Genomic DNA, 144,179 nt, shown 5'->3' with positions numbered 1-144,179 from the left:
CAATGAGCTGTCTTGTCCCTCAACTTCAACTACAAAAAAAAACTTGATTTGTGTCCTCCAAAAAAGGAGATGGGAAAACTGGTGATGCTGATGGATCACAGGAATGTCAGAAATGCTTATGAGTTTTCCTGTGACAGAAGCATTTGATTTCTGCACTAACAAGGCAATTGGTGAATCTTCTTGGTACTGCTGGTATGTGAGAGACATGGCATCAAGATACACATCAGAGCAGAATCAACTTCAGCTTTGGAAAACAGAAATAGGGCCACTGCCATGCAAAGTTTTTTTGTTTGGTTTTTTTTTTTAAATAAAGGTTTAATTACTAGGCTTAGAGATGTCATACTTTCAATTGCAGTACAGGGACTGGAAAGTAACACAAAATTAATATGCATTTAGAAAGAAATCAAGACATTAAGCATTTATGCTAGATTAGCTGTTTACTTGTTAATATTGTGTATCTTTTTGCTATAGGATATCATTAACCTTGCTAAACAAAAAAAAACCTCATTGTATGAAGATCCAATATAAGCTGGAGGTCTTTGTATGAACTGTTGTCACCAAGTGAATCTTCTGCTATCCTTAAGGATCTTTTAACCTTTCACAGGTATTTTTTTCTGATTCATTTGATTTAAAAACAAAGCATCTTTACTGAGGGAAATTCCGTCCCTCATATTACAGATACCTTGAATCAAGATCAGTCCAACATCCTCAGTCTTGTGTAAAATATAAAAAGCCCCAATACAATATTAAAAATATGCCAGTGCATTATTAACATTGGGCATTTTATAAATGTGGAGAATGAAAAAGATCTTGAAACATAAAATGAGACTCTTTGTATTCAGATGGTATAATAGATATCTTTGATTACTAGATACTTGCATTGACCTGATTTGTATTTTAAATGAAATATAATGAACTGTACAGGATATGTAGAGCATAAAGTCACACACTTGTAAAAAGCCTGTTGCATTTCCCGACTTAAAAAGCCCCCAACATTTGAAAACTTGATTACTTCATAAAAGCTGCAATATGATACAATAATAATAACTCAATGTTATGTAAAGCTCAAATCTGCTGCCAAACCCTGAAGGTTGCCAAGTTAACATTGACTTGCAGATAACCATTATCACGATGGAGAGCTTTTCTTGAATAAGAATGTATTCACCGAAAATGCAGTTTTCTCAAATCAAAGCAGCCCTTAACTCATGTAAAATCTGGCAAACACATCTGAACATTTTTTTTTTTTCAGTTATGAAAATCCTTTGGCTTTATTAATCAAGTAGATGAAGAGCATTCAAGAGCATGACCCCACAGGGCAAAGGTTAAATCATAAGTTGGGATATCTATTTTGCAGTTTCTGTTCCAAATTCTCTTAAGAGGAGTTTTTGTCTTTTAGTTCTCCCTCACTGGGCTGCTAGTAAAAGCAGGGAAAAGGAAGAATGATGAAAATTACCATCTTCTCCTATTTATCCAGATATATCAGTGTCTTTTTACTTTATGAAAAGTACTAGAAATATTTTGCCAAAGACAGTTTGTTAATGTGCCATTATTAAAATGCTTGATTCTACCTGAACCAATATGCAAAAACTTATCTTGTCTGCCATAACCAAAACACCCTTTATTCACCTGTTTTTTTTGATCAGTACCTTTAGAAATGTATTTTCCAGAACTCTCTTCCTTTAGAAAAACCTGTGTTGCAGAACCCTGCTACATCCAGAAAAATAGAAAGGCATTAAATACAGCAGGATGTAAAAATCTCACTGCTGTGCAGGGACAGGAAGAAAAAACTATATTAATGATCAATAACTAAGAGAAATATCACAGAGCCTGTCTTTTACCAAAAAGAACAGGCTGAAGACGCTGAAGCCAACATATTCATTGTATAGAAATGCAGATTTTTATCCCTTAGAAGCTTCACTTCCATGTGTAATACCAAAAAACCACAGTCAGCATCTGAACCGCCTGGACCAGGCGCTCGAATGGACCTTGACCAGCCACTTTTGCTACAACCAGCATCCCTCAGTGCTCCTTCCTCAACTGCATTTAGCATTAATCCTGCCTGATCCAGATTAGAGGGAGCTGAAACCCAGATTGGATACTACTCCCACTTAAAATACAAACCAAAGCAAATGATATTGATATATTTCAGAGGCTTATAGAACACTCCAAGTTAATTTAACTAAATGTTCATTGAGAAATCACAGCAAGTAACAAAGAAGAGACCTAGATGGAAACCTGTTTTTCCAGAGTTATAGATACCTTATTCATTTCACTACTTCCTTTTCTTTCACGAGTTTCTTGTTTCAGACCTCTTAAGAAAAAGCTGTATTTAAGATGTCAAACAAACTTCTTAAGAACCAGCAATACTCTCTCTAGGGGTTGTTTTAGGCAATTATAGTTTTACAGCTTCCTCTTCACATTGGATAAGGATCTTGGATAGTGTCAGATATTTGGTATGTGGACATGATCTTGGCCCCCGGATATGTTGTCATAGCTACTCTGGATGGTTTCTAAACATGACCAAATGCTCCACAGGATCCTTCCCAAGTTTCATGGTCTGCAAAGAGCTTCCCTTTAAAAAAGCAACAGTTTGCAACAGTGTGTGTACTACAGTTTTTCAGGTAGAGTTTGGGATTGTCTTTTGAAAATAAACATTTTTTAAAATTATAAAATAGGGAAAGGGTGGAAAAGAGAAACTATAGACCAACTAAGAGAAAGCTCATCATCTAAGATCACAGGAAGAAGATCCAATTCTTTTATGCTAAGTATACAATAAATTCTGGTTTAGTCACAGCAGTGTAGAACTGGAATAAATTCATCAACACTGGAGAAGCTGAGCTTGAATTATACCAGAACACCTGGAGAGTAAAGCCAGGCCTTTAGGTTTCGTATTTTGTTCAGTTCTCCTATAATTTAAGAAGAATCATAAATCAGCAGCTCATCATCTCTGGAAATATATAGAAAACAAATCAATTTTCTTTTGGGCCTAAAAACATAAGAATGGTTTAATTATATTCAAGGCAATAATCTTGAAGTATGGTCATACTTCAGAATATGGTTTTATAATCTTTTTAACATGGGACAAGGAACATTTTCCAAACTGCATTTCACCCTAGATACTCAGATTAGTCTCTGTTCTTTTCCAATGCAAGAGGCAAGAGCAGAATAAGACATGAACAGGGATTGTTGATTCCAAAGTTACAGGGTATGTTCATAGCAAAGACAAAAAAGGAAATTTAGTAAATGGAAAGTGGTTTAGAACATGCTCTTCAGCAAGAACTACTGCCACAAAATACCACCACTGAAGTTATTACCAAAAAAAAAAAAAAAAAAAAAAAAAAAAAAAAAAAAAAAGGGGAAGGAAGAAAGAAAGAAAACCAACTCATCTTAATAGGTTAGGTCTGCTTTGAGTAGGAGGTTGGACCAGATGACCTCCAAAGTCCCTTGCAATCTAAATCATTGCATGATTCTAAACAAACTGGACTTCTCTTGTAAACATATTTGTTCAAGAGACTAAAAGAGATTTAAAAATCAAGATTGATTGGATAGGTACTTATTATTACAGCAAAAATTACAAACAGTCACTTACAAGTAGCAAAAATATTACTTCCTCAGAAATACAAAAAATTATGATCTTATCATTTGAGCATTCAAGTAAAGTCTGGTCAGAAAAAAATATAATGTATAACACTTTTGTCATTTTCCCTAAGCTTTCCCACTGATGGAACACAACCTTTTGGTTATGTATATCACTACTTCTCTCTCAACCACAGCCCTCTTGTTGGATTCTGAAAGACGAAGGAAATTATGTTGTTGAATACAAAATTTTATGAATGTCCTAATGGAAAATGTTTCGCTGTATAACTGCTAGGAAATTTAGCCTTACTATGGGATCACTTATAAACTGGGCACTTAATTTTTATTGCCTTGTTGATTAAGTTAATTACATTATGACTGCTAGCAATTTTTCATCAAAACAAGAGGCTGTTTTACCATTTCTTTTACGTTTTGCTTCTCTAGAGTGCACTGGAAAGTATCACAAATGTAGACAGAGGACCATTGTTAAGTGGTGGCATTTCTGCTTGTAAGTTTAATCCAAAATAAATTTGCCATAAACCAACAATAAAATGGAATATAAGACTGACATTAAATAAGTGGATTTTGCCACAGTGAACTAGTGAAAAGAGGAATCTTAGAGGTATATTGGGTGAAAAACAGGTAATATGTAAGGTTTATTTTACTGAGTCTCCTATTGCACATGTGTCACTATACGGCGCTTTGTTTGTTCCTGCAAACACAAACATGGTCAGATGGGCAACTAAACAAAAGTAACAATGAAATAGGCACAGAGACTCTGCTGATGCCAGTGTGTGTGTACAGACCCTGCTTCCCTACCCAAAAATCCCACTGAGGTCTCTACTTTGATCATACTCACTCTAACCACAGAGAGAATTCCTTGTTATTTCAAGGATGATATTAGAGTCAAAATGGGCCATAATGCACTAATTTGAAGAATAACTACAATAATTCTTCCTAGTGCAGTTAGAATATGCCCAGTGAGCTCTGCTGGTTTATGTGTCGGCACTTTCATGCTTGCATTTCTGTGCAGAGCTGTAAACCTGGGAGGTATTCTGGTATTCACCATAACCATCTCTGTGTTTTTCCAGTGTTTTGATGTGAAGCTGTTTTTAGATCTGCTTGCAAGTCTCTGAATCAGCAGCACAAGAGAATGAACTGCTTTCAGTGATTAAAGGCAAATATCACTAAACACTTTCAGGACATAATTACAGAGCATTTTCACTCCTCTGCTGCTATTGGCTTAAAGGAGTTTGAGTTTCTGCTGGTAGTTATCCTCTAACAGCTGGGGCCACTTTTGACCCAAACACATGGATCTGATCTATCTGGTACCACTATGGTCCTCAGAGATATTTGGTTAAGATGTTCTTCAAGATCAGGCCCAAAACATGAAGGAAAGGTAACTCAACTGTTAGGAAATGTACAAGTACCATTGTAGAACTATTTTCTGTTTTTCCTACTTTTATCATTACTTTGTTGGTAGTATTTATATTTTTTCCCCCTCTGAAAAGACCACAGTTTAAAGCTCTCCCTCAAAGATATATTTTCTTCCAATGGGTTTATAGCTTGACATTTTTGCCTTTTATTCCTCTTGCAGTACACCTTTAAACATTAAAATATTTTTATGCCATGTGCATCTTACCAAGGAGCCACAGGTATTTCCTGAGACAAGGAAAGTGCAGAGACAACAAAAGTCTCCCTTCTCACCACAGTGTATATGCACCCTCACCCTTCTTTCTTTTTTTTTTCTCTCTTTGTTAATCATCATCTACTTCAAAACATAGGTTTAAAAGATCAGTCTGTCTTTCTTCAGATGAGGGCATCTTATCACTCAGTAATTGTAAGCCTGGGCCACTACACAAGATGCTATACAGGCATCAGCTATAAAGACAGTTCTTCCCTCAAAAAGCTTACTATAAGACATCACAGTTGGACACAACACACCCAGAAAAGAAAGAAAACTGAGACTTGCAGTGGTGTTTGGCAGAAAATCAGGTAAATTTTCACTTGGACAATATTCCCCTGTTAGGAGATCAGTGGTAAGGTGTGTATGACTACATGAATGCTGCTCAGTTGTACTTACCAAGCCAAGCTAATGCTGATGGAAAACAAACAACTAACCCATGGAAGTTGTATTCCTGAATGAGAAGATGTGGTGCTGGGCAGGATATCACAGCAGCTCGGGATTCAGATTTGAACCCTGGAGCCCCTGTAGATCCGGAGAAGGCAGCCTCTCTGACCTTCCAAAAGTGTAGTATTTTGAGGGCTTTTTCTGCAACTGTTCTCTCACTTAATCCTTTTTAAAGCCACTGCCAAGGAGGGAAGAAGTTCAAAAGATGAGAACTTAACAGTCCTCCAAGTTCCCACAGGTGTGGACGTGGCACATTTGGAGAAGAAGACTGTTTCCTCTTTCTGTGTCCCTCTTCTCTCCTCCTACCCCTGCCTTGCCACATAGTCCCTCCATACTTATGGAAGAATTAGATTTGAGCTTAGATGTAATCAAACCCTACACTCCAGTAAGGCTCAGCTAAGAGACCTGATGAGGAAATGCTGCTGCTGAGAAACATCTGGGCTTTGTTTTATGCACCCAAAGAGTTAAAATTATTGTCAGAAATACCATAATGTATAAAAGCTGCAAACACCCAACTGTAGCATCAGACTGCCAAATCATACAAATGTATTTGTCTCTCTTATTTGTAAACGTTATTTGAACAGAAATGGCACATTGTAACAACCTAACAAGAAGCAGGCTTTCTGATGACGTTTGAGACTTCTTTACTCCACTGTATGGAAATATTTAAGACTTAAAAGATTTATATTACAAAAATAGCAATTTAAATGGCTCAGTCCTTTTCCCAGTAAAGTCAAAGAGGGGGTTACTGTCAGCTTCAATGAAAGTGGCATAAGGGCCAAGATGAATTTAACATGATTTTTTTCTGTTTTGTTCCAAGAGTCAAGAAGTCTCTCCAAGAAGTCTACTTCTTAAAAAAAAAAGAAGGAAAAAAAAATCAAGCAAGTTATCAAGCATCCATCACTGCCATGGCCAGACATGAACATCCATCAAGACCTCTGAATGTCAGAGTTCCACCACACAGAGTATGTCGGGCACAGAGAAACACCATGTATTTCCAAGGTTAAGATTGGAAGGCATCTGTTGCCTTGTAAAATATTTTCTCACAATATCCAACATGTCGTCCCATTTGCTCTGAGACAAAGATTCTCATCTTATGCAGACACTTCAAAGATAAAAATCAACACTAAAAAGTAAGTAATACAGTCTGATCCTTTAAAGGGATTAGAGTTTGAGTGAAGACAGCAACCTTTGATTCATTTTCTTTTTTTATGATTGATAGATGCTAAATTAAATCAGATAAATGAACAAACAGGCCCATACATTTTTATATCCATATTTCAATTTAAATAGTACGAGGACATTTATCTTCAACTGAGTTTTCCTATCAGCCTCCAGAATGAAAATGTCTTTCTTTGATGGTTTTTATGTTTTATGCTCAGATTTTTAAAATAATTATTTGGATAATGCATTTTGCATTTCTGTTGATCCTCAGATGCGAATAGCAAAATCATATCTAGCTTCTTGATAAAAGTTTACAGGAAATGTGGAAATTACATATCCTAATATTTAGATTATTCTTTCTTCTTTTCTTTCTTATTATCTCTCTTCATTTTTAGTAATTTATTTAGAATTATAAGCTCTGTTGGAGACCTTATACTGTGCATATGTGGGCTGGGACACTCTTCACTAGGTGAAGGTTGCTCTAAGTCCTGTCCCACCTGACTTTGAACACTTCCAGGGATGGGGCAACCACAACTTCTCTGGGCAACCTGTGCCAGGGCCTCACCACCCTGTTTCCCCTTTGGTGTTCTGCTTGAAGAGCCCTAAGTGACCCTTTGAGCTTAAACATAGCCAGACAAGTTTCATCCCAGAAGTTTATGAGGCATAACACGGTATTGTCATGCAAACATGATCCAGTGACTTAATTAGGATCAAGTTAGCAGAGACAGAATGAAACTGCACATGTCCTGAGAATCCCGGGTGACTGCTGCAGTAGGGTGAAGGCCTGGAAGAGCTGGGAAAGGGTACTACAAGGACGGGGAAAAAAACCTTACAAACCCAAACCAGAACAAACCAACACGTATTTTATAGAGAAGGAAAAAAAAGAAAAAAAAAAAGTTGGAATCCAGCTGTATATTTTAAAAGGGAAAGGTTAGAAAAACATTCAGGGAGAGCGCCCAAAAAGTTAATTTCCAGCAGCACTTGAGGCAGCAAAGCCTGGGAAGGCTCCTGGCGCCCTCTGGTGCGAGGCGGCAGCAGGAGTGGAAATTTCCTCTGGAAAACACCTTTGTCCTGAAGTTCAGGCAGATAAAATGACACTTAAGCGTCCCGATGGGAAGAGGGGTAATTTGATCCCACAAGCGAAGCGGGACCTGGGGTGCAGCTTAGTTTTGGGGTGACGGGGAGGAAAGGAGGGAGATTGCTTTCTATTTTTATTCTTATTATTTTAACTTGGTTTTCATTTTTACTCCGGTGTCTCAAGTTGGGCCGGCTGCAATATGAAGAAAGGAGCCCTGAAAGCTGGTGAATGAAAACCTCGCAGGATCCTCGGGATAATGGTTGCAGCATGACAAACATTTTTAAAAAACAGCAAAACCTCCCTAATCATGCGTGCCTGTTTCCCTCCCGTCTGGAGTTTCCGAGGGAGGGACAGCCTAAACGAGCACGGAGGACAAATGTGTTCTTCAACACGACTTAAATACTAAAAGGGAAGAGACTCTGGGAAAAAAAAGAAAAAAAAAAAAAAAAAAAAAAAAAAGGCAAAGAAACAACAAAACATAAAAGGTTTTTTTGACTTCACTCCCTTAAAACTGAAGGACGCTCCCTCACCCAAATCGACACCCTTCATTTACTGCCAGGAGAGTGAGAAGCACTCTCTGCTAGCAGGCTATGAATTCACATTTTTTAACATCTTTTTTTACCTTTTTACAATCATTAACAGCAATAATAGCTTCTTGTGAGAAACAAATGCACAAAAGCCCACTTCTAAATGCAAAGGGATCGACAAAGCAAACCGGTAAACATCAGGGTTCTTCCTTTAGGCATCTGCTGTGGAAATATACTCTAGTTTTAACCCCTAAAATTAAAAGGGGGGTGGGGCGCGGTGTTTATGCTGATTGGAGACAAATACACAGAGCTTTCCAGCTCATCTTTACCAGCTGTTTTTCCTTCATTCCTAGTATCTTCCAGCAAATGTATCCTCCAACCCCTCCCAGGAGACGAGATTTTTGGCAGGAAGCGCTTTTTGATGGGGGTGGTCCCGCAGTCCGGCCGCGGTGGGGGGCCTCGGCTGCAGGTCCGCCCCCGCGGGGTGTCCAGGTGGGAGATGGTCCCCGCCGCGGGGATGGTGACGGGGGTTTCAGCTGGCCTTGCACTGCAGCTCTTCCTCTCGGCACCCTTTCCATGCGGGCAGGAGGCGCTGGGCTTCTCCCTCAGCTAAAGACAAATTTACCTTAAAAACAAAACATAGGTTTGTTTTATTACTTTTTTTTTCTTAATTACTTTTTAAAAATATTTTTGTTTTATTTTGTGTGTTTATTTGGTGGGGTTTTCTTCTCTTTTAAAAAGGAAGCTTTCTGTGCGAATGCTTTCACTGCTGATCTGACAACGCTTGACAAAGTTTGGGGATATTAGCGGCAAATCCCGGACTGCCGCTCTGCTTTTTTGCATACCAACCAAAACATACTTCCTTGGGATAAAAAATGCTAAACTAAACACAATTTATTTAGTAAAAGCCAGCAGATTTCTGTCAAGATGCAGGTAAGGCTCCGCACATATCTTGGTTTGTAGGTATACAACTCGAGGTGCTCTTCCACTCCAAGCTCCCCATCGAAGTGCTATGAAAAAGAAAAGATACTTGTACTTTTTTAAATTTTTTTTTTTTTAATTAAAGGACCCATTTTACAGGCAGCGATAAGTCAAAGCAAACTGCAGCCGAATTCTTGTAGGAAGGGTCATGCGCGGGAGGATTTGTCCTATTAATAGGACACAGGAAGAGCCGGGAGAGCAAACGCCTGCCCTGAACACAGCGTGGGATATTATTTGAAGTAATAGATTGAGAGCAGACACGAAATCAGTACTTTGTGGACGTTCAAACGCGTCGTTATTTCGCGTTAAATAACATTTTAGAAGACACTCCCCTGTTTTTTCTGCTGGAAGGATGCAGGATTATTTGGAAGCATTTAAAATGGAGAGGAAAAAAAACCTGTATCCAGACGTCAGTTCCCCGTGGGAAGAGAATCAACGTTATAGATACCAAGCGTTCTGCTATTAAGGACCACTTTGCTGCAATTGGTTTTAAACAATAAATATATAAATACAGAAAATAATTCTGAGACCGGAGTTTACGTGGAAACTCGGAGTTTATATCGGAGTTTACGTAGAAATGACGGGAAAGTAACAGAGTATTCCCGATACTGTCAATACCCTTCAGGGAAGCTTGTTGATGCTAAATGACTGATAGTGAGCAGAAAAAATACCAAAAAAAAAAACCCAGAAACAAACAAACAAAACTACACACAAAAACAAACAAACAAAACCCAGGACACCCCCCGAGCCCCAGTGTCGCCGGGCTTAGGAGGAAACATACAATACGTTTCTACAAATCCCGCTCCCTTAATTGTTACTATTGTAGTTAAAACATTGACTGACACCGCATTAAAGATCTCAGTAAATTACAGACGTACGGAACATTTAAAACATGACCCTGCCAGTTAAAGAACTAAGCATTTAAGGTAAAAAAAATACTCTGATAGCTATTCACTTTCCCTAATGAAGAATTAATGGGTTTTTTAAAGAATTCTTTTCACAACAGAGACTTCACAAAACAAGATTTCAGTATTTTTGCTTGTTTTGACCTTCCTTTTCACCAGCAGTAAAAAATGTAGAGTTCAGGAGGTGCTGGATTTTTGGCTGGTTGTATTTTTTTTTCATGTTGAGCTTTTAATTGTTGTTTGTGTGTTTGTCTGTTTTTCAGTGTCCACCTTGTATCCATGTTTATTACATTAGTCCATTACTAAAGATTTCCAGAAGAAAAAAACAAAAACAAAAACAAACCCAAAACTATGAAGGCGACGAGTAGGGTCTTTAATTAACGGAAAGACAAAATTTCTATTGACTTAGGGTGGAAGAGAACGAGGCCCTATGAGAATCACTACAGGAGCCAGGTGTATTTTCCTTCCTTTCCTCAGCCTTGAGAGACGAGGGGGACAATGCCGCACAGCCGCCCCCGGCGGCTGCACCATCCCGGGCAGGGCTGCTCCGGCCCAAGCGGCACGGAGGCGCTCCCAAAACTCTTCGGGATCTCTCCCCACCGTGCAGGATCCCTTCCTTTGCAGAGGGAGGGCACACGAGTGGCAGGCGGCAGCTGCCCTGCTCGAGCGGCACCGAAGGATCGTCGCGGCAGCGGGAGCCAGAACCAAGCCAAGGGCTTTGCAAATATTCCCTTCCAAAGCGCAGTGAAAAGGGATTACACTGAATTATCAAGTACCCCGCAAAATTCTGCTTCCATTCACGCTTCAAAAAAATTACTTTTCTAATAATCCATTAACTGCTTTAATGACCAGTGTTACTTATTCACCACTCCTCCGTGAAAGTTATTATTTATTTGAAAATTCTTTGCGATTTCCAGTTGCTCTCCACATAACATGCACTACTCGAAGAAAGCAAGAGGGCTCTCAAACAGGAAAATGCAGCATTAGTCCCTCATTTTGCAAGACGGAGATGCCACTGGGACTCCTAGTTTCATTTTTAATACAAAGAAAATTACTTTCCTCCTTGCTAAGCACTTACTATTCCCGTGGATCTCCCTGGCAGGTGCTGGGTGCTGAAGCCTTAGGAGAAAACGGGCCACCTTTTGACAAAGGCCTAACTATGGACTTAAACAGTCTCACTTGAAGCGCCCACATTAACAAGCAATAAACCCTGCGATGTCGTTTCAATCCCAAATTCACTGTACCAAGCTCAAAGGATGACGTAAACAATGTGAGCACTACAGAAACATTGTGCGAAACGGGAATTAAAAAAAAAAAAAAAAAAAAAAAAACAAACAAAGAAATTAAAAAGGGCTCTCATAACCGAAAAATACTTTTAGGATATGTGACAGCCGCACTCTGGAGCAGGACCTGCAGACTCGTCCGCTCCCTGAGGAAGCAGAGACAGCGCGCTCCGACCGCCGTCCCACGGACACCGCAGCGTTACACGGGCAGCAAATGCCGCTGCCCCGGCATCCACCCGCGGGGGATGCTCAGCACAAGGACCGCCGGCTGAGAGCCAAAACCACCGCGGGGGAGAGCCGAGGGTGCCCCGACTCCCACCAGTTATTTTTATCCGCGTCCGGCCTTTCCAACCCATCAGATACTCGCTGAGAAGCGGTGTGATGGAAAAACACCCTTAGAATTCAGCCAGGCTCGCAGGGACACACAGAGCCATCCACCGGGAGCGAGGAGCCCGCGGCACCGACATGGACCCGGGCAGGGCTGTGACATCGGGCCGCACGCTGCCTTTCCTGACCAGAAAGAGTTAACTACCTAAACCCAAAATATTGCAGAGATCTCAGTAAAGCCAAGAAAGAAAAATTAAAAGTATCAAAAACACACCCCCAAATACCAGCTTAGGACAGGCAGGCAGCAGCACAGCACTGCTGGCTCCCGGAGACTGAGCTGCTGCTCGGATTACCCTCCGCGACGCTCCAACCACGGAGGGAGCGTCTTTTTTTTTTTTTTTTTTGTTGTTGGTTTGGTTCTTTTTTGTTGTTGGTTTGGTTTCTTAGTTTGTTTTTTTGTTTATTTGTTTTCACCCTTTCAATGTCTATTTTCTGTACGAAGCAGCAACCCCGTCCCTGTGCACTAGGCCTTGCAGAATCTCCCAAAACAGTTTAATAAACGGTAAACCCGGGATTGAGATGTTCTGATTGGCATTTAGTTTTTATACATATAAAATATATAAAGTACATATTATGTATTTATGTGTACATATAAAAACTATATATCTAAGCTCCCCCTGGCCTTTTTCAATATATCGGGAAAAACTCAGACTCGAGGTAATGCAAAGTCAGTAAACATGAGCAGCTTTTCTCCCGCTCTGTCTGACAGGCTTTGTCTCTATGTCTGTGTCAGACAGCGCTCCGTCTAAACCAACCGGATTAATCAGGACGATCCCCGGGTGATCCTGAGCAGCGTGACAAACCGCAGTGCTAAAATACCCCCGTGCCACTCTCTGCAGACACCTCGGGATTGTTTTACAGTGGTACAGCCCCGGTTACGCCTCTGCTCGTGACTGCCGGCCGCGGCGCTGGCTGCGGGAATTAAAATCCACCATCGCACCCGGGGAAAGTTTTAAATCCCAGGATTCACTGTCCTCTTCACGAACAGTAAAAAAAAAAAAAAAAAAAAAAAAAAAAAAAAAAAAAAAAAAAATCAGGTGTAGTGATACACTCTCATGTTAAAATCGTGACACGGGGGCAACACTTTTTAAAAAAAAGTTATGTTTAAATAATGGTATTTTTAAATTAAAAAGCGTAGTCTTCAGGAATAGAATAGCGATAAACTCATGTATAATCATGACACGGATGCAATTCAAGTATTTACTTAAACAATCGGTATGGGTTTCTTTAAAGGGTTAGTATGATTTCAGCAACCTTGTCTTTAGAATACGCTTCGGAGGCCTGGAATGTTACGTGCTCAGTTACTCGGGAGGGAAAGGACAGACCGGGACGCTGTGGATGTTAGCAATTTGGAGAATTTTTGTTAGAGCCGAGAACAGGAGCCCCGGCGGGGGGAGCAGGCGGTCCCTGCACACAGCACCACGCAGACAGTCTCGCCATTTTACACAGCCACCGCTCCTGCGCATTGAACGGGACAGCGGAGGACGGGCTGGGATCACATCCAGGAGCGGCACAAGCGTTAATCCGGGGACGCGGAGGAGCCGGGAAACCTCCAGAGGGGCATGCGAGCAGATGCAGCCCTACGCCCACCGCGCCCCTTCAGCGCTGCTTCCAGAGGGCCCAAGATTTAAAAAAAAAAAAAAAAAAAAAAAATCGTGATAACAGGGGAGGAGAGCCGCGAACTCTCCCAGGTTGTGTTTCCACGCACGGCCCTCCAAGCGAACACGCCTGTGTCGCCGGCGAAGGGGCGACCGAAATGAAGATGTCTGAGGGCCGCCGGGTCCTGCCCCTCACGGCAGAGAGGGCTCTGCGCTTCGTCCGCTGTTCGGCACCCATCCCACGCCTTCCGAGCCGTGCCAGCCCGCTCGGCCCGCAGGGAAGGGCGGGCTGAGGGCGGCGGCTGAGGACGGCTGCCTGCGGGGGGAGCCCGGAGAAAATGGAGGCAGGCGGGATCGCAGCGCTGAGTGGTTGCATGGCGGCAGCGAGAGGCGGTCCGAGCTTCGTGCTGAGGCGGGAGCGAGTGAGCTTCCCCCCCGCCCGTCTGGGCTTAACCGGGACACGGCAGCGACACACCGCCCGATCCTCCCCGGGCTCCGGACACGGCGTGCCCGCTCACGGCTCGGCCCCTCACGGCGCAGCCCCTCAAGGCGGCCCTGGGGCCGTTCCAGAACGTTCCCCGCGCCCGGGCTCTGCCAGCCCAGCATGGCGGGCCGAGGCCGCCCCCTGCTGCCCTCAAGCAGCGGTCACGGCCCTCAGGGGCGCCGGGACACTGTAACACGTGAAAAATAGTAATTCTGTGGGGAAAACGTCATCTTTTAACGCTGCCTTAGCACCCTGCAGCATATAAGCCTCCCCTCGCCTCCTCCACCCCCCCTGCCCACCTGCTGAGTGTGTAATTTGTGTCAGGATTTTGTCAATTTTTTAATTTAGCAGTGTAAATTGAAAGTGCAGAGTTGCCAAGTAAAATGAATGTTGAGTTAAACTCAGCTGACCAGTGCAATGCAGTTTCTTTTCCCATTTTTTTTTCCCCCTTTAGAAATACGTGCCCATTTTATCAGCCCTTTATGGTGATTTATGGTTCCTTTAAATGGCCCTGAATATCAGATCGCAAATACTGAAAATGTAAACCTGGTTTGTCTAATCTGGAGTTTAAAATATTCTTGTGATGTCAGAAAGTGATGGCTTATAAAATATTTTCATTTAATTAGGAAGTGCTAAGAGGATTTCTGCAAGGAAAAAAAATAAAGGCAAGGAAGCTCAGTTTGAATTATGTATGTGCTATGAATTATCATGATTGCTGCTGCAGCTTTTCAAGTACAAAAATGCAGGATTTGCTCGCTTTTCATTTTTAGAACCTAATTCTTTAATTATTCAGGCATGCAAATTACTGTGAACAGGGATTAATTATGCAGGTAATCAAGGTTTTATTCTACATTTACTTTTAAATAAAAGTAGATTGGCTGATACTATGTACTCTGTTGCTGACAGTGGGCTTGTGCAGTGAAATACTCCTGTAAGGTATGATAGAAGTTTGGGATTTCCTGGAAGTAAAGGGGGTAGGGATGAATTTGTGCCTTGCATAAGCTAAGGAACACGATGCTTGCCATACATCTTGCTATCCTGCGAGAGAGAATGATCTCCTTCCTCACGACCAAGTGTTCATCATCCCCTTTCTTCTCACAGAATATTCCAAGTTGAAAGGAATATTCCAAAAGGATCATGGAGTCCAATCCCTGGCCCTGCCCAGGACACCCCAACAATCCCACCCTGTGCTTTGAGAGCATTGTCCAAACGCTCCTGGAGCTCTGGCAGCCTTGGGGCTGTGACCATTCCCTGGGGAGCCTGGGCAGTGCCCGACACCTTCTGGGGGAAGAGCCTTTCCCTGATACCCAGTCTGCCCCTCCCCTGACCCAGCTCCAGCCGTTCCCTCGGGTCCTGTCCCTGGTCACGGAGAGCAGAGATCGGAGCCGTTCCTCTATTGCCCCTTGGGAGGAAGCTGCAGACCGCGGTGAGGTCTGGCCTCAGTCTCCTCCAGCTACAGAACAAGAGCTCTTCCCCCCAGTAGTGTGTACAAAAAGACATTCTGCAGTGTGCCATTAAGTGGGGAAGTCAGATGATGTTTCAGATTGGAAAGAAGTGTAAGTAAGAGGAAAAGGGAAGACCATTAATTCCACCATTTTGTCAAGCTGACTGGCCTCTGTCAGTCGTGGGATTTGGTGCCCTCAGGGGTCTGTCTCCTCCAAGAAGGCGCTGCATCACAGCATCATGGCAGTTTAGTTCATCTGTGCTCAGACTCTATCTTGGCATTGGCTATCGTGGTTTGGCTGCCAAAGCACAGAAATCTAACAGTGGCAAACCATAAAATGGAGAAGCTCAACTTCTGTGCATAAACACTACTCTGCATCATTTAATAAATGATGCTGTCAAAAGTACCATAGAAGTGCACCATCAGTGAGGACTGGTTACATTTAGAAATGTTTTTGCAGCTGTAATCACACTTAGATGCTTCAATTAACAATCCCTTATTTAAAGCTGCTGGGTATACTCATATACTTTCCAGATATACAAGTGGCATTGTATCTTCAGTATGACTGATTTCAGCGGGATTGTAATTTGTTATGAAAGACCTTCTCCCAGCCCTTCAGACTCATATATTCCATTGTGAAGCTGAACATAAGTCCCTGAAGATAGTGAGGCTTAGGGCACGGAGTGGTGGGAGGGGGCTGGTACCAGTTTCAAGGGTCTCTTAAAAACTGTTATTTACTTCAGTACTGGCTTTAAGGCATGTCAAGTTAGAAAGCCAAGATTTGTGGATTGGCCTGCTTTGGATGCTGCTTAGTTACACGTCACTTTTAATCAGTTATGGAAATATAGCCATACCCTACACAAGGCTTTTTTGGTGTTGGAGAAAGGGGGATGTTGTATACCTCTGTCAAAACAGCTGGATCCATAGAAATAAGGAGTAACGTTATCTTATTCATTTTCCAAGGAGAAGAAAATTAGAGTGTTTTTTATATGTCAGAGGAATATTTTAAAATGTTAGGACAAGAGTTAAAGGTCTGTGGAATGGGGCAGCATGAATCTTTTGGGGGCTTCATGACTCATTTCATCTTCCTCCCTCCCCAGAACTCCCATTCCATTGCAATTGTTTGAGGCACTTTCTGGGCAGCAGGAAGGACTCCACACCATTAAAAAGGCAATTTTATTTCAGACTGACAAAAATGCACTACAGTGTCCACCTCATGCACACACAGCAACTAGCAAAACCTTTTAGTTTCTCCCTGCCAAAGTAGTTTCCTCAAGCATCTTTCAATAGCCACTCCTTAAAGCAGGAGGAAAAAAAGCCTCAAACACTAATCCCCACCAACTACACTGCAGGCAGTCAAAAGGAGAAATGGACCTCTTACTTTTTTTGAAGTTTTGAGAGAGGTTAGCTACCACTGATAAGAGTGATAGTTAAGCATCAGCAGTGTAGTGGCTGTGATGATGTCAGAAGGAAAAGATGGGGTGGGGGATGCTGATACAGCAGGGGAAAAGTCTGCATGCTCGATAACCAGTTACATTCAGTTAGATGGTTATCACAATGCAATTGATTACATGGAAAATGCTACAGAAGATATTTATGGCAAATATAAATTTACTCCTTACAAATATAAACAACCTTCTCAAAGAATGGAAATAGTAGTGCTCATACTAATCAGTATTGGCATTAGCATTGGGATAGTGGGGTTTAGCCAGCTTGAAGGAAGACACCCTGTTATGAACAAAACACACAAGTTCAAGCTCCTTCTTTGTTCTGAAGATAAGTTCTGCAATGTAAGAAAAAAATATGCTGAGAAAAGGAACATGAAGAAAAGTCATGACTATAGAATGTGCAAACTTGCCTGTTCTGGTGACATGTACTTAAGGAAGAAAAAGGTGGGCAGAGAGAAAGAGATAAATTAAACTCACCAAAAAAAAAATCTGATTAACCCCCTTATTTTGTCCCATGATGAAATGTGAACATGGAGAAAAAGCCCATGCACACAAAGGACACAAGCATCAGCACTTAATAATGGGATTATGACGCTCGATTTACTTCCCTGTAACAGTAAGGTATCATACAATGTCCAGCTTTCAGGGCAGTTTACAGGTGGTTTACAGAGCGCTCACCCTCAGGACATGCCAGCCATGGGGTTGGATACCGTAGTGTTGATGGGACTGCTGCAGAAACTTCCTGCCTAGGGACAGGAGTGGGTAGGGGGGATCAGACATCTCGTCATTGCCCTTAGTTCAGTTTCTCAAAGCACTGTTTGACACTTCCAGCTTTGGGTGGATGGAAGAAGAAAGGGCAAGGAGCTGATCCTCAATTGTATAGAGTGAACAGCAACAGATGGAAAAGAAGGAGGCAAATTAATTTTCCCTTCCCTTTCTGGATATCTGTCTGTATTTAATTATCCTGGGATTTTATAGCTGTCAACTGATGGATGCGCAGCCTACCAGTGCCTGCTGGCTAATCCACTTTAGGGCTATATTAGATTGGTTGAAAATGACTGGATTAGAATAATATTCTTCTGTAACATTAGACAATAATGGGATAATGAGGAAGTTTACGGAAAAAGTATTATTGGTGTCAATAGAAGAAACTGAGTGTCAATTTCTAAGAGGCACATCTGAGTTTCAGTAACATTAGTGCAGCTTGTTCATATGAGACTGAGAATTACATAAAAGAAAAAAAAAGACAGATGAGAAAATAAATAGGATGTATGGTCTGGTGGTTTGGTAGGAAACCAAAGACAGGATATTAAATTATGTGTGGTCAGTAGCATCTTGTAGACCCAGATGCGGGACATAAGGAGTGGTAAAACAATAAGAATTGGAAGAAGAGAAATAGAAAGTCATAGACCTGTCAAAAGAAATACAGGGGAGCTCCTTTAAATGAGTCCTTGAGGTTTGCATAGGTGAAGATGTGTCTTAAGCCATGAGAATTCTTACTGTGTGTGAAGTTGTTATTTAATCATTCATGCTCAAACAACCCATCACCAAAACCCAGAATGGTCCATAAACCTGAGTGTGTTTTGACACTCTGTGTCCACTTCCTTGCTCTTACTTGTGAATAAAGGTTTGCTCTTAAGGTACTGATTTGGAATTGAGTAAAATGAGAGATTCTCTGTATATGTTAAGGTCTAAGGAAGCTTGTTTTTATATATATGATTTTTTACTTTTTTGTGCTTAGTGCAACAAACACACAGTGGGTCTTTTGGCAGAAGTGTGAAAACTGTTTCTGCACCAATGCTATGCTTTTATCGTCCTGAATTCTTTTCTTCGATATATGCCTACATGCCAGTATCACCATTACCTTGTTTGAATTGAGTATGATGCATTTTCTCTAAGTAATTGCGAAAAAAAAAGTATTTTTTTCATCCAAACTGTTTGCAAACTGAGAAATAGAATAGAATAGAATAGAATAGAATAGAATAGAATAGAATAGAATAGAATAGAATAGAATATTTGCAATTGGAAAGGGGACACAACAATCATCTGGTCTAACTACCTGACCACTTCAGGGCTGGCCAGAAGTTTAAACATGTTATTATTGTCCAAATGTCTTAAGGTCTGGCTTTGATCATTGATCATCTCTCTAGGAAGGGTTTTTCAGTGTCTTTGGAAACTTCAATGCTTTTCGGAATGATAGGTAAATAATTTTTTAGCATCTCAAGGGAGTAGAAGTAGCCACGGAAATCAGAGTCCTTGTACTTCCAAAAAGCTCCCTGAACAAACCAAGAGTGATTCAGGGAGTATCAGGAGATCTCATAAAATACATCTCACAAAATCTCATCTCATAAAATGTGATATCTTCAATAAGGTAGGCCTGATCTCCTGACTGGTTTCTCCCTGTGGGAGGAAGTGGTAATTTTCCTTTGTTTCATCCATATTAGTAATTAAACAGATAATTTATGGAAGACCTCTTAGGTGAGAATATTGACAGCTTAATTGCCTGTAATGAGCAACAACTGATGCAGTCACTGGCATTCACAGATGCTTTCTGTAGAAGTGCCTTTATTACAAATTGTGCTAAAGTGACCTATACCCTGCCCTTTATGTAGAAAAGTGTTAACAATTTTCTCAGTAATAACATCAAAACATTGATGTTGCTTTTTGCAAGCCATGAATGCAAAGGCCTAGGTCACCGGTTTGGCGTTTGGCAAAACTAGCTCACACATCCAAAGACTGTGGAATATTTATATCCTTTGGCTTTATTATCACTTCTTTCATATCAGCCAAAACTACTGCCACCTGTTTAGCTTTCCCCCACTGTTGATATCTCTACTGTCTTTTCTAGCTTTGGTTCTGTGTAGATAGTAAAGCCTGTACAGAGGGAACTGGCAGGAAAGTCCCCATCTCCTTGCTGAGGCAGGAGGCGCCGTGGTGGAAGTGACTCGCAGTCATTTAGTAAGGCAGTGATTCAGTGCAGACTAGCATCCTCAGGCTTCCTGAAGTCATGACAAACCACAGGAACAATGATGAGCTGAAGTAATCTGTGACAAAAGGCAGAAGGCACCCACTTGCCTGTTGTTTGATCCATGGTTGTATTATTTTACTGCATTATCAGCAGTATGACTTGACAGACTAACATGGTAATGCACTTAAGATGGCTGAACTGAACCTGAAATGCACTGGTCTGTCAGCATCTAAAAGGAAGACTAGAAAAGCCAGTTGAAGGAAAGGTAGCATTCTAATTTCTAAAAGGGTGCTCTAGCCATGGAAATTGTAAAAGAAACAGCATCTTGTAGGTTCTAGAAATACTACATTTTCTGTCAGATTGCACCCTTGAACCCAGATTTCATTTTTATTTTCAAAATACAGTTGTTGATTTATAAAAAATTCTTAGAAATACCAAAGAAATGCTGTATTTCCTGTATATTTTTAACAAAATTATTCATTTTATCAAAGTGCTTGATTTTTTTGGTTCCAGAATCTTTCTTTCCTTTACTCCTATTTCAGTTAACTCCTATTTCCTTCAATCCTCTTTCCTCTATTTGCTGATTCTCTTCTGCACACCATTTTTCTCTTATATCACTGTTCTTCAATGCTACCTTCCATTTTCTGTTCTCTTGCAGACTCTGTTTTTTGGTCAATATGTAAGCAGAAATAATAGCCACCCTTAAAACCTTCTAAATATTTATTGTCCTAAATCAGATTCTTCCAAAATATAGAAAATAGATTGCTTTGTGTTATGACAGGAAGAAAAGTAAGATTTTTTTAACAGGGCAAGCTTTGCAAGACCTGACATAGTGCAGTTCTAAAAAAGACAAGTTTTGATTTTCACATTACAAAGGAAAAGTACCCATACAGCAATATGGTAATCAGAAGGAAACTTCTAGGAAATTGCTTTTCTTTCTTCTTAATTGCCAACAGTAAGGGGACGCCTACAGCTGTCAGCCAAAAGAGGGGTTTTTCTCCCTGCGTTTATGCATCATGATTGTGGAAGATGCTGTCCATGGGCCATTGCCTTTAGAATCAATCCAAGTTAACACTTTTTAAAAGAAGAAGAAATGTACGATAAAAAGACAGTTAGCCAAGAGATTCTATTTAATCAAGGCAATAAATACTCACTTCATGGCTCATGGAGGCTCAGTAGACAGTTCATAACAATCAACTGGAGTTTGAAAGGTCCCAAATAGCAAAGGGCAAAAGACTGTATTAGCTGTGGCATGCACACGAACAAGTCCAGACTGATTCCATGAATAAAGCTTTGGTCACTTTAGAGGGAATAATTAACTCAGTATAAAATAATTTATTCAGCATAAAATTCCCCTGCATCCAGAGATCCCACAGACAATGTGAAGTAGTGAGGAAAATTCCCAAGAGTGATACTGGGTTGGAGCTATGCTCTGGATTTGGAAGGATGTTGGGGATTAATCATTTACATTCAGTAATCAGAAATTCTGTGTTCAGTTATGTGAAGGTCACAAAGCTAGGCTCCAATTTGCTAACCCTCATACAAACTTGTAGCAAAAAGTCATTGTCTGCACCCAAAGAATGAAAGAATTTAATTAATACCCTGAGGAAAAACATGTTCATCCTACAGGAACTGTTTGTACTTCCTCAAAGATTCTTCAATTCTTCCCTTTTCTGAAAGCACAGGTAATGGTGTACAGGTACAAGCACAGTGATACCTATTCTCAGTTCCCCCCTTCTTTTAAAAAAGCAGAAAGATAAATTGATTCTAGAAACCACAGAGAACTGAAGACTTGCTGTGGCAAGGCCATGGCTGAAGACACTAAATAACTGGTCTCGGCTCTTGCTTGACTTGTTTTTCTCTCAGGAATGGTGGGTATGGCAGGAGGCAGCACTGGGCACTGCCAGCCCAGTGTCTTACAGGATTGGTTTGGGGTGCTTCCTTAGGTGACTGTCCACATCCTGGCAGCTTTCAGGGAAATACTCAGTGAGGGGAGAGGCAGGCACGATGCCGGCGATGCGGTGGCCATGCGACAATTTCAGATAAACATAGAATCGTAGAATAGTTTGGATTAGAGGGACCTTTAAAGGTAGCCTAGCCCAAGCCCAGAGCAAGAGTGCAGTTTTCATGCCAGAAGGGCTTAATGGGGAATCTCCTACTCTTTTGGGCCCTCGCTCAGGGAGCCTGTGTGTGGAATCCCACCTGTGCTTGGTTTGGAAAGAATTTTTTAATGATTTTTATAATGCATGTGAGGCAGGTTAGGACTGCATCCAAACAATCTGCAGAGAACCTTCAGCTCCAAAGGAGGTGATGAAAGAGTAGAGGCTGTCAACACCATGTGAGATTTAATCCCTGGTCTCTACAGATATCTTGTACTGAGTTTAAGGAGACACTGGAGTCAAGCAAAGAGTTAAATCAGTAAAGTGAAGTATGCACTTTTAAACATTTCATAAATTGCTTGTGACTGCACAAAATACCGCAGGGTGCATGTGAGCACCCCTACATGGAGCCGAATTACAGCCAGATAAAATATCCTGCAGCTTTTGCTGATAATCCTGATGAAAGACAGGCTTATTGTAATAGAAAGAAAATGTAGGAAAGATTTGTAGATAAGTGACCATTCTAAGTCAGTGACCTAGGGGGAGGACATGATGCAAACAACATTATTTGATGAGTCATTGAAAGCTGTAAAGGGAAGAGTGGAAAACCATTTTAGATAATTTCCAAAGTCTGGCCATTACATATATATATATATATATATATGTATGTATATATGTATAAAGTTAATATATTCCATTCTGCTTTGTCATAGAACTGCAGGAGGACAACACAGCTAGGTGAGCCAAACCCTGATACACAGAGGTAATGATTAAAATATCCATGTAAAAGAGACAAATGTTCTGGAAAACAGATGAAGGATGAAGAGTAAACTTCGTTGGGCACATCCTGATAAAACTACTCATTAGAGGTCATCTTCATCTAAAAACCTCTTTAATGGGACATTTATTTTTGATTTAAGACACTAGAAATATTTCTAACTCCTAAGAAGTAGCCTATGAATGGACATTTATTTCCATTGACTTTACCTTAGCTGTAAATAAATTGCAGACTCTATTTGGTAAGAGCAGTAGATGTTTTTAAATAATGGCTGGTGGAAAAGACAGCAAGCTAAACAAACCAGTGTTCTCATGTTTAGGTTGGCAGCATTAATATCATCAATCCTGTGCTTTCAAAAATAATGTCTGGACTCTCCCTCCCCCCACTTCCATTATTAGATTTACTTTAAAAATCAGGATAATTTTAAATATTGCAATTCTAAATATGCTTGTTTTTCTTAGAAGGCCATAGTTTCTGTGAGCAGGGGAAAAAAAATCACATTTAGGAGTTTTTCTTGGCCTCTCACATGTATGGATTAAAATAATACAGAGGTTTTCATTTGTCATTTTAAAACATCAACCATTGGAAGGCATGTGATTAGCTTTTGAAATCTAGAAATAATGTACTGTCAAATGTATATAAATACAGATCATCAGGGTAATTTTTAAAAACAACCATGCACAAAATTGAGAGATGATATTTTTATTCCAAACAGGAGGGTTCATATTCACACAGATTTATCTCAAAATAGTAAGCAGTATACAATAAAACAAATTAATAATTTCAATATGAATAAAGCCTGTAAAGTCCTGTATTTTTATGAAGAGATGGTTATCAACTCTGTTAATGAGTTATTCTTAGAAGAAAAATGAATGTTTAAAGGCTCAATTACAAGATAACGAATATGACCTAAACATAGGTCTGCAATTACAGAGTTTCTTACTGGTTGCTGAAATAAATTGCATATTTTCTTGATATGAGAGGGAAAAAAATATTCTTACATCTGCACTATTTGCCTTTCAGGATGTTTCCCTGACAGGAGACTGCACCAGGTAGCAAGACACAAATAGGCACTTTGACTCTAGACCTGATATTTCTGGGAAGTGTAGTTTAGAAATCAGAAAGGAAAAAAAAAACCCAAACCAAGGTTTTTTTCTCTTTTATAGATGATTATTTGCAATTACTGAAATGACAAGGGTTTTGGTTTTACAATTAGTGAAGCTACAATATTTTGTATCTGCAGTTAATGAAAATGCAAGATTTTTGTGTGGTTAGATGCAGTGGTGCTGTTCTGGTCTGGAGGCAGTCACATTTCTTCTGATGACAGAAATGCATTTAAGCATTTATCTGAGGGATTATAAACAATACCTTTGAAAGCAGTAAGATGAATTGCTAAAGGAAATTCACATGACTAAGCTGTATCACCAGTGATGTATTGACAAATGAAAAAAAAGGTAAGCTCATCCATGTTGTAGTCAAGCTAGTGGGAAGTGAGTAATTTCCACACTGCTCAAATTAGAAACAAGTACATTTTCTCTCAGTGTGTGGCAATGAAGCCAGAACATGGATGGATGGAGATGAGGCAGGGTAAGTGGAAACCTCATGATACCCTAGAGCTCCAAATATTGATGTCTGGCTCAATTGGAAGAGAGAACCATTGTCACATTTTGTCAATTAATGCTTTTCCCCCTTATATTTCTCTTGCTTACTAAGGCACCCTGTCTTCTTACAATGAAAAGTACATCTCTGGAGGGTTACCTGAGGAAGGACTTCAAAGGACCCTGCAGCTCTAGATTCACAATCTCTCTACATACAATAGGGATAAAACCAATATCGGGTAAGGGGACAGCTGCAGTGGTGAAAAACCTACAGCAGGACCTGGTAGACTTTTCTTTTTGGCAATTAAAGGGTAGGAAGGTTTCTGTCATAATTCTGCTAAGAAGCAATCTTGCCTTGATAGAAGCACAGATAGAAGAGTGCCACACTCCCTGTCTGCAAGATCATCTCCGAATTTGGCACTGTGGCCACTTTGGCCTTACATTGGGATGCTGCCCTGGTGACAAACTGTCGTTCTCACTGTGTCTGAACCAAGGAATATGTTACTTGTCTCAATGAGATTTTAAGGATTCTCCCTGTGATGCAAACTGTAATTCTTAGTTGTGTTTGAAATCTACATGGATGCAATTTCACTGGGACAGAACATCAGGCCAAACACACAGAAGAGGTGGAGCTTTAGTCTTCTCAGGCTGAGTATGAATGCTTATTGGTTTGCATCTCAGAAGCTAAAAGGCATTTTGCACTAGATGGAGAAGGTTACAATAGAGAAGATCAGTTAGGAAGAAAAAACTGCTTAACAATGTGCAGCTTCCCTTGTAATATTTACAAAAATTGCAGCACTCAATAGGCAGGCAAAACAAAATTAGTATATCACGTAAAACTATTCAGTCCCTTAGCTTTTGAAAGATGATTTTAAAGGTTATGTGTAATCTAACCCCACCATGTTATCTTTTGTAGTCATCTTACAAAACCATAGATAACTAAAAATGTGTTTGCCCATCTAGACATATTTGAGAATATAATAAGAAAATAGGAATGAGCATGTAAATCACAGCAAAAATCACTTCTGAGTCCTGATTTTTCCTTTTGTTGCATCATATGTAGTTGTAGGGCTTATAGACTTGCTGATTATAGATTAAATTACTAGTCTAAAATTATTTTATCTTGATTCCAGTAGAAATCTTGCTAAACTCAGTATGTAGTTTGCATTCATTTGGTATAAGGCTTCTTTAGTAGGGCTACCTTAAGCAAGTCATGGACTTGGGTTCAAAGATGATGTCTCACTGTATTATCTGAAGCATGGAATAAAAGTTGTTCACAGAACTTCAGAATCTACAGTCTCAAATCTTAAGTCTCTGAATTGCTGCACTGATTAGAAATGTGCAAAGGCTTCTTTCATTAGACATTTGCTTCAGGAGGACTGGGGAGAACATTTGTTTCTGCAAGATAGGATGAAAGGGCTTGCTTCATTAAATACAGCCTAGAGATAACTGCTCTTGGTGTTCCTCTAAATTCCTGGATGCAAACTCCATCTCCTCTGGGCAAGCTAGATGCTTTCTGAAACACTTTCAGAAGTCAGGAAGCATCTCACCATGCTTTATGAAGGTGAAAGGAATTTTGATAGCACAGTGATTGAAAGCAGAGTCACAGAATCATAGGCCTCATGTCTAAAAGGATCCTGCATGTTTGTAGCCTGTGGTAGGATCCTGTACTACTAAATTTCTGTAGATGATTATTTAACTTGATCTTAAATCTTGGCAATATTTGCCATTAAACGAATTTTGTCTAAATGCTGCCCAAGTCCATTTATCGCAAGTAGGACAATTCCTTACCTTGCTGTCTTTGCAATGTGTTCTTGCACATTTGAAGACTATTACACTCTCCTTGCTCAGTTTGTGTTTCTGTGAAATAAAGCAACACAACCTTTCCTCGTGGATCATGTATTTCATTGTTGTAGTGGGTCATCTTCCTTTTGTTCACCTCTGGGTCACCTCTAGCTGGTCTATGTACTCACTGAAGTTCACTGCCCAGAAGATAATTTCATACATGAGTCTGGACTTCCTACTGCTGCAGAGTAACAGAACATGTTATGTTCATTCCCATACAACATACCTGTTTATTCACAGTATTTCTCTTTCTTTGCAACCATATGTTATTGCTGACATTCCTTTTTAACTGTCCAACCTTCTTCTGCAGGGAATTTTTCAAAGTAATACAGTCAACAAAGTAAGAAATCAGTTCATGAAGAACAGAAGAAAGAATCTAAAATTATATTAAGTCCAGTGCAACAAAGCTAGTAAAGCTTCAGTTATCAAGGGAGGAGTTTGTGAGAAAGTCTGTAAATTCCATTTCATGCTGCTATAAAGATGTGTACTGTGCCTCTGCTTGAACACTGACTCTCAGCTTGGATGAGACAAGTAAACAGAAATTTTCAAACCAGCATTTACCTGTAAATATGAAACACCTGAAACAACTGAGCACAGACAACTGTGTTACTTATTAATTGAATTAGCTGTCTGCTAAACTGGTGGAGGCTTAACAGGCTTCGGAATTACAGGAAGACTGATAACTTGAGAAAGTGGAACATATTCCAGGTAATGAGATATAAAAGAGAGGAAAGAAAAAGAGGGAGAGAAACAGGGAAGGAACTGAGATGAAAGTCATTGGTAATCAAAGATGTGACCAGATGCTGTTTTGCATAATACCAAGTGAGAGAAGAACTAAGAGAGCAGTGGACAGGTCAGTTACTATGTAAGACCAGATTCAAACCTTGACTATGGTGTAGGTTTTATTGCCATTAAGTTGTTGCCATGACAGATGCACATGCCAAAAGCTTATGCTCTTACCACAGATGCAAGATACCTATTTTGTGTGCTTCTTTTTTTTTTTTTTTTCCATTTTTCTTCTTTTAGTTCTTTTCCTCTCTTTCTTTTTTAGCCCCATATGCTCTGGGTGTTTCCCCTAAGGAATGTTTTTGTGCAATTGTTTTGTTAGTGATAGATGAAGCCTTCATCTACAACTGCGTGGAGCAACAGTGCCAGAGAGTGGCTGGCTGGGATAAATGCAGCTGGATTTGCCTTGTAGTTAAGCCTTCGGGACTTAAAACAAGCACACACAGAATCAAAGAATATGCTGAGCTGGAAGGGAACCACAAGGATCATCAAAGTCCAGCTCTTGGTCTAGTTGTTGATCTGAGCAGTACAGAAAGAAGAGAAAGGCATGTAAAGTGGCCTGTCACAGAGTAATTATCTCTGTTGTCTGCATTCCCTAGAAATTTCATGTGATTTACTCTGATTTTGAACTATTTTGAACTGTTCTTGGAAAAATGCTAGGGAAGGTGATGTGAGCTCTGACCAACAGTTCCTTTCCCCTTTGGTCCTGCTTGCTCATACTTCCATTTACAAGCTGTAAGGCTGTAAGCTGTTCCCATACTGTGGAGATTGCTCCTCCTGCTTGGGCAGAGTTCCCTATTCATGAAACCCTATACGCCCCAGGTCAGACAAACAGCACTGTGTCCCTTGTGGCACATCCTGGAATAAGTGGGACCCATGCCTGGGCCAGTGACTCTGATTCCCATCATCTTAATTTTTTAAAGAGATGCACACCGAAGTTGCCCTTGAGTACCTGCACCTGATAGTTAGCTCCTGTTGACTAAGATTTCACAGCCTGACAGGTGACTTCTGAAGTTCACTTGGATTCTCCAGCCTAGGTGAAGGAAAAGGCTCTCCAGTTGGAGTGGGGGTAAGTGCATTTGTGATGGATTGGGAAAGCTGAAGCTCAGTAGGGCTTTGAAATATTTTACCACAGGAACCACTTTATCAAAAGGCTGTGGGGAGGTGTGGGAGAGGTGTAGGGACCAGCAGCAGTGTGTGTAGGTGACCTTTCCTTTGGCAGGTTTTGGAGGTGTGAATGTTGAGCTTTGTCAGCCGAAAGTCAGTGTTGGAGAAACTGAATTACTGAATTTTAATTGACTATATCCCCTGCTATGCCAATAGTTTTGGATGAGTAATAAATAAGAATTGTGTACTAGAAGACCATTCAGCAAATGATTTCAACCCACATCTACCAATTCTTTTCTATTTAGGAATATTACCTTGTGTCCAGAAAGTATTTTAGCATTATTAAGGTGGTATTTGTTTAAAGTAATTCAACGGGCTTTATATATTTTGCACATAAAGTAATCAGGTGGATTTCTGAATACTAATCTGAGAATTAAGCATTTTAATATTCTACTGAGTTTTTATCTTAGATCACAAAATTATTAAACTTCATTAAGTCTTCCTATCCTCAGCCTAAGTTTTCAGGAATAGTCAAACTGATATTTGAAGGTAAGAAAATATATCATTTTCTGCTGCCAGTCTAGGATCTTCAAATCAATTAGCTGAAAATAACAGCAGAGTAAGGGTCAAAAATACAGAAAATTTTGCCGTCTAAACCTAGTCTAGTTTCTGTTGTTGAAACTTCTTGGGTTTGCATGAATACTCACTAGTTCGCAGAAACAAGTGGTATGTGCTAGCCTGACAGTCACTGAGGAGACGGAGACAATGTGAGTTGTATTCCCATATCCATGGGATTTGTGACAAAACAGGCACGAGGGGTCTGTAGAGGAGACGTGGGACAGCAAATAGTTGTGATGCGGAGCCCGTCGCTCCTCCTAATCTCCCTGGCCATTGAATGCCGAGTTCCTGCTCCTGGCCTCACACGCGGGGGAGGCGGCCCGCCCCTCCACGCCGGTTCCGCACCCACGCCCGGGTTTGTGCTCGGGCGCAGGGGCAAAGGGAAGTAGCGCACGGGCAGCTCCCAGGTGCGGCGCTCCTACAGCCAGCGGCCGCGGGGGCGCCGGTCTGTACGTCCCGGCAGCGCCGGAGCTCCTGAGCGCTTCCCAGCCCGGCGGGACGGGGCCGCCCCGCACCTTCCGCTCTCCGAGCCCCGCAGCACCCCGGCCCCGCCACACCGCCGCAGGGTGGCGCTGTGACCCCGCGGGACCGGCGGGGCCGCCCGGTGCCGGGGCCGCGCCGCCTCCGCAGGGCTGGGGCAGCGCTCCGGACAGCTCTCCGGGGCACATCCCCGGGGCAGCGCTCCGGACAGCTCTCCGGGGCACATCCCCGGGGCAGCGCTCCGGACAGCTCTCCGGGGCACATCCCCGGGGCAGCGCTCCGGACAGCTCTCCGGGGCACGTCCCCGGGGCAGCGCTCCGGACAGCTCTCCGGGGCACGTCCCCGGGGCAGCGCTCCGGACAGCTCTCCGGGGCACGTCCCCGGGGCAGCGCTCCGGACAGCTCTCCGGGGCACGTCCCCGGGGCAGCGCTCCGGACAGCTCTCCGGGGCACATCCCCGGGGCAGCGCTCCGGACAGCTCTCCGGGGCACGTCCCCAGGGCGCATCCCCGCGGCACCCGCCCGCTGCCGCCGTTAGGGTCCGCCGCCGCCCTCGGCATCGCCCTCGGCTTCGTCCCGCCCCGCAGGGAAGATCTTTGTGTATCCCGCTCCTCCCGCCACCACATCCCCGCGACTCTCGTGAGGGACACAGGACACTTCGTTTCCAAAAAGTTTCAAAAACCGGAAAAAAGATTCACAGGTGGCGGGTGGTGGTGGGGCTGTATCGTGAATGACGTTTTGGTGTTGGTCGAAGACTTTGGGAGGCAGCTGTGAGTAAAGTTAGGAGGCTGTTGGAGACATGATTCTGCAAAAGCGAAACGTAAAATCAAAGTGTCATGGAATATTCTGAGTTGGAAGGGCCCCACAAGGATCTCCAAAGTCCATCCCACGGACCTGCACAGGACAGCCCCAGGAATCGCATCATGTGCCTGGGATTCCTGTGATTCTGAGAAATATGGCCTCATCTTACAAAAAATTGCTTAAAAAGTAATGTGGATGAAGAACAAAATAATCCTTATGTTGGGTCAGGGAAAAAAAAAAAAAGAATAAATGACATCTAAATACAAGGAAATGAGTGTGAAGGGAAGACTCGGCATTTTTTAACGACAAATTGTCTGTAGTTGAGTATTGATGACAGTGTAACCGAGTGGACTGGAGGAGAGCTGGCTGCCTCCGAGAGCCGGAGTGCTGATTATTAAAGAATGAAACTGAGGAATGCGGGGGAAAAGAGCCAAACCGATCCGCAGCAGAGGAATCGGAGCTGCCGGTGGAGTGGGAAGTCTCGGCCGCCTTCGTCGCTACTGGGGGATTTGCTCTGAGCCCCCCTTCCCCAGCACGGCCCTTCTCTGTCTCGCTAAGCTTCCCTTCCCCTCACAGGGACTGGCCTGGGGTCTCTGCATGATGCCTGGAGAGGACCCTGTTCTTGTGGGCTGAGTGGGTGATGACAAGGTGCGGGCAGCCTTTACTGTGGGAGTCTGAACATGACCTGCGATTTCACACTGCACCTCTTCAACCACGGCAGCCTGGCTGGCCTTTAAAAAATCCTTTGTTTTCTCCGTCAGGATAGATACTTTACGATGAAGTTCTATGTTCAGCCTCTTTTGCTTGCTTGTCACTGCCTGCTTTCCTTTCAGGCTTTCCTGGTGTGTGTTTAGCCGATTCTCTTTGAGAGATGCCTAGAGCCATCTGTGCTGACTGTTGCTACACGTATATGAATGTGTGTAGGGGAGGGCAGAGGTGCACGAGTTTTTCCATATCTGTGTAACTCCCTGCAGCCCACAGACTTGTATCGGAGTGCTATTTAAGCGTGCATATGCATGCAGATCTGTGCCTCCGGACAGGCACACATTGTGTAGTAGACTGGAACAGATAATTCCACAGAATGCAGGAATAAACGGAGCAGCTCAGAAATCAGTGAGGAAGAAAAATAAAAAACAGACAGAAAGAAATGAAAAAAAAAATCCCCCCAAAAAAAGAAAGAAAAGGAAGCCTTGCTTCATTGTTAGTATCTGAACACAAAGTGAGGTTGTGTCCTGCCGATTAATCTCTCTAGAAGCAGCAAACTGACTGTCCTAAGCTAGTGTTACAAGCTAAGTGTATCTGTTTCTCAAAGGAGAAAGCATATTCTCTTACTGTGGAAAATGATATCAAATTTGGTGGCAGGGTCCAGCAGGGTTAAACGGCCGAAAAAGTAGTCTGGACACATGTTGCTTTTTAGGATACAGCTGCCAGCAAGTGGGGATTAACGCCTGCCACTGTTTGTTTAGAAAGAAAAAAAAAAATAGGAAAGCTTAACAGTTTCTTTTGTAAAGTCCGTGCATTGCAAATCCAGCCGCGTTACCATACTAAAGGAAATGAAAAAATGCTTCGGTTTGAGAGGACGAGTCCTTTATTTCCCTTATTGGATACGTTTCATGTGTTTTCCCCAACACTTCGGCTTAAGGACATGCCTTTTGAAACACAAACACACGCACAGCTCGCACACGCACGCACAGATAAGATATGTATTAGATCCTGACACATGCGGGGTGGAGGGAAGAGCGGGAGAGAGAGAGAGAGAGAGAGGGAGAGAGAGAGAGAGAGAGAGAAAGAGAAAGAGAGATCCTCCTACCTGGAGCCATAGATTGCAAGATACGTAGTGTTACCTGAGGAAGTCAGAACAAGTAAAAACAGATTGAACTTCAGGGCTCTATGAGGCAGTTGATCAAGATCAGTGCTTGCTCATTCTCTCCCTCAGACTGTCTGTCTTGGGGTTTTGTTTTACTGTTTTGAGCAGCCCTTTCCGTTTTTTCTTCCTCTTTAGCTTTAATATCGAAGCCGGTTTCGGTCACCATGGCTCTGGGAAGAGCTGCCTATCTGCGCGGAGTTGACTTTTTACAGCTCGGCCGGCTTTGCTCCTGGGTAGCTTCAGCAATGCTCTTGACTGGGATTTAATCGACAAGATCAGTTCGGCTTTTTGTGCAATTTTTATGGCTCAGTCCATTTTCTAGATCATGCACAGAAACTTTCGGAAGTGGATTTTCTACGTGTTTCTATGCTTTGGAGTCATCTATGTCAAATTAGGGTAAGTCCTTTTGCACGACAAATCTCCTTGGCTTTTGGGTCACGTTAGTGCGGAGTTGGGAGCAAAATACTGCAGAGGAGGGGGAAAAAAAGGAAAAGAAAATATATGATTATTTCTCTCTCCGCCTCCGGGTGTCCAAGCGCCGGCAGCCCCCCGAAGCACGGCCGTCTCCCCCGATCCCGGGCCATGCCCGGCGGCGGGGCGCTCCGCCCGCCCCGAGCCTGCAGGGAGCCGGTCGCGGGTGATGACGGATCCTTTTATTTTGTACTGCTTAAGCGAACTTAAATATTATCTCTGGCTTACAGTACCCTCAGAGGAAAAAAAAAAAAAAAAAAAGGAAAAAGAAAAAGCAGTCTGACAGAGTTAACTCAGGCGCTGCTGCTGGGACAATAGAACAGAGCTGAGGTATTAGGCGAAAGGGGCGGGAGGAGGGGAATCCCTGCTCTGAACCTGCGCTCAGGGATTTGGTTTATGCAGGCCTAGACACAATTTGCGTTTCTATCCATCACACAGACGTGTTGAAATTAACTTGACAACTGGTCCGGCTACCTCTGCTCTGGTGCTCCCGGGAAGCCAAGCGGGCTCAGGCGAAGGGACCGGCCCGGGGCCCTGGAGGGTGCGGCAGGGGCTCCCGGGGAGCCCGCTGTTTGCTCCTCGGTGTTTGATCACCGCAATCGAGTGCATGCGGTTATTTTGGTTGCCAAGTTTCGCCCTCTTTCCCTCTGTCTCTCCCCCCAGTGCCTGTATGCCCTTATTAATATTGCTCGTCGCAGTAGGCTGACTTGAGTTGAATTTCCACATTCCTGAGCCCCAGCCGAGTCCTTACCTGTCGAACTACAAACTCTTTAAAGATCCTGTCTTTGCGGGATTTTTAATATTGCTTTTTGGTTGTTGGTTTTTTTTTTTTTTTTAATGATCAAGAATACATAAGGTGAGTTGCAATCCAAAACCGCTCACTTCCCACCTTGAAATCAATACGTGGAAGAGGACGGGGAAGCCAAAGGGCAGCTCCCAAAGGCAGGAGAACGGGCAAGTTCCCCAGAGCGACGGGCAGGCTGGAGCCCGGCCGGGGCAGCAGAGCGGGAGGGCGACGGGGAGCGAGGAGCGGCCCGGCCCTGCCCGCCGGGACCCGCCGCCGCGGGCGCTGCTCCGCGCACGGTGCGCGGCGGGAACAGCCACGTCCCCGCTGTCAGCAGCCCAGGCAGCGGTGGGAGGAGGGGGCGAGGAGAGGGAGGGAATCTGCAAGAGGGAGCGCGCCAGAGCCGAGGATTAAGGTTAAACAGCGGGGGGGGAAGGAATTAAACTGGGCTTCTCGACGATGAGAAAGGGAGCGGCAGGCTCTGTATAGCCCACCAGGAGCTCCCGCAGCTGCAGGCAGCAAGGGCAGAGCTGTCCCATTTTCAGGGTGCCGGCGGGACCTGCAGGCTGCTTCCCGGAGGGTTCTAAGCGGGTTGTTCGGCGGGCACCAGCCGGATCGCATCCCTTTGTGTTTGCTTATTTAGGTATTTTTGGCACGGCTCTCGGCCCGCCCCTGCGGCCGCAGGTGCCGCCGCGGTGGCCGGCGGAGCAGGGCGCTGCCCCGCAGGCGACCCGCGGAGGATGCGCGGATGCGGAAGGGGCACGGCCTACGCGCTGCCCCCTGCCGTGTGCCGGTGGGGAGCCCTCGTCCGCCCCTGCCCCGGCTGAGCCACATGCCCGGGGATAGCTCCAAATCCTGCCTGCTGGAGACAGGTCCCTTCAGTGCTCTAACCTTTGCGGGGCCGAGAACCTGCGCCGCCCTTTGTCGTAGCCGGGGTCGGCAGCGATGGGCTCTGTCCCCTTCTAGGCTCGTATTGCCGGGAGTTTAGATGTGTAGCGAATTTGCTGAGGCTGTGTATCCGTAAATGAAGCGATGACAGGGTACCCAATCTACTTCAATAGTGTGAGGACTTTGTACAGCACACCCGTCACAGAGAGGAAGGCGAGCTCAAGGACAACGCTTTGGAAAATGAGGGCAATGGTACAGCTATTGCTTTCGCTGCGACCGAAGGGAACAGAGGGTTGGGCACATGTTGCAGTCTGGAAGGCAGATCTGTCTTCGAAAATTATTTTGGCTGTTTTAGAAGGGGATTCAGAGCAAAAATCACAAGAATGCTGTCGGACTGAGCCTGGAAGTGAAACTGAGCGGACATCAGGAACAGTAAAAGCCTTTGCAGAAACCCTATCAGATCCATCACCATGCCTGTAAGGCGATGAGGATACTTCACTTTCTCTGAACAATAGGAGAGAAATTTGCTCTGAGATCCAGGGCTACTTCTAGGCTAGGCATGTGGGATGCAATTATTTCCTCTTTCATCAGCCACTGGAACTACCATTTTGTTGAAACCATATCCTTTGGGTGTAATGATGCCTTTTCTGGAGATCTTTGCTTTGAAAAGGGGGAGGTGAAGGTGGATAAAATGTCTTCCAGGGCATTCGGTTGATTTTAGTGGGAAGGAGAGAGCCGTCGTGACAACCACGGCAAGGAGGGGAGTCTTGGCAGGTGGTTTTTTGTGGGCTTTTTTTTTTTTTTTTTTTTTTTTTTTTTTTTTTTTTTTTTTTTCTGCTGAGCATGTCTTCGTATCTTGATAAAACGTGCTAAAAGCTCCACTTTTGGTGGCAAACATGACGCCGAGGGGAGAGAAAGTAACGCGATACATAAGCTGTTGGACGGGCCGGGGTGTTGCATGGGGTGACATGGCAGGATCCCATAAAGAAGTCACTATCTCCTCCAGCTAGGAGAAGAAAGCAGGTCCCACTCAAGTAGTCCTTCCTCTAGGGGATCTTCTGTCGTTCCTATTTCCGGTCCTCCAGATTGCTGGAGAAACAGGGGTGAGGTGAAGCATCCCTTAATATTTCTGTCGATGAAGTTTCCAGGCACCGAAGCATTGAATATCTGCAGCCTTGCTGACTTCATGTAACCCCCCGCGGTAACAGGTCACATCAAATATTGACCTAGGCAGGATTGAAACAGAAATATTTCCTGCCAAGATCACAGAGCATTCGGATACCGTTTAATTCGGATACCGTTTTAATTATTAAATACGTCAGAAATTTAAAATTACAGCAGTACTACGGATGCAAATGACAGGGGAAGCTCTGGGTATGAATGATGTGTCTTTTGGAAAGATGAAGTCGTGGACAATACCCAGATCATAGATCTGGGGGCAAACCCCACCCTTTTCCTCTTTATTCTGGAGGAGAAGAAAGGTAACAGCCGGGCAGCTCCAAAGGGAGCGGGAAGACCCCCCCTTTTCCTGCGGAGAGAGGGTCACTGTGACGTTAGAGGGATGCGGGCGGCGGGAGCTGGCGCTGCCCAAAGGAGCAACGAAAGGTGTCGGCACCCCTTTGAGGGAAGCAGGGAAGCTCGTGTCCATCCGAGCTGAGGGTGCATAGGGCTGCGGACGTCGGGGACCCCGGCCCGTTCTGGGAAGGCCGGAGCACTCCGCTTCCCGGGACTCCCAGGGATGCTGCGGCGGGGAACGTGAGAGCCGGTCCCGCTCGCCTCCCCTACGGCGAAGTTCGCCTTGGCTTTGCGACGTTTGCGGTAAAGGCCAACGAAATCCTGCTGCCCTCGCCATCCCCGGGGCTGTTCGGCCGCGGGGAGCCCGCCCGGGTCGGCTCTGTCTCCCCAGCCCTCGGCAGGCAGCGGCCGGAGCTCAGCCTCGACGGCGGGCAGCACGTGGAGCGCCGGGAGCCGCGGCGAGGCCCCGAGAGGAGACCCGCGCGATTTCCGCCCGGAGCGCCGGGCGGTGCGGCCGCGGCGCGGGACTGCCTGGCGCCGTCCCACCGGCGGGACCATGCCCTCCCCGGCCCCTCCACGGGCACCTGTCGTTGTGCTGCCGCCACCCCCCTTCCCTGCTCTCCCATCGGCCAGACACCTCTCATTCTGAGACTCATTGCCTTCTTCTCCCCGGCACTGGACTTGCAGCTCGATGAGATACAACAAACACACGGTTCCGCCCAGAAAGGACCCGGTGTGTTGCCCACCTGGCGCATCTTCCCGGCTTCCGACGTGCCCTTCTGCCGGATTCTTCCCAGGCTTATGGTAAAAAAGGAACCGCGGCTGGGAATAGATAGATAATACGGAAGATAAAAAAAAAAAAAAAAAAAAAAGCAAATAGTTTATTAGTGCCTGCCCGACTGTAGTGTCGGCAACTATTTCAGTGTAATTCTGCCCCATTTTGTCCAAAACACAGCTGTTTGTGGGAAAAGGAGCGACAGATGCTGAAGTGCCCATATAAGACATTACCGACAATACCTCTTTTCCAGTGTGACATTTTATTGAAGGGAATGTTTCCGTCTTCAATCAACAAAATGAGTGTGGTTCTCTCTGCCCCGGCTGACATATGTACAGAAACCATTTGGATGGAATTTGCAAGGTTATTCTCATCATCATCGTCATAATCTTGATCCTCCTCCTCCTCCTCATCATTCATCATCAATAATTTTTCGCCATAATAACCGGTCCGTGGTTTTAGAATAAAAATTAACTCCCCGAAAAGAAACTGCACGGTTTGGTTTCTTTGTACGACTTTTCTTCCCCTACACAACACATCTGTGGATAAAGTCAGTTTCGACCTGAAAATTATGAAAATTGGTAAACCGTCTTCGTTTCAGGTGGAGTGGGTCAAATTTTGCCAGCACAAGTCCGAAGTTTTCCAGTGCCGACTTTTATTTGTATTTTTACAGTTCGCTGTCCCCCTCCTTCCCCCCTACCCCAGGTACATCTCTAAAACCAGACGCACATTTAAAATACCTATCCGAAGCGGAACAAATGCTAGAAATAAAACATTAAAGGGGCTACTCGTTCTCCTGCTTTCACGTTCAGCAGAGTTGCCCCAGCCACATGTCTAGCAGGGAAAAGGGCACTGAGGAGTGCCCATCTCTAACTCTTTCGCTATATATAGACTTGCATGCACACTTACAGAAGTATAAATACGTGTATTCTAGAATTTGAAATAATTATAAATAAGACGGTTCTGGGATGTAAGTAGTCGTTGAAAGACTTAAGCTTCCGTCTCTTGTTAACCGAGATCAACGTTTCTCGAAAGGACATTGACTGCCCCAACGTCTGTGCTGAACTTGCAGATGAAAGTGGTTAAAGCAACCAAACCCGAGAAGATTTTTATCGCATATTGAGCGGCATACAACGTTTTTGTACCAGTTCTGCAATTCCCAGTCCATCTGAGGGCATATTTCGTTGTGTCGCTGACAGCTGCACCCATGTTCTGGGGCTAGTTAACTGGAGAAGGTGTTACCAGGGCGTTCGGTAGAGCTCTTAGCCAAGACACCTTCAGTCAACAGGCAATTAACCTGAGACGAACATTTACAGACCGAGGACACTTCGGAGCCTGGTTCTTGTTCGTTTCAGCTGCATTTCAGTCTAAGTGTCTTCGGTGGCCGTTTATTTTTCGGGGTTCGTTTTCAAACCCCAGCGCCGGTATCCGCAGCGCACGTATTTCACCATCGCTCTCAGCACTTCCGAAATAAAGGACGGACGCCCAACAATGCAGAGGAAGAGCGACTGTCTCCTGCACGCCTGGGGCTGCTCAGGGCTCAGGGCTCAGGCCCGCCGGAGCGGGAAGGGTCGAGCATCTCTTTATCGCAGGGCGCGGCGGTGCCAAGGGGCAGGAGTCGCTCGGCTCAGGGGGAAGGTGGGGGAGAGGCAGCAAACCTGCCGGGAAACGCCTCTTCGGACTTGCATCTTCTCGGAAACGAGAGATGCAAAGGGAAGAGCGGAGACGAAAGCTCTTCCTGCGAGAGTGGCGAGAGGTGTGGGGAGCCGGGAGCCGCTGGCAGCCGCTCCCCGCTCGCTCCCTACAGCGGCTCTTCCACACTAGTCTTTTCCCTTCGCTGCTCTCCCGCGAAACCAAATCTCGCCAGGAAGCTACGAGTGTGCATGTCTTTATTTCTCACTCAGTAAGGATATGACTACATATATTTTCCTTTTTTTCTTGACGTTGCTCCTGAAATCGAAGCCTAATTTTTAACATCGGGGGAACAACAACAGCCAAACCCCCGCTGAGGCTGGAGGGAAGGCGGAACCCTTCGATGGAACCGGGACAGCCGGCCACAATAAAGCAATTAGCCCGGAGTGGAGTTGGAAGCTGCCAGCTCGTTCAGCCTCTCGCAGGGCGAGCTAAGAGTGCCATGGCAGAAGCAGGGAACTCTCAGCCCACGGAGCGCTGATGGGGGGCGGGGGGGGGAGTTAAAAATGCCCCACGGAGCGCGAAATGAGCTCTTGACGGGCGAGGTGTACGGAGAGGGCTCAGCCAGGGAGCACGGATTCATTGCAGCCCGGGCTAGATCAGTGTCTTTCCATTGTCATCCTCCCCCTAAAAAAAAAAAAAAAAAAAAAAAAAAAAAAAAAAAGGGAGAGGGAGAGAAAAAAGTAGGCGGATTGCAGTGACTGACTGCCCAATGGCAGCCCCGGGCCTCAGGAGAGTTACAGAGAGAGAGGGAGAGAGAGAGAGAGAGAGAGAGGCACTTTCTGCCATCCAAATCCCTTAAACCATCCTCATTCCGACACGAGAACCCACTGTAACAACTTCCAACCACTGAGACATGACAGGCAGGAGCCCAGAGGCAGCAGCAGCAGCAAGAGCAGCAACAGCAGCAGCACACACTCTGCACAGGGAGCAGCATTAGCACCAGGGGAATACTACACACAACAATACAAACAAACAAACAAACAGACAGACAAAGCCCCCCCAAGCCCAAGGGACTGGATTCCAACTCAGATTCAAGCCACAGCTGACACCAAAAAGGGTGGGGAATTACGACCAGGGGGGGCCAGAAAGGAATAACCAAGGAAGCGAACTCAAGAGTGTAAACGGGATTCAGCCATGATCCTTTTTTCATCTCGCAGTGTGTTACTCTCAGTGTATTACCCTCAGATTTTCCTCATCCTTACCAGTGGGAGTTACCTGTAAGTGATCCAGATTTTTTTTTTTTTTTTTCCAAATACTGTTTGCAATGCCCCCGCTAGCAGCTACCTAGGGGCAATGCGCAGAGCGAGCAGAGGGAGCCGGGAGAAGCCAGCACGGGCGGCAGCTCCGTGCGGTGCGTGGTGGTGAGGATGGTGGTGGTGGTGGCGGCGGAGGAGGAGGAGATGCTGTGCTGGTGGCGGTGCTGGCGCTGCTGGTCGGACCCCGCCGGGGGAAGGGACGCACCGCCAGGTAACTCCCGGGGCTGCCCCGCCGGCGAGGCCGGGGCCCGGCGTGCCCGCAGCGGGGGCGGCGCACCTGGGAGGGCGGCGGGGCAACGGGACGCGGAGCGGCCGGCGTCTCCCCTGGGGACTCCGACCCCGACTCCTCCTCCTGCCAAACCGGAGATGGGCATCGCTTCGCGCCCGTCGGGGGAAGGCTGTTTGCGTGCGGAGGTCCCGGGGAGCGCGGGGCTGCCGCAGCCGGCGGCGAGCGCCCAGCCCGGGCCGCCCGCGGAGAGTCCCCGCCGCCGAGGCGCTCGCCGGCCGGCTGCTTTCGCTCCGGAGGGATCTCCAGCCCCGCAGTTAGAGCTGGCTCCAGGACTTTTTCCTTGTGAGGAAGGGGGTGGAGGTAGGGGTGGGGGAAATGAGAGTCGGTGGGTGGGACTGCGAGGAATTTCGGTCTCTTTTTTTAATATCTATATCTGTATCTGTCGTTGCGGTGGATAAGAAGTGGCTGGGCTAGTCCGTGTGGGCTGCGGAGAGAGTGTCCGCCGTCGTTCTCCTGCAGGTCCCCCGGCAGGTCTCTGTGCCCGTCGGCCGTCGCCTTAGGGTGGCAGGGGTGGTGGGCCGGGGTCCCCGCGCCGGCCGTGGGGGAGCCGGGCCCGTCCGGGACTGCAGCCGGAGTCCAGAGGGGCTGCCGGGGACCTGTCAAGGGCTTCTGCTCTCCTGCACTCCGGAGGACCTTTCCGCGCCGCGGGGCAGCCGTGCGGAGAGGAGGGCGCTGCGGCGGCAGGTACCCGGCGGAGGGAGCCGCTTTAAAATCGGGGAGCCTTCTCCCTCCCTTGAGCATCCCCCCAGCCCCGGGGCAAGAGTCTCCTTGCCGGAACGCGGGGGTCGGGCCCGGGGGAGCTCTGGGGCTGTTTGGAGCCTGCCCAGGCTGCGGGGGCTGCGGCAGAGGGGTTCACCCCTGTCGGTGATGGGGAACCCCATCTCGGCATCCCCGGCCCCACATTTGTCCCGGCTGCCGGGGTCGGACGGATTTCCCTACTCTCCTACCCCCAAGCCGACCTCAGTTTTTTTGTGCCCCGACGGATGCGAATTTGAGGTCCTATCCCTGAACTGTACGTGGATTTATATATATTTGGGTTTTTTTTTCTCTGTGTGCGCGCACAGGAGCACATGCACATAAACAAGCACGTGCGCGTCTGTTCGTCCATGTGTGTGTGTCCGTCTGTTTTCTGTGGGCTATGGAAAAAACATATCCTACTGCTATGGGAGAAAAGTAGGAATAAACACGCATATAAAAAGAAAGAAAAAGCCTATTTCTACATTCTTAATTCTTAATGAAATGCACATGTCTTTGCCACCGATTTTTAAAAGCGCTTAGATTTATGGAAGCACTTTAGATTAATTCAACCAGGGCTGCCTGTTTCTGTTCACAGGAGGGATATGTCTGCTGCGTAGGTGACCGATAGCTTGTAAAAAAGCTTGCCGTGCTATCTTTGGTTGGTTGGGTTTTTTTTTGTGGTTATTATTTTTTTTTTATACAGGAGGAAGGAGTCGTAATAAATAAATAAATACACCCTTTTAATATAAGCGTAGCCATATTTTTCTCAAAACCGTAGGAAATTACTATCCTACAAAGTTTTCCTTCTATAAATAGTTCAAATCTTAAAACAAAAGTTTGCAACCGCACACCAGATGCTGGGATGCTGGCGGTTTCCCTTGCTGTGTGACATAATTATAAGGTCCGAAAGCAAAAGCTATAGAAGTATAATAATAATACTAAGGCGACTGCTGAGGGGAAATACAAGGGAAGCAATGCCTGCTTTATTTAAAGCCAACAGCTTGTGGATCTTTTGAGCACTGCCCCGCGACAATGAGGAGTTGTGGTGGATAAATAATGCTCTCTCGCCTTTCCCTGGGCCGTCCCCAGTTCATCCCCTCCGCGGCGGGTCACTCGGAGCTGGACCCGTGGAGCTGGAGCCGAGGTGGCTATTGCAGCCCAGCAGAGCAGAAGGGAAAGGGATCAGGAGGTGAAACCCAACAAAGCGGAGCCCCAAAGCGACGCCCACCTCCCTCCATCCATCACTCCGGAGGCACGGAGCCGGCTGCTTTCCCGGGGAGAAAGCAGCGCGCACGGGGCCGCTGGGGACAGGGTCCCCGGGACCCGACCCCCCCCGCTTCTCCTCCGTGCCACCCCCAGCACCAGCCCCCGGCTACACTTGCTCCTTTTCCACTGTGTCCCCCCCATCCCTCCCAGAGAGCAGGGGCAGCGGCGGGAGAGCCGGGCGGGCTGCGGTGCTTCGCCTCTCTCTCCGTAGGAAGTGAAAAGAAAGAGGAGTTATTTCAGTGCTTAATGGAGAGTAGCCTACTGAACTTGTGGTGTTTGTCTGGTGGGTAAATATACTTCTTTGGCTTACTAATGCTAGCTTTGGAAGATTAAAGCATAGTAGAGTCTGTTGGAGCATTATCTGCTGGTGTCTGTTTCTGCTACCCTCGCCCTCCGGAGGGGAGGATGCTTCCCAAGCTGCTATTTAGTGAGCTCTCAGGGACTGTCAATGGTTATGTTAATTTTCCCCGAGATCTCTATCATCTTTCGGCTATGGGAACGACTCCTTGGCTTCTGCATTGCTGCTCCTTCAGGGACAGAGGGGGTGAGTTTCAGCGGGCAAGCAAGTAGAGTGCGGGGTGTCCGTGCTCAGTCTTTCTTGGTGCAGGGAATGCAGGCCGGGGGAGATGGGATGCTGCCCTATTATTCTGTGAGAAAACCTGTCAAGCAAAAATCCCATCAGATTTTTCTGAATGGAAAAGGCAATGGTGAAATGAAATGAAATGGGCACCACACCTCAGTGTTTTTTGTGCAATAGCTGGGAAGAAAGTTACACTATGGTCAATTGTATCCAAAATTAATTTAAAACCCGACTCCTTTATAAAATTGATTTCTATATTGTAAGTGTGCTATCTGATAAAGTCATCTTCTTCAGTGTGCTTGCCTGGTATCCTTTGGCCTTCTGAGGCACTGTGAACACTTTTACAACCAGAAGAAATTAGTGTCTGCCTCTCTGAAAAAAAAATGACTGTGGCTCCAATAGCTGATGCATTTTAATGCTGGGCATATTTTGGTAATCCAATTAAATATTTAAAATATAAAGCTGCCATTAAATAATATCAGTGTAATTAGCATAAATGTCTAAATGCCAGGATTATGCAGAACACTGGCACTGTATCTTGCAGTGCATGTGAGAGTGTGCATGTGTCTGTACACACACACACATATTCAGCTGCTTCTAAAGAAGATGGTGCTCATCGGTTTTCCATTGGTTCACCTCTTTTACTGCTCATCTTATTTAGTGCAGGATCCATTCACCAGCAACACGAGAGTCGGTTCTGAAGAAGTTTATTCGGGGATTATCTGCTGGCACATAGATACAGTTAATTCAGTTATTTGCTATGAATTGATTTGGAATAACTCTTAAGAGAGTGTGTGCGTATGTAGTAATAGCAGCACAAATGCTCAAAGCAGATACATTTTCGAACACCATAGCACAGCAAATAATTTATATTGGTGAGCAGATATCACTGCTTGGTTAGGAAATGTAGAGGAAGATAATTCCTCTGCATGTTTTGCATTTGTTCTGCTGGTGCTTCCACATCCTTACAATTCCATATCCCTAACAACAGGGTTTCTCAACACTTGTGGGAAGCAGATCAGAAGGAATGCAGATTGTTCATATGCCTACAGGAAAGTGGTCATGCCTAATCCCTAAAGATTAGGACTGCTGGAGAGAGTCCCTGGAGTTTGCTTCTTAATCCATCAGTGCTGGAGGGAGCTGCACAGGTAAAGAGCAACCCAGCTGCTCTATGAGGCAGAGCCTTCAAGGGGGTAGTGGGCACAGCTTCACCAGCAATGCCAAGCAGCCTGATGATGCTCCCACTTTAGCTGGTGCAGTCAGAGTTACACAAGCTGGCCCACTCTTCCTGTCCTGGTTAGATCAGGGCAGGATCAACTTCTGTGATTAAGCTGGCTATTATGGGAATGGGATTGTCTCTGGCTCAGTCACTGAGCTGCAGTGTAAATCCATCATTTCCCTGCTTTTGCACCTTGTTCATTTTATAACTGAGACTTCAGGGGAAGCTTGTTCTCTCAGCCTCTAGTTATGCAGTGTACAATGCCCAAGTAGAGCTCTGCTGTTATATTCTCCTTTTACATGGTACTGTAATAATGATTCTCTATAAGAGGATTTGTAATAGGACTTCCTTCCACTTTACCATCCCTTGAAGATGTGTTCGCTTATAGACAGAACAGGTCAATCTTCAAAGAGTATCAAGTATTTTCAGGCTCATCTAAAGCTAATGCTTTTGCTCAGCAGAAAAGAGAAAGATAAAGGATATTTTTATGCTGGACTACCATAAGCTTGGCTTACCTGCCTGACACAGGAAATTTCCATGTATTGAAGCAGCTACACAAAGATGGGAGAATGATTGTGATATGATTTCTTGGTGGCTCTAGGAGGTAAAGTCCAGCATTTCACTGTGAGACCCAGAAAAAAATCCCTGTCTAAAATCAGAGAGCTCTAGTAAATCTGGGACTGGCCACTCCTCTTCACTCCTCTCCTCTCAAGCACTCAAGTCTTGAATATCCTTGGATCCAAATGCATTTGGATGAAGGCAACTCTCTCAGTCCTTTGCAACCATCAGGTTCCAGGAATTAGATGTTTACTACACCTTGAAATTGCAAAACAATTAATTACTTTAGAAATTATAAGGAAAGGTGGCAGGATCCAGAATGTGTAGGATGACGGCATGGAATTACTACATATGTTGTGTTACTAACATAAAATAAAAAGTGGGTAAAAAGCAATATGAAATATTCAGATGAATAGGTAAGGATGAATACAGATGTGTTTGCATATTAAACACCCAACAAAGCTCAAAAGAGAGTCTTTCAAAGAAGGTGTTAAAGAGCTAAACAAAACGACCAGCAATTATACAGTTAGACTGACAAACACCTTTTTTGCAATGGGAAAAGCACCATATGTACCTGGCAATGTGGCATGCTGAGGGTAGAATGCTGGCATATGCTTTGTCAGTGCACAGGACTGGGCTGACATGCAGAGAGAGAACCTCCTGACCCCAAAATATAATTTAACCCTCTAGTCCTCCCAAGTTACCCCAAGCAACAAAAACCTAGGACCAGCTGTTGATCAAAGGAGTTCTACAGATGCTGACACTATGAGTTACAGAATTGGTTAATGTTGCAAGCCCAGTTTCTTCAGCCCACAACTTTTGGATGTTGTTCTACCCTTTGTGGACTCTCACCAGCGCCTTTCATGGCTGCTGGCAAAGCATGTCTACCTGTTAATTACCTGACAGATGAATTTTTGCAATACAGGTTCACCTGTCTGTTTGGTTCTTCTCACGATTTTTGCTCTTTCCCCCTTGATGCTCCACTGCCCTTCTGTAGAGCATCTCTCCAACCTACCCCAGGTATGTAACTTGCATAGTGTTACAGTAAAACTCTACATGGAAGGGTTCTATGAGAACCAGACAGGCCTCTATCTGTGAGAACCATGACAGAAAAGCAAAATTTCCATGACTTTTTTGTTTTGGAATTGTGCCATGCACATGTGAACAGCCCATCAATGAGCTGATGAAACTTGTCACCGAAAGCTTCAGGTTTAAAAGCCCAGAATTATGTAGGAGGATAAGAAAGTCCAGGCACAGGAGTACTCTGGAAGAAAAGCCAAGGAAGGCATGTTTCTGGAGAATGTCTTTCAGTCTTTTAAGGGTTGTTAGAACCCTCTCCTCTTTTGCTGTCCCTTCAATCCTCCCCCAAATGTAGATGTATTTTCTCTCCATTGTTGATAGCTGCATAGGACTTGCTGTTAACTTCTTACTAGGAAGTTAATTCCTATGTATTTGCATTTGCTATAACACATGCCTAAGGATCATTGCAAATTCTGCATTAGCAAAAATGGAAAGAAATTCTAGATACAGAGACTTAAATATTTGACCAGTAGGTTTTTCTGTCTGTATGCATTTCTATGACTTCTCCCTTCTGTTACTGACAAAATGTTTTTAGGACAAACCTTTAGATAACATGCTGAGTTGTTTTTTCTATGCTTTCTTCTTGGGCTTTCTTTCTAAAAGTCAGTTTGCTAGATGAAGCTGAAAGTTTGCTGCTTATTCAGTTCTAATAGAGTATGGGCAGTTTTACTGAGGTTAAGATAGTGACGGCCAAATAGTTGCTCTCATCATAAAACCATCTTTCTTCCACTAGGATCTGATAATAAGATGATTATCACCTACTAATTATTTTTCAGCAAATCATAGCTTCTCTAGAAAATCTCAAGACAGAGTAAATCAGGGAGTTATTGTATCTTTCTTTTCTGGAAATAATTTTAATAGTGCATACAGTTTGTACTTATAACACTGTTACCGTTTTGAACATTTATTTTTGTTTCAGCCTATGCTTGTGGATCAGATTTCCCTTAAAAAAACCTTCACGTTTATGCAAAAATCCCACTTAATCATCATGGTGACAGTCTTTGTTCCAGCTCTTTGTCCAAGGTCAGATTTCACCCTGAGTTCCTAATTAGTAGAAAAAAGACATCCAGTGGTAGAGCAAGTGTGCAAGTGAAGGAAGAAGTGAGGGTTAGGAGTTTGATAGGTGGCAGAAGAATTTCCGCTGTGTAGTGGCACCAAGTCCACTGGTCCCTGTGCATCCCAAATGTTTTATCTGAACTAGAGCCACATTGTTACTTAGGCAGTGACACCACTTTCAAAGCTGATGGAACTCTATGGACTTTTTACTGGCAGATTTGTGATGCAAAAAGTAATGTTGGTGAGCTGGATCTCCACCAGCATGTACTTGGAATGCACAACAAAGGCATTCAAAATAATTTCCTTCTGAATGGCCATTACTGTGTAGAATTTTGGGAAGCTCTTACCTTTTGTCTTTTAAGCACTACGGGCCTATGGCTTCTATACCCTGAGGCCATATCCACAGCTCAGCAAGCTAATAAAGCAGGAGTAACTCTGCTGCAGTCAACTGCAGTCAACTGAGTGACTCCAGTGCAATCAAAAAGAGTACCAAACAGAAAGTCAGCACCAGCCTTATCCTTACAGTATCCATTTGAATGCAGCCTTGACACAGGCTGCTGTTTTATGCAATTTATAGGGAAGTTCGCAAGAACATACACGAAGACAATATTAGTAGGAGGCCATGCCAGACAAAGCCCAAAATCATGGGCCACTGAAAGAATTATGGCCTTTGGAATCAGCAAGACCAGACATAAATCCAAAACCTTATTTAATTTTTTAAGGGGAGAAATAAATCAAAAGCCTTGAAGCATTTGCTGTTGCATGTGAAGTATTGCAGAGAAGCCCAAAGCTGGAAGTAAGCATAAGCTAGAAAGATATAAACCACTGTCTGCATGCAAGCAGGACCTGGGAAATGTTTGGAGTTGTATCCTATTTAAAATTTTAAAGTGCTGCAATACTGGGACTGGATATAATATGCACCTTACTAGTCTGGTTGAAGTGAGACAATTATCAAATGTGACTACTATTTAATAATAATTTCTTTCATTCAGGGATTGTAAGAGAATGAATCCTACCAGTATTCAAGTGAATTGGGCAAGGATCATTTCCCTCACTGCTGGGGTGGAATGCAGCAGTTGCTGTGCAGCACCCAGCAGATCTGTATGGACGTGCAGGACCAGCACCAGTCCTGACATTCCTGGCAGCAAGACAGGAAAGCATCTGAAAAAGCCCAAGCACATCTCTGATTGATCTGGACCTTGGCCAGGGCCAGTCCCTCTAAATACTGCACTCCATGGTGGGTTTCACTCTGTGGTGAAGGTAGGAACAGTCCGAGAGTGGGCCAATGCCTGAGATGCCGAATAGCAGTATCGTGACTGCTGCCTGCCTCAGTTTCCCACAGCTTTAATGGGGCAATAACAGCACTGGCAAGGCTTGAAAGTAGGGGAGGGGCAGGAGAGCAAGAGCTGCCACAGCACTTTGGAAAGAGAAAATGCAGTGTAAGTGCTGCGTCATTACTTTCAGTGACTCTTTCTGACCACAAGCACAAAGACCGCGCGATTGCACTCATCTGAAGCACGGCGTCACCATCGCCCTCTTCACCACCATGCCCAGCATGGCCTTGGGGAGAGGTCAGGGGAAAGGGCTGCTCACCAAAGTCATGAGCATCATTTCTGACAGTGCCTTCTCCTTCCGTGGGAGCCAGACAGCCACTGTGGGCAGCGTGGAGCAAGTCCTGGCCTTGGAGAGCTGCTGGCCTTGGGCTACAAGACGGCCGCTGGCGTGCTGGGCAGCAGACAGGACATGGTTAAGGGAGTGCTGAGGGGAATGGCTGCATCTCTCATGACTCCTTTGGCTGCTCGCCAGGGAGCCATGTGACTTCTTGGTCAAAAGAGTCCTCTCAACCATGAGACACTTTTTTCCCCCTCTGGTTGTACCTTTTCTTTTCTGAAGTTAAAAGAAAACAAAACGTACCCACAAAACTTTCCACATTAAAGTTATATTGTAGTCCGGTGACTCAGGGTGAGAAATTCAAGGGGAATGAAGAGGAAGGGAAACATTCCTGAATCAGATCTGTTGTGCAGGGCCTTAAAGATGATTTTGTTGGATGGAGAACAGATCTGCTGCAGCACAGTGAGCAAGAAGTAAAGGATTGGACTTAAATCCCTTCCCTGCTGCTGTGGACTACTGCTAAATCTCTCAGGGTAGCTTCAAACCCAGTGGACTTTGACGCTATCAAGAGGGCTGAGGGTGGAAGCACAAATAAATATGGCTTCTGATTCACAGTGAATTCCTTTTTCTCCACTCCCATGGCCTAAAGGGTATATCAACTAGCTTTACAGTTTTTGGTTAGCTTTTTTTCATTGGCACTGCCCACAATAATTAGATTGGCACATCCCTAGTAGACTCCCTGGAGTCTTTTGTTCTTCTGCCTACTCTGTCTCTGGGGAGCTCTGCCCAGGGTAGGTGCTTCTGAGGGGAGGGATGGGGTCAGGTTATTGTTGTTAATGTCACTCTGGTTATGTTGTAAAAGATGTATCAAAGAGAAAGTTCTTGCACTATGACCTAAAGGTCATCAGACTCTGGATTAGGCTAATCTCTAAAAATTTGTCCCCTAGACAGATCCTTTCGACCGAGAGTAACTTACCTTCAGGCACAGAGCTTTGTTATGTGTTTTGTGATCTCCATTGTTCCAGAGGAGCTCTGCATCTGAGGCAGAGGTTTGTTCTGTGTTCTCTTGCTGGGCCATGATCCACTAATTGTTGTGTTGAGGTTATGCTTCACACCTTGAACTAAGGATGAAAGAGAGCAGGGGAGATGAGAAGACCTTGCACGCAGTGGTGATGTGTGCTGCAGAGCCTCACCCAGACACTGACTTTGAAGTCAGCATGCTGTATTCATGGTCAGAGCACGTTGGAAGTCATAAAGCCTGCATCTCACTGTGGCTTTGTGCTCTCTTTGGAGAGAAAGGCAAAACATTTTGAAAATTGCCAGCCAAGAAGTTTTCCTGTCTGTCTCTTTGGGACTCTTGTAGGCTGCACTGAGTGGTTGGAAAAGCTGTGGATGGAGAGTTGCAAGTTCAGGGATGTCCATTAACCAGTAACATAGAATGCAAGCTGTGCCAAGGATGTGGAGGTGCAGGACAGGATTCAGAAACAACAGCCTGCTCCTTTGTTTGTAACCCCCAAATGCAAACATGCTTCTGAGCAGGGCCAAGGTCTCCCCTTGGTGTAAATACTCACTTTTAAGGAATGCACTTAAAATAAGCATGTGTGCCTGGCCCTGTATGCTCCTCTCCTCTCCTCTCCCCACCCCAGTTATGCAGTGTGCAAAGTCAGTTCCTCAGCAACAAGACTTGCCAGGTGGCACCTGATGAGATAATTGTGCCCCGGGGACATTAGGAGTCATAAGGTGCAGCCAGGTGCTCCTGATCCTTCCATGGGTGTGATTTTCTGTCGTAACCACACCCTCAAGTGTTGTCCTACTGCAATTAGGAAATTTGTTCAGTTTGGGTCAAGTACTTCTATTAGGGTGCTTTTCACACCTAACGTGTTGGTATGGAGAAATCTGTGGATTTTGAGGGCCAGGAGATGCACTAGGCTGAGGGGTGTTCCTCCAATGAATAGGGAAGAGATCCTACTTCTCACCACTTTGATCTCTGCTTATGTCCAAATCTGGACCTTCCCTTCATGAAGAGCCTCTAATCTAAGCATTGATTCAGGTGGAAATAATGAAATGGCTCCCTTGGACAAGATGCTGCTCTATTTTGGGTGTAACAGATGAGGAACCTTTTAAGAGTTTGCCACTTCTGCTTCCTGGGATTTCCATTTTGCAAGAAGGTCTTTTAAATCTTAGACATATGAGGCCCACACAGCAGGAGAGATCAAATGATAGTTCCTTTTTGTAGTTTGAAAATGCCTTGCTGTCCCAGGCTGGCTTGCCTTGCTGTCTTACTCCTGGTGTGGAAGCTAGAGGTTGAATCAGTCATAGCTTCTTATTAAAGACTTGGTGTAGCAAAGTCCAGAAGAAAATGAAGTGCTCTGGCTATCATGGAGGTGAATAGGAAAGGGGGGGCCTCCAGTGAATTGCAGTGTTTGCTCTCTGTGTCTTTCCTTGGGCAGAGCTGTCATTGCTTGCCATGTTTGCTGCAGTGCTGTGCAGTGCTTGCAGGAGGCAAGAAATGAGACAGCCGAGAAGTGGCTTGAAGTGCTGCCAAGTCTTGCTCCAGCTTTGGGGAAGCCTTTCCTGACAGTGCACAGAAAAGTTCTTCCAGCATCGCCTGCTTGACCTGCAAGCAGGGGAGATGGCTCTGTGCCTTTATGCAGGGAAGCACAGGCAAGGCTCGTGCTATTTGCCCTTCTCACAGCCATCTGGGTACTACCTAAAGTTGAAGTTTAAACTTTGGTTCCACACAAACATTGCCTGAATAACTTCAGGATTTAGGTCACAGTATTTTGTTAGGAGAGTGCTGTTTTTTTGGAAAGAGAGACTGGTGCATTTTACTTCTCTAAAACTGAAAAACTCTTTCAGCACTAATCAAAGTCCTGCTTTTCTTTGTTATGCCCAGATAGGATTTTTTGAGGTGTATCAGACCTTTTCTTACATGATAGTTGCCATTGTATACCTAATTAGAAATCAGCTTTAGCTTTCTGACAATAGCTGGCACAGATTATGTACACTCTAAGACATCTTGTGAGATAATTAAAGTGTTGACTGCAAACATAGCACAGCAAAAGGAATGTTTCTTGAAGCGGAGCCACTTTACAGGTTGGTTTTGTGCATTTTGTTAAATGCAGCCCAGTCATAACTACCCTGACTTGAATGAATTCCCCAGAAATTGGCACCTTATTTTTTTTGAGAAAAAAATCTTGAAATTCTCTCAGTTTCTGGCTCCTTTTAAAATTAAACAGATGTATATGAATATACTGCTTGTGAAGGGTGCCTGAATCACAGCCCTGGAAAATGAATTCCTCTTCTTACCCACAAAACCAGGACAGCACAAGCAGAGGGTGTGTGAGTTTCCCCACTCCACCCCATCCTCATGTCTCATCCATGACCTAGAGGGGCAACCTCTAGCTAGGCATAAGCGGGTGGCTCAGTCTCTGTACTTTTAATCCTTGGCCAACCTGCCAAGGCTGCTGAAGAGGGTGCCAATTGTGGTGGTGGTTTCTGTGATGTGGATAGTCATCCACTGGGAACTGGATTAAGACCATCAACTCGTTTCAAATACTCTAGGCCACAAAGCTTCTGCCAACCAGTAACCATTTTTTTGGTCACTACTGACTTGGGTCATGTTTGGATCAGCGATGAAAGGCTCCATATCCCAACACCAAGCCCCTGAGCCATCCAGTTTCCCGAAATAAATTTTTTAAAGGAGGAAAACATTATTTTTTGTCCTAGATTCTACTTTGATCTGCTGATTTTTAATGTGCATATTGGCACTTTAAGACACATCATTTTCATTACTTGATTGTAGAGGGCTCAGATGATGCGAGTATTTTGGAAGATGGCAGGTGGCAGACTCATGTGGTGTGATCCGAAATAAGCTCTCAGAGATAGTGGTTACACACTGGCACCCCAGCTTACATTATATTTTGACCTAAAATTGATTTTACACCTTGAAATTTATCTCACAATGCCTCAGGAGAAAAATTATCATTAAAATTGAAGATCAGATTCTCTGTTGCTCTTGTTCTTTCAGAGATACCTAGTTGTGTGTCAGATCTGGTACCATTTCCAGCAGCTGTTTATATTGTCAGTGGTCCCTGTTGGTCTCTGTGCATGCCCACTAGCACTCTGAGTTGTTGGGAGGTGATTTATTTCTCAGAGATAGAGACTAAATCTTTTTGCTTAAATTGTATGGCCCAGCAGGGCACAGAAATGGAGGTCCAGCTTAATCCCCAAACCATAAGGTCTTCTCTTCAGCACACCTGAGGGCCAGCTGAAATAGTTTTGTTGGCAATAAATTGTATTGCTTCCTGGGGCTGTAGCTCTTACCCAGAAGAGACCCAGCCCCAAAGAACACTGGAGGTGAGCAGCACGTTTTCAGCATGCCAAATGAAAGATTCTGGCCTTTCTTGTGTAATATATAACCATGCAGTGTTGCCACCATCTCTCCCTTGAGCTGAAGCAATTCCTGAAGGGTAACTGGTTTTATTTTTCTGGGGGTAATTTACATTGAAGCTAGCATGAGGGCAATACTTTGATTGCTTTAGTTCCTTGGAACAGCGAGTCACCCGTCTCTTTCTTCCCTATTACACGTGGAAGTGACATGTGCTGGGACAACAAAGGAGTGACTGTTAAGATGATAGAGAAATCTGAGCAAAATCCATTTGCAGCTATGGATATTCAGAATCAACAAAGAGAGGAAAAAATGTTGGTATTTATTGATGGTATTGTGAGGCTGTGGTAGAACCTGCTTTCTTGCACACAGTTGAAGTGTCAGAGGCATCTTACCAGTGGTTTATTAGTCTTGGACTGTGAAGCATATATCTTGGATTTCCTTTTATTTTGTTAAAAAGAAAATGAAAATATTTTATTTTATGCATCCATCTGCTGTGAAAAGTTATCCCTGTTAAGAGAAATAGAGGAAGATAAAGAGTAGGGAAGAAATTGTGCTTGAAAGATTATATGTAGCCATATAGATCCACATAGAAATAATAATCCTTTTTTGTTTTTTTTTTTTTTAATAAGTGTGTCTCTTATCTTTTAGAAGTTTCTCTGCTTATTTGGAGCCCTTTATTTATAATCTCTCTTTCCAGAGCAGAAGTTTCCCTTTTAGTGACAGCTGAGGCCTAAGTTTATGGAGAGCTGGAAGCATACAGGCTTTGGAGAGTTTGTAGTTACGTATTTCAACAGACCATGTCACACATGTAGAAAACGGGATATACACAGTGCTCAGCACCCTTGTATGTTCCCTGAGCACAAAGGGATTCTAAGACTTGCTTAACTCTTTCCTGAAACAAGCATCTCAATTGAGTGGCATCTCAATTTTACTTTTTCCCTTCCAAACCCATGAAAAGAGAACTGAAAATGTACTTTGTCAGAGAAATCTCAGTTTGGGACACACAAGTTTATGTAAGTAAGTCAGATTTTTCCTTTCAGCTTGTTGGCTGTGAGTGAAGACCAAGCTTACCATCCTAGGAGTTTTGAGATGAGAGGTGATGAGGAGTGATGGTGGCATGGGAGGGACAGCCAGGGAAGGGCCTGCATGTTCCCCAGGGAGAAGGGAATGGAGAGAAGGGTGGGGTGGAAAAACCCATCTGGAAGGAGAGTAACAACTGAAAGGAAGAAAGTAAGAATTCTATGAAGCCTGGAAAAGGTGGATCTGAAGGATGAAAGAGGCTTTAGGATAGCTGCCAGAGAGGGAGCCAGTTCTTGGGAGGTTCAGCATTTAGCTAAATCATTGCTCAACCTGTCTTTTTGGTCCAAGTCACGACCCCATCAGCAGGTCTGAAGTTTAATCCCTTGACAGCAGCTTTTTTGCCCCTCAGCATGAGGATCATATCCTGTAACCAGAATGCAAGTGGGGAGTTAGGAAGTATGCTCAGGAGGTGTGAGCAGAGTGGCTCAGGAAACCAAGCTCAGCCCAGAGACACCTGCTGTGCTGCTGTGACTTGTCTGTCCCCAGACAGGATGTGACTGACCATTGCTGGCCAGGGAGAGAGACAGCACAGGACAGAGTGCAGGTCACAGCCTGCTAGTTTCAACTAGCAGAGCACGATCCCCTTTTTGAGGGGAGAAGTACAGGAGAGGGAATGTAAAAGAGATAAGAGACAAAGCACAGTTTACATTAATAAGAGAACCTCGTATTTGAAGAAGATTTTCTGCATGGCTGCTCCACGTAAATTGTGCTCAGCTCTATGGCTGCAGGATTTTGGGGTCTCTGATGAAGCTCTTGAATTGTCCTAAGAACAGTTTTGCAATTTAGCATTCAAGAAATGTAAGGCCTTTACATGGGTGCACTTTTAAACTTAGAGATTCAGAAATGCTCTAATACTGGTGGTCAAAAGAGATGTGGAATAAGGGCTGTCTTTACAGGTTTTAATTTGTGGGCATGGGGTAAAAATACGGTTTGGCCTGAGAGTTTACAACTGCAGTGTGTACTGGGAACACACAGTATTGCAAATCTTTGGTGGGACACTGGTGTGTGAGGTGGAACTCACACAGTCACTGCCGCGTGGATGCTCAGCTTTGCCTTCCTCTAGAGCATGAATTAATTTCAAAAGCCAGCTTTCAGGGAGTATAGCATTGCTTGTGTGCAGCCAAACCATAAGGGATTTTTTTTCCCCCAAATTAAATTCAGCTCTTTCCTTGCCATCTTTAGAACTATTTTCAATATTTCAGCTGACTGGGATCCAGTTTTTGAAATATATATATATAGGGCCCTTTGCTTGGCACAGAATAGAGACCTTGGATTTTATAGCACTTATGCACTACAAGGGTCTAGTTTATTACTTTGTAAAGTGTTTTTGGGATATATCTTTTTTATATAAAACTAAGTTCAGAGCAATTCATATTTCACATCTCTCTGTATTTTTTTTCATAGATACAAATATATATATAATATTTACAAGTTACAGAAAGGCTCCAGAGAAGGTCTGACTGAGTGGTTTTGAGATATTATTTTTAGCTTTTCTTAGAGTCCTCTTTTCAAAGTTACACACCATTTTAGTTGAAATTGGTGCCTCATCCATACAAATATGATTTTGGTGTGTGTCCAAGCCTGATCCTCAGGGTTTCACTCAGCAGTTTTCACCAAGGGCATGTATTTGTAGACCTGAGACCAGGCAAATGTTAACATAAGGTGGCTGTTGTATCTCTTCCTTCTGACTCAAACTCCTTGAGATGAAGATTGGTATGTGAAATAAGCTATCTTATCGAGGCTTGTCTCAGTGTAGCTATGCCATTTCAGTCTTGCCATACAGTCAGAGAGCTGTATTTTCTTTTTCTCCCCCTCCTCTCTTCCCTCTATTGTTTTTTTCTAAAATAAAATGCTTAAGGAAGGAGATAACTGATAGAGAAACAGATGAAGCTCAAAGGAGGCTCAGAAACTACCTATGATTCCCTTTGGTGTATCCTTCTATTTGGAATAAACCTCAAGTCACTCACTTTCCCAAAGATGTGAACCCCAAAATACACTTCCCAGGGACAAGGGAACACCTGGCAAATACCTGGAGAGAGACTTACTCCTATGTTCAGCAAGATATGCAGGCACACACATGCAGTTGCCCAGGCAGAAGAGTGAATGCTGGCTCCAGTGTTTCCAAGTTGAGAACACATATCTGGGCAAGCATAGGTTATTATAACTCTGGACAGCAAACCACAAAGGCATTCAAAGAATCACCACCACAACATTTTACAGAATATTATTACAACTGTCACTAGGAGTTCTCTCAGAAATCTGGAAATTGCAAAGGACAAAAATTTAACCACTGAGGAGCAGGGAATTCTCAAAAATTGTCTGGCAGTATGCTGGCATATTTGACCAGACAGAAAGGTGCTAGACTTTACTGCTAATGATCTTGGAGTGTAAAGAGGGAAAGTAATGTCAGAATGACATTATCTCATGTGCCTCTCTTCCTTCAAGATCCTAATGCATTATCATTAGTGTTTTCATATCTGCTTGCTCTCCTCCTCTATATTGCACCACCTCTGAAGCTGGACTAGCTCCAAGAACTAACTTAAATACTCTTCAAAATCTCATATCTCATAAGAGCTGAGATTTTGGAAACAAGTTTGAGTTTTAAGAGAGAGAAAGTAAATGGAGCTGTTCTCATACAGCCTGTGCCGGCAAAATGTGTCACATCAAGATTGCATTTAAATTATATCTGGGTGGGCATGACCTCTTGTCTGTTAAAAGTCTTATTTTGTGCTTTTGTATATTCTGATAAGATGTATAGCATTTTGTGTTGCTCCAAATTTTAATTTTACGGTATGAATCCTTTCCCTTTGTTTCCTTGATTCAAGAGGCTATCAAAAGAGAAGTAGGGATTTGGGCACAAAGATCTGAAAGCTGGCACCTTTGAAACTTGGGAAGTTTGCACAGGAAGGGGTTTTGGTAGTTTGAGTCCTTGGCATATCTTTTAGACAAGAGGTGGAGCAGGGTCGTGTGCAAAGATGCAGAGCTTGAATTCCTTCACTGAGTCCCACATCAGCAATGGCTGAGGAATCTTCATGCTGCATCCTTTTTAGATGCTACTTCAACCCAAAGTGATCCGTGAGCACATTGCCTAAAAGCTTTTGGTTGCATTACTAGGAGTGAAATGATTAAGCACACTAATCACCATTTCTGCCAGATTTCAGGAAAAGCAGATTTGTGGCATGAACAAGCTGGCTGATGTTTCTCTTGGACTTAAGGTTTCAGGCTCCTTGTGGGATTGCTGCACCCAGAGCAATTCTGTACCTGCCTTCTATGTTCTTCTGTGATGCTCTGTGCAGAAAAAAGGTTTATCCTGGAAATACCTGAGAGAGCTATGAAACATTATTTTTACTGCTGGTCATGCTCACCTCTCTCCAAAGCCAGGTGTCTCTAATACTGACAGTTCAGGTTCTTGTCTGTAACACAGGACTGGCGCTGTGGAGAGTGGCGCTGGAAAGTGCCCAGTTGTGCAAAATCCTTTTGGCTGGCACTGCTCTGATGACTTGGCATTTGGTGAAGATCTGGAAATTGAAGTTTAACTTCAGTTTGACAGGACAAGAGGACATCAGCTTAAGCTGTGTGCCAGGGGAGGTTCAGGTTGGAAGTCAGGAAGAACTTCTTCATGGAAAGGGTTGTAGACATTTACTGCCTAGAGAGGTGGTGGAGTCCCCATCCCTGGAGGTGTCCAAGGAACACCTTGGTTGATGTGGTAGGAATTGGTCACAGGCTGGACTTGATGATCTGGGAGGTTTTTTACAACCTTAATGGTTCTATGATCATATCCTCTCACTTCATCCCATCCAGCTCTGGGACCATTTTGCTGTCCAGCATAGTAATTTGCAAACAGAAGAAAATGCAATTGTATTTTTGAAAGTATGAAAAACCTCATAAGCTGTATACCACAGGGTGAATGAGAATGTGTTGGACCAGGGATGCTTTTTAGGCCACCTGAGTCCATAAGCTATGTAAAACTGTGGATTGCCTTAGAGTCATATGATCCTGTAAGGCCTAGAAATGGACAGAAGACAGTTCCTAGCTCCTCAGGGGTGCAGCATGCTGGTTTCCAGCCAAAATGACTTATGAGATATTACGCATGAAGCCTGTCGGTCATCCTGGGCTGACTATTGTGCCTGACATAGGAAATACTGATTCTGGGGGGAAATATGTTTGTGTATGTGCTGGTGGTTTTATAACTGCTGCTTAGGTTTGGGGCTTCTGAAGTGGCTCCAGGGAGCCTGGATTAATGGGTACAAGAGGTGCAGGGCAAGTACTGTAGGAGGATTTCCACAGCTTAGCAGCTGATATCACCACAATGTAAGTGAAATCAGTCTCTTGCTGAACAAAGCAATCTGCTGTACTGGGTTCCCATCTAGGGTCAGTTCTGGTGTTTTGTGGCCTAATTTCACCAAAACACTGAAGTCTGGGAGTATCCCACTGGCTCTGGCTTGAGCTCAGTGGGAGCATATGCGTGTTTAAAACTTTCCACACACACTTTAGAGCGTGTCGAAAGCCCATGCCTGGTGTGCTCCACAGGGCCAGCACCAAGAGGCTGAGTGTCATCAGCAGCCGCCAGTGACGTGCGTGCTTCAGTCACAGCCTGGTCCCCCGGGTGGGTGGTTGCTTTACCAGACTGTTTTCGGTTACATTTTTTTTCCTGACCAGGAATGTTTTGTTTGTCCCTTTCCTCTTTGCTTGCACAGTTGTGTTGCTCTTTTTAAGAGCTGCCTTTAGCACAGGAGCTCAGCCCTCTAGGGAATCTGCCTGCAATCAGCAAAATCGGAAGTGACAAATCTGCATACGGAACACGCTGGACGTGTAACGTCATGTACTGTCCAAAGGAGATAAGAGCTCTTCAGGAAATCAGGCTGCTCCTGTGCTGGATATATGGCTTTCAACTCTTTGGAAAATTTGGCTGCTAGACAGTCTGCCTTTTAGTTATCATTCTCTGAAGCCATTCCTAGCACTGCTAAAAGCTTTGTGAAGGTAGTCACCTTCTCTGAAGGCCTGAAGAACATTCATTCTCTTGCACGCCTGTGCTACTGCCAGTGCACTCAGCCAAAGATGCACATATTCCCTGGCTATGGCTATAGTCTGGATCCCATCCCAGTGCCTCTTTTCACAGAGGTGCCTCCAGGGCTGCCTCACCACCCCATCCATACACAAAGATGTGGTGTGACCCTTTATTCCTGGTCTTCTCCATCTCTGCTCTAGGGGTGGTCACCCCAGCATTGTCCTTTCCCATTCACTGCCATTCTAACATTTGCTATTTATTTATTTTAAGCTGGGCTCTACAGCTGCCCAAACTTCTATCTTCTAGCAGGCTCAATCATCAGCACCCATGGGGTCATCATCCACCCCACATTCCCTGGTCTAGCAGGGAAGGAAAAGGGAAAACATGCACTGTTCCTGTTCCTGCACAGGACAGGAACACTAAGGCAACAATCATGAGCACGGATACTAATCCTTGGCTTCCTAGTATACTCATTGCCAGTGAGAACAGTAATTTCTTTGGAGCCCCCAGAGACTTGTAGACTTAAATGGACTTTGGCTCAGGTTGCCTTTTTTTGATACAATAATTTGCTTTAACAATGTGAGTGAAATTACTCCAGTTCCCTTCCAGTTTGAGACGCAGCTGACTGAAGGGGAGGGTGTGGAGTAGCAGTAAGAGGGAGGAAGAGGGAATAGTCTCCTTTGAAAGCAGGTAAATGTTACAAATTCTTCTCATTGCATAAAAAATGAAAAGCTAAGCCATAAACTGAAATGAAGTCTAAGATTAATTGACACCCTGTTATTCAAATGCAGAATGCTGGATGGAGCAGATAGAGAGGAGCTTAGTGTTGGAAAAGGCACTTATCTTCACTTGTAAAACCCCTGTGTGTGTGAGAAGTCATCCCCAGCCTGGCAAAGGAAGATTAGTGCACACCCATCAGGATTAAAAGGCATGGACACAAGAAACTGTGACACCAGAGCCACATGGCCCCTGATCTGTGGGGAACTGACACCTCAATCTGGCCATAGCTCAGGCCCCTGTAACATGAAACATTCAAAACCCACCCGTCTGTTATGTACTGATGAACATGTAAAGGGATAATTTTGCTATGAGGACTGACTTCCCAGTCCAATTAACCCAGTGAAAAGACTCCTGCTGTTCTCAATGAGCTTTAGATGAAGCCCAGGAGTGGCTGATAACACACACTGTGTTCCTGCGTGGCCCAGAAGGACAGCAGATATTGCTGCTAATGTTTGGCAGCTCCTGTTAAAGCCAAAGCATGCCTTGAGTGGCTCCTCAGAGATGACTTGCTATGGAGTGACAGAAAATTGGCCTCGGTGTTAAAATCCAGAGTTGTTTTCAAAGTCAACTGGAATACATATTTGTGTGTTGGATTTTTACTTTGAAAAATTCAATGTGCGGAAACCACAATTGCTCCATGATAAGAGAGAGGTAAACAAGGAGAAGAACAAAAGGAGCTGTGAAAGGCAGTGGCGTGTTGCAATCTGAATGTTTATCTGCAGCAACATGCAGAGGTGGATTCATACAGCCAAATTTAGGCAATGAGGAGAGGTTCTCAAGTTAGGAGTCCAGTCTCCCCAGATGTCTTCTGTAGTTAATGGAGAGACAGGTCCATGGAGTAATTCAATCCACCTCTGCTCTGAATCATCCTGGGAGGTGTCTGGCTCTTTCCTTGATGGTAGAGGGAACCTGGTACACCTGGTTGCTTCCCTTAGGTGCATCTAGTGGCACTGTGAATGGACAGAAAACAGGACTCAGTGAAGAAGTCTACCAAAACTCAGGATGTTCTATGATTCTGTAAAAAATCTGTTTTTAATTCCCATTAAAATTAATTAGACCTAGCCTGGTTGCCTGAACGCTGAGATGAAAGAGAATTAGAAGGGAGTGAATGGGATGCTAAAGAGGCAGAGGACCAAACTCTGCTCTGTGCCTGTGATCCACCACATCCAAGGAACCCAAGCAGTGTTGGGGGAAATAGAGCAATGGCAATCTTTGTGCTGCATGGATTTTTATGTTGCTAAACTGGAGCTGTAACAGCCCCTCATAAATTGAAATAGTCCTGAGGTGCTGCACCAGCGCCATCCTTCTTTAGGCTGCTGGAGGAGGGTGACAACGTTGACAGATAGCTACAGTTCTTTGAAAGTGGGGTAGTGTATCATCCTGAGTTGGAAGGAACAGACAAGGATCATCGAGTCCAATCCCTGGCCCTGCACAGACACCCCAACCATCCCACCCTGTGCCTGAGAGCATTGGCCAAATGCTCTTGGAGCTTTGGCAGCCTTGGGACCTGACCATTCCCTGGGGAGTGTGTTCAGTGCCCGACACCCTCTGAGGGAAGAACCTTTCACTGATATCCAGCCTCAACCTCCCCTGGCACAGCTTCCACTTATACCAACCCACTCCTGTTCCTGAGACAAAACAACTTCTCCAGCTTTGTTTTGGTTTATCAATGTACAAGTGAGAAGGAAGCAGAGCAAAGGTTTCTCAAACAGGTTAGGGGCTCGGCAGCACTTTGGGCAGGGGGAACATAATCTCTAGAGCTGCCAGCATGTGCTTGGGACTTCCAGGCAGTGAGGGTGAGTCACAGGGAGGGACAGAGAGAGAGAAAGAGAAGGGAGCTCAGATCTGGGAAGGTAAAGAGTGTGGGTGGAAGGCAATTACCATGAAAGAGCAAAGGGCTGCTGTGTGAGTCAATTGAACCCTATAGATACTAATAGTTATCATGAATACCAAAGAGGTTTTAGCAACCACAATTTTCAGAAAGTAATAAAAGAAAACTGTTTCCTGTGGTTAGAAGGACCAGAGAAGACGACGTGAGTGGAGGAAGAGGAGATATCAGGACTGCGAACACAAGGAAAGGAGTATTGCGGAGGATGACATAATGGAACACGGATTAGCAGCAATTATGTGGCATGGGCACAAGATTGGATGATTAGCTTTTCCAGAAAGATGTTGTGCTGTTTTTCCCAGTAATCTCTTATTAAATGGGTGCTAGAATGCATGAACAATACAAGAAAACCCCTTCTTATTCTAGTGGTTTTCTTTCCGTAACTAAGTAAGTTTTGCCCATAAAGCATTGCCGGACACTATTTTTTTCCTAATGCCGCTTCATTTCAGTGCTATGTGTCTTTCTTGCTTTGGTTTTCAGGTGGCACTAAATGTGAGGCAGTCTGCAGAAACATTTTTAACTCTTGAAGTTTCTTTTTGGGAGCTCTGTCTATGCGGAGATGACTGCTGCTTGCAACATTATCCCTTACAAAGGCCTGCACTGTGGGGTGCAATAGCCTATCAGTGATTCATTTATCTTCTTTCTTTAGAAAATGCATTGAGAGGTGAATAAGCATTATAACAATATTTTTTACTCAGGTTTTAGATTTTAATAACAAAACAGACATTGTGAAATAAAAAAGATAGAATTGCATCTTTGAAGCTATGACAGCAAAACAATGTCTAGGACAATGCAGAGTTTTCTCTAGCCCTTTTACAATTTTATAAAGCCTAAATTTTGGGCATTCCCAAAATTCAGAAGTGGGTTTTTTTTCCCATTTTCTGAAGGACAGAATGCAGTGATTTTCAAATGAAATTGTCAATAATGTACCTAAGCCATTTCAACTGATTCAATTTGCAGGTGAAGTATAGCACTACTCAGAATGGATATAAGCATGGGACACTCAGCCACAGATGTAAGTGAGGGCTATGCAGACAAACCAGAGCAGGGAGAGAGAATTTTTATCTGAAATTATAGGAGGGATTGTTACACATTTTGATATGGTGTCAAGACTTTTCCTGTTCTGTGACGTGAAATTTCTGCCTCAGTGATTTCAGATGATTTAGTGCAGAAGATGATTAGAAAAGAGGCTGCAGAAAGTGAGGCTACCCTGAGTTTCATGTTTCTGTCATAATGTGCTTTTGAACAGAGAGTTGCAGTTGGTATCCAAGTTGTGTCCAAGTTTGGTATTTGAAAGTTCCCGTTTGGGTTAAAATTTCAGTCTAGCAGTAATTTCTTTTTTTCTGGCAACTGTCAATGGATCCTGAATGTGGCTCCCACCTAAGTGTGTGTCTGATCTCTAGTTCAGTCACATATTTCTACAGTATTTCTGCTTCAGGGCATTTACTTCAAGTGGCTTTGGGCTGTAGGCTTTCCTTCAGGGGCTGTGTCTGGGCATGGGCTGTGCAGGGGGAGCAGAAGGCTCCTCTGAGTCAAATATTTGAGTGTTGCTATATGAAAGATTTTTGTTTTTTAAGTGAGAAGTAGCTATTCCCTGTATTTGGTTGCTTGGTTCCCAGAATGTGACTTGATGAAATGGGGAATGATCCCAGCTGCAGAAGTAGTCAGAAGGATCAGAGAACAAAAAATGTTTTGAAGGCTGAAGTCCTAAGAGTTGTCAAACTCAACTCCTTGGACCAGTGAATACTCCATAGCTAAATCTTGCTGAATTTCTAAGGTGGGAGGATTCATGTTTCCTGTCCTCAAAGGGGTATTATGGGATAATTTTTCTGTGATTCTCTCACACATTTTATTGATCATCACCATGCAAAAGGTAAGGTCAAGCTCAGAATCTTTCAATAGAATGGAGTTTGAAATGCTTATAAAGCCTGGGTGTGCACAGTGGACAAGGAGGAAGCAAGACAACGCAATTCCTCATCCAGAGAGTGCATCTACCCTGTGCACCAGGTGGATGAGAGGATCATGTGGAAAAAAAAAGTTGTGTTGCTGTAGAACTGCAGGCTGCATTCCTGTGCATGCACAGGAGACAGGTGAATTCAAGTTTCACTGTCAATCCTTGTCCTGGCATTTTCTGACTTGCAAGTGCTTGACCTCATGACCTGAAAATGTTAGTGTAGAGTTGCTTTCTATCACTTAGTATTATGTATGGTTAGAGAGGTTTGAATGGAAAGACTGGCAGAATGAACTAGGACATAAAACCCTGATGGAAACTTTTTTTTTCATTTTAAGTAACAGTTCTTTTAATACTAAATTTTTTGAGACTTTATCTATATCGTAATGTATTGGCTCACTCGTTTTTAAATTACCAAGTTAATTGAAGCCTGTTAAATCCTTGAGTTTAACAGCTTGGCATTTTAGAGGCATTGCTCAAATTCATCCATCATATTGCTCTAATGACATTGGTATTTGGCTTATTGCACCCCTTTCATTTTGGAAGGCTAATCCTGCTAGTCCTACTCACAGTGAAGGGATACATTGACTTGGCCTATTACACCGGACTCCTTTGTGTCAACAACTCAGTAAACAAAGAGACATATCTGGATGCTTTTGCAGGGAACAAAATAAACAAAAAAAAAAAACTATTTTGTGTATTGCCAAAGAAACAGAAGCATTCACAGAGCAAATGAAAACTTCACTACATGGGTGATGGAAAACTGCTAAGTGATAATTTCAGTCAGTTTCCTAAAGGTTGCACCCCACTTACAAACTCTTGATTAAATCCATTCTAGCTCCTAAACTCTTGATCTAATTAAAGCAAGATGTATTTTTAGATAAAGACATTAGAACACTCTGTAATTTCTATAGCTGATTACACTCTGCAAGAGCAGGGAGGAAGGTGAACGACTGGGTGTGTAGGAGCCTAGGTACGTGTGTGCCAGTATCTGAAACAAGGTGGAGCTGAGTCTTAGTTGAAAGAAGAAAATCAACATCAGCAATTTCTGGATTTGCTTTGGATTTTTTTTTTTAAGAAAAAAAACCCTTGTAAAAGGTACAGCCTGCAAAGCAGCTTGGCTGTGTTTCCCAGGGTAAGTGAAGAAAGGTGGTAGGTAGTAGAAGCAGGATATTGAGGCACGTATCTAGATAGAAGAGTGGTTGACCAAAGTCCATTGTACAGAGATCTCCCAGCTTCACAATGAGTTGTCCAAATTCTGTCTAGAGCAGTATTAGATGGGAGACATCACCACACAACCGCTGCTGGGTGGCTGAGGAGAAAATAGTTGTTGTGGCTTCACAGCAGCTCCCCCATGGGGCCCACCAGGCCACTTCTGTAACCAGTAGTAATTAACACCCCTATTTCCAGTGTTAGCTCCATGGCCATGAGGCAGGCCTGGAAAGGTGAGAGCTTTCCCTCTGAGAGGCCCCTGGGTTGTGGCTAAACTTGTAGAGTGAGCACTGTAGTATCCTCTGAACACACACACAGAGCGGGCAGCTGAGAAGAACATGAGATAGGGAAAGAGATGGGTTAAACTTGCTCTCTTGCTATTTAACTAACCCAGGGAAAAGCAGTGAGATTGGTTAGTGAAGAAAGAGAAAGCATCTATATCTTAGGATGCCATTGTCAGAGTCATAGAGCAGAACCGAATTTCATATTGCAGATGTTTCAGTTTTGGTTTTGGCTGTCATTTGCTCTTCTGTGACAAATATGTGTGTCTGAATCAATGACTGGAGGCAGAAAACAGAAAAATTAATATTTTTATGTTTCAATTGGAATTGTTAGAGCAAACTGCTATGAGAAGTGATGGGCTGTTCATCTTGGAAAGGGCTCATGAAAAATCAAAATCCATTCCAGCATGTGCTTTAAAGCTAGGTTTCTCAGATGAGTGATTCGTGACCTCTCTAGGGGTCAAAAGAGGATTTGGGTGATACTACAAAATATTATATGGCATTGTGCAGCCCCTTGGCTCCTGAGAGAGAGGCAGTGCAGATATGAGTGTCCTGTAGCTGCACCAGCCAAGGCACAGCATCATGGCTTCAGTGTGCTCTAGGAACTCAGCTCCTTCAGACCTGTGGAATCTGCAGTAGGCAAGGACAGTGGAGGAGAGGAGGTGTGTTATTGCCAAGTGCGGAGTCAGCACCTAAAAAGTCACAAAACTTCTGCTGGGTTTATACTTGGTTCATCTACGTTAAGAATTTGAGATTTAATATATTCAGGATGTCTTCCTCATCCTTAGTGGGAGGTATTTGATCCACAAACTAGTATTAGTATCCTAGGCAGGTAACTAACATGCTTTCTAGTGTTTAACATGGCTGAATTTGAAAATTGTCCTTTAGATGGTACTCCTGAGCAGCCTGAAGGAGATATTTAAGATTTGCTGTGCCTACACTCATGTACCTTCTCTGGAGCTGGAAAGCACTGACACATGTTTGGCAGGAGTGAGGAGGATGGTTTGTTTTAGAATTACTACTTTGGCAACAACTCCAGCTCAGCTAAGCAAAGTCTATGGGCAGCTGGAGAGGTAAGACCAGACTCCAACCCAACATCTTTCTTCTGTGGAAATGAATAACAGCAGCTACAGCAAAATTGATCATTTAGGATAGTTTGGATGGCAGAGGGAAGCACTAAAACTGATGGTACTCTAATTTTTTAATCCCTTTCCTTTTTGCTGTCAGCCTGCTTGCTACTGGTGGTACCTATGTGACAGTTAGTTGATATATATATATTCTAATTAATTTTTTCAAGTAAATTAATGCCTGGCACTCAGTCTGTAGTGTGGAAGAGATTGCAAGTACGGGCAAGTCATTGTCCTGGCTCACACTCTGTCTAGGAAGGTAAGACTGCAAAGAGGCAGGAAAGCAGCACACTACAAGACGGTGCCACGCTCAAACCAACACAGCAAATCAGAGCCAAGAGTAGGACCAGATCTTGTTACTTTGATCCACTATTGCAGCTACTGGAGAAGTGGCTCTCCACTTCTCATCTGTGGATCTTCTGGAAGAATAGGTGAACAAGGAGAGCAAGTTTAGGCTGCTCTTCAGGACCAGAAGACTCTCAATATCCTGCACCTACTGGATTCATCCTTCCCACAACATGCTTTAGCTTGCAAACATGGGAAGTGAGCTGATGTTCTAGGTATGAACAGAGTAGTGTAAGACCTGAGTCAGGTTGCCTGATTTTCTATGAGTCAGCGACTCCAGAGGACAATCTCAGATTTTTGTTTCAAATTCTAACCTATGGGATGAACTGGCCTATAATTCCCATGATTTGACATTATAGTCCTAAGGTCTTCCATTTAGAAAGACAACAGTGATGTAAATGTATATAATACTGCCCTCAGTGTGTGCCATGGAGACTTCCCATGCCATTTAGAAGCAGCAAGCCTCTGAAATGTGGGAAATACTGGTGCAGACAACTAAAAGCAGCAATCTCGTGTCCAGCAACTGCTTGGGTTTGATCCTGTAAAAATGTACACCTGATGGAAACTCTAACAATTTTCTACAAGCTCCTCTGTGGGTTTTTAATCCCTTCCTTTTATATTGTGCTATAATGGCTGGAATTGTCTCCAAAAAGGAATGGGTGATTCTTTAAGTTTCAGTAATCACCAAGGAGCTGAGCGAGAGGTTGGTTGACAAAGATATTGCATGTGGAAGATGTCACTAAATTAAGATGGTAGGGAGCCAATTAAGATACTTTTTGCCAGCTTTTTCATTAAAATTCATTAAAACCTTGGCAAACCAGAAGATGTTTTGGATTAACTGCCACATTCAAATTAAAAAAAGAACCCAGGTTTTTGCATAGTTCTGTGCTTCAGTATTCACATCTTAGAGTGCCACTTCTTATCTATTGCTATTGCTGGGAATTTCAATCTCTGATTCTTTAAGACCCTAGGCTTTTCTTTATTTCACACAGGATAGGTTTGAAGATTATTTTGTTTGCCTATACAGTGTCTCACCATGCTCAAAGGAAGGTTGGCAATGTTTTGGATCCCACCATCAGCTGATGCCAATTAGGAAGAAATGATGGAAACTAACACATTGTAGCCAGGATAGGAGTAGAGTTCCTGCAGCACCGCTTAATTCCTCGATAAAGTTGCTGTACAAAAATTGCTGGAGTCCAGCTTTCATTCCTGGCTTCAGTAACTCACAAGATCTTCTCAGGGACCTATTTCTTCATGTTTTCTTTTTAGTCAGTGTCAGGTTACAATTTGGCACTTTCTACACAGCTTTCCTTATAACTATATCCAGGCCAGGACAGCTGTAAGCTTGCAAGTCAACAGCTTGCAATCAAGTCCAAGGATCTCAGCCACTAGGAAAACAGTCTGTCAATAAGACAAAAATAAAAGCTACCCACCAGTTTACCATGCTTCAGTGTCAGGGATATTTAATTCCACCCCTTCTAGCTTGGAGTAACAGCAGTTTGAAAGTATTAGCTTATTTCTGTGTGAGTTCACCAAATTTAGTGAAGCGTGTGGAATGTGGGTGGAATTTTGGTATTTTGTGCAGAATTTGGAACTCATGAAGATGCAAAGAATTGGTGGCCAGTGAGATAAGTTACTATAGGCAAATATAACACAGCTTTTTATTTTCACATTTTTGATTCAGATCATGATGAAACTAGTAGTTTGGAGTGATGTGAGTTTGGCCAGCCTTGGGGTAATTTCCAGAACCCAGAACACCACAGCTGTTATCTGTCATTGCCTCATTGATAGTCTCTACAGAGAATTCAAGGATTTACTGGTTGTAGAACAGGAACTCTCTCCTCATACTCAGAGAAGATTTTGCCAGTTCAGCTGTGCATACAGCAATCGTTGCATGTGGGTAGGGAAATAAGCGAGGGAGAATATCAGTTTCTAGAAACTTACCAGAAGAATCGTGCCAGGATTTTTTTTCTCTCCTTTCCTTCCTTCATAAAAAAGAATACACCAGCTATATCTTGTAAAAGCTGAACAAGAAGCTTTTTATAACTGGAAAAAAAGCCATCAGGCAAACACTGAATTATCACTTTTTTTTTTTTTTTAATGTTGGCTAAGCAGAGTTTTATTTTTCTCTGCAAGCCCTGTATTTGTCATACTGAGTCATCTGAGGTCAAGCAGCTCTGCCATAGTGCCCATCTTTTCTGGGCTCAGTCTTGGCATGCTGGCACAGTGCAGCTGTTGGCATTCCCAGGCCCAGCTTGGCTTGGGTGCCCCTGGCAGGGCAGTCAGTGGTGCCTGGCATGGACCAGCAGCTCCTTCAGGCCACACCGTGTCGCCTTCCCCTTTCTTGTGCAGAGCTTCTCCTGGTGTTGTCACAGCTGGGACCACATCATGAATAAAGTGACACTGACTGTGGGGAGCAGAAGGTTCACTCTATGAGACTTCTTTCTCCCAATATTTCCAGTTCTCTCTGGTCTGTCCTGTTTTATTCCTGGAATTTATTACCATTTCAGCCTTGCTGCAGACTTCAGTCAGTAAAAGTGACTTTAGTTGGCTGCAGTTTGTTAGGACCTTATACTACAAGCTATTTGATCTCTCTTTTGGGTTTACATTTTCCTTCTGAGTGAATGATTTTTTGGCATGGGAAACAATTTTATTAGTTATGAACTTTTCTCCGTGTTAGAGTTTCGTGCAGCCCTTCACCTCGAAACTGGCTGTCAGTGTTTGTCTTTCACTGAAATAGCACAATAGTGGTTTTGGGCAAAATAACCAAACTGGATAGGGAACTTATCATGACAATTATGATTCAAAAATAGTCCACAGTATAAAAATCATTATTAGGTCAAGTTTCCCATTTGAAGTCTCTAAATCTGTGAATCACATTTTCCTCTATTAGTAAAACAAGGAGGATAATCTCTTCTGTGCAGTGTGGATTCATTCATTACCATTTTTAGAAAGCCCTGAGTGAGCCTATTTCATAAGTCTGGCTCTTTTGCCACCCAAAATTCTTTTTTGGTAGGTTATGGCCAAAATCTATCCTAGCATCACTTCACTTCTTCAGCCAGAGAGAACCCTAAGAAACACATGAAATGTTATGCCTTTTCTTTTTGAGTTAAACCTACATTCACCTATACTTTGCATGCATTTCATACAGATAAGTCATAAATATACAATATTTATGTCCCCAAATGAGTCCTAAAACAGTTGCAGGCCTCTGACACATGTACTCAATTTTACATTCATGGGATTGTCCTCTTAGGCCACAGAGTTAAATATCATGTCTGAACTTCTAGGTTGAATCATTTGAATCTGACCTGGAAAATATCAGCCCTTTACTTAAGCCCTTTTTCTTAAGTAATCAGCAGGTTTCTTGCCCCCAAAGATAAAGAAGCTAGGATGGTTTTCATACAGGAAAAATGCAGAAAAACTGTTTAAACAGAAAGTACAGAAGAATACAACATATAGTTAATACTTACAGGGATTCTAAGCAGGCAATTTTAATTATCCGATTTTCCATCAGTTCTTTGATTCCAAAAAATGCCAGAGGATTTTTAACACCACAAGAGATCAAGCCCTCTGTTTCATCTGTGGGAGGCAACAACAAACTGTAGGACATGCATCATCGTCTGTGACCATCTATTTTCCCTGTGAATTAGGCCTTTGGTATCTCCAGAGGAACTGGATTTTGGGTTGGCATGAAATCTCATTGTTTTGTTCTACAACAAAGACGCTGATTCTTGTTAGCTTTTGGGAGTTGCTTTGTGATGTTTGGATTGTATTATCAGGATCATGCACCATATGGGTTAGTTATCAGATCCTTCATGAACTTACAGTTTTCTCTACACCAACTAAAAATCCCCAAAGGGGCGATTTTCTTACTCTCATCTTTCTGTAAGACAGAAGGAATGCTGTTGATTTTTTTTTTTTCCTTTCTGGTGACAGAAAGTTTTGAAGCATAACAAACAAGATGCTTAGGAGAGTTCTAAAGCATACTTTAAGACATGGCATTAAGGTATTATTTATAATTCTTTTTTTCCTGAAAGCATGCAAAACATTCTCTTAATTAAAGTAACTGAACAAATACATATGTTGTTCCATTAGTACAACTAGTTTTTCCTTTAAAATAAAGATTTTTAGCATTCTGTAAGTATTTTTTAGAACACACCAGAAGACAGAACAAAAGCAATCAGCTTGGAAAACACTGGTCAGCCCAGGAAGAGCCTTAGGCAAGATGGATTTTGAACAACATGAACTGTGATTTTTTTTCCCCTGTCTGTGGGGTGGGCTTCCCCAGACAGAAAGGTATATTGTGTCTCATGGTCAAATTTTCAAAATAAGTGAGAATTCTGTTTACCCTCCAAATGGGTGGCCAACTCATCACAAAGAATTGTCTGTCAACTGAGTAGATTTGTGAGAGGGGTGAGTGGTCCTACTTACAGACTGAACCCATGACCTCCTAATCCTATCTCATGTGTAGTGCCTGCCAGACTGTTCAATGGTCATTAGACTTGGGTGAACAATTTGGACAAAAAAAAAAAAAAAAAAAAAATGGAGCCATTCTGGGGATTAAAGATCCAAAGAAACCAAAACCCAGCTCTCAAAGATGCTCTGGGCTTTCAGCTTCCACTCAGTTTTATTTTATAGTAATGTCTTTCCCATGCTGCGTGTTTGTTCTGCCATGGCAGTAAACTTTCATCCTGGATTATATAGGCTATGCTAGGAAAACTTGAGGATATGGCACAAATGCTTTATGTGTGAGGTAGAGAAACCGGTGTTTAATGATTCATAGTAATGGCATAATGCAACGGTAATCCAATAAAATCAGGCACTTTGATTTTTACTAGAGATGAAATGGTCAGAAGTTGGATGAAAACACTGGCTTAATTCTAGAAGTGTTACTGGATAGAAACTTTTATATCATCCATATTCTACAGAAAATCCATTAATTACAGAAAATTCAGAAGCACTGAATGATCTGAACTGTAAATCTTAACTCCTAGGGTCCCTTGAATGTACAGACTGGCCTAGAAATTAAACAAAGGGTGGCAGTATTTAAGCCTGCAACTGAAAGATACTTTTTCACCAAAACATGTAGCTCCACACAAGAAAAACTTCTTTGGCTTTGTTTGGAGACACAAGAGAATGACTTAGTAAGGCTAAGAACATCTTCTTAGTTCACAGATCCCCAGCTGGAGCAATTCTCATTCTCCTGAGCAGTTGCTCCGACTCTCAGAAGTGCAATGAAACCAAAACACATCAAGCCTACTTTGACTACTGTTTATTGGGAAAATGGATTCCTATGCCGTAATTCCACTCAATACTGCACCAAAACTTGGCGTAGATTTATTCAGGCTCTGTATCAGTGGGAGGCAATATATGCAATATTTTTAAGACTCTTAAAATAGGTGCTTTTAGAACACAATCTTTGTGTATTTTAGGTACTTAGTGAAGATACTTTTACTTGACCTGTCTCAGACAGTAAAACCTTTAATGTAAATATTAAGCACAATCTAAGCAAATTGTTTTTCTATACTTTTAACCATACTTCCCCTCCATCTGCCCCATGTTCTCACAGTCAGATGCTGCAAATCAAAGGAGTGCTCATGACTGGACATGAAATGCTGAACGGCTACTGTTCCACTAATGAGGGGGTGAGACACAAGGAGTCAGAATAATTTTGGGCCTGTTTTACACAGCTGCAATGCAGTCCATGCAGGAGCTGAAGAAGTCAGAAGCAATGGTAATTCACTATAGAACGAGGACTGAAGAGCCACTTTAGGTCTCAATGCTATTTTACTAAGTGAAGCTAAAGACATGGAATGGCAAAAGCAGTTATCTTGTTTTTGTATCCCTGAGAGGAGGAGATCCAGTCATGATGTGTAGTTTATCTTCTTGTACAGAAAAGCTTGGACCAGTGGGAGAGAACATTGAAAAGGGGCATAGAAATAATCAGAGGTCTCATGCATGACAGAAAAAATTGAATGAGGACTATTTTATTCTGCAGAAGGTTTATAAACAACGTAAAGGGCAGTGCAAGGCCTTTGGGGACAAAATATTCTGTTCCCATTGGGTATCAGAGAAGAAGCCCTGAGCTTTAATTGCAGAAATTTAATAGAATCATAGAATAGAAACACTGGAATATTCTGAGTTGGAAGGGACCCACAGGGAAGGGGTCAAGTCCAACTCCTGGCCCTGCACAGGAGAACCTCAAGAATCTTACCCTGTGCCTGAGTATTGTTCAAATGCTCCTTGAGTTCTGTTGGCCTTGGAGCCATGACCATTCCCTGGGGAGCCTGTTCAGTGCCCAACCACCCTTTTGGGGAAAAGTTAGGTAGGATGATTTATAAATGGTATGAAGTGCCTGTCAGGAGTGAGAAAGGTGCAGCTGATCCTGCCCGGGGAAGGTGGATGGACTACTGTCTCCTCAAAGTCACTTACTGACCAGTTTGCTCCCTTCTGTGGAACCTGTGCCTTCCCATCACCACTCAGACAGATGTGCTCACTACGTTGCTTTCTCACCAAGCTCTCTGGGGGGAATGCAGCTCATTCAGTCCCCAGCATTCATGGTCTCATACTCTCCCAACAGGAGCCTTTCCACGTGAGCACACAGGGGCCAGTTCTGCATGCACAGCTGCCAGTCTGACATGCCTTGGCACGTGCTTTGGGATCCCTTGGTGCAGGAGTTCTGTGGTGCCTGCAGTGCCTAGGCAGCTGTAGTGCCTGGGTGCTCTTGGCCTAACACCATGTACAAAGGCACATCACATCAGCAGGGTAACCACTGGGGGAGCGGAGGGGGCAGGCTGCAGACTTCACATCTCAGAGAATGTCCATGGCTGTCCTTGTCTATGACCACAACCCTTTTAAAATAAACTCATGCTCTGGTGCTTAAAAGATATTTAAGTCATAGAGTTTTAGGAAACTTTGATAATTTCTAAGCTTCCTAATAGATAATCCATAATTTCTGAGCTTCCTAATAGTCTGTGATGCTGCTGTTAGTTTAACTTTTTCTTCTGTGGAACAGATAAATGTAATTCAGACAGAAAGCTAGCTTCTCTATCAATTTCTGTTTCACCTAGGGGTAAAAAGTAAAAAAGATCAATGGCAAAAGAATGGTAGCATCAGGGAGATAAATGAGAGTAAGTATTTCTTAGCAGTGAAAGGAGATTTCTGTGTGAGTGTCGGGCTGACTGACAATGAAGACTGGACTGTGGCTCAGATGTGGCTGTTAAGCCAGGCTTAACCTGCTCTGGGTGCTCACTGGCTGCCATTGTGTGTGCCATCAGCTGCCTACAGCCCCTGTAGATTGCATATGACTCACTTTGGTAAAGCTGTTTTAGTACCACCTCTGCAGGCTCAGCTGTGAAACCCAAACAGTCCTTATCACTTACCTCTTTAAACCTCTTCATTCTTTGGATTGCATGGCCATAAAGGGATTTTTTCAAATTATCAAATTCAGAAAGAAAACTGGAGGAAAAAGAAATTAAAGATGCCCATAGTCAGCAGCATCTTCAGTTTGAAGGCAAGAAGCAGCTAAATTGGGGTCAATATGCCACCTTACAAAAAGGCAGGGATATGCCTGTGTGTGTATGACTGACAGTGTGTGCAGGATCTTTTGAGAGAGGATTTTAGAAGAAGTATTCCATCCAGCTGCTTTCACAAGCTTACAGTGATCTGCAAAACACCAAGGACACACCCAGCACGGGCCACTGGGATAATAACACAGATGCAAGATTTTTATGGCTGCACACCAAATTTAGAAACTCCCTCTAGAAAAACAACTCAAAATGACTTTTGCTAATCCTTCTGAACACCTGGAATAGACTCAACAAGCCAGGGAACCAGAAAAGTTACTGTGTGGTTTACCAGGCCTCTTATATCACTCAGAATTAAAATTTTGAAATAAGTAGCTGAAAGAAACCTTAGACATTCATAGATAGCCCTGTTTGGTGTCACATTATTTTGTGCCAGTGTTGATAGTTCAGATTATAAAACAGAGAGTTGTTGTTCACAGAAAGCCCACATGCAGTATACAATAATGTTTTAAATGCTTGGAAATCTGCACAGGAAATAAACTTTAATATTCTGCAGTTTCTGAGGGATTTCCCCCTTTTTCTCCATACTTGAGACTTTCTCAGAGTGAAGCTATTTTATAGTAATATCTAACTTTTAGGTACAGATTTGAAGGTCTGATCAGACTAGTGATCACACCCTATTTCCATGTCTAACCAACAAGTATAATCTCAAGCAGACAAACTGTCTCATAACTTCAATAGGGTAATTCCTGTAAGGAGCTAACAATAAATTATCTGCCTGATGGATCAGAATTTCTCTTTGCATGATCACCAATAGCCAGTGGGGAGTTAGCTGGGTTCAGGGAATGCAGGCCTTCTCCATGGAAGTGCCAAGCAGTTTTGCTTACAGCTGGTGTGGTGGTACAAGAAAGGCTGCAAATAATTTTCTCATCAGGGAACAGAGTCAGAAAATGAGAGACAAAATTAGTTAACACACTAAGAGACTATTAAAAAAATTATTTCCAAATGCCATTTGCTATTTGCTTAAAAATATGTTGCATTTTTTTCTTTTTCTTTTCAATAACTATTAATTAAAAGTATAGAAAACCTACCAAGTGTAACATTTCTGCACTCTGCATTTCTTAGGCAACTTCCTTAGTGAAACACCTCTACCTTCTTAATTTATTTTGGGACCTGGTGTTTAGCAGGAGGTCTTTGTACAGGGGCATATTCTGGTACATTGACTTGGGCTGACTTGCAGTTAACAACAAATTTTCCATGGAAGCAAATAGAACTACATGATCAGGAAAACACAAAGGGTGTCAGCCATACATCTAACACCTTGAAATCTGTGATGGATCTCTTGTATTTAGTAAGGTGGTCCTTTGCAAGAGCTTTGCAAGAGCTTAGCTTTCAGGGCACTTTTGTTTGAAGCTGCAGCCAGCCCAGGGAGGTCATTTAAAGTTGGCTGTCCAGCCCCAGCACAACCTCCTGGCTGTCAAACCTGTCCTGGGAGCAGAATGCATACCCTGTGCCAATCTGAGCAACCTGCTCCAGTGGAAAGTGAGGCCCTGGTTTGGTTGCCCAGAGAAGTTGTGGCTGCCCTATCCCTGGAAGTGTCCAAGGCCAGGTTGAATGGGGCTGGGAGCAACCTGGGCTAGTGGAAGGTGTCCCTGCCCATGGCAGGGGGTGGCACTGGATGGGCTTTAGGGTCTCTTCCAACCCAAACTCTTCTGAGGAGCAGAATCTGTTTCTTTTCAAGGTGATGCATCCTCCCTCCTGTCCTTGGTGCTGGAGATGGAGAGATGTTGTACATTCAACCCACGTCTCTGACAGAGGTACCTCTGCACCCCCACCCAGCCTCTTGCAGACACACCACCCATATCTGGTGGGATATTGCAGTTCTCCTGTGAAGGAATAAACTCTGACATGAAATATAAAAAAAAAAAAATTAAACCCCACAGTTTTCCTCATTCTTACCTGTTCATGATAAACCTGGACAGGTCCACGGTTTCTGCTTCTGGGACTTTGTGTTTCTTTTCCAGTTTTTCCCACATCTTGAGAACAATGCAAGTGTGTTCACTGTGAAGGAGTGTCCCCCAGTGTAGTTTGAGGGAAAGGTGAAGGTGGGTAAGTGAGGAAGAAAAATAACAAAGGCTCAAGGCTTCACAACGAAACTGGGACCATTGTCAAGGCACCAGTGATCTGCCTGGTCCCACTTGGATGGTGCCAAGGATGTGCCCAGTCCTCACACTCACTTCCTCACCTGCTGCACACCAGAGCAGGAGGAGCTGCCCTTCTGTCTGTCATCCCAAAACTTCAGCTGTTGTAGAGAAACATAAAAAGAACTTATCCTGCTCCTTGTACCCCGTGACAATGGTCTTGTCTGAATTGAGGCATTTAGAGCAGATGAGAACAGCACACACTGCTGCTGGTTTGAGCAATGCTCCCATTCCAGATGTAGGAGCCAGTAAGTAAACCTGACAGCACCAAGTCTATGGGGTTTTGGCTTTAATTTTGTTTGTGGATATCACTTAATTCCATATCCTGACTTTTTATGGCCTTAGGAAAGATTTACTACCTTGAAAACAGTGGTGAGGGAAGGAATAAAAGAAATAAATCATGGCTCATCATAGTGGCATATTAAGTGGATAAAAATTCAATGTCACTGACAAAGGCAATTTAATTTTTTTCCCCTCTGCTGCTAATTCAAGACCAATAAGTCTTGTTTTGTGATCATAGATCTGTGTGCAAATAGCAGCCCTCAGTGGTCATTTAGTCTGAAGTGCATTATGGGAAGGGTCAATATGGCCTCTCCACCTTAATAATAAAAGAACATCTGAGACAATTTTGTATGGCTTTTCAGGGGTACCTCAGAGCTGCATTCAGATTTTGATCCTCATGATTAACAGACATTGCAATGGAGTCTCATTTAACACAATATACTAAATTCTCTAACACTATATACTCTCTATATACTCTCTATATACTCTCTATATACTAAATATACTAAATTCTCCAACATAATGGATCAGTAGACTTTCAGAATTTATTCTCATTGGTTGCTCAGATCCTGATGAGCTCCTACCTGAACCACGACAACAGTAAGGCCAGCTGACTTCATTTTGAGAAGGAAGAGTCTTCCTCTCCAGTAGACCCATTACTACATGCTTTCCTCTTTCAATTTTTGTATCACATCCATGAAAGCCCTATGCAAACAAAGCAAAAAAATTAAGATCTTTCAAAAATGTTTAATGAAAAATATCACAAAGCATATATTTTAAGATAGGTTCCGGTAACAGTCCACCTTAAAGATTTTAAAGCCACAAGGCAAACCTGGCATTTTAGAATGAGCTAGCCAACAGATAGCTGCTTCTGTGTAGGAGATCTGTGGTAGGACTGTGACAGGCTTTCATCAGATCTCACAAATTAAGCAGGGTATGGTCTTGATAAATCTTGGACTTTGCCTGAAGACTACCTATTTCTTTCTTCCTCTTAATCCATTCCCCAAACAGAACAGACTAATAAACTTTTGCCAGAGACAAAATATGCACTTCACTTAAGTTTAATTAAGGCTTGGAATTGATAAAGCTTGGAAAATGCCCATATCTATGTATATGTTGTGTGTGATTGGAGAAAGCTTATTTGTTCTTATTTACTATATGAAAAACATGACAAAACCGTGGACTTCACATATAGAAGTGTTAAATTTTTATTTTTCTATGACACTGAACTGTTTCTGCATAGACACAGAAGATCTGTGAGTTATCTCTTCCAGCCACTTTGGTATCTCAAAGTTGCATTCCATGCCAGGAGAACTGCATTATCCCACTCCAGTTATTCTGCAAGGTAACTTTGCTTTCCACAGTGGTGGGTTGCTGCTCAGCAAACAGCTCTGGGCCTCCCTGTCAGATATTAGTGTGGCTCTTTCTAGTACTAAAGGAAACTAGAAATGGGGTGGAAGGCAAATTATGGTGCTAGACATCAACACCAGCTGTGAGTACTTAAGGGGCATCTTGGCATTGAGGAATGGACTTCGTTGTTGCTGAGGGTGGAAGTTCCTTGGTACTCTGCAAAGTAAGACATGTGCATGTTTGCAGAACTGGACTGGTAGGTCCTGCTAACACTGTTTATAGAGACAAAAGGAAAAAAACACAAAACTGTGTGAAATAAAAGTGTTTCAGTTGGATTTCCAAATCTGATAAAGCTCTGTTTGTAAAAGGAATCAAATAATTTAATATCAACACCATTTTTCATTAAGCCTATTCAGATAAGTTCAATTGCACCATGTATATCACCACCTTCATCACTGACAAGAACAAAGCAGGAGTATTCCAGCCTTCCATGAATTGCCCAGGAGAATGCTAGAATTGCTGCCTTCCTGCAGTTTTTAAACACTGGCCTATCAGTTTTCTCTGGTTTAGCAAACCAAACACTTATTGAAGCACAAATTCCTTTGGAGTAATTATTTGCCACACTTCAGGTATTTTAACACCCAATTTTATTTTTATAAATTTTTATATCCACAGGATGTGTTTTCCACCATATAACAAGGTGCCCCCAGAGTAAAGTGATTTGAGACAAGAAATAAAATCCTCATTATACAGTAGTTTGTCATAAAAATTCTGGAGGAAAGTGAATGTCCAATGAAAATGGAAATGTAAATTTGCTAGTGTGGCCTTTACAATAGGACACACGAGGCCTGTGAGGCATTTCTGTTCTCCATGAGCCTTTTGTTGATGTAAAAAAGTTGAATGCAGGTAGACTACGGATGTAACAGTCTTCAAGATATCCTGCTGTTACATATCAAGTGTTGCCTCACTGAAAGATTATTAAAAATTATTGTAGTGGACCAGTCATACAGCAAATAAGATATGTGTCAAAATCAGATTTCTCTTGCTCAGGGAACAGCAGGAATTTGCAGGAGGCTGGTGCTGGTTGCTGGTGCCGATCTGTGAATGGCATCCCAGGCAATGTCTCCCCTCCTGCTGAATCCTAATGATTCACTGCTGGCTTCACAGCAACCATCCCAGCTGGCAGGTGGGGGAGGGTGTGACCCAAGGGTTTGCTGGTGTTCCCTGGTCGCTATGGCACAGAGGGATGGGGGGCATGCCCCCACTCCTCTCTCAAGCAGGCATTTACCCCATTTCTGCCCTTGTGTGAGTCATCCCTCGGCTCACCCATTCCACCGCGTTCATTCCTGGCCGTGCCAGCACACTGCATAGGATATCAGGCACTTTTTTGGGTGAGCTCCTCAAAGAAATCTCTGCCTTTCATTTGGTGGGAACGAACACATCTGTGTGCAGCCCCCAGGTCCGGAGCCCCGGCAGAGGGGAGAGCACCACAGGGCTGAACCACACAGCCTTACTGGATTTCCGCTTCAATAACACATGTGCCGAACATCGATTTCCCAAAGCCAGGGTGGAAAACAAAACTGAAAGCCTAAACATATGCATATGGCATTCAGAGCCCGGGACACTCCTGCCAATTTCTGCAACTGATACGCACTCAAAATATTTACTTAGGAATTCTTAATTAAGTCAACCATTTGGTAGTGGTGTACGGTTTCAGATGTGTCGCAATGTCACCACAAAATACCTCGGTGGCTCCTGCTAACAAAGAACCCACTATGTGGACTTTTTTGTCAGAGATGGTGGGGTAAGTTTTCGGTATAGTGTGCCAAAAAGCTGCACAACTCCTCTGCTGTTAATGGGGTTCACGTGGCTAAATTCCTTCATTCCTTGCTGAAAACAAATCCCCTGCCCAATAGCAGGTTCAGGTGAATATCAAAAAGCAAAGCTAGGGTGGGATCACTGTGACCCTACAGTTGCCCATCCAAGGGCTTGCAGCAAGGCTGGCTTGGTGGGAAGTGTGTGTTGTGCTGTTGTGCAGCCAGGAATGCAAGTGAGGGAGGGTGCTGGAGGAGCAGAAGTTCTTGACACCAGTTCTGGCCTCCAATAAAATGTAATCTGTCCAGGGAGCACAGATGGGCAGAGAATTTTTAAAGCAGCTTTTTAGTTTTTTTAACCAAAAGGTTAAAATCAACTTGATTAAGTGTTTAATCTGTATCCAATGTGTTGTTGGTTTAATCTCTTATTTTACATCTTTTGTCATGTACTTGTCAGAATGGTATATTAAGCTCCTAGAAGAAATCTCAGTACACATCTCTGCCTGTGCAGGAGCTTGGGGCCAACTCCAAAGACCGGTCAGTTACTGCTCTTCATCTATAAGTAGACAGCTCTGTTTGATAATTTTATCAAAATTCAGATTCTTTTAACAGGAAGAAAATGTAAATATTTTCTTCTCATGTGCTTGTACAGCTGTCCATGATATGGATATACTTTATATATTTTCCACTCGTGCAAAGACTCTGTAAACTACAGTTCACATGATGACCTTCTTATATGTAAAATTAATCAGAAGTTGCAAGGACATGATAACATTTGAAATCAAGGAAATGACTCGTGCTCAAGTTAAGTGAATGCTTGTTTTTGCAAATATAAAATGGAGACTCAAGCAAGCCAACCAGGAATGAGGAGTACATTTCTCTTCCAACAAACAGTTCTAAAAACTGAAATGGCCTTAATGCTTAATTTCTGAAGTGTTTCAAAGACCTTTACTTTTATGACTTGCTTAGAATATCTAATAATTTTCATTTCACTTTGTGAAAAGGGAAGCTGGAGTTGCTTAGGCCCTACAGAGGAGATACAACTGTAACAGGAAATACATTTTGAAGGAGAAATTCCACTTTTTGTGACAGGATTCATCTGTCTTTGCAGAAGTAAGCAAGCATTATTTCAGAAAATAAGCTGAAACTTGTCTCCCACCACCATGATTTTCTGCTTGCTGTGACACAGTCCTAGTTATTTTTTCAAATGATAAAACCCCTGATGTTTCAGAATTCTTATGCAGAAACCAAGCCTTCCAAGATCTTGTTCATCAGGTTTAATTTGATGGAAGTTTGAACTTCAAGGTCCTTTCTAATCCCCGATCTGAAGGGGTTTTTTTTGTTTGTTTGTGTGTGGGGTTTTTGTTTGTTTGTTGTTGTTGGGTTGTTTGGGTTTTTCCTGTGTTTTGTTTTGGTTTTTTTTTTTGGTTGTTTTTTTGTGGGTTTTTGTTGTTGTTTTTTAAATTTGGGCATAACTGTTTATAGATATTGCTCAATTTCAGTGCTGGTGTGTCCCTTAGATTAATGGCATAGGCATGAAGAAATGTCAAAGCTCTCCAAAGTGCTGATTCCTTAGGAAATGTGCCATTATTCCACTCACTCTGTTTATCTGGATAAGCCATGTGGATGATGTTTAATTGAATAGCCCACGTGGATGACCCAGCAGAACACTCTGAGCTGTGTGGAGACCGTTGTGGTGCAGGATGGTTGCAATTACTGTAAACTGCATCAGAAATCTTAACAAAATGCCACACTCAGGAGTTTCTGGTGATAAGAACCAAGGCAATTTGCACCACAAAGAAAGATTAGATGGAAGACGATGCCAAAATGTGGCATGGAGGATCTGCCTTTTGACAGTTATAAATTGAAACAATCTTCATCTTTGAAAAAAAATAATGTAGCCTTCAACCTGCCAAGGGGCAGGAGCACATCACAGCCCTCCCGAATGTGTGATGGATGCACAAACTGAGGGACGCCACAAGAAATAGAGGAGAGGAAGCTTGAAATGCTGGTGGGTGCATTTCTTTAATAAAAATAAAGCTTTCCAAAACCTCAGTTTCATGATTCAGCATTTCTTTTGGCAGTGTAACAATTTAAAAGTAGGCTAAACAAGTTTGAGGGAATATGCTGGGAAGTTCAGGCCAGAGAGGGGGAAGTTTCTGGAAGTTATAGAAAAACTAAGACCCCTTCCACACCCAGTAATTGCAGTTTAATTGTTATAATACACTTCACAAGCACACAATAATTATAATTATAATGACACGACACCCTCACAATATGTTCTGAAGCAGGTATGACCGTGCTTCTTTTCTAGATGAATAAACCAACCCACTGCATTGAAATACTTTGACCAAGGCCTGCTCCAAAAAACAATGGGAGACCAAAGAATATACTCTTAAACCTAATTATGAGAGAGCAGTGACATGTATGAAGGAAACAAATTAACTGAAAATTATAAGTTTAGATGCTGTGGCCAATTCTTGCTTTCCTTTGTTTTGAAAGTCGTAAGGTTTTTGCTACTCAACTTGAGAATAGTTAGTGGAAACTGTGGAAGCCCAGCAGTTAAAAAAAATGATGTCAGGAAGTTATTGCACAGTTTTTATCAATTTTTTAATTTTTAAAAAAGTATTTATATAACATACAAATAATTTTTATGTGTAAGTTTTGCTAGTAAGTTGGTGGCATAGCCTCAGTAAATTGATGACTGGCAATTTATCAGTCAGCTACAAGACCAGAACTGTGTGTCTTGTGCATGTGCCAAGCATCAAATGGAATTTTGAATTCCTTGTGCATGTCTCTTTCTTAGGAATCAACCACAGATTTCCTCAGGGCTAGATTTTCCTGGAAGGGTCAGTGTCTGAAGCAGCAGTGGAAATGGGTCACCAGGTGGGAAGGTCTTGCAGGAAGCCTGGGTACCTGGTTTGTCCCAGGGAACTGGGTAAAGCCAGGTGGAGGGGATGGGGCAAGAATGGGGCACAGCACTTTAGTGTCATCAAAGAGTGTATGTTTGTGAATTTGCCATCATCTATTAAGGAAAAATGCTTTCCTTTGTATTTTACTGCAATATTTTCAGAATCTCCATCCTACTTTGTGTAGAAAGTCAGACAGAGAAAAATTCTATGACCTTTCAAAGAAAATAACTTTTACTTTCCAATATTGAAAAGTGTGTGATTAAAAAGAAAAAAAAAAGAGAGAAAAAGAAATACTGATACTTTCCTCTGTGATTTTCATTAGCTTTTGAAGCCATAACATAAAGGTCATAAGCCACTGTATAGAGAATCTTATCACTATATCAAACATAATACTTTTTAAAGATTATCACATCTCTTGGAAAGTCCTAATTTAAAGACATCACTATTTAATTTTTTTTTTTAATTTTAAAGAGGAGAAATACTTTTTGCCAGAAAAAAAACCCCCTCAGCTCAAAACCTGTGTGAATCTCAGGGACTCTGTGGTTCCAGGTGATGCTCCAACTTTGTTGCTCAGCATCCAGAGGAGCACAAATTAAAGCTGCAGGTCTGAGCACTCCTGCTCCAACACTGAGAGTGATCAGACTGCAACTACTTTTTGTTCTTACTTCTGTTTAATAGGCAGAACAACAGGGGATGCATGTGCTGTGTGATACCTTATTTCTATATCCATAACCCACCTCTGCTGCCATAAATAAAAACCCACAATGATGAATTTCTCATGGATTCTTAACTTTGGAAAAGATGCAAAAATGCCTACTAAAGGCAGAGTGGATCATCATGGAATTTCCATCCCACAGGAATAGCAGTATTTCTTTTTGGCCAGGGAAGAGCTCTCAATTTCACCCTCCTTGCTCTGGCTTTACTATATCTTATTGAAATAGCAAAATTAAACACTCTGATTTAATTGAAATGCGGCATTTATGTAATTTTGCAGTTACCTTGTGATGAAGTTGACAAATCTTTATATAATTCTTTAATTTTGTTTAGTCACCATTTCCCCAAGGGAGCATTTCCAGTGGGAAATTTTTAATGCTAAGATGAAAGGCCTAGGCTGGTGTTCAAGGTAGGAAGTAGGATCATGGGGCAGTCATTCTGCTTGTCCAGAGCAAGCTGAAGCATCTCCACGGGCCTGGAGGGTACTCAGTAGATGTGACCAGAGGCATAATTGAACCCATGTTGTCCTATTTCTTTTCAAAATATTACCATTTAAAATGTAGACTGTAAAGATGTTGAAAATGAGCCTGTGAAGATGTTGAAAAGTGAGCTGAAAAATGAAAAATAAATGTGCTTAAGTGAAAACATATTGCCATATGTTTTCATATGCAACAAAAGGTGCAAGTTATGTGCAAACTTCATAATGAATTCTGAAAATATACTTGAAGAATGAGAACTGCAAGTGTTTCTAGCCTGGATGGCACATATTAAGGATAACTCCTATGTGCTCCATGATGTTTGCCAGATCTAAAAGCACAGTTATGCTGGTGGACTTCATTAATCATTCAATATTCTGAGCATAATAATGGGCAAGAGTGTTGGTAGTGTCAAGTAATTTTCTAAATTGTGCTTAACAGTTTCAAATGAGGGGTGAATGAACTGGCTGCAGTAACTAAAACACTAATTCTGAACCTGCATTCAAAGTAGACATGAGTTTCAGAGATTTTGTGGATGATCGCTTATCACTATATTTTGATTTTAAATAAGCCTTTCTTTCCACATCTCACAAGCTGATGTCTCTGTGTAGGACTGGAAACAAAAGTCCAAAATTCAATTTCTTTGTTTCTTCTGGCATAAACCAGATCAGGAATTACTGCAAAATTTCCAGGCTGCTATACCAGACCAGAGACACTGTGCCAAGTTGGCATAATTACAGGAACTCAATCTCCGACCCTTCCCCTTTTGCACAGCACCTTGCCAGCCACACAGCAACACCTGGTCACCTCAATTTGGTTATAACGTGTCTTTCTGCTTTTTTCTTCAGAGCTTTGTCATCCGTGGTGGCTTTAGGAGCTAATATAATCTGCAACAAAATCCCAGGCCTGGCCCCTCGGCAGCGCGCGATCTGCCAGAGCCGCCCTGATGCCATCATTGTGATCGGGGAAGGGGCACAAATGGGAATCAATGAGTGCCAGTACCAGTTTCGGTACGGGAGGTGGAACTGCTCTGCGCTGGGAGAGAAAACAGTCTTTGGACAAGAGCTTCGAGTAGGTAAGGGTGTCTCTGCTACGGTGCTGTAGGGACCTGTTTGTAAGGTTTTCTCTTACCTTTCTTGCTATGGTCCTGCAAAGGTTTATAACCTCAGAGTTCAACAGTGATGCTTCCAGGACAATTTCCACTCAGTGAAAAGTAACTGGCAAGAGACGTGGAATCTCCAGTGGTCTGTAGATGAAGTCACTCATATCTGTGCAACTTCAGACCCAGCAATGGCCTCAGTGCCTGCACAGCCATCCAAGGTTACAGCCCATGAAAAGAGTATTTCCAACTGTTGTCTTGTTACACGTTGTCATGATAACTGTGGTGAATATTATGGCCAATCAAAAATTAACTAAAAGCAGCTCAGAAAAATCCCTCTTCAGACTTCCCAGAAGCTTAAGTAATGGGAGAGTCCCAAATAATTGATGGAAGGACTGTGCTACAACGCTGGTCTTCCAATATGTGGCAATGATACATTTTAGTGTTGCTACCATACTGCAAAGAAAATACTGCAAGTGATTTGAGGCAGGAAACATATTCAAAGAAAATAATACATGGCCTTGGCCTGACAAGCTGCTAGCTGTTAGAAGAAGTTAAATCAATACCTTTTCATTTACCCTATGTCTGATATTATTTCACAGGGGAGATTATGTAAATCTTTTTCCAGCACTGAGGTCACTATTTTCTTCATCACCCAGCTGGGTATCCTTAACTTATTCCTGACCTTTTCTCTCTCTCCCAAGGACTGCCCACTCGCCTGTCTGCTGCTCTGAGTTGGGATAACTTGTGCTGTGTAGCTCTCTCAAGAGCACTCAAAGTGATACCATCCAGCTTCTCAGTGGGGTTGGAGCCTATTCTTCTTGTGTCCCATTTTTCTTTGGGTGATAACTCTTAAATTCAATGGTTTGGATGAATCTTGTGCTTCCAATACAGCTGTGTGTGGTCAGACATAAGATCTCATTAAAACTGTATGAAAAAAGGCTTAACATTTAATTTCATCTGTGCAAAGAGGTGTTGACTCACATGGTGCTTTGGTTATTAGTGGTGGTCAAGGCGTCAGGGTTTTTTTTTCTCACACCCTTGTGAAATGAATGCCAAAACCTGAAGTATGTTTGGGTCAACAAAGGAACTGAATATTTTTTGAAAGAACATCCAAATCTGAGAGTCTAGCTGAGGTCTGAGTGCTTTAAGGACACAGTGGTTCAGCTGTAAAGTGTTGTTAGGGAATAAATCCATTGGCATTGGGCAACTGACTTACATTTGCAGGGGGTCTGTCGTATTCTGTGAGCTTTACATTACATTCTCAAGGCATCATATTCAGGAGTTAACCTAAATTTTGCATTCTACCTTCAAATTTAAATGAACCAGGAAAAAAATCTAGTCACTTGTCTTGACTGTTAGAAGCATGGTCTGGTCCTCCTTGGTTGGTATTATGTTTGTTTGCTTTCAGTTGGTAGCCAGAATTACGTTGCTGTCAGAAAATACACATCTGCCAAGCATTCTGTACTTCTTCATTCTCTGTTTTCATCTGCCAAAGCTTGCAGGCATGCCCTGACCTTAGATATGTGAGTTGTCTTACCTTCTGTGAGATCCCTTATGGCCTGAGAAGGGCTGCTCTAGAGGGTTGTATCAGAGTGGGTGTCATCACAAAGCTTTCCAGTGAAAAGGCTTTCACCACTTCTGCTCTCCTCTTTAAGCTGAGGATCTTGTGCTGCCTCACCATCTTCACCACTGTGCTTGTGGGTAACAATCCTCTTCACCAGAGAGACTCCTTTCATCCTCCAAAACTATGCAAGTGAGGGCTGTTCAAATGCCTAAAGAGGACAAGTTGTAGTTGTGCTTTCAGCCTCAGTGTTTCTATGTAAAGTAAGAGCTACAAGGAACAGAAATTATTTTTCATTAGGATGGACCAGCTATCAGGCTATACAAAGAAGGAAAAAACCAGGGTTTTCTTGAGCCACTGTTCAAGCCATATTTGCCAAAATGTTTACCAGATTCTTGACCTCTTCACTGAAGCTGGGTGGTTTCTTGCACGTCTGAAATGACTGATGTGGAATTTGGTGGGTTCTTTTATGGATTAAAGCAAACATAGATGAAACTTGGCTGTTGCAGCTGAGTTCTGCTTTGACACTTGTTGGGTGTGAAACCACACCGACTCTAACAGTTGCAGAAGGTTTACATGACCCCTTCCAGCTGAGCCAGATGAGTTCCATGCAGGTCTATAAAGCATCCCATAATCCACAAGTCTTTATTTTTTTTTATTATTGGAGTAGCACCCAGAGATGAGGAGGTCAGTACCTAGGAAAATAATAGGGTTTAGGAAGTAGTGTTATTACATTAGCAAGGGGGAAAAAGGTAAAAAGATTTAAAACCCCAGCTACTTAAAAGTGCAAGATACTTCTAAGCACAATATTCACATGTGTAACTAAACACATGTGGTATTCACATGCCCTCTGAACAGAGAGAGACAGCTTCCTCAGGATTCCTCCTGAGAGAAGCTGTGAGAGAAGCAGAGAAAAGAGAATCAAAACAATTCTTATCTCATTCGCTGCTCCTGTGTTTGTGCCCATGTGGAATGTGGTATGGAGATTGCTTACCCAAGGTGATTGCTTGATTGGATTCTAGTGATGGTTGTTTGGATTCGTTGACCAACTGGATCCCTGTGTGTGTCGGGACTCTCTGCAGAGTGTCATGGGTTTTTCTTATTAGTGATATAGTTAGTGATAGGTCTTGTTAGTGTAATATAGTTATAGTATAATATAGTATAATAAAGTAATTAATTAGCCTTCTGAAATCATTGGAGTCCTGCACATCATTCTTCCTACATTTCGGGCATCCCAGCACTGATGAACACACCTCTGTCTGACACAGAAACACCAAACCAGCCATTCGTCTCTTCCTGAACGCACTGAAGAAAGGACTAACACTAAAAAAAGACAGGCATATTTTTTTGAAAATAAGAAAAGCTTTTTGAAAGCTTTGTCCCAGAACCCCTTGGGGAGATGAACACTGAAGGTGAATTATTCAGGTCTCAGGGTAGGGAGGGAAAGTAAGCAGTGATGACATATTAATTGCTCTCTTGCTGCGAGGGAAGGAGAGGACCTACTCTTTAGCCACTGATCAAGACTCTACCACCACACTGACAAGTAGAGATTTAGGGTTATTCTAATTTGTATTTTGATGCAACACTCCCCCTTCAAAATTCAAAGCAAACACTCAGACTCACCCAACATGAGGTTTCTCCAACAGATGTACATCTGTTTCTACCATCACCTCTCGGGTGCCTTTATAGTTCTAATTATGCATGTCTTCCACCCGCCACCAAGCCAGAAGACATGACACAGGGACACATGTACCCCCTTGTGATTTCTAGGGATCCTACTGTGCCAGGAGAAGTCCTCAGTTTATTAGCTAAGCTCTAGGATGGATCAGTGAGGAGTTATTTATTCAAAGAGGTGAATGAGGGCTGCATCACCAATACAGTACATGGAATCTATATTAAAAACAATTGAAATAGTCCAGAGGATGGAATAACAGTTGTAGAAATCATGGGGCATTCGTGTTGGTGTGAAAGATTTATAGCATCCAGACATAAAAGTGACAGAGAAATCTAAATTACTAGCATGAACAAAGGCTGTAGCATGGGATGAATTTGCCAAGCATTGTGTATGTATAGCTTATTTTGATATATTTATAGCTGGGAACTCTTCCATTGTCATGCCATCCCCAAAGAAAGTCAGTCTGCACTAACTTTACTCATGCTGTCCTTGTACATTTTTGTATTTGTCACCTTCCTGTGCTCATCCCTAGTTTTCAGACCAGCTTCTCACATACTTTTCTGTACTCTCCACTCATTTTTCTTGCTTTAAGCCTCTTTAAAGATTGCCTCTTAAACAAATGAATTAAAAAATTAAAAATTAGATATTTTTAAACTAATTAAAATATAATCACACATGAAATGTTATTACTGGTAATCACTGTTGAAAGATAATTTCCCTTCTAAAATTTTGAAAGCGAGGACCCTGATCTGGAAGAGGAAAGCCTCTGGTCCTATCAGGTTATTGATGCAAAAGAGCTCCAGCACTAAGTCTCTATTCCCCCAAATGATGGGCAGAGCAATTTGTCACTTACACGCCTCTGAAAGCTGCAGATCATTAACAGCATTGAAAGCAAAGAACTCCCCCCAGAAAAGTAAGCAGTGCAGGCTCTGTAGTATGAAGTCTGAATCAATAACGGAAATGAAACCTACTGTTGTTCTTTTACAGTGGATTATTCTGGCTAATGATTTGTGCATTGACCCTTTCCACTGGAATCCTTTAAACTGAAGTGCTCATGAACAGGCAGCTCTTACCAGTGCTAAATCCAGGGCAAAGCTGAGCTGTTTTGGTGTTTTGAAAAATATATCTGTCAAGATATCCAAAATGATCTGTACCTGTCTCCTTTCTCAGACTCATGATGTGGAAAATGAGCATGATTAGCAGTATTTGGCTGTGTCCTGTGTCACTGGGGCAGTGATTTGGAAAATCATTAAATTGGACAACTGACAGGGAAATATTAACAAGTAGGCCAAACCTAAGGGAGTTCTGCAGTTGTTTTTGTGGTGTTAGTTTTTTTTGTTTTTTTTTTTTTTTTCTTTTTAAATGCCTTCCCCTTTGTTTTGATCTGCAGTTTTCTGGTGTGTTGAAAGGATGCATCTGAAGGGAAGTTACAGCTCTGCTTGCCAGGGGAGGTTTAGGAGAAGAACATCTTAGGAAGTGTCCTGTCTCTTCCCATTCACTTAACTTTTGATCCACTCTCCAGGCAGAAAGGGGGAGGGATAGGAGAAAAACCCTACAGTTTAAGCAACAAACAAAATCTGTGCATGGATTTTATTAACTACCAGGTGATGAAGACTTTTGGCAAACACAATCAGAACATAAACTTCAATGTCACAGTTCTCTACAAGCATGCATTTGTACATGTGCACACATAAACTGGGAAGAGGATGGATAATTCCAAACAGAAGACTGGGAAAGGGAGGGGGACAACTTCTGAAAGAGAGATACTCATAAACAACTGTGATTCTTGCTCTCTTTGTACTGGAAACAGGTAACATTGTCAGTCCTCTCTTGATCCCATGTTTCAGCTGCAGGCCTGAAAAAACTTTGGAATTGGGCATGAAAGATATCTAAGTGATGGCGTCATGGAGGAGCCGTTGGCATCTTATCGTACATGCTGAGGGGGTGTCAGCCAGTAAATTATTCTTTGTTCAGGCCATATATAGGCTTAATTAAATTTGGATTCCACATATGAATCCAGTCATTTTTATTCTGGGCTGTGATGATGGTTTAACCGAGATGCCAAATGTTCATAAAAACTTCCTACCAAAAATGGGAGGAGTAGAGAGGCTCATTATTCTCCAAAAATGGATATTTGGGTCCAAGCAGATGGATTAATCTAGCACAGTAGTGTCTAGTGTGGTATGAGTTGGCCAACTTGGAAAGCTTGACTTTCAGTGTGAGCAGAAATCTTGCGATACATGAAGACAGGCGGCATTCTTAGGAATGCTTTACAACCATAGCTGTGCTTTAATGCTATCAGCAAGTCAATAAAGGGAACCATAAATGAATCCAGACAGTTTGCTAAAGTAAGTACATTTCTAGCTCACTTTTTGCCTTTATTTTCTCTTGCCATTTCTTTCTCTGCTACTTTACGTTGTCATTTTCAATTTTTTAGAATCAATTTATGTTGTTTGTTATATGTTTGTTAAGGCTTAGTAATATTCATATATCAGGTTGACTGTATGTTTATTATTCTAACATCTGTGTATTTATTATGGGAAAATCTATCTTTACGAACTTGCACTATATCCAATAAAAACAATATGGGGGAAAAAAAGGAATTGTACAGCTGGAAACAATTTGGAGGAGGAAAATGAGTTGGAATTAGATTATTTTAAATATGATACAGAGCAGGGTACACACTTCACCGACGGAAAGGCAGTAATTATCTTTGTCATAGCAGTAGGTGCTATGATTGGTTTAGGCATTTGTCAGCTATGAGAACCTCAATTGCACAGTGGCTTTTGGACCTAATGTAGAAAAATTTGGGGTTTTTTGTTGTTGTCGTATAGCATGGGCCCAGACAAGCATTTGAGCATTCAAGCAACAGAGCAGAAATAAATTTATTTTCAGTAAATTGAACTGGATTTCTCCATTGGTGCTAGGATATAGTAAAAACCTTCCAGTGTGAGGGGTGGCTTCTCAGGGCATGCCATCAACTTTCAGCTCCTAGTACAGTGGGCTGTCTGGGATTCCAGAAGAGAGGTGCACAGGATGCATTCAATCGGCTGCAATCTGTACTGAGGATGTGTGCAGCTCCAGAAGATGATGCAGGACCAATACAAACTGTGTCTTTATTGCTCATGTAGCCAACTTAGAGTGACTGCTGGTGTCCATTTCCCAAGATGCCATATGGAGTCATTGCATTTGCCCGTTTGATTTAGTTAAACTATGAATACCATGGCAAATTTAATGATCTGTGGCTTAAGCAAGCATAACTCTTAATAGAAGCACAGTGGTGCATAACAAGATGTATATTTCTTGGTTATTTGGAGAGGGAGAGTTTTCTCATTATTAGCCTGAATGAAAAAAAAAAAAAAAAAAGACATGCATGATGAACCTCCACCCCTAGCAGCAAGATAAGTGGCTGGCAGGTAGAGGCAGGCAGTAAAGAGATAAACCCCCCAAAATCTGTGGAATTCCTCTGCATGTTAATTTTGCAGGAAAGATTTACCACCCTGCAAACAGTCATTGCAAAGTCTCCTCTTAAAATGTCTCAAACCAGCACCTTTATTTTCACAACTGGCATGTTGTTGCTGGAAGAAGAAACTAAAATATCTCTATACTTAAGAATGTCCAGTCTATTTGTTCTCACTTATTAGCTATATATTACTGCAGAAGGATTCTGGTGTGTCAGTGGCTATCCCACAAGTTGCCTTACAGAGGTAGAAAGGCCATGCTGGAGCAAAGCTGAGCTACTCCACCCAAAGCCCTGTGTGCTGGTCTGAGCTACACTACAGGCAGTGAGAAAAATCCTCAAAGGCTGCCTTAGCAGAACAGTTTCCTCAGTGCACTTCATCTCAGCTGAAAGCTAAGCACTGGGGAAAAGGTGTGATAATGTAGCAATGACAAGGCAAAGTGTGTGAGAGGGCATTTCAGTTTGCATTATCATCTCTGGGGGAAATTGAGGAGTTGATTCAAACTGTTCATAACTTTCTTACTGTAGAAGGTTGGATAAGCTTTTCACTATCACAAGTAACAAACTAAGACAGTAACCCAGACCAGAATAAGAAAATAAATCCTCCCAGCTGGTGGTAGCTGAGGTTGTGAAGGAGCAGTAAAAAAGTTATGAAACCCTTAAGGTGCTAAGAATTTGTACTTTTTTAACTGAGGAGACAAGTTATTGTGGGAGTGGTAGGTTCAGACTCAATGACTGTCACTTGTTTTTAGAAAAATAAAAATATCTTTTTATTCTAAGAAAGTAGTGTTGTTTTAAAGAAACGTCCTATTTTGACAGGATGGAGGATTCCCAGCTTGGTGAATCAATTTGAACATTTGTGGGTGATAATTTCTCTGTGCTTTAAAAATTTCTTAGGTGTCAGAACCTCAAAATGATTCAAGGAGGCCTTAGTAATGTTTTCAAAATACATTGTAAATCATAGAGGAAAAGACAAACATAAATGGACAGTACCATTTGTAAATTATGAGTTGACTGAAATAAATTTTGTTTTACTTTACTAGAAAAACTGTCAATTTGCCACATTAATTTTATAATCTTTATTTCTTTGTCTCCCTATAAAATAAATAAAAGCATATATAGTCTGCAGCATATAATAATTTCCAGCCACGAACAGACAGATGTTTATATATCTCAATTTATCTTCTCCATTTCCTTGTCTTTTTGTAAGGTTTTACTGTTTAGCTCCAGTATAGCTCAATTGTATTTTCTCTTCCCTCAAGGGTCATGTGTGTGAAGAATAGTATAAATTCTCTTAAATTAAAATGTTCTTGTTGCCATTTAAATATTTACCTATTTGGCAGCAGACTTTCTTTAAAAGGAAGATATCCTTATTACAAGCACAGTGCTAATATGGTAATACAATTACTTGGTGAACTGTGTGTGGCTTGCAGCTGAATGAGGAATGATGGTTACTGATCTGAATGAAATCTGGAATTTCCATTCTAAGGAAAGAGCTGTTGTTTCATTCTGTTTCATATAAAAGTGAAGATTTTCTTGGAACAGGTGCTTTTCTGTAGACATTTTCAAATTTAAATTACATACCTGACTGTGAGCAATTCCATTTTTGTTTTCAGAGCACTTAATTTTAAATTTATTCCATGCATTGATGTAAATTAATGCCAAGAACTGTAAGCTGGGAGACTCAAGTCTCTGGATCTCCTGAACTCTGCTCTCACATGCTTCCATGGGTATTCTGGGATGTAAGGGCCCATAACACTGCACAGCTTGGTAGGAAACATCATATAGTACAACACAATGTCTTCCTGTGACCCTAAACCTCAGACCTCCTGAAAAACCAATGGACTGACATGGGGATGGGATTTAACACATTGTTTCCGTGGCTCAAAATTAAATGGACCTTTTTATTGTGTGGAATTGCTCCATCAAAGAAACATTCTTTGGGTACTCATAAGTTTTGTCATTTGATCTTCCTACTTGTGTACTTAGGTGTAGTGTAAAGGGGGCAGGATGGGGCCTTGGGTCTTTGATGATCATTTCTTGCCCAGCACTAGCCAGAACAAAAATCCTCCTTTTGTCTTTTAGCTTTTCTTTTGCTCTACAGGGTAACATTTTCCATATTGCTTTTCTGGTTTCCCTTGGGATGAGTCAGTCAGAGGTCCTGTGGAAAAGATAGTATACAAATTCTAGACTATGGTTTAGTTGAATACTGTACCAAAGTTTGGACACAGGGCTGACTTCACATGACAGCTTTAAGCTTGGCATTTCCTCACTTCCAAGTGCCTCCAAGGAACATTAATGTTCATTTAGTGTCATTTTTTAATATCACTTTTAAATAAAATTGCTGAGTACAAGTGTTCCACAGCATGCTGACTCATTAGTTACTTCAGCATCCCAGCCCTATTGGTCAATGACTTAGAACATAATGCATGTTTAAGCCAGGAAGGCAAATGACATTGAAAGTCAAATAACGTGGGGCTGGGCTTCATCCAAAAGGACAGGGGCCAAGTTCTTGTCCTATTACTGTCAGTAGAAATTTTGCCACTGGTTTCATCAGAACCACTAAAAAGTCTCCTGGCTTTTGGTCATGAGCAGAACTTGAAAGTGAAGTTGAATTTCATACAGCGACTCAGCTAAACCCCAATTAGTTAAATGGCAATCAACCATGCAACATTTGACTTTTTAAGTACAGAGCAACTTTGCAAACAGGCAGGTGCTGCCAAAACCTTGCCACTGCAGGGGAAGTTCTTTAGGGAGGGTGACAGGGAGTGCAGGACAGCACCTGCTGGTGTGTGATGCCTTAATAACTTAGGGTTCTAATGACTTTGGAGATTCCCTGAGCTTTACTACTGCGGTTAAGTGTGTTGTCAAAATCTCTTCCCTAGAATTACAGATGATAGGTTTGGTCATCTAGTCCAACCTCTACGCCAAGCAGGACAGGCTAACATAACATTAGACTTCAGAGTTACATGTGTAGCAGCATCCCTCCCTTTCTTCCTCTCTTCTTAGGGATATGTTCTGTTTGGTGAACTATGTGTTTCTAAATTGAAAAGCTTGAAATACAGAGAGAGGCATGTACAAACATTACAAAAAACACAGCATTTGTTATCTGCACATTTTGGTCTGCAAACAAATATTTTAGCATTCAGGATTAGATCACTGATCCATGCAGTTTGCCATCGTGCCTCCAGTCACGAGCAATTTCTTTTCCTAACAAAGTGGCTGGTGTATTGCAAAATATTACATCTGACAAATACCTCATTTTCTAATTGACAAAATTTCCTTCGTGCGTATCATGCCTGACCTTTTAGCATTGGATTAAATTGTGCATGACTGTAGTTTATTTCTTACTGATGTTCATACTGTGAAGAATAATATTATAGTTACTGATAGAAGAGGAAAATTGAAAAAAGAAAACAAGCAAGCAAGCAAGAGGACTCTATAATCTATTATTTGGAGACTCAAAAAAGTGAATCAAGCATTCTAAGGTAGTCATTCTCTCAGTATTCAAACTGGGAACTGACTCCAGCCATGCTTTTTTTACCCAATACATGCTTAACTTTAAGCCCTCCATTGTAAGTGCTATTAAAGAGGCCTTGAAAGCCTCTTTTTAAAGGCAGAACCAAGTGGTTTGCAGAATATAGAAGTCATAGTGAAAGCCAGCATGCAAGATCAAGCCAATGATGGGTCCTTCTGCTCATCCCAGACCCACTTGGAGTGGATCTAGGAGACTACTTTTAGCCACAGGTGTAGTTTGTCTCTGTCTATAATGCTTTCTCCACTGCAGAGGTTCAAACTTCTATTCTGGGATTGTGTGAGAGGGATGATTCTCAAGACTTAGCCTAAGACTTAGGTGTTAGTTAAATGGGCTTGAATTACTGATGTGTCTTTTTGGTTTGCTCTCACCCCAGAAAGCTCACTGGTGCACTGGGAGAAGGCTCTGCTATCTCTAGATGAAAGCTCAACAGACATGCACGGAACTGCACGTAGACTTTTACAGCTTTATTCACTTTGCTAAAATGAAAAAAATTACTCATGGATCATTATTTTTACCTGTTCACTCATTTCTTCACCAAAATGTGGAAACTCATACTCTGTCTATTCAGCCTCCAGCCATCTTGTTCAGAAGAGATCTCCATTTTAAGTCCCATCAGACACGGTCAGTGCAACCTTGCAGTTCCTGAGGGGAATGGCACAAGAGGTAGAAGTGGTTTCTCTCTGCTGCTGAATTAAAGGGTTTCAGACAGCAAAGGCAGAAAAATGAGGAGCCCCTTCCTCACTTTTCTTTGGCCCAGTTTCACATCACACAGCTCCAGGCATTTGCTTGAGATGTCTGAGATAGGAACCTAGTCAGGCTGTTTTCCTTGTATGGTCAAAGAATAGGGAGAAACACTTCCAGAGGGTGATTTGCATCTTAATTTGACTGCACAATGGTCCCTGTTGCCTCTCCTGGGAGTTTAGACTCCCTTAATACCTAAATTCTCTTTGTGTTTGAAATTTTTCCATCTCTATGTATATAGTTTCACTGGGGAGCATTTGGTCCTCTCATAAAGCCTTACCTGCTTCCCCACATGGCAGACATGGAAACTTGACCCCTATTTAAAGTCCTACCAGTTCTTAGTACTCAATCACCAGTAGTGCCTGCAAAAGTTGTCTTAGCTGTGAACTTTTAGACAGATAGTGGCAAAACTCAAAAATAAATGCTGCAACCACAGGCGTAGCTCCACCGCTGCTCTTTGGAAATTTAAGAATTGGGAGGCCAAAATTACCATCAGATGGTGCACCTATTTAACAAGTGACAGAGACATGTTCCACAAAAAAATGGAAGCCACAGCCTCCAATAACCCACCAAGTAGCTTCCCCTGCTCTTTATTCTCAGTTGTGATATAAATTGAATGTGTTTGAAACATGGACCTGCTGGTCATACTATCCTGTTACATTTAATATGGAGTATGTTTTCAATCTTTGTAATGGAAGCCTTTCAACTCTCTGGCTAGGGACGTGAGGAAGTGGGAAAGAGTGAAGCAGACCTATAAATGCATGTGAAGGAAGAGGGAAAGAAAAAGGGACGGGCCAGAAGCAGGAAAACTTGGTAATGGTGAAGGGCAATGACAGGATCCAAAATCCTAAGTGGCCAGCACAGAGCAGTGGTGCATTCCTGTTTTAAGTTGAGGCAGTTCTGGCTATCAATGGTGGGTACCTGTCCGTGCATTTTTGAAGGAATCTCGATGTCTATATTTTAGAAACTTGCTAATGCCAGTATTCCAGGCAGAATCAGACAGGGTATTTCATTAAGAGCATAGTAAAGGTGGTGAACTTTCCTAAACAGTCAGGTGGGTTTTATTCTCTGACTGCTTCTCATTTCTAAGCATTTGGGTCCTCCATACTCAGAGCAGGATTAGGACAAATTGACAGGCATATATTTTAGGCTATATTTGTCACAATAACAAAATACCACGTGATTCTTTCAACTATCAATACATTATCATGTGTAGCACATGAGCTGGTATCTATTTCCATTCTACTCTATTTCTTGCTTTAAAGAAAATTCCAAAGTAATAGCTAGGTTCCTGGCAATCCTATTTCATGAACCTCACAAAACTTATGCAGAAAAAAATATTGTGTCTTATTCCTTTTCTTAGGTGGGTCTTTTACTGCTTTCTGTTGTTATAGTGTCTTTAAAATTATGCTGTAAATAGAATTTAGTATATTGCTAAGAATTACTAATTAGATTGTTCTCTTAGTTACAACTTCACCAGTGAAAATGAACTGAGAATTTCCTGAGTGAAAACATTTGAATATTCTTTAACTCAAGAAGTATTCATGCAGAATGGATAAAATAATTTTTCATTCTCTTTAGCTAAGCTGAGAGGAAGGAATCACGTTGAGAAGCTCAATGCTATTCCCTTCCTATCCTTTTTCACATACCTGTGTCTCCTAGTTCAATGTAAGAACAATCATTTTATGGTGAAAGTGTGGACCAGGAGATAATGGACTTGTTCTCTGCTCCCAGCTGTGCCTTTTTGTGTGACCTTGGGCAAGTCACTTCATATCTTGCTCTCTGTAAAGAACAATGACTAATTTCAGTGAGGAATTGAAATGATTGGGGATTAACCTCCACTTAAACATTTGGGATGTCTCCTCAAACAGAACTGTTTGCTGTTAAAGTCTTCTTACTCAAAGAGGAAAGAAAAAGGAAAAGAAAGAAATATCGTGGAGGAATACAGTCTTCTAAAAAGTGAGTCCAGGCCTGAAACAAACAAACAAAAAAAAAACATAGTGAAAAATCCCAGTAGAAGAGGCCTAGTAGGATTATTAGCTTAGTTTGCAGAAGGAAGTTTGAAAACCTTAGGTAATTGTCCACTCAAATTTCACAAAGAGAAAATACTGAACTGACATTCGGTATTACATGTAACATAGAAGGGACAGAATAAAGCCCACAGGGAGAGTAAATTCTGGTTACTTTTTGTATGTGTGCTGCGATTCTTTGAGTAAATCTTCCTGTCTGTGTTCCCTCTTTTTCTAGCTACTGGTGCACATCCTGACACCAGAGATGGGGCATTAACACTTTTTCCCTCTTTCCCTTTCTCTTTCTCCTTGCTGTCTCTCATTTTCTTTCACTTCAGCAGTTCAGTAATGCTGAAACCAAGTTCCCTTCCCTTTTGTTTGCTTTCCCCTTGTCCACTGATCAACCCTCTTGATTATTACACTGTAGTATTAACTATAGTATAAACAGAAGCACTGAGCAGGAGATTTAGCTGGGTTTTCCCTGCCCTCTTATGCAACCAAAGGTTCTGTAGCACCCCCTTCTTGTTTGTTTTCAGGGATTAGTGGCATTAATCCACATACTGGTGACATAATGAGGCATAAGCTTCACTCAGAGAAGGCAAGACACTGTGTTTTGAGAGACCCTGGACTACTGTGCTAGAAGGGATGGGCATGGAAAGTTTGAAAGGTGCCAGCCTACCTTCAGAGCTGAGTGGCAGGAAGATTGCTGATGGGGTTTTTCACATCATGAAAGCATTTCCATGAACACTGTCTTCTTCTTGAAGTTGGATTCAAAGTGTCTGCATGGAACATCTCATACAGCAGCATGTGCATGCTGTCAGTTTTGTTAACTAGAAGAACATGACATCATGTGATAGACAAAAACAGTACTTGGTACCATATAGCCCGATCCAAAACTTTTCACGTGAAACATTTGTTTGGTTTTGGTTTTAAGACATTTGCTGTTCTTACTGGTCCATTTTAATTAGAGCTGAACCTGAACCACAAACGATAGATTTGAACTTTCCCAAAGTTCAGCGGTGTTCAGATCTGGCTTTTGGTTTGGCCCATCACAAAGACAGGGGTCAGCTCCAAAGTTCAGATCTGGAAATGAGCTGCTGGAAGTGGGGGGCTGGAAAGATTATTTAGTGAGACCCATATTTCACTTTAATGGGGGATTTTCAGTATAGACACTTGCTTATGGGTTTTAGAAGCAGTTTTACATAAGCAGCATCTCAAAGACTGGTATTAATACCAGTCTATCTATCTATTGAAATACTCCTGTACAGCAGAAAGGGCCTTGTTTCTCCTTTTCTGGTCATAAAGCCTGGATCCTGGTCTGCAGCTGGAGTACCTTAAAAACCTAGAAATTTTTCTTCTTGTCTTTGTTTAAAACTCATCATTCCTTTCTAGGGTACACTACTTAAAAACAATTGACTGTTGGCTAGAAATTTGATAATTTTATTCTTATAAAATTTAGTTTTTTTCAGCAGGTAGCTTGCAGGGTTGTTATGGCAATCTCTTGCAGGTTTGGATCCCCATTTTAGGGTGGCCTCGCTCAGTCCGTGGCAAGACACAAGCTTAACACAACACAAATAATATACAGCAACCACTTGTCTACTAGATCAGATAACCTGACACAGTGGGGTTAGCTGGACAGGCTCAGATGAAACATTGATTCAGTATCTGTTGTAAGTCCTGAGAAGATTCAGATAAACCTTCCTTGTTTATGAGAATCTTGTCACTTCCCAACTCTTGTCAGGACCAGAAACTCCAGAGCTGAAAAAACAGACTTTTCTCTTGTGATGCTTCCAAACTCATTTTGCAAACCAGAGAGGTTTGGATGAGAATCTAAACTTTGTGTATTTATCCAAACTTCTCTGAGCTCTTTACTCTTTTAAATCTCTTTCATATGTGTGATTTGTGCTGTGTCTTGCTCCCTGGGGTTACAAATGTGACCAGGCAAGGACCCTTTAAACACCAAGGAAGGGTGGACATCATTACTTGGCCCTGTCTCTCCTCCCAGCAAGATGGCAAGCCAGATGTATCAGAAAGGTGAATGCAGCCACACAATCTTTCTTTAGAAATGTTGTGACAAAGTAGAATTAGTACTTTATATAAACTCATCTAATTCTGTACTTGATAGAACCAAGTTAAATGATACTGAAAAAAAAAAAAAACCCAAAACCTAGAAAAGTACACTAGAAGAAGTTATGTTCAGAAGAATGTCTTTTTTCTAATCAGTGAAAGCAACAAAGTCATCTCCTGGCTTTTCATGTAAAGAAATCTTTTTTCCCCAGTCAGAATACTTAAGGGTGGGCTTTCCTTCTCAAAAACCACCATGTCCCTCCAGCAATAACACTACGATGATTGCTGCCAGCAAAGTTGGAAAGACTCACTGTGCAGGGAAATCTGGCTTAACTCTGATGGGATAAGTTTAGACTCTCCCTTTTCTTGCATTTTCTACTGCCAGTTTCAGGGCTTCCCCATGCAGCTTGATACCTTCTAGGAGCCTTGCTTTTTTGGTTTCTAATTCTCTCAGTTGTTGGTGAGGCTGGATTTTTGTGCCAACCACATGGAAAATGCTATGTGGAAGAACATCTGAAAGACAGGCTTTTAGAGCCAACACCCTGTTGCAGATTTAGCTCTAGGTGCTTAGCTCTTGCCCTATAGAAGTAAATTATTTTGTATCCCATACACTTTAGGACCTAGTCTGAAAGAAGTATCTCATACTTGCTAAATGTCCTGGGCTACGCTTGCTTTGTATGTGTTTCCAAAAGGAGGTTTCTTAGATTTATATCTATCTATCTATCTATCTATCTATCTATCTATCTATCTCTATCCATCCATCCATCCATCCATCCATCCATCCATCCATCCATCCATCCATCCATCCATCTCTCTCAAACATTTGTGTGGGCTAACATAAAAAATGAGTACAAGAAAAAAGTGTACGCTGACAAACAGAATATCCAGCTCGAAGTTGCACTTATCTCACTGGTAGTAAAGAAATGTCAATTCCAAATGGGGATGTGGAATCACTTAGTGTCTCTCTGAAACAGAACAAATAGAACCTCAGCAATTCTTCTGGGAAGACATGTTAGTTATTTTTTAGTCAGTTATTTTTTCCAAATTAAAAGTAAAGGAAGGATGTGGATCCATGCTAAGCAGGTATGGCATGTGAGGATGTGTGTGAGTGTGAATGTAAGGAGTGGGCTCCTACAGCCATGGCTTTTTCTGGTAGGTACTGGGATTTTGAGCATTGCTGTGTCAGATCCCTCTGTGTCTCTGGCAGGAGATGTGCAGGTCAATACTGTACTGAATAGTGGAAGAGCAGAGCATAGGATTCCCAGTCCCAGGACTACTGCTCCTCTCTGGGAGGGCTCCTGTCCCACCATGCAAGCTTCATGGATATTCTCCCTGGCTTGAATTTGTATTTCAGATATCGTTTGAGAAGATTGCAACTGAATTACTGTTCTCTCCTCATAAAAAGAATCCAGCAAGAGGACAGCTTGCCCTCTTGCAGGTCCTTCTGTCCTCTGGATACATACCTTAACCTCCTCGTGCCTCTGTGAAAGAGAGGTAATTGTATCTCTCGTCTCTTGCCCTCTCCAGCTGAACTATGTGTCTCCTTAAGGCGATTTGTGTCTCCTTAAACAGATTTGTGTCTAACACCAATTTCGTCCAGGTATCACTCAGACATTTGTAATTCAATAATTCTGGCAAAGTGGCACTGACCTATTCATAGGTTCTGCACAGAACATTCAGGCAATATTCATGATTTAACTAAACAACCTCAGGAAGCAAGATCAGAAATTTTACCTGCAGAATATACAGAAACCCATCCACAGACACTCTGGCATGCCCAGGTACAGGAGTTTGGTGCTTACAACAACCCATAATTCAGTGGACCCCTTAGAGGATTATTTAACATGTTCCTACAGCAAAGGACAGGTATGCAAAGTGATTTAAATGGACATGACCACTGTCCTTGTGGATTTGTTATTTGGGCTAGAAATGACATAAGATAATAGAGGAAAAGATGACTTGATGCTAATGGCAATGCAGATTTATTTTTAGAGAGGTGCTCTTCAACACAGTGCAATTATGTCAGACCACTGAGATTATTTAAGTTAATTAAAATACTGACCCAGCAAAAAGTCCACTGAGAAGGTCTGATACTGCATGGTAGTGGATTTTTGATACTCATGAGTATAATAGAAGGAATGACAGAATTTTGTGAAATAGGGTCCTCAACAAAATCAAATACAGTCACAAAATCACAGAATAACTTAGATTGGTAGGATCCTACCTAGAGTGCATCCATTCTGAACTGATTCACTCATGAAAGGCTCAAGCCTTTAAAATCTATGCACATGAACATCTCAGTGGTTGTGGTAGCCACTTCCTCTGCTCTTGTATCTCCTTAAACAGAGCATGAAGTTGACTTGAAAGCAAATGTACTTTAAAAATGTGATTGGTAGTACTGTCCTGTTTTTTTCTCATGTTCAGAGTGGAGGTTTCTTTTCTGCTTGTTTTTTCTTTCTGTTTTTTATTATGTGGCAAGCATCTTTTCTACTTCTTAAATCCAAGTGGAAAATGTTTCCCTTGCTGAGCACCACAGAGGTACCTCAGAAACCTTTAACAGGCCATATTATAGGGCAAGAATACTATGAAGAGCAAACCTAAAAAAAGGATAAAAATATGTACCCACACAGTTATAGATTCCCTGCCCTTTTTTCTAAATATTGGACTTATTTTTCTCTGTGAAATGCCCTTTAAAAGAGAGATTGTAATGCAGTGTCAAATCCTACATAAGAACTGTTGTTAACAGGTTGAGGGAGTTGAATTATTAGATTAGAATAGAATAGATTAGATGAATAGAATAGAATAGAATAGAATAGAATAGAATAGAATAGAATAGAATAGAATGTATAACACATGACAACATTCCTCACAGACTCATTTAATTTAAAGACATTGGTATACTTTAGAACACAGTTTCTCTGGGATGCCTTCAGGATTCCATGCTTTCTGGCAAGGGGTGCAAAGACCTTTCTTAAACCTCAGTACACTGCAGGATGTCTCCAGCTGAGCTTTCACATACTATGACATATCAAACCTCTTGTCATTGTTGAAAAGAAAAGGCACCAAACATTCATCAGGGAACCATTGAGCTCCACAGTGGGACATCAGCAGGTCCAGAAGAGAACACAAGCAGGAGACAATCTCTCTGCTCCAGCTCTTGTTTCCCACATGCTACTTTGATAGTATTAGCAGCAGCATTGTCAAAACACAGCCGTCTGTGACACACAGAGGCTCCTCTCAAAGGCACAGTGCATCTTGGAACTACCCCCTCGTGCTCCTCCAGCCATGCTCTCGTGCACTCTTTAAATGTGTGCTCAGCACCATGTTCTGATTTAACTTAGACAAAAATAAGCAGTGGTGCTTTGGGACCAAAACTCAATTTCACCACCATTTTCTCTGAGAATGGGATACAGTTTGCTTCTTAGGGCTGAGCTGGTAAGAAATGTTTGTTATGGCAAATATAGTTTTACAGCAGAGAGCCCAAAAATTTCATATTTCTCTGGGCACTGCTAAACATCTTTTCAAAGATTACAGCAAACTCACTAACCTCACAGAAACTATCCCAGAAAACTTCACCAAGGGACATGTTGCCAAAAGACAGTCAAAAACATAACAGCATTATGCTCACTGGAACAGAAAAGCTGACTATTGTTTAAGGTTGTCAGGACTTAACTAAATAAATTAGGGGGTTAATTAACTTAAAAATCCCTGTAAATCCTTGGAAGACTCATTACAGAAATCACAGTGGAAAGTAACACCAAGTCTTTAGAAAATACCCATGACATTCAAAAAATGTTTGAAAAAATGTGAAAAAGAGAGGCAGAGTAAGTATCTCTTTTTAATAGACATGCTTTCAAAAGTATATAAAGAGTGACAGCAAGAAGCTGCAATAAAGCTAGTGTGAAATAATTCTGTCTCATGTACAGCCCATTCTAAAAGAAGATTTGACAAACCCACATGAGCAACAGAAAACAATCCAGTTGACAGAGCAATTCTAAACTGACGGCCAAGATCCTGGCACCTCCAGCCATAAAAACTTAGTGGGAGCCTGGAGATGAAAAATGCTGAGTAAGAGAAGAATCTGTAAATAAACCATTATGTCATATCACTACACATGCTCAGCTTTGAGATCTGCAATTTTCTCTGTCCTGGCCATGTGTAATTGAAAATAGATACCACAGACAGCCTAGGAAGAAGCTGCTCTAATCACCCCTGCTCTAGCTCTGGTTCAACTAAACAGACCTATATGGATGAAACAAAATTAAACAAGATTATTTTAATTAGACTACAGTAGAAAAATAACGGGTTTAAGGAGGAAAAGTGAAATGAACTAGTACTGTAAAGAGAACATTACTGGACATGACCATCAGCAGGCTCCATCAGAGTTGACCAGAAAGTCCTGCCAGTAACAGATATTCAGCCAGCACCACATTCATTGTTCAGGAACACTTCTGAACACAGGAGCTTCAAAGGAACCTCACAACCATGGATGGCTGTATCTATGTTTTTTTACAGGAGGCTACACAGAAATCAATGTAGTAATGATTTATTTAATAATCGATGTAGTAGCGATTTGTCAGTGAGTAGGAGATGTAGAACAAACGCTGATCCACTACTCAGTGGAGTGGACTCCTGAGGAGAGTACAAACCAAGGATAATGTCAAGAAGGCCAAGCACTTCTTGCCTCAGACTTTACTAAGCAGGTGAATGGTGTGCAGATGGTTATAAACTTACACCATCAACAGAGGAACCCTCTGAGCATATTTGTCCGTGTTGCTTGCTTTCCAGTTAGCTGTCCCTCATCTCAGAACATTTAATGGAGTGAGTGTATAGCTGGTTGTCCTTACAGCCACTAGTGAAAACTAGTGGGGAACTGTAATTAAGAAGAATTGAAAAGACATGTATGTTGCCTTTGTCAAAAAACAAAACAAAACAAAATAAAAAAAAAACTAAAATAAAGGAATTGTAGGACCAATCAGGTTAACTTCAGTAAATGAAAAAATACATTTGTAAGCTCATAACTAAGAACAAGGAGATGAGTAAGAGTCAACCGGGATCTGTCAAGAACAAATCATGTTAAACCAAACTAATTTCCTTCCTTCTTTGGCCACCCAGGGCCTCAGAGGCAGAGCAGAAGCAGTTTATACCATAGATCTTCAACTTAAAGGAAGCTTTTGACGCTGCTTTATGTGACATTTGCACAAGAAAAATAAGAACTTGCCAGATCATCTGAACTTCAGACCATCTGGAGATCATACTTTGAGGTTGAGGGAAGTTATCAAAATGGAAAGGTGTGCTGGCTAGGTTTCTTGTGATCTGTGTTGGTACCAGTCAGCATTATACTCTTGACTTGACCAAGAGAATAAGCTGTGCACATTGCATTTGCGAATTATATTATGTTGGGAAGGACTACAAGGAAGCTGGAGGAAGTTTGGGTCAAAATTGAACATGATCATGGATAAGTGGTCCACAAAAGAAGAAAAAAAGCCTTAAAGCAAAGAAAGAGGAAGCAAATCAGGAAGGCAAAGATCTGTACGTGGGAATGATCATCTGCATAAATGCAAGATGAGAAACATCTGGTGGGAGAGCAGCTGCACAGGAGACAGCTGCAAATTGAGTAAGAGTCAAAAGTGTCCTGCTGCTGTGAAATAAGGAATGCTGGCAGGAATAAACAGGACTAAACAGGCATATGAAGGGCTCCTTCTGCTCTGGCCCCAGGGAGGCAAGACCGCAGCTGGAGCACCCTGTCACATCTCCAGCACTGCAACACCAACCAGGCCAGCTGGGAGAGCAGGGGCAAGGAGCAGAGCTCTTGGGGGTGCTGGGCAAGAACTGATGATGCAACACGTCTGGGAAGGGGTGGAAGTCTTTACATATTCAAGGCTACTGTTAGAAGGAGGGAATAATCTGCTCTTGGCAGCTCTACAGAAAGAAGCAGTGGGTTTGCACTCAGAAAGACAGTTTCAGGTTAATATTAGTGAAATACATACCAGGAGGGGTCCTTAGGCCCTGGAACCTCCTCTACTGAAGGTCCTTAAGAACAGGAACAATAAAAGCTGTTGTGAGGAACATCTGTCTTATTAGCCTATGCCTGGGTTGACAGAGTAGAGACCCTCGTGAGTTTTCTGCTCTTCTTAATTTTTCTGCCTGTACAAAGTGGTTTCAGTAGCCTTTAGTTCTGACATGTAGCATTGGGTACAGAAAGTTAGAGGGACAGAGAAATTAAATTAAATTAGATTAGTCCCTGCTTTTATAAACCAAGAAGTTCAAAGATAATTACACTGAAAATGCAAATAAAGGATCTATTCCAGACAGTGAGAAAACTCCCTCTGACTTGTACTGCCCTAGGATCAAAACCAAAATGAAGAACCTGCACTATTTTCCTTGAGAATTGTTAATATGTGTGTTGAATAAAATACAAAATTACAAAAGAAATAAACTTGTCTGTAGAAGACTTCATCTAACACTATTTAGGATGCTGTTGTCTGAGTTTTAGTTTACTCATCTAGATGCATCTATTGTCTTTTGCCATAAAAAAATGACTCAATCTGTCTTCAGCTTGCCAGACTTGTTGAAAAGGATAGGTTTGTCAAAAGAAAATTTAGTTCTGCTGTGGTTCATTTCTTTTTCCCATTGACCTATTGTATTGTGTCATATAATCAACCTAGTGCCTTGTGTAAGTGCATGAAAAATTTGTTTTGTTTAATAACTATGTATTTTTTCCATCATTGCTGATGCAAGATCTAGGAAATTACTGGCCAAACACTGTATGTTCTGCAGTTAAATATTTCAAGTTAAATTACAGTTCTAATAGCTGACATTCAGTGGCAGCCTTATTCATCTAGCTGCTGACATGAGTCATTTCAGGATGGTGTGTGCAATAGCAGAATTCTCATCTAATTACTCCAACAAATAGATGTCTTGCAAATAGCTGTGGAACAGTTAAATCTTTAACCCTGTGCTCACAGCTGAGTAATTGAATGTGTATTTAGCCTATGTGATTCTCAGCTGATTGTGGCTCCAGGCTGAAAATACTCTGCTGAATCTGTGCACGTTGGAGTCTGGTGAACTTCAGCAATTGTGGAACTGGTAAGAATTTCCACATCAAACCATACTGAGTTAAGTGCTCTGCTAGAAGTCTAAAACGTAGCCAGAAATGACATCTAAATGAGGGGTAAAACACAGGCTACTCCATGACTCCAAGGACAGATAAAGGCTCCTCTCTGCCTATCTGCCAGAAGACATGTGCTAAGGAATCAGTGGTCTAATATCTGTCTGTCTGAGTAGCAGCTGCCTGCATTGCTGGCTATTAGAACACTTTTAAAGTACAGCCCTCTGTTAGAATGCAAATAAACTAAAGAAAATGGCAGGAACTCAGATTAGCAAATGACAGACTCCTCTGATAGCCTGGCAGATTGCTAGAAGTGGCCTTGAGCACCTTCACCAAAGAAAAAAGGCTTAATTTTAATTAATACCGGCAGTCATCTTATTTTGGAGTTATTATATTAGACAGTTATCAGATCAGATAGTTATTAGCTCATGTTACTCATGAAAACATCCCTTCTGTGTTTTGGGAATAAAGTCACAACTGTCATCTTTGACACCAAGGCAGGCATTTCTAACAGAGAAATGGACAAATACAAGGGTTGCAATAAAGCCAAAGCAATGTCTTTTCCACCAAAATAAAAATCTCAACAGAATTTTTCTGGTCTATGTGACGGAAAACTTTGGAAGTCAGACAAGATTTTTTCTTCTGAGACTGAGAAACGGAGTGTACACAGTGCCAAATAACTAGATAATCAGGATATTCACTGGAAAAAGAAATATCTAGCCCCAAATTTGAGTCAAACCCCAAATCTGCTGCTACTTGTATCTTTATTTCGTGAATATTTCTGGAAAGACCTGTCTCCTTTTTGTTGCAGACCAAGAATATTTTTGAAATCTCAGAAAATTCCATAAAATGAGATTATTGTTCTCCATTAAGGTATCACAGCAATCATTACTTAAATATTTTTAGCTGCCTAACAAAGACTTGCTTAGAACTGATTCCAGGTGATGACATGCTAATGGAAAGCTCTGTGTACAGCAGACATTATTTGAGCTCAGAGGTTCCCTTCCCTCCTCCATCAGCAGTTTCTGATAGACTCCACTGATCCTGGGACCTTAGCAAACTTTCAGGAACACAAGTGAAGTTTTAGAACATATTCTAGTTAAAAAAATACTAATCCCCCAACACCTTAATTCTTAGCAGGGCAACTTAACTTGCTAATTTCTGAGACCTTCTTATTTGAGAGCTGCATTGAAACAGGAGAGTAATCTCTTAGGAGAGTCAGTGTGGTTTCCATTTGATATTATCCCATGACTTGAGAAAATTGATTTTCTTTCATTTTATAAAATTGATCAATGGAAGCAATGTGTGAAAATTTACAAAGAAGTCACAGACACAGTGGCTATAATGAAATGTCTTACCACCTACTCTGGAGACATGGGGAATATATTGAGCTTAAACACAAAATATGAGCAACTGTCACTAAATCTCTGAGTAATCTACTGAACTGTAGGTCACAGCTGCTATGTTCCCTCACAAGAAGAAGTTTCTTCTTATTATTAAGCCTTTCTACATATACTTCAAAGGTATCTGACCAAAAATTTCCCTGGGTCTGGTTTTGCATTGTAGTTTACCCTCATCCTGAAGAAAAGCAAACTGTATCTATATATGTAGCTTCTATTACATCTCAGACTTCCAATATTTCAATTTATAGATTAGAAATAGATTTTTTTAAAAAAGAAGAAGAAAGAAATCCTGCAAGTCAATAGAGCACATTTTAAAATAAGAGTCCCAGATTTGAATTTAGCTGGCAAGCGAAGAGGATAGGAGTGAATATCAACATGTGAAGATCACACTAGGAACTAGAAGAGTGGTTCCATAGCTCTTTTGGATTGCTATAAACCCTCAGAATTTCTTACAGACCACCAGGTATCGTTATCATCAAACTTTTAATTGAAAACACTATTTAAAATAGTGTTTAATATGGCTCTGTGGATTAGCTGTGAACCCTTTACCGTGGCCTCCTGGACCACCAGTGTTCTGCAGACCATGGTTTGGGAAGCACTGAACCAGACTGCACACATCGTACACCCCAACAAAACACTGCTGTGTCTAAAAGCAGAGGCAGGCCTGCAACTGCACCATCTACTCAAATAATGCATGTGTCAGTTCAACCTTCTTGGTAGCTGAAGAACACAAAACCCTTTTGTTTTTTCCCTACCCAAAGTTTATTTTTTAGTTCTTTGGAGAAACAAGAAAATGGTGCCAAACCTCAGTTGCTGATTGTTTCTTGTAGGATCTTCCTCATATCTGGCAATGGTGTAATCTTTCAGGAAGCTATGAAAATAAGAAATATAAATCCCCCATACTGTGGAGTTATCATTCCAGAATAATTATGAGATCTATAAATCCAAAAATTAAAAAATGAAAACTAGCTTCTAAGTTGGTTTGTTTTTGGTTTTTTTTTTTCCCTCCTCTGGAAAATTTGTTCGTTTTTTTCCCTTCCCAAATCCACTAATGATGCTAGAGCTCTGTGTGTGGTCATTAAAGCATTTCAGCAACTTTCTGCAAATTCTTTACAGTTATTCTTTGGCTGCAGCAAAAATGTCTGTTTATTACCAGAGAAACACACTGAGGAAAGCAACGAGAAGGGAACTTATGGGGAAAGCACTGAGAAGGGAACTTGTGTGGAAGTGTTATAAATAACAGCAGCAAAACACCACGATGCAGCCCTGTGTGAAGTCAGTGACAAAGTGTGGTCTCACATCGGAGCAGGGATGGGCTGTAGCTTCCCCTCCCATCAATTCTGCCTCCTTGCACCTCACAGGCACCTCAGCCAATCAGTATAGAAAGGGGCCTTATTCACCTCTCCTCATATGCTAATTATCAACATCTATTACCTGGAACTGGCAACGAGGAACCTTTGCAAGTAGCAGCATCACAGGCAAAACAAAACAAAACAAAGCAAACAAACAAACAAGCAAACAACTCCTTTTTTAAAAGAGCTATTTTAAAAAAATAAGTCTGTGCTTCCATGACAGCATCTCACCTAATTTGGAGAGAAAATAGTGCTGTCACAGCAATTCTATGCCCTTTGTATGCTCAATAGCCATGGTAATGTAGAGGTTTGAGTCAGAGTGGGAGTGGAAAAGGGTCACTTCAGCAAAACTATGCACAGGAGAAGTCTGCAAGGGAAAGGAGTAACCTCTACCTTGAAAGAAAATGAACCCTACCCAGTTCTTGTCTCTATAGGTCTCTCTTGCAGTACTTCACACTCAGCATCACTTATGGATGCTACTGAGCAGTTATAAAGTTAGATTAATAATCAGCCCCATTTGTGTCCTGGGGTTTTTCTTTGTTGTTGTTGTCTGAACAGTTCTCTTTTTCCATGCAGTGCCAGTGCTTAGAGGTAGCTATTAACTCACTTTTTATTCATCTGAAACAGATAAACTTCAAGCTTGCAAACCTGACTAGACAGTGTGAAAACAAATCTTGTGGCCTCACCTCACCACTGTCCAGATTCATTGCCAAGTTCCCCTCTGGTGAAGGGGTGTACGTGGGACTATCACATGGCTGCAGACCTGGGGTAATATGCCCGAGCTGAGCCAAGCATTTTAAATACGTGTGGAATTCTGTAAGATGAGAAATCCACACTGAGGAATAATGCCCTCCTCACGTTACTGCCTGACCCCCTTGATGTAGATAATGTGTGTACTTTCTTTAGTAAGTACGTGCTGCCTTTCTGCCAACCCATCAGCTTTTGGCTTCTCTCCACAGGAAGCAGGGAAGCTGCGTTCACCTATGCCATTACTGCTGCCGGGGTTGCACACGCTGTCACGGCCGCCTGCAGCCAGGGCAACCTCAGCAATTGTGGCTGTGACCGAGAGAAACAGGGCTACTACAACCAGGAGGAGGGCTGGAAGTGGGGAGGCTGCTCCGCGGATATCAGATACGGCATTGAGTTCTCCCGGAGGTTTGTTGATGCCCGAGAAATCAAAAAGAATGCACGGAGGCTGATGAACTTGCACAACAATGAGGCTGGAAGAAAGGTATTCCAGAAAGGACGAGGGATGGGAACGTGTGTGCTGGAGGACGGGGGGAGGCTGGCTTGGTGGCAGGAGGCGTTCCCCGAGAACTCACCCCTCTCTCTGATCCCGCACCCACATCAAGTCACCGGATGGCATCTGTTGTTCACCTTTTTTTTGCTGTTTCTTTTTATTCAGAGCTGGCCATGTATTATAGGCACTCCTGTAAAAATTTCTGCTTCCTAAGCCTTCTTTCCAGCCCCTATAACAGGGAGGATCCGTTTAGCATAATGATAATTCACTGTTTTGCATCCAATTTGCAAAAAGTCTAGCAAGGGATGTCGGGGCTTGTGATGGGACAGAACTGAGTTGTCTGCACTGTTCAACTTCCACAGCACTTCCAGATATTTATTCCAGTGAAACCCAAATCAATTATTTGACCCCAGCTCTAATGAAATACACATAGTAGTACACAATGCACTTCTTAGCAGATGCACAACTGTCTCTTTGTAATTACAAAGCTTTGTAACTACAAAACTACAAAGAGCTGCAGAAAAAGAAGCAGTTTCATGCCTACAACCATGACTGAATTGCTTCTCATGGTAACAATAAACATCATGGAGCTATGCTGGTTTATGTTCATCAATCCTCATAGCTCTCAACGCTTGTCTTTTAAAAAGTGTAACAAATCTTTCTGCAGGAGAGATTATAGCCTTCAAAGTGTTTTTCCCTAGGAAAAGCCCTCTGCTCCAGTGTTGCAGAAGAATCCAATACACCAATATAGCAATCCAGTAAAATCCACTTCCTTCTCTAGTCCCCAAAGTAAGACTGAATTTTCCTCCTCTAAAACCATGTGTGCTTTCAGTCCTGTGCTGAGCACTGGGCAGAGAGAGTAGAATTGGTGGTGACAGAAACAGTGCAAATATTTTACTGCCTGGATCTTGCTTACTAGCACAGTTGCATTGGCCATGCACTGAAACAGAAGGTTCTGTATGGGCAGGAGCTCACTGGAATGGAAATACTACATAAATTCAGTGTGGTGAGAGAGGCACAAACTCAAGCGTAGAGACAGGATTGATACTTCAGTGATAGTTCACACTGAGGTCTCCAGGTGTGCAGGAGAAAGCTGACTGAAGAGCCAAAAAGAAAAACAGCCTTGAGGGGCACAGTCTTTTTTCCTAAACATTGCTGCCACGGGTATAAGAGAACTTCATTCAGCAGCTGACTATCACATTGGAAGACCAGCTCCAGGTCTGATCACTTCACTTAGGTTGGGAACTTCAGCTCAGCATCATAAATTGTGTTTGGAGGCAAAAGAAGATGGAAGTCAACTCTTTAAAGTTGCCAGGGAGAATTTATTACTGCTAGATGCATTATCTTCCCTGCTTAAACTGGCATCCTCTGTGGTGTGTGCTGTGCCACCCCCATGGAGATACTGATGCAGGTCCTGCTTGGAACATGTCCCAGTCTAGATGTGAGAGAGGGACAAAAAGAGCAAAAGCAGATACTGAGATGGAAAACAGTGAAGTCCCAAGGACAGAAAGAGCTCATTATGTGAACCGAGCACTGATCATGGGTCCCCCAATTCTAAATACAGCCCAGTAACCACTAGACCACATTGCTGATTCTTATTAAGCACATTATATTTTACTTTTCATCAGAATTTCATAAGCAGAGGGACATAAGCAAACCAAACAAGTGCATGTTTTTACAGATACTTTGCTAGCAGAATTCATGCAAATAAATTTTATTTAACACTTCTAAACTATTTTTCAAATGTTCTTGCAAAAAACAAATGATAATACTTTCATATTTTAAGAAAGAAATACAAAGGCTTGCAATACCAACAATATATTTTTTCCCATTTTTTAAAATATAAATAGTATTTTGAAATTTATTAACTTTTTGTTGCATTTTTCAGTAGTTATTTATACCCATAGCTATTCATTGATTCATTGTATTGCTTTCAAAAGCTAAGAATGACTGAAAGAATTTGGTATAGTTTTTTGGTTTTAAGTATAATCCATAAAATCCAGAGGAATGTGTTAATACAAAACATGGTTTTGGGGGTCACATTTAGAAATAATGTCCCTTTAATTGAATATTCAGAGTGGTACAGTAAATAATATGTAGTGATTTTGGTTCGTCTGAGATGATTTGCTATTTGTATAAATTAGACATTTTAAATTCAAGACTGACTGAAACTTAAGGTTAGAACAAAACTCTGGAACCTAGGATATGCTTTCTGTGTTTCTGGGTTGGACCCTTATAAAAGCAGTCACAGAATTTTCTGCAATTTCAGTGTGAAATCTCAAGTTCCTTCTGAGAATCCAGGCAGACTTGAAATCTGACCTACATTCACCTGAAATCTGGCTGTTTTGGGGGTCCTTGGGAAACCTGTACTGCATTGTGAGCCTGACACAAACTCTGAAACCAGGGGATTTTTCTCATGCATGAGTATCATTCTTATATACCCCACATGGTCCTTATTCACACTCAAGTCAGAAATCACAGAATTGCAGAAGCAATCACAGAATCAAAGAAAGGGCAAGGCTGGAATGGTCCAACCCCTCTGCTCAAGCAGGATCCCCTAGACGGTGTTCCTCAGGATTGTGTTCAGATGGTTTTGGAGTATGTCAAGAGAAGGAGACTCCACACCCTCTCTGGACAATCTGTTCAGTGCTCAGGCACTGCCCAGGGAAGAAGTGCTGCCTCCTGCCCAGGTGGAACCTCCTGGGATCAGTCCCTGCCCGTTCCTCTGGTGCCATTGCTGGGCCCCCGGAGCAGAGCCTGGGCCCTGCTCGGAGCCCTCCCTGCACACAGGGACACCCAGGCCTGAGGGCCCCTCTCAGCTGGGGCTCCTCTCGAGGCTGGACAGCCCCAGCTGCTGCAGATCCCTTGCTCCACATGGGATGCTGAACTCCATGATCCTGTGGTCACTACAGCCGTGACTGCCCCCAGCCTTCCTGACCCCAGCAAGACCTTCCTTGTTTGTTAGAGTAAGGTCCAGCTGCACACCTTCCCTTGCTGGCTCCTCTGTTTGCCTGGGTGTGACACTGAACTTCCATCTTTCTCCTTTTCCCCTCCTAAAACTCTCACAACACAACTGGGAAATGCTTGTACTGCTCTGAGACAATCTGTCAGTGCCATCCTGCTGATCTGTATGTAGCTTGTCTTAAAATTTGGAAACACTTTGGAGCCAAGTTTCTGGTTCATTTACTGCTATTAAAAAGAACCAAATATGGAATTTTATCCATGTTATGAATAGGAGTAAAAGGTAAGAAAGAAAACACAGGCAACGGGAATTTTTAAATTCCTTCATTGCTTTAGAAGTTCTCAAATATTTCCAAATAAGGTATTTTCAACCTTAGAGTGATAATGGACAGTAAAGACAGTAGAGGAAGTATATGCTTTTGTAGCTTCCTACAGAGATTTCACAGCACTTTCACCATTTAAAATACCCTGCATTCACATCTCTGATGGTAAGGCTTGCAGTTCTTTTTTAGTCATACCGAATTGGCTTTTTGAGTTAGCTAAGAAGAACAACTTTTAGCCAACAAATATGTTACCTTTCTTCTAGTCTTTTTGAATTTCAGAGCCTTCCAAGACAGAAACATGAGGGAAAAAGGACACAAAAAGCTCCCAACCCCACATACAATTGTTTCCAACTTGCTCTGAAGTCAGTGGTAGGCCCTTGATGACCTCACTAGACATCTACCAGGTGGCCAGAGGTTCATTGCTAGGATCATTAATCAAGACACTGGCTGCCAGTTTTGCCCCCAAAGCAATTATTTGAATGTTCTTTTATACCACCACAAGGACTTTCTCATGTGCTCTCAGAAATCTTGCCCATTCTCAATCTCTTCCAGCACTTGTCCCACACATGCCTGGGTGTCAGAGGGGTTTGTAAATACAACAGCATGGCTTTAATAATTTGCCTTCATTGGGATGCTCTCAAAAGCTGGCCTGCTGGTACTTCACTGATGCTAAAAACAGAGCCCAGAGGAATTTTTCTTTGTGGAACAAGTGGCATGCTGTAAAAATAATTGCACAAACTTGCAAACAGATGAGGAGAAAAACAGTCTTGGGGGGTCTTTTACTTCTGTCTAGGACTGAGATATTCTATACAACCCTATAATAAATTATCTTATTGGAAAAAAATGACATTTAGGTTTCTCAGGGAATTTCTGATGACTCTGGAATGAGTCATCATTTTAATTGCCCCACACTGAATCCCGTATGGCTCTGCATTGAATTTCTAATAATTATTTCAGCTAATGGCAGGTTTGCAAAGCTTCTGCTAAATTTGCAATAAGAAGCACCAGTGACAAAATCATAATCTTGTCATTGGTGCAATTTGGAATAAATAAATGCTCAGGGATTCCTGGTGACACAAGACTCTCCTGACGGATGATTTATGCTTGGCGGCAAAGCGGCACCGCACGGTGTGAGAGAGCAGAGGAACAAACTTCCCCGTGAGTTTCTAAACTGCTGTGATTTGGGATGGAAAGCACAAGTGTGGTAAATGAAAACAAGCCCCCAAAGGAGGACTAGTATAAGTCTAACACAAATGTTACTGAAAGAACGTTTTGTTGCAAATCTGAAGGATTACAGAGAGATCTGTGGGCAAAACTTTGACAGAGTAATGAAAAATTAAATACCAAAAAACCAAGTCAGCTTTGATGCTGTTTTATGAGACAGCTTTCTACCATGTATTTTTAGAAATAAGTATCTTTATTCTGGGATAAATGAACTTAGAGTAACATCTGGGAACACACATCATTAAGCTTAACTTTTTGTTGAAAGTTTCAAAACAATGACTGTCTCTCATGGGAAATCTCATTTATAAAAATGGAGGTTTCTGTTTGTTTTTATGGGGTGAGTTAAAAGAACAAACTGACAAATTGGTAGCAGATTGCAGCTTTTACCAAAAAGTAGAAATATTTCTAGCAGTTTATCAGTCAATTAGGCTCTTACTACAGACAGTGACTGTGGTTATGTGGAGAAAAAACTGGCCCTTCCAGAAACACACCCATCACACTGACTGCCAGCAACTCCGCCTGTCACCATCCCGGTATTTACTCCTTTGTAACAGCAGTGGGGTTTTCCTGTTGTTTTTTTGGAATGCCTGGAAGATGGCAACAGCTTATTTTACATATGAAACAATAAGAGTGTGGGGGAAAAACCAAATAATTCAGGCTCTCTTCAGAAGAGGTTTTTCAATTACCTGTGACAACATTTCCACCTAAGCCATGGCTTTTTCTCATAGTTTCTGGTGCAATAGGACTGTGGTACTGGGAAGCGGTTCTTTTGCTCCCTTGCTTTGGCTGTAGAACAGCTAATGAGGTGATTTGTTGATTTCCATTCATTACATATATACACATATAAAGATACAAAAATTAAATTAATTATATTTTATATACATAAACAGATATAAATATATATCATGTGTGTGCACATAATTATGGATATTTATATATATTTTTATATACTGTCTGTGCATATATTACATAAGACAGTGTTAGCTCCTTTCACCTCACGTGAAGCATTGCAATTAGACAGCTCATTCCTGCAGGATGCACAGTGCCTAATTTGCTGCAGGTTGTTCACACTGTCACCTGACAGAATGTAAAGGTAAGAAGCAATGCCCAGAAAAAGACTCTGAATTAAATGTTCTGAAGTCACAGTGGAGGTTGAATCCCAGTTTCAAACATGAAAGCCAACTAATTTCATGCTCTTATAAGCCTAAAATATTCTTTAAAATGTGACTTTGTTTCCTAAGTCATTTCAGGGATGCAAAGAATGTTACTTTCCAAGTTTTACAGCCTCGAGTCCATCATTTGCTGAAAGTTTCTTTCTCTAAAAGTGACAAGTTATTTCACTACATATCCCACGTGAGACCACTCATGAAAGAAAAGCTTTTGATAGTAGTGCTCCTTGCCATACTTCTTCCCACTTAAAGCCATTTGCAGACAGTTACATAAATCCAGTTTCAAAACTTTTGGTGTTACAGCTTGGGTGGGTTAGATGGATAACTAAGGACTTATCCATATGTCCTGAATATGCAAGCTTTGGCTCAAAATCTCATGAGGATAGATCTCCTGCTTCCAGTTGGGCTGGATTTGTTAGCTTATTTTTTTCTTCCAGAAACACACCCTTAACACAGACTGCCAGCAGCTACATCTGGTACTACCCTACTTTTTGAACAATTTGCTTTAAAATTAGAGGGGGGAATAGCCAAATATTTTAGGACTTGCTAAATGGTTTTATTCAAGAAATGTGCATGCCCATGCATACCATGTAATGCATGCAAGGCATGTATCAAACATCTAGTGAAATATCACTGTATGACCTCAAACCTGACACATCTGTTCTGCCTGACAGAATAAAACTACTAGTGAAATATTTTTAACTATTTCAGGTGATATTTTACCTTTAAGGTTTACAATAAGTTCCATTGAGAACACAGTAGAACACTGCAAGCACACTTGCTTTGGGAATAATGGGGAGGATGCTTCTGAAGGAAATTGCTTTGCAACATTTCACTGTAAAAATAATATTCAGAATTAACCAATTGCAGCAGTTAATTGCTGAAACATCCATTTTCTCTTCTCCTAGAATGTAGGGAAGAAACACTGATGGATTAGGCTATTGGTCATCCTCCTAACAGTAGAGACATCCATCAAATGGGCAGCAGGTCCCAAAATGCTGGGTTAATTTTCCTGGTAGCCAAGAGGAGAACTTGTTTAAAGAGTGCAGTGGGCCTTCCTCAGCGTTTTCAACACATTAAGTGGGGACACTATGGAAGAGTGTGCCTTACCTAGGGAGGCAAGTGGAGGTGCATTGTTACCTCCTGGCACCCCTGATGGTCCCCAGCCCTGCTCAGCTCTGGCCAGTGGCAGGGAAAAACCACCTCATGCTGTGTCTGGACACTGACCTGCTGCAAAGCAGAGACTCCCTGCTCCCGTTAAACTGAACAATAAGGAAAGCAAGGATGTGACAAGAGGAATAAACACAGTAACTCATTTCCCCTTCCCACATGCCACAGAATATAAATACTGTTGTGATGCTTGATGGAACAGCTTCACAGAGTAGCAGAAAGAAAGCCATGCAGCTGAAGTACCCTTATTCCTCTCCTGCTGGCTCCATGCTCCCTCTTCACAGGGCTGGGCACAACCCAAGGAGACACACCATGAACTGCTCAATTTTGGGCTCTATGATCTGCTATTAACAAAGAATAATTTCAGGACATTTGTATTAGAAGAGTAGCATTACACCCTACTAATCTTAGTTACACCCCTGCCTATCCAAGATAAAAAGCCAAACCCAAACAAACTGAGCTTGGAAACCCAGAGGGGCACAGGAGATCAGCATTTTGTCAGCAGTGCTGGCCCCAGGCTGCACTGAGACTTGGGTTAGCAGTGCCCACACATCATCAGTAAGCCATCAGCTCTCGTGGCTGCAGCTGCAAGAGCATCAAAGAAGTGGTGACATCTTGTGACCAGAATCTGTCTCTTTTGGTAGTTATTACCCAAAACCAAAAGTTGATCACTTGCATATTTGATGAGGCAAAACTCTTCAAGTCTTTTATTTCTTTTTGATACTTCAGTCAAAAAGTTATATGGATTTTGTCACATTCAACACTTGGTCCAACAATGTGCATTTCCATTAAGGAAAACCAAAACCAGCAGGGGTAAGCCAAAACACATACACACACAAAATGTAATGTATTGTTTTTACATACTTTATCCAAATAGGATTTTTACTATGTACAGAAACTGTATCTGATGTTAAGCAGTTGGGTCTAGATATGGAACTTGAAAAAGTGAATTTCCTTTAATGCATATAATTTTGTTTTATTTTGGTCTTCACAAGTCTTTTTCTACTTAACTGGCAGCAGATAGCCTCCAAATTGCATTTAAAATGTATGATTTATATAGGTATAAAAAGATGTGGGATTAAGAAAGCTTTATCGTTCTATTTCACAATTCATTTAACAAAGTAGCAGTAGTTAGAAAATTTTACTTGGCAAGATCACACTGGGGTGGGAGTGGGCCTGTATGTGGAAAAGAGACCTGAGAAATGTTCCTATGATTAATGTGAAGCAGCACAGCCCAGCGATGGGAATTTGCTCTGGGAGGTAGATCTTGCTGTAAACCATTCAAGATTAGATATGAGGTACTGACATATGACAAATGAAACTGCTGAGTGGCTCATATGAGCTAATGATTTTCAATCTTCAATTAAGCACCTAGCTTGGCATAGTGTCTTAGATTTGAGTGAATAAGTACCTTTAAGGTTCAGGGTCAGAGCTTTGATGAGAATTTTGCTGAGGAAAAGACTGAACAGGAGAGACTTTTAGGAAGCAAAATATTAGTTACTCTTCATTCAGAGCATTGAGCAAACAAGGTGAGATCCGGCCAACTTTGCCAGGCCCCATGGCACCTCCCTGGCAAGTGGGAAGCTGCTCAAGATACCACGCAGAGAGACATTCCTCTGGAGGTCCAGAACATGCTGGCCTGTCAGCAAGGAAGGGCACTCTGCAGCATCTGGGTGGAAAGAGGGGAAAAAAATGTTGCTTAGAATCTGCTTAGTTTGGGCCTCGTATTCCCTGACCTCCAAGTCTTTGGGCACAGTTTTATACCCACAGCTGACTGTGGGCACACAAATTATAGCATTCAGGAATTTAACTACCTGATGATTGGGCCTCTGCTCAGTGTTGTAACCCCAAGCATTCCACATTCATGAGAGAAGCCTCCAAAAAAATTCCAAAAACCTGCAAGATCGGCTTCAGGAGCATGAATTAATACTTCTTGAAACTTCTGATTATTTGAGTCTGCATGGCTTGCATTTGCAAGTCCTCCCACCATCAAAAACAGTGGGAATCTTTGAAAAAGCACAGCAGCGAAATCAGGTTTCTGCTCACCAAAATGAATCACAAAATTGGACCTTCATAAAGACAACGGCAAAAAAAGAAAAAATATCAAGACTTAGGATAAAGTTGCTGGAGATTGTACTATAGAGGCTGCCAGGTAATGTCTATAAATAATATATACATAATGAATATAATAATGTGTATAAACATCGGCATCTCAACCAAATACACACAGGCAAACAATTATTATATAGACAGACAGGCATCTATATATAAATATACATTTCCAAAGATGTCACCTAGGACACTAGGTGATGTCTGTCTTTCAGGAGCAAAGACATTTTCTAGTGTGTCAGGGAAGCACATCAGAGGCTCCTTGGAACAGTACCCACAGTGTGGTACCCTCAAAAGAAAAAGGTGCCCCATGAACTTCACCTCCTCTCACTCTCTTAGCAAGTTACTGACTTGGCCTTTTCATCCAAAATGTAGGCACCAGAAACACATGTAGGGCATGACAAAATATGAACCCTTCACCAAGATTTACTGCTCAGGGAGGAGTACGACTCAGGGGCGACAGATCCCATTGTCAGTGCTTTCCTGGAAATCCTTAGATCCTAGTGCTCTTTGGTGGAGGTGTAAAAGTTGCATCCATCCACCTGTTGTTGTGGATTTTGCTGCAGTTCTTACAGCTACAACTGCATGTTGACAAAGCTGTAGGAATGGGTTAGTTTCAACAAAACCAAACACTTTCCAGCACAACTTTATATCAAGCACAATGTTTAAGCGTGTTTATACTTATATACAAACACATCTAAATATCAATAGATTATTTGAACCCAGATTTGTGGAACAGGATTGAAATCTTATTTAGGGGTCTTTGGGGAAAGACCTTCTCCATAGGCCAGAAATGGATACAGAGGAGACCCTGGAGACCCCGAAAAGACCCCAGAGTGTGTCACAGTGCACCTGTCTCCTCTCTGCCACTGAAATGCTGCTGCAGCAGAATGGCAAGTTTTCTCTTCTATCAGTATGGAAGACAGGAAGGTGATACAGCGCATTTCAGTGTCCACAAAAAGCCCAGCTCATCATAGCCTTGCTGATTTTCTTCTTTTAGAGCAGTTGCAGCTATAGGAATTTCTTCCCCAACTCAGTAAACCTTGCTGGGAAACACCTTTTCTGGCTCTGATTGGATAAATTGACCTTGACCCTGATAAAGCCTGTGGTTCCAGAAGGTCTAAGGTATGACCAGACTGAGGTCAGACCTCAGCAGGGGCTGTAGCTCCTCCTGAGGTGAAGAGGAGGAGCAGCTCTGATTGCTGCTCTCAGTGACCAGGGACAGGACCCGAGGGAACAGCTGGATCTGGGTCAGGGGAGGGGCAGACTGGATATCAGGGAAAGGTTCTTCCCCCAGAGGGTGTTGGGCACTGAACAGGCTCCCCAGGGAATGGTCACGGCCCCAAGGCTGACGGAGCTCCGGGAGCATTTGGACAATGCTCTCAGGCATGCACAGGGTGTGATTTTGGAATTGTCCTGAGCTGGACTCAAAGGACTCAGCTATCTTATACTTGCTACTGTATGTTGGTAAGGGAGAATCAAATACAAATATTCTCTTTAATATTGAAACCCCAGAAATTTGGGAAAAAACAAACCATACAATTTAAGTGAAACTCAAACAACTCAGGAGGGTGCCCTCTATTTGCAGATCTGTACAGCTTTTATTTTAAGGCCAGTTTCTGAAGCAGTAAGCATTTTTTACTCCCTCCTACTTCATTATGCCATTGTACTCAGATTTCGGCCCTTTTATCCTTTGCCCATTTCAGTCATGTTCTGGGATCTGCAGTGAAACCGCTACAGGAGATGGTCTGCAGCATCAGTAATGCTTTCAGACAAGCTCGGTAGCTCATATTTCTTTGTTAGCATCCCATTGCGAAGGGGAAAGATCAGTTTGCTTTGTTCTTAGGCCTTGATTTTCATAAGCTAATGATGACTGTGGGTGTAATTATGGTCAGGCTTAAGTGGTAACGCAAGGGCAGAAAAACAGAGAGGCGCTTCCGTGGGGCTGGCTTCCCCCTGCTGCACACACGGAGCGGGAGGACATCGCCTGCCTTCCCCCCGGCACAACCTGGCCCCGGGAAGGAGGGATGTGCCAGGCGTGGCACGGCTGGGCTGCAGCAAAAACGGCAGGATGACAGTGGAGCATGAGCCTGAGCACCCACCAGTTTGTGTCACTTCTGACTCTGAATTAAACCCCTCTGGCTGAACCTCCTCTACAACAGCAATACTTTTCTCTTCGGCTCACTGTTGAGCAGGACCCTTCGGTGGATTTTTTTCCCTCTAATGCTGTGTTATCATTGCCCTGGTGGAAAAAAATGTATTTGTGGCTGATTATTTGCTGAATAGTTGGACTAAATACTGCAATGAGTGCTGCTTTTAAAGGGAACGGGACATTGTGTGGGTGGAATAATCTGTAAGTTTACCACTGGTGGTATTGGTATAGGTATATAGGAAAAATCTTTAATTATGCAGGGAACAAAGAATCATAAAATGGTTTGGATTGTAGGTGACCTTAGAGATCATCTAGTTCCAGCTCCCTGCATGTAGGCTTATTCAGTCACACAGGATATACTGCTCTTCTTAAGCATTCTTTGATCATTACTTAAAGCAATTAAGTATTTTGAATCTTATGCCACTCAATCCCCAATACTTGTTTTCTGTTTTCAAAACAAAAATTATTTGAAAAATTTGAAGTCCTCTGTGGCTCTAAAGAAATGTCTCCTAAAATATAAGTAAATATTCTCCAGTATTTGGAAAAAGAATGGAAATGTTTTCCCCAAAAATGACAAAACACTCTATTTCCAACCAGGTGACACTTGAAATAAAATCTTATGAGCATTCTGGTGGGAGGTGAGAAGATTTATAAGCACGCATTTGAAAAATTTCAACCAGCAGTAATGAATATTCATATGAACTAAACAGACTGAGGTTTAGGCAGCCTTGCAACATTGTTTTCCTGCAGTAATAATATGCAAATGTCTGTACACATAGGTTCTCGAAGAGAGAATGAAATTGGAGTGCAAGTGTCATGGAGTTTCAGGTTCCTGTACAACTAAGACCTGCTGGACCACGCTTCCTAAATTCAGAGAGATTGGATATATTTTGAAAGAGAAATACAATGCCGCAGTGCAAGTGGAGGTGGTAAGAGCCAGTAGACTGAGACAGCCAACCTTCCTGAAGATCAAGCAGATCAAGAGCTACCAGAAACCCATGGAAACGGATTTAGTGTATATTGAAAAGTCACCCAACTACTGTGAGGAAGATGCTTCCACAGGGAGCGTCGGTACCCAGGGACGACTCTGCAACCGTACCTCTCCCAACGCGGACGGGTGCGACATGATGTGCTGCGGAAGAGGGTACAACACACACCAGTACACCAAGGTGTGGCAATGCAATTGCAAATTCCACTGGTGCTGCTTTGTGAAGTGCAACACGTGCAGTGAGCGGACAGAGGTGTTCACCTGCAAATAACGGCATCGTGCGCAAACACACAGAGCAAACCACCACAGGTGAGGAAAGTGGAGTACAACAAACAACGACAGCATCATTTTGCACATCTAATCCTCTTGGGGAAAAGAACCCCAGCCAACACCACAACAACCACTCCCTCCCCACAACTACCTATACTTCTAAGGATGGTGCATTTTGGCTGGCTGGCTGTTGTAACTGCTTTGGAAACAAGGGCAACAGGATTAAGGTGATGTTGACAACCACGTGAAACTTTCTCTCTGTCTCTCTCTCTCTTTTTTTTTTTTAAACTACAATCTGGGTGTTGTAGAGTTCTCTTAGTGTTTTAAATTATACATATCAGAGAAGCTGATTGCATTGCAGCTCCCATGACATTTAAAAGAAAAAGACACTTTCTCCTATTTTACAGCAACAAAACTGTCTGGCCCTGTGCAAACAAAGACTTTTTTAAGGAAATGAAATCGTCACTGACTAGAACACAGCATTCTCTCTGCTAAAACCAAAATTTCTAAGAAAGCAGATAGAGAGAAAACAACAGGTAGGGAGCAAAATCTATGGCAGAAATACTCCACTATCAGTTTGGAAAAAAACCCCAACAAGCGTTCACAAAATTACATCAGCTGCCAGTGACACTGGAACTCTTTGAACGAACATTAAAAATAATTATTTATGGTTTTAATAGTATCAAAAAATTCTAAGCACTAACGGGTAGCTATGTCTTAATTCTGTACTAAATGTAAACTTATTGGAACTCTGACCTTATGACTTTTGTATTTGGTTCTGCCTAAGTTGTTCAATGCTACTGATCTGTTGTCACTCCACTATTAGAGAGCTCAATTACTGTAGGCCTTAAGCAATTGCCAGAACTGAGCGAAAACATCACATGAAACTTTGGTTACCAATGTTTGATATAGACTTTTACCACTTGCCTCCTGAATAAGAATGACTTTTTCAGACCCAGGCCTGAGGTGTGGAGCACCTACTCACAGATCCTCATAGGGAGTTTTAGGATACAAAGATGTGCTTCAACAAGTATCAAAGGTTTTGCTTTGACAATGAATGCACTGGCAGGGTCTTCCAGGCATTGTGTTTTTCCCTTTAATGGTTGAAAGTTAATATTTTCAAGACTTTAAAGAAACTTATGCTCAGTATGCACTCAGAAGAGAATAAAAGTCTGGCAGCTGAGCTCTAGGTTACTGCAACCTCTGAGCTGTCATGGCTTCATGAGCATAAGAAAGTCAAAATTTGGGTTAGTCTGTGTCATCATTATTTTAAGGTTGGCAATAACGTACCTCCTGGTAAGCACATGAATGTTAAAAGAAAGAAGCTTACTTCTTAAAAGCACTCAGTCCTAATTCCCACACCTTTTCCCTATGAGAGATTTTAAAAACAGCCTCAGATATTTTACTGCTGTAAAATCTAGTGTTTTAACCCCAAGAGCCCAGCCATTTAACCATGTAATTGTTTGCTTGTCCCAAGGGTCCCTGCCTGATTTTCTGAAAACTTGGATTAAAAATTTCCTTACCTCTGCATATGTGCATTTTTAGCTTTTGTTTAATTTTGTTCTTTATATTGAGGGGCTGCAGAGCCATGAGCCCTCCCCACCTAACATGGAAGCACTTGTCCATCCACATGGTGCTCTTGGGGCAAGGGGCTGGTGGATCTAGAGCTCCACCAGCTCCTGTGCTGGATATGTGAATGAGCCAGAATTACCTCTGTAATTTGTGGACCTGTGTTATCAAAGGTAACTAATGATTTGGGGACCTTTATTTGAACACTTGTGAGGACCTACCTTTCTGACCCCAAGCACTTACCTTCTGAAAATCAGACCCCTTTGATGACTCCCTCACAGAGCAATGCAAAAATGCAAAATTGCTTTTTTTTTTTTTTTTAAAAAAAATAATGTTACTGTTGATTTCTAAATACCAGCCTTGGCATGAATGAGTGCAACTTCACAGAAGTCAACAGGGGCCCCTAAAATACTAGATTCACTCCATGTAATCTTGGATTCATGGGTATTGTTGTTGAGTAATAGTGATGATACTGTACTTTCGCTACATTCTTGACAGGAAGCAAATAAAGCTCCCAAACACAGTAATGCACAGTCTTATGGTACTAGATACTGTAAATTTATTAGAATAGTATTTGTCAAGTACAATTGAGGAATCCAATTAAGTTATATTATTGTATATCGTTTAAATGTCTATAGAGTATTTTAAATTATTGCGAACTACACTGAGTTAGAAAAAAGAAAAAAAGGAAAAAAGGTTATATATTATAACACCAACCACTCAGAAAAGTGGACCAAAGTGACACTTCTCTCTTCCACACCCCTATTTGAAATAACTCTGTCTGCTACTGTAAGACCACTGTAACAGTCCCATGTCTGGGTGAGCAGTCTAGAATGTAATGTTTCAGAGCATCCTACAAAAGCTTTGCTCATGTGGAGGTGCAGCATTCAAAAGGGTGCTGTATGGCACAAAGCAGGGGCTGGCAGTGGGAATGCTTGGACATTGGAATATGTCCCATGAAAAAGCAGTTCTGGTCAGAAAATACCATTACCACTAATATACTGAAACACTCCCCAAAGTAACGACTTTTAACGAAGGTGTCTGTGAATAGAAGTGGGTTACACACAATTTTTATTTTTAAAAATGTAGTTTGATGTCAAAGACCTGTGACAATAGAGGTTGGAACATGACCAGCAACATGTGGTTTAACCATACCTTAGCCATGACAAAACTCAAAATACTTTATATTATTAAAGAACTTAAGAGCAAAGATCAATTTGTTTACTACGTTAATGTTTTATGGCAAGCAGAAAACAAAAGATGAAATGTGTTTCCATTAAAACTTAATTTTTTCCCCTTTCAGTTCCTTTTCCTTTTATTTGTTCTTTGTTAAGGAAAAATAAAAAAAAAAGGCAACAGGGTCTTGTGAAAATACCATTTGTGTACAGACTTCTCCACATGAGAAATTATAGGCGAATTCCAAGTCCTAAGCAGTTTTTGTATTTCAGGAAAAATAATAATGAACATGACTATGTGTGGTATCAGTCTTGAGCCATCTACCTACACCAGTGCTACAGAGAAAATATCACCAACAATGCTGCTACCAGAGACTTTATCTGGCTACAATAAAAAATCTATTTTTTTGGTGGAAGAAAATAAATGTTTTGTGATAGAAATTTAGCATCTAACTAAAAATGGTGCTTAACCATGAACCTCACATAACAGATAAGCAAACAGAGAGGAATAAGGGCTGTAGAGGAGCGGGTTGAAGGTCCTGACTTGGGCACTTGTACGTGATCCAGCTTATTCAAGCCAGCTATGGACATATCTGAAAATCCTACCTGAATCTGAACCGGAAGGATTTTACAGCATTTACTTTGGCTAGAATAGTTACAACCTCTTTGATATTGAGAATACTGTCTTCCTATAAGAAATCTAAAGAAACTGTACAACTTCTGCTGTATTTACCCCTCAGGGAAGGTATCCAGATACAGATAGCGCTATAGTGAAATTCTACATGAACTGAGTCCAAAATAACTTCATTAAAATGAACTAAGTTGGCCTGGGTTTTACAGCAACATAAATATGCACAGTATTTTACCCCCAGATGCCAAAGAAAACACTGCACCTTCTTTCTAATTACATCATGGGAAACTTGTTAATGGAGCTGCAGGAAGTTTTTATAGCACATGGTAATATTACATTTGTTTCTACGATGACATCTGGAAACTAGATGAAACTCATCAAAAGCTTTGCAAATCTCTTAACAAATCTAAAGCGTGTTGTAAGCGGGTCACCTAAAGTTTTAAACATATTTCCATGGGTTTCTTTGTTAGTTGAAGACTAAAACCCCAAAGCGATACTGAAACTAACAAAATCAAGACCTTCCCTTATAGCAGCTTTCCCGTGCAAATAACTCAGTGTGGCTTTCACTATTGAAGGCAAAATTGACATTCAGCAGAAAATGCTTTCTATAAAGCTAATTTGCATTCATAGCAATTTTCATAACTGGACAGAACGACTGCACGTTTCCTTTCCAGCCCTTCAGAGCTTTTGTTGCAGTGACAGTTCCCACAGCGAAGGCGATAGAGTAAACGGTACAGTAAAGACCAAACATTCTTCTCTCTGAGTGATGGCCACAACAAGATGTGGGATATACACAACAAAAACCATGCCTAAGAAAAAAAAACATCAAAGTTGTAAAGGCAGGGGAAGTTGTAAGCAATTTCAGTTTGTGTTACTGATATTGTAAGAAACCTTCTGTGTGCTAAACAAACCGCATTGTAGGCTGAACTTCACCCACAAACTCATTTCCCCTCAAATCCAAAGTCCCTGTCTGCATGTCTACACATTCAGACTTCAACAAGCCTACCCAAAGGTTGGCAAGTATTTCCTTTCTCGTGTTTTATCTGCTATTAGGAAATAGTAGGGGATAATTTTCTGGCAGGGAACATATATTCGCAAATTTGAAATTTGCATCTCGTTTTTTAAATGAAGGTTTAGGGCTTTTCACCCCTGCACGATCCTGCAGAACAGATATGTTTGCTTTAAAAGATTTGTTCAGTGAAGAATGGCAGTTCACATAATACATGGTAATTGTTTGCAATGTGTTCCACAGAGCACAAAGACAGAGGGAATAGTACTACTGTAAACTCAAAATCTTTAGTCATGCTCTTTTTACCAAAAGCAATATATTAATTATGAGCTGTTTGGAGACCCCTGTGTGAGTCTATTTTGATCATCCTTTTCAGAAGTTAGTGCTATGAAAGACCAAAAAATTGAAATATTAAAATTTGCTTTGTTTCCAGGTCCTCTTATTCTTGATGCAAACAGATCCTCAGATCAATAAAAAAACAGCTTAATGAGACTTAAACTTGCATAGGTCACAAAAACGATTAAGATATTTGTTTCATAGGCATCCCAAACAACTGGCAACCACACCAGACACTGGAAATGTTTGCATCTAAAGCCAGCTGTATGATTAGCCTCTGCCTTCATTTGCCCAGCAATTTAGGGAAAACCCTGCATTTTAGATCCCATACAACTAAAAGGAATTCCCAAGAAGATTACAAGATTTTGATCTTATTGTTTAATTCCTGTGGCTGAGAATGAAAAGGAGCATTCCCTCAATCTTTGGGTAAAGGGAAACCCAAAGGCATTTTGAAGGCTATTCACATCACTCAACTTAAAAGACTAAAAGACAGGCTAAGGGAAGTGACAGCCTCTCTGGAGTTCCTCTACAATAGGGAGAGCAATCTTGCTCCAAGGGGGGGGGGGGGGCCTTAGTTCAGCTCTGACAGACCTTCTCCCTCTCATCTGGAGAAAAATTCTAGGAAGATAACACTGGATAATTTAACTGCTGAAATGAAACACCAAAAATTGTATCACGGGAAAGAATTGCCGTTCCCCCTATTTGCCTTAGCTGCTCTTGGGTACCAATTCCATTTTCCCTAGGCTTTTCTTAAGTGCAAGCTTTATTATTTTTTATGTTGTGGAATAGATCCTCTACTACATCAGTGAAATTTGCTTGGCTTTTGCTTTTTACTGCCACTCTCTCCTCTCTTCCAACCAATCTCCAACTCCTGATTTAATGCATGGACTATCTCCATGCAGAAATTATTTCAAAGAGAATTGTAAAAGCCAGGCTAGTATCCAATGATTTGATTGAAGCAGTTACCTACAAAGCATCTTATTTATGATTTTTAATTCTTCTAAACATATAAGCTGTCCAGAGAACTCTTATTCAAGGGGTGAACATTTAATAGTGTCATGATACTGGTTGTGGACAATCCTAATGGATGTTCATAGAAGTCCTCTCCTGGGTCTTTCACCAGAGTGGATCCAGGCTGCACTGAAAGACTGTCACAGCAACTGCAACCCAATTATCTGCAAGGATTGCACCCTGCCATTGCACCCAGCTGAGTTCAGCTTCCAGGTTAGGCTTGTTCAAAGGGCAGTGAAATTTAACAATCATGTATTTTCAGTAGTGCTAGACATAACACAGAATTTTCCATAGTGCTAAACATCATCTCAGCACTTTGCTGAGGTGAGTATTGCATTCTTTTAAGACAGAAATATGCACATAACAGGAGGTTTAGGCTGGACATCAGAAAAAAGTTCTTCCCCCTGCTTGGGCACTGCCCAGGCTCCCCAGGGAATGCTCACAGCCCAAGGCTGCCAGAGCTCCGGGAGCATTTGGACAACGCTCTCAGGGATGCACAGGGTGGGATTGTTGGGGTGTCTGTGCAGGGCCAGAGGTTGGACTCTATGATCTTTTTGGGTTTCCTCTAGCTCAGGATATTCTATGATACTTGAAGGAATTAGCATACCCAGAGAGAGAGAGAAAAGGTAATCCTCAAATTGCATCTTATATCCCAAATAAAAAGCCTAAAATGCGCATACATTATCCATGTATTTCCATGCACACGTACAGATACATGTAAATACATAAAAATACATATGTGTGTGCATATCTGAAAAATACTCACTGCAGATATTCAGAACAATTTCTATAAGCTCCTTCCTCAATTTTCCCTTTTCAAGGGGAGTGGATTTTGTGGCCTCCTACTGAAATATAGGGATACAAATTTTCTATATTGTCTTCCATATATCTGTGTCATCAGCACCCAGTAACTTCTGATAAAACCTCCTTCTTTTACTTGTAGGTTTTTTTTTTTTTATTAGTAGGTCTCTATGGAAAGCAGAAGGGGAATTGGATCTAGGTGATTTATACGAGCCTTTTCTAACCAAAACTGTTCTGTGATTCTATGCTTGTGCACTTGTTAAAAGGGAATATGTGTGAAAACTCTCTCCCTCCACCTAGTCAGAAGGCAGACTAATTCCATTCTAAATCCCTTGCCAAAAGCCCCAGCAAAGGCCAAGAGTAAGGGCTAAATTCAGAGGTCCTGGTGTTCGATGCTATTACCTGCCCCACCTGCCCTGGTTCCTGCAGCGCACAGGAGCGACAGTGGTGATGAATATACCTTTATTGGCAAGCACCTCACAACCCTTTCTCCTTATCTCTCTCCTTAAAAGATAAGCTACTTAATATTTGCCCCTGGCTGATATCAACAAATGTGTCATGATGTGCACTTGATCTGCACCCGTGTTAACCTTTTGAGCAGATGCAGGCACTTTCAGTCAGAAAATCATCACTGGTATGCTCTGTTAGCACATTTACAGTAATGAGTCAGAGAAATGCTTTCTGTTTTTAAAAGGCCAGAAGCAATGCAGCAGGACAGGTTTGTCCACCCACTGCATTTTGTTCCAGCAATTCTGGCACTGAGCTGCATCTGGGATGAAATAGTCTTAGGAAGCCAACATGCCAAGCTTGAAGACTAGTGTAAAGTAAATATATAATGGCGTGGGAAAAAGTCTTTTGTTTGTTAATATTAGGTGATATAGAATATCTGTTGTTCGGGATAAGGAACCACAGAGTTGTTGGATTGTGTTCAACAGTGCCCAGTTGTCTTTTTTTAGTGCCTAAGTTGCTTTACTCTCTGTGCATGTGCACACATGCAGAAGGACTTGGAAAGACTTACTGAGTCAATGCATTAATAAACTTTACTTTTCATGAAAGAAATAAAAGAAGAAGGCGGGATAATCTAAGCAAGAAATACCTGGAGATGGGTTGCAGCAGTACGGTAAGAAAATACATGCTTTGGAAATTTCAGCTGACTACCTAACCCAAACCACTCCTGGAGGAAGGAGAAGGAATGAGGAAGTCAGTTTGTGGTTACCAGCTTCTCTGGCTGTGATATGCAGTACATAATTATTAGAGGGCTACAGTTCAGCCAGCTTTTGACAAATGAACTACCAAGAGTTTTCTTTGCATGTTTTCTATTCAAGTGTGTTTAGTCATAAATACTTGGTTCTAATGGCATTTTCTTAGTCAAACAGAGCCACTCCTAAGCATTAATGTTCCTGGTATAAGCCTCTGGTTTTTTATTCAAGTTGAAGGTCTTTTTACAGAAGTTGAATATCCTAGACTTTTTCAGCTGCACTAATTTTGGCTCATTACACTCCTAGCACTACATCTCCAAACCCGTTGCAACAGTTCATATAGTCTCTGCTGAAATGTTTCCATGAAATAGAAATAATCCCTGAGATGCTCAATAGAGTTGATTTCAGAAAAGGAAAAAAATGTAGCAAAAGCACAATCAAGCCAGAACATCAAATTTCTTTGTTCCCAAGCACCTTATTCAAATTCAGCTTCTCTAGTCTTCGGGATCATAAGCCAGAAACTCCTGGGTTTGTAATGCTCCCATTAACTTATCCAGAGGTATCCCCATTTTAGAGGTATCTGTAAATATCAACTTTCAGTCCCAAAGACCTGGAAGAAGAAGCAATGAGCCTTTAATAATCCCTGGTGGTGCCACTTTATGCTTTGGCTGTATTTGCAAACTTAAAATGAAAAGGTAAATGTGGAAAATGTTAATTTTTTTATCAGTGCACATTTTTCAAATCATATTACTTTTTAAACTGAGACCTAGAACTCGTTCTGATTATTTGCAATTTTACAAGCAGATAATAAGAGGTTAATACACCCCTTTGGGGATGTTTTCCTGAAGTGGAAGTTAAGATTTAGTGAATTGAATGCCCTCTACTAGTATTTGAACCAGTAGATTCAAATCTACTGGTAGTAGTTTTTGTAGTTTTTGATTCTGCATTAGAAAGTCATGTATACTTCAAACACATTTAGTGAAAGTACCAGCACTGTCAATTTTTGTTTTAGGTAACCCCTGAAACATTCTCTCTATCCCTAACTATACACTAGCAAAGAGAATAAATAGAATTAAAATTTTCAAAACCCAGCTAAATGAATGCTTTCCCAAGAACCTGCGTTTGCTTTCCTCTAAAATCAGTACCCTCAGTTTTCTGTATAAAGCCTTTTGCATTCAAGAGCTGTCTCTTTTCCCTAGGCGGGTTCACTTGAGTTTCTTTTTCCACTCCAGCTTTTTAGTTGGCTACACTCTCTCACAGCCTGATACCTGTTCAAATGTCTCTACTCAAGCTGAGGCAGATCCAAAAGGCACTTGCAGAGGGTGTTGGCCACCATCCTGAAAGCTTTTCTGCTGGCACTTCAAAGCAGTGAAGTATTTGCCTGCTCCCATCGTCTCTGGCTGAAAGAGGAGGGAGCTGTGGATGACTGCAAGGTAAGGCACATCAGCTTAAGGAGCAATAAATCAAATCAGGCCCTGCTCAAGCTCCTGACCTGAAACCTGTCCAAGGTGATGGTTTTCACCAAATCCACCTCTGACTCTACACTAAGCAAAGCCAGACTAGAGGGTGCTATGTACTAAACAAGGAAGTTTTCTAAGTCTGGTGTGCCTCTCAAACTTTGCAAAAAAATAATTTGGTGACAAAAGACAGATTAATCAAGACCAAAATAGAGTTGTGATACATTTCTCAAATTCAATGTGAAACCAGAAGACTAGGGAGTGAGGACATTTTTTAAGGCAGACTTCCTCAGTGTCCTAGTTTTTGCATTATTTTAATTATATATTTTAATATATTTAATTTAAAAGCTTGAAAAAAAAGGAGGAACAAGATACAGAAAAATTTCACAAATATCAAACTGAAATTAGTTGGCTGGTCCAAACCAGACCCTGTCTTAAATCAAGGGAACTATACATTTTTGTACTTCCTTGGAAAGAGAACCATTTTCAGGATTCTTTTGTGTATGTGTGTGTGTATGTATTTGTGATGGGGAAATCACTATACTCCTAGTTAAGGAGCATGTTAGCTTTTTGAACATTTCTGTCCCAATGCAGTCAATAATCTTTATTTCCTCCTACTTTTGCAAAAACCTTGACGGGGTGACAATATGGAGTTTCATATTTCAGTTCCAAATGAAGATAATCCTGTATTTTTCCTCTCTCTAAGCTTTCTCAGATATATTCTGTTATTGTTATTCTTCCAAATTCAGACATGCTAATCCAACAAAATTGGAGTATACTACCATCTTCATCTTAGAGAAATATGTGTAGCCAAAAGGTGTTAAAAGTACTTTTTAAAGATATTAAGATATAGAGAAAAAAAACACAAAAAAATGCAGAAAACAAAATTTAATTAGCCAAAGTACCATTAAAACAAAGCCAGGCTATAGTATTCTGTCATAGTTTTAAAATAAATACAACTGATAAAATAGGAGCTTACTGGCCTGCCCTGAGATGTCATTTGTGAAATATTGCCCAATGCCTGGGGGTAGTTTCCTCTTTCCTTCATTCAACAGACTCTAGTAAAATTCAGTCCTGAGGTCAGGTGCATCAGAAGACATGTCAAAGAGATCAAATCAAACAGGGAGATCAAGGAGCACAAGGTAGGTGCAGCAAGGCACAGACTTAGCAGGGTTTTCAAACCTCACCACAGCCATTTGTGGAACACAGGAATACTCATGCCAACAGCCATGCCACAGGCCATCTATGGCTGGAACTATTTTCAGTTATTTTCAGTATTTCCAAATGGAAGATGTTTGGCTTCTCTGCACTTCTTGGTTAATGACTACTTCTGCATCCTCTGGGGGAGAAGAGGGCAGAAGGCAAGACTTTGGGAGCTACAGGAAAAGTGATGGGAAACTTGGTGTGGTTGTTTCTGCATCTTGTGGCATCAGCTCAGGAGAACACTTGGAGGCCAGTGATGGAGAAGTTATTTAAGACAGGGAGGGACAGGATGCAGTCAGTGCCCAAGCAGAGCCTCCCGAGTGACACTGCAGCCCTGTCACAACGATAACAGCCCTTTACTGAATCCCATATTATTTAGCCTTATTATTTGACTCATATTTGTTTTCTTGGTGCTTTCCCAAAAGCCAAGTGTCTTTCTTTTCCAGACCAGCAACCAAACAGTGCAAAATAAACATGCTGCCTGTTGCTACACAGCTTCAGCACAGGCTGAGGAGTCACTCTGAGTGTGGATGATGCAAACAAACAAGTCTTGCCCAGATGATTCCATTTGTGTAATTTTGGCTGTGGCTTGTGTCAGGAAATCAAAGGCAGAGGAGACCCCATCTGCTCAGGGGAATGGGCTGGGATTGCTGCCCTTGGGAGCTGCCCTGCCACCTGCAAAGAGCCATGGTGTGGAACCAGGAACCAGAGAGGTGTGATGTCAGCCTTCAGCACACCTCGATGCTTCACTCACACTGAGGAGATTGAGTTTGCATACTCAGGGCATGAATAAAGGTGAAATTTTCTGAACTATTTTAATGTAAATACAGGACTATCCACAGCTAAGCAGCATGGCAGTTCAACTGGGATGACTGCCAAGGAACAAATTTAATGTAATGTGTTTCATTTACTCCTTAACAATGGGTAAATGGCACTCTCTTGCTGTTTCAGAGGTGTACCCACCGCTGGCTACGTGTCTGCCCACAGGTGTTGTGCCCTATGAACACTCACAGTCTGTTAACACAAAACTGTTCGCTCGTGTTTGCTTCCCTCTTCCAGCCTGGCTGCTAAAGCCTATCACAGGTCCCAAGCCAAACAAGTACAAACACTGCTGGCAGAGTGTGTAGCAGCAATTAGAGCTTGCTGAGGTAGGTGCAGAGCTCCAGTCGCGCTGGCCCGTGGCCAGGGAGCTACACGAGGGAGCTCTGCTTCCCCAGCCATGCAGGAGGAGGGAGGAGGAATTCCCTTCCTGACTCCCAGCGTGCTGATAATGACAGAGCTTCGCCGTGTCAGAGCTGTGCTTCTGTCCTTGTGTTTCCAGCAGCCAGTGGGCATTCACACGCCCCTTCTTAAAATTTGCCTTCTCTGCAACCAGTCTTGCAACCCCATTAAATATTTGTAGTAGCCCCCTTTCCCCCCCGACCACTACCTGTGACTAGCAAATAAACTGCTATTGCAGTGAATTTATGTGTTATTTGAACAAATACCAGCAGCTCCTTATTGGTTTTGTGAAAAAAAAAAAGTGAAAATTCATGGCCAAATCTAAAATAGAGAAAATATTTTGCTGTTACATAATAAAAGGTGGAAAAAAGAAAGCAATTTTAAAACATCAAACTTGTTTTATCACTTTATAAGCTTAAAAATAAGCATGCACAGAAGCATTTTGCTGAATCGCAACCTAAATATTTTTTACCTTCTGGGACAAATCCCCCAGTACAGTAATGATGATGGGGAGCAAAACAATCTGCTAATTCTCTGAGTTTTTCTTTCCAGGATTTTTTTTCCCATTATTGAGTGTATACATTATGAAAGAAATACATTCAGCTCATGCAGTTTTTCCTTTGGACATAGACATGGGAAAAAATAATAATCACATGGTTCAGTGCAGTGCTCACAAAACTTGCAGCTTTCTGTTTGCTCTTCTATTGCTGTGAAACAACTAGAAGTGCATCCCATATATTAGCATACAAATAGTGTATATAATTCAGTGTAAACTGAATTGTTTATAAACATCAAACATTATTTATAGCGCTCACACACGTTGCCATGGAAACAAAGTAATTGCTGTACCATTAGGACCCAATTTCTCTGTGCAGCGAGAGAGAATGGCAATTTATCTGCATCTGGGTGGTTTCACATTGCTGCTTGTGGTCACAGATCTCCCCTCCAAAGCATCTTTTGGATGTGGAACTAGTTTTGATTAAAGAAGAAAGATTAGATCAATATAAGAGTGAGACGACTTGAAACAGAAGTGCACATGTGAAAAGGCTGCAATTATTGCACAGGAGTGATGTGAACTATTCAGTGATGGGAATTCAAAGGCAAACTGAGGAATTTCAAGCCCAGTCAAAGGTCACTGTAGGCCAGTGTTTCCCATCTCACCACTGCCAGTGATCAGTGGCTGCTGCCATCTGTTTGCTGCTCGGCAGCCTCGATGAAGCAGCAGGATTGATTGCAGATCCAAAAGGTAAAAAATTAGCAAGAAGAGACATCCTTGTTTATAATCCTTCTAGTAAGGTCAAGGGTTGAATGGACCAGAGAAATGTTTTTCCTCTTTAAAGAGAATGGAGTATGTGCAGTGTCAATATTTAAAGGTAAACAGAACTTTATCAGACAACTATAGGGGCAGAGTTTGTAAAGGACAGATACATATAGAGAGAGACATGAACTGGGATTTTGGTTAATATGAGTAAGAATGTAAGGCATTAAGAGCACTGCTTTCCTTCTTGCACTTGAATTGGAGGCTATGATACAAAGAAATCTGTTTTGGACCTGAGAGTGTTAAGGGCAAGATTGTCATACCTTGGCAATAACAGTTCCCAACTTGGTCTTTTCTGCCCAACAAGAGCCCTTCAAAAGAGTTAAGAGAAAACAGGTAGTAATTCTTCACAGCATCATACCAAACTGCATTAAACCATGGCTTGAACTGATCATGTATGTTTTAACATAAGAAAATATAATAAAATTCTCAGCTGAAATGATCATTCCCTTCGACCAAGATTTATAAAGATGAGGATCCTTGTACTTTTGATAAAAGGTTCACACTAAGGCTAATTTTGCAATATCAGTGCAGGCCCAACTCCTAGAGATGGTAAGTCAGAATCACAAGGGTACTCCAAAAAGACTGCATGTAGAAAGTCCCATTACTCCATGAATTGAGCTTATTCCCAGGCCAGATTTCCTATGAAATGTCCTGCATTTTGTGTCATCAAAAAGTGCACCTACATTCAGAATGGAAGACTCCTTTGTGTCATCTGTGCTAATAACAGTAAAACCAGAATGGCTTCTTTCTATCTGACAGAGATTTTTCTCTAAGGGGGAAAAAAGTCTTCTCCCTCCTTGCAGATCTAAATGCTGCAAAGTACTTCAGGAGGCTTCAGGATTAAAAAAATGGTTGGAGTAAACACAGGGTATAATTATCATCATCTGTCTTCTCTGTGAATCCATACATTTTATATTCCATTTAAAACAGAAAAAAAAAAACCCTCAACGGGATGTCTTCCAGTGAACCAATTTAGCTAATGAGAGTGAATATCAATGACTGCTGCTAATCAGAATGGTATTAGCATAAATTTTACTTAATGAGGACATATTTGCCTGGTGCCAGGAGCAAAATGCTGCTGAGGTAGATTGTAAAATGCAATGGATGGGTAAGTCTCATCTGGAAAAAAAATCCAGCAGATGAAGTAAACAGAACTATATATGTGGTTCCTGCTAAACTAGATTTTTTTTGCAACCCGGGACTTTAACCCCACTTGAGTCTTTTCAAACTTCTCCATTATAATAGAATGCCATCAAGACTTTAAATGTGATGAATTAAACACCCTGGGGAACAGCTTGACAAGAGATTCCACTGAACACTTTTAACCTCGTTTGGGTAGGTAGATCACTGAGGGAACTTGCTTTTTTTTCAATTTAAAGCATGCAATACATGTATTCTGCTGCACAACAAAAGTGTATTTTCCCTTTGTGCATTGTGTAAGGCTCTTTTCTGAAAAATCCTTACTACTGCTCTCAGCTTCAAAAGCAGCAATGGTACATTGCCCTCTGTCTGCCTCTGAGTGATCTTGGGTGGAAAATTCCCTTCAGCCACTATTGTCTTGAAGGAGTCAAGTCCCAGCAGCATCCTGGAGCTGTTCAGCACACTGCATTTCTTCCTCTTTATACAGAATCCCTATTAGACAGTCTGAGGAGGCTCCATGAACAATATGAAAGATTTTTGTCTACAGTAACATAAAGGGGTTAGAGTTCAATACTCTCACAAAATATTTAATCTTGTGAAATGCTATTTGTAGTGTCATTCTTGTATATACCTGCTTTGAAATTCCTAACCTTAGATTCTTCTATGTAAAGGAATATAGGGCACAAGTGTTCTTACCTTTGATATACTATAGGATCTAACAATATTTAACTGGTGAAGTCATTTTTGTTTCCAAACCTGTGTCTCAAATATGCTTGGGAACGTGGAAACTCACAATGCCCTTATTCATGACATCAAAATCAGTTCCATGGTAACACATTGTGATGACAAAATACACAGATTGCAAGGTCACAAGTCACACTTAAGAACAGGCAGGGGAGAAATTGTTAGTTTAATGAATAACATTAGTCAGTTCCAATAGGAATAAAAATAAAGAAAAAAATAAAGTGCCTAAAGTAAACACCCTTAAATGCACTTCAGAACCATTTCATCTTAAGTAGTTCTTCAAAGGCAGAAGGCTTCCACAGCTTTCACCTCTGCAGTAAAGAGAAGCCAATGTTAAGAAGAAAAGAGGTGCTGTACATTAATGATGACCCTATTGGTGCTTTTACATGCACAGAGAGAATCAGCAACTGCCGGGAAGAAATGCTGGAAGAAAAGGAATTATGTTAACCCCAGGCTAAATCCCTGAAAGCAACTAATGATTCTTATGCTCAGCAAGGACTGGGGTTTTGCACCCAGTGAGAAACCCCTTCTGAAACTTGCATTTGCCTGGTCTACAGACAGGTATTTGGAATATTTCTGTCACAGAACTCAGCAATGAGAACTGCAGTATGACTCCTTCTGCTGAATTTGAAATGATTCTTTTGTTGCTTGTTTTCTGAACGCTGCATCACAAGAAAGCAATCCAGGTTTATATGGTTTTAGTGTCCAAAGGCCATCTCTGACATTTAAGCCCTTTTACTGCAAGTACCCCACTCTCTTCAGGTATGAGAAGTTCCTGTTACCAGCTCATCGCCTGAGTAGATAAAGGCTGCAAAAGAGAGAAAGGAAAAACACAAAGGAGGAAATGACCAGCCCAGTACCCGAACAAATGCCAGGCATCTCTAAGTCTTTGACACCACCATCAGATTTGCTTGTGATTTCCTGGGCAATGACAGGAAAAATTTGGAGTTCTTCAAGCAAATGAACCAGAAAAATCTGTGGTTAAGGGAATGTTCTTGCAAATGGCATGTCTTAGTCATTAGGTGGTTGGTCCATGAAGTCACTGCACAAAAAGTAACAAGAACACATTTGAATGGGTTTTCCCTCCTGACTCTTACATCTAAATCTTCTTTGAAATCACAGCTCAAATATGTCACATACGATCTATTTGATGTGACTGTGTCATAAAATTGGCACTGTCTGTTCTGTGCTTACCACAGTCTGAAAGGTCAACAGAGAGGATAGATTTCCTTTAGCCTCTTGTTTAAATAGCATCTTATTTTTATTAGGAAAGATGGCTTTGCTTTTTTTACCATATCATGGCAGACAGCCCTATCCCAATACATCCTTACATAAACAGTGACTGAAGAGCCAAAAAACAAATTGCAACTTAAACTCTGTAAGGAGAACCACGTCAGATTAGCCTTCTTTCCATATATCAGAGCAAAGGCTTTGAAAGGTAGGAGCATTTCAAAATAGATCAGGGAGCAGCTTTGATTTTTATTTAAATTATGTAAAATCACTGGATTATTCAAAAACAATGAAGCATGCTTTGGTAAGGCATTAACATTTTAAACATATTCTTGTACTCTGGCAGTGAAGGGAATGGTAAGATTCCCTCTATATTAGATAAAACGGCTTGACAGTTGCATACATACTTAACCACAGGTGGGGGGGTTCTTCTTAATTTGGTGTCTATCATGTGATGCTTCATAAGCAAAGAATAGCAGGCCATGCTGCTTTATTCAATTGGGTTATGCTTGTACTCTTTCTTCCTGCATGTGAAAAGCATAACAGAGAACTAGCAGAGCAGAAGTAAGATGTGTTTTGTTAGTTGTCTGAAGCCCTGGGGCCCGGAACCGGATAAGTCCTGATATTATACCCTGGATTGAGCAGAATAAATCCATTTTGTTTCCTCCAAACATTTAGCCATTAAAAAAATATGAGATAGAAAAACAGACTTTGCTGTCTGCATGCCTTCTTGTAAAGCTTGTATTGTGGAAATGTCAGAATCATTAGGTCATTGGCATATATTTTGCAAGCTAATGCTTCTACTTTAATTCTCACTGGGGACTGCATGTCTGCTTTTCAAATAAAACCCAGACTGAAGAAGGTGAAGAGAGCTTAAAATGATGCTGGTAATGCTCTATGATGGCTGATAACATGTCAGGATATGAATAATTAGGAAATATCAGCCAAGGCTGATACAACTACAGCTATTAAAGTACCAAACCCCACAAAAGTAATTGGTAAGTGTTAAAATTGCCTCATAAATATTTGTGGCTCCTTTTAAATGCACCGAGAGGCACATGACTGAATAAAGTTTTAAAACAAATGCAACACAAGAAATAAATTTAATATGTGAAATCATGCACATAATAGAAGCACAGTGGGTTATACTTCAGAGGAGACAAGTGGATGAATTTGCTCCTGAATCACCCAAGACAGATGCAAACTAAGTGGTCACAGAAACACAAGCCCCATTCCAAAAAGAGCTGTTTGTCTCTCAAAACACATATTACTGATAAAATCTGGCATGAGTTGAAGAAAGAGGTTAATAGTAGACATAATAACACAAGTAGAAACACTCTCAACTCACAACTGGATAAAAGTCTTGAACTTGCAGCAGTTACTCTTCTGCCTGAGTGCTCACTTCCCAGACCAGCTTTTCAGCCTTTTGCAGACACACACTCACACTTTATTCTGTGACTGAGCACCAGAGCACCTCTTCTGGGGGAGAAAGGGCAGATTCCTCCACTTGAAGTCCTTTATGCAGAAGCAGACCCAGCTCTCCTGTGTGCTCCTGCAGCTCTGCCAAAGGCTCATGGCAGGGAGCAGGACAGGTTTGGCACCTCCTGGTTTTCCATCTTGAGCGTGGGGCTCTACTGAACTGAAAATAGCCACTTGAAACCCAGCCAAAACCACTGGCTGCTCCCTTGATTTTATAGCATGGCCAGTTTAAACTGCTCAAAACCATGAGTTTAGTGAGATTTTGATACCAATTTATAAATCAGCCCAGACTTATCTGAAAGAAGAATTCAGAATCAGTAAACAAGTTAGTGGACTTGAATAAAATGTCAGACAAACGCAGTTTTTATTCTGAATTTCCGAACAAATCCTCAAACTAAACAAATCGCATGCAGGTTTATGTTCTCATTGTCTTGCATAGCCCAAACTAGCTGCAGATTTCTGTGTCCATTTTTATGTTTCTGATCCATATTTCGTGGTTGCATGCTCCATAACAATCCGTCAGGATATATCCCAACCAACTTTCACAGGAACTTCATGTACTGTGACATCCTGGCTTAGAGTTACATTGCTCCAGAACACAGGAAAATCAGCTGTGAACACTGGAAAGTACTATTTCACCTGGTGTTTTTCCAGGTATTAGTTTAACTTATGAGTATTTTTATAACCCAAATCTTTACTGTAAACTTCTTTAGAGTGGAAAGGCAAGACCAAAGAGACTGTGAGCATATGCATAAGCATAACTCCATAGCCATCAGAACAGATATATATTGCAAAACCTGAGTCCTGCTCTGAGTTTTACTGATTTCCTTCTTCAACCTGCTCTCCTTTGTATTTATTTGACATAAAATCAGCCTGACTCTAACAACCTATGCAAAACCCATTCTGTGTCATTCCTCTCAAACTGGATGGCATCTACATTATCCTATATGAGAGTTTACAGGCTCTCAGCTTTTACCTGAAGCCTCCCCTTTTCTGCACTGCAGAAGTGCCTGAGATAAACAGTAAATAACTTGTTAGAAATGCTAAATTGAGTTTTATTCAATTATTTTTGTGAGTAATTCTTGTCCTTCAATGAAGTGTATTGGGAAAAGATGAATTCCCAAAAGCTTGAATACTGGAATAAAATAATTTTCAGAATGTATGCCCCAAAAAACATTAAAAATGTAATCTAAGCATTGTAAATAATCCTTATTATTTCTCTGTATTTTTAAAATATTTCTTCAGTTTCTTTGAAAAATTGTGGAAGGAAAGCTAGTTTGAATTTTTTTTTTTTAATGAATAAATATTTTCAGAAATGGTTTTGGATATAAATTTGCTCTGATTATTAGCTCAGCAGTACATTTATTTAATCTTTGCTGCTACACAAAAAGAGTTTGCCAAGTATTGGCCTCAGGTATTTTCCTTTCCAGATCATGCACAAGAGCAACTGGAACATGATTAAAAAGAAGCCCATGTTATTGCTCCTGTGAGCATGATGGCAATGTTTTTTGTGGCTTAGGGCAGAAGAGGACACACACTGCAAGAGAACTGGCCATCTGAAAGTCATGGAGCATTTCATTTCATCCTGTCCTTAGATGTTCACTGACTTTGTGGCGAGCCCCCTCTGCCTCGGTTTCTCACTAATTCCCTCTTTTCACAGTTAGCTTATTCTGTAAAAGACTATCTATGGCTTATAAGTAGCAATGCAAGGTTCTCACTGGAGTGGTGACAGAGCATTATGAGGTCCCATAAATTTGGAGACAACCTCTAGAACCTGAGGAGAAGATAAAGGGATAAGTGCAGGGCTCCTGTCAACCACAGCACTGCTCCACTACGTCTGTTACACAACTGAAAGAGGTTCAAGCAATATTTTCCTCTTTGTGAACACAGGGAGTGGGGAGGAGGCAAAAGTGGCTATTATTACACAGAACTAGGTCAGAAACACTAGATTTATTGAGGAGAAGAGCAAACTAGTTGCCATTCTAAATTACAGAAATTACAATGCTGCACTTTTGGGAAAAAGCTATATTTTGGGATGGAAATTTCCTAGGAGAGACAAAAAGATGGAAAGACCTCTGATGTATTTAGCAATTTTTTTTTTCACTGTGACTAATTAAAGCTGTGATCAGATTTTGATTTAGCTCCATGGATCACAGAACCAAAACTTCAGCCATAGCCTTAGCCAAGTACCAAGACAAAAAGCAAGAGATTGTGCATGCCAGTACTGGGAGAAATAAAAGAGAAGAAAATGTTGTGGAACTCTTTTCACTCTTTTTGTTCTACAGGTTTTATAGGTTAGACTGGGGTGCATAAGTTATTCTCACACCCAGAGACCGTGTACAGGATACTAGTAAGCTGTAATTACCAAAATAATTTTGAAAAGAAAACCTATTTATAGGGAAAGCATTGATAAAATCTTTCTTTGATGACACTAGGGTAAAATCAAACCCTACCATGTGAATGTGAACTTCATGTGAAAGCAAAACAAAATCTAGAAAAAATAACATTTATAATTGCTTTCTTATAAAACATTTTCAGGAAAAGGAGTATTTACTCAAGGGGTGAAAATGCCAGATATTAGGTTGTTAAGAAAGAGAATACAGTAGGAGGACAGAAGCCATTAAAAGCTAAAAAATATATTCTCAGATGTTTTTAATGGCATAGCAAAGCTATCAACAGAACACAAAATAAAGTTAGCAGAATTCAAATTCCCTGTTGCACATGTGCCAACACATACTTAGAAGCATACTTTGATGAAAACTTAAGGAAGAAATTAGACTTACTGCTCTGAATCCAGAAGAGAGTACTGACACACTTTTAGAATGGCTCTTTTGTCTACCAGCTCCAGAAGAGGAAGCAGAAACCTTTTACCCACACCTTGAGATTAAAAGACAGAAGGAGAGGGACTTTTTACAAGAGCATGGAATGACAGGACAAGGGGAATGGCTTCACACTGAGAGAGTAGCTTTAGATTGGATATTAGAAAAAAATTCTTCCCTGTGAGAGCGGCGAGGCCCTGGTACAGGGTGCCCAGAGAAGCTGTGGCTGCTCCATCCCTGGAAGTGCCCAAGGCCAGGCTGGATGGGACTTGGAGCAACCTGAGAGGTGCCCCTGTCCATGACAGGGGGAGGGATGAGCAGAGCTTTAATGCCACTTCCAACATAAACCATTCTGTGATTTCATGTTCTACCTACCCCCTAAGGGGCCAAGCCTGTACAGATCTCCACATATCTACCAGGAAGAGTCTTTCTTAATAAATGCATTTTCCCCCTCTTCCTCTTCACCTCACCCTAATTAGTTCAATGGGGTGGTGGAAAATTTCTTTAGAAGGAAAATTATAGTCCATGAAATTTTAACTTAGACCCTCTAAACAAAGTGCTTCCCTGTAAATATTAGGCAATGCTCTGCACCCATATAATTTCCTGAAAGCATATCCAGACATGGGAATATACTGAAATTTAGTGATGGTATTTTGCTGTGAGTATAAACAACAGAATGGTATAATGGACAGGGAGTTGGTGCTGTAAGCTTGGAACATAACAGACAGCAATGTAAAGGTAGAAGTGAATAATTAACTTCTATAGGAAAACCAGGACTGATCTAGGGGCCCTTCTAGGCCTTGGGGGGTTAGAGATGGCTATCAATATTGCTTTACTTACAGAGAAGGAAAGTACACATGAATGATAAATTTGGCTGGAAAAAAAATCTATCCAATTTTTCTGCCATAATTGTTGATCTAAAAAACCTTAATCTGAAAAAAAAAACAAAAACAATAACAACAAAAAAAACCACCCCAAAACAAACAAACAAACATACAAAAAAACCCAGAAAAAAAACCCCAAAACAAAAACGTGTACAAAACACATTAATCATAATAATTAGCTTAGAAACAGCTTATGAAGAAGACACCCTTCCTTTGATTTTTTGGTAGTAAGTGCTCTACAGAATCATCA

The 144,179-nt window shown here is 42.0% G+C and overlaps 1 protein-coding gene and 1 long non-coding RNA gene across 4 annotated transcripts; one reads left to right on the top strand and one right to left on the bottom strand.

The window, feature by feature from the left end:
- Positions 1-32,276: 32,276 nt before the first annotated feature.
- Positions 32,277-125,571, top strand: WNT7B (Wnt family member 7B). 3 transcript variants are annotated; one of them, XM_053944055.1, is made up of 6 exons: positions 78,475-78,550; positions 79,431-79,510; positions 79,978-80,086; positions 83,924-84,150; positions 110,054-110,325; positions 122,222-125,571. In XM_053944055.1, exons 4-6 carry the CDS (start codon positions 84,054-84,056, stop codon positions 122,699-122,701), a joined length of 849 nt encoding a protein of 282 aa, XP_053800030.1. In that variant the 5' UTR covers positions 78,475-78,550; positions 79,431-79,510; positions 79,978-80,086; positions 83,924-84,053; the 3' UTR covers positions 122,702-125,571. The 3 variants fall into 3 exon arrangements, with proteins under 3 accessions (XP_053800029.1, XP_053800031.1, XP_053800030.1); XM_053944054.1 differs by lacking the exons at positions 78,475-78,550; positions 79,431-79,510; positions 79,978-80,086 and adding an exon at positions 32,277-32,347; XM_053944056.1 differs by lacking the exons at positions 79,431-79,510; positions 79,978-80,086 and having other exon boundaries at positions 78,469-78,550.
- Positions 125,572-135,132: 9,561 nt separating this feature from the next.
- Positions 135,133-137,554, bottom strand: LOC128787708 (uncharacterized). Its single transcript, XR_008430813.1, has 3 exons — positions 137,470-137,554; positions 135,894-135,941; positions 135,133-135,281 (listed from the first exon to the last, which is right to left on the bottom strand). It is a non-coding gene; the product is annotated as an uncharacterized LOC128787708 (long non-coding RNA).
- Positions 137,555-144,179: the final 6,625 nt, after the last annotated feature.

Source organism: Vidua chalybeata, chromosome 5 (genome assembly GCF_026979565.1).
Source record: "Vidua chalybeata isolate OUT-0048 chromosome 5, bVidCha1 merged haplotype, whole genome shotgun sequence".
Taxonomy (NCBI): Eukaryota; Metazoa; Chordata; class Aves; order Passeriformes; family Viduidae; genus Vidua; species Vidua chalybeata.
This window is presented reverse-complemented; position numbering and strand designations above follow the sequence as displayed.

Bases quoted from the DNA above. Each gene is read 5' to 3' on its own strand.
- WNT7B (XM_053944054.1), top strand. From the start codon at position 32,277: ATGCACAGAAACTTTCGGAAGTGGATTTTCTACGTGTTTCTATGCTTT. The intron at 32,348-83,923 runs GTAAGTCCTTTT...TTTTTTCTTCAG, and splicing joins GTCATCTATGTCAAATTAGG to AGCTTTGTCATCCGTGGTGG. The intron at 110,326-122,221 runs GTATTCCAGAAA...CTGTACACATAG, and splicing joins ACAATGAGGCTGGAAGAAAG to GTTCTCGAAGAGAGAATGAA.